Source organism: Muscardinus avellanarius, assembly GCF_963383645.1.
Source record: "Muscardinus avellanarius genome assembly, chromosome: 6".
In the NCBI taxonomy this organism is placed as follows: Eukaryota; Metazoa; Chordata; class Mammalia; order Rodentia; family Gliridae; genus Muscardinus; species Muscardinus avellanarius.
In genome coordinates, this window is record NC_137791.1 from 70,232,518 (window position 1) to 70,372,356 (window position 139,839).

The 139,839-nt window shown below is 40.6% G+C and overlaps 3 protein-coding genes and 1 pseudogene across 7 annotated transcripts; 2 read left to right on the top strand and 2 right to left on the bottom strand.

Moving 5' to 3' along the window:
• Positions 1–298: 298 nt before the first annotated feature.
• Positions 299–23,919, top strand: ABRAXAS1 (abraxas 1, BRCA1 A complex subunit; the record flags this gene model as incomplete). Its single annotated transcript, XM_080697551.1, has 9 exons — positions 299–385; positions 3,637–3,727; positions 7,861–7,897; positions 12,854–12,920; positions 18,151–18,344; positions 20,198–20,317; positions 20,767–20,851; positions 23,122–23,233; positions 23,486–23,919. 9 exons carry the CDS (start codon positions 299–301, stop codon positions 23,917–23,919), a joined length of 1,227 nt encoding a protein of 408 aa, XP_080553677.1.
• A 2,477-nt stretch (positions 23,920–26,396) lies between these two features.
• MRPS18C (mitochondrial ribosomal protein S18C) lies at positions 26,397–36,520 on the bottom strand (the record flags this gene model as incomplete). Of its 4 annotated transcripts, XM_080697848.1 has the most annotated exons (6): positions 26,397–26,473; positions 26,771–26,830; positions 27,347–27,404; positions 28,373–28,456; positions 35,168–35,220; positions 36,409–36,520. In XM_080697848.1, 6 exons carry the CDS (start codon positions 36,503–36,505, stop codon positions 26,397–26,399), a joined length of 429 nt encoding a protein of 142 aa, XP_080553974.1. The 4 variants fall into 4 exon arrangements, with proteins under 4 accessions (XP_080553974.1, XP_080553971.1, XP_080553972.1 ...); XM_080697845.1 differs by lacking the exon at positions 28,373–28,456 and having other exon boundaries at positions 36,409–36,505; XM_080697846.1 differs by lacking the exons at positions 26,397–26,473; positions 27,347–27,404 and having other exon boundaries at positions 26,774–26,830; positions 36,409–36,505.
• A 392-nt stretch (positions 36,521–36,912) lies between these two features.
• HELQ (helicase, POLQ like) lies at positions 36,913–74,983 on the top strand (the record flags this gene model as incomplete). Its single annotated transcript, XM_080697211.1, has 14 exons — positions 36,913–37,098; positions 38,082–38,793; positions 40,797–40,975; positions 41,732–41,932; positions 42,557–42,629; positions 46,736–46,833; positions 48,941–49,039; positions 51,901–52,046; positions 53,558–53,797; positions 55,013–55,154; positions 56,369–56,473; positions 65,732–65,948; positions 72,678–72,835; positions 74,876–74,983. 14 exons carry the CDS (start codon positions 36,913–36,915, stop codon positions 74,981–74,983), a joined length of 2,664 nt encoding a protein of 887 aa, XP_080553337.1.
• LOC308264646 (mRNA decay activator protein ZFP36-like) lies at positions 71,075–72,030 on the bottom strand (annotated as a pseudogene). The gene has a single exon. The product of its transcript is annotated as an mRNA decay activator protein ZFP36-like (transcript).
• Positions 74,984–139,839: the final 64,856 nt, after the last annotated feature.

The following is a 139,839-nucleotide window of genomic DNA, read 5'->3' on the forward strand; positions in this document are numbered from 1 at the left end:
GGTTTTAAAATGACCCTGTCCACCGTGTTCACTCTGATGGTTTTGCAGATGTGTCACAGGTCGCTGGGCAGCAGCTGGCCCTGAAAAGCTTGCCTGTCAGCCTCCTCAGCAGAGGTGCCAGAGCCAAGCAAGCAAAACCGCGGGCCTGCAGCACGCTTTGCCACCGCCTCGCCGACAGAGGGCGCCCGCGCCGCCCGCCGCAGGCCCCGCCCCTCCCCGACCCCGCCCACCCGTGACTCCGCCCCGCCGCGCAGCGTCAGCGTCACGTCCCGCCCCCCGCGCCGGGCGTCGCGGCAGCATGGAGGGCGAGAGCACGTCGGCGGTGCTGTCCGGCTTTGTGCTGGGCGCGCTCTCTTTCCAGCACCTCAACACCGACTCGGACACGGTGAGCCGGGCGCAGCCTCTCTCCCCGCCCGCCCGCCGGCCCTCCCTCGCCTCCGACGCCCTCTCCGCCCGGCCCCGCTGGGACCCGGCGGGCAGAGCTGGGCGACTGCGGAGAACTTGACTCCCCCGGCGACCCGCCCGCGTCCACGCAGACGGACGTGCGCTTTTTCACGCCGGGCAGCGCCTGGGCACGTTTGTCGAGGGGAAGGACGGCAAGGGAATACAGACAGAGGTTGCAGACCAGTGGCTGTCTGGGGGCAGGAGCTTAGTGAATGAAAAACCTGAGCTTGATGTATCAGACAATTGCTACATCAAGGTTTGAGGTGCTGCCAAGTTTGTTAACAAATTGCAAGGCCTCAGCTAGTTCCTTTTCTAAGGCCTTTGGTTATCATTTAACTTGAATTTACCCCCAGCTGTCAGATAATTTTTTTTTGGTGGTGGTACTGGGGTTCCTGGAAGCCCTTCTACCCCTGGGCTACACTCCCAGACCTATTTTTACATTTTTATTTGGAAACAGGGTCTCCTAAGCCAGCGCGCGCGGCTGGCTTCGAACCTGCGCGATCCTCCTGTCTCTGCCTCCCAAGCGCGGGGATTCCAAGCGTGCGCCACCATGCCCGGCTCTGTATATGTATGGTGTATGTGTGTGTACACACACACACATACTCTACTTTACTTAACATCACCTAGTGGTTTTGAAGCTAGGCAAGCAAACATTTAAATTATCTGACAAGCCGGGCGTGGTGGCGGATGCTTGTAATCCCCGCACTTGGGAGGCAGAAACAGGAGGATCGCGCAGGTTCGAAGCCAGCCTCAGCTACTTAGTGAGGCCCTCCACAACTTAGTGAGACCTTGTTTCCAAAAAAAAAAAAAATAGGTCTGGGAGTGTAGCCCGGAGGTAGAAGGGCTTCCAGGAACCCCAGTACCACCAAAAATTTAAATAAAAAATATACAAAATATAGAAAGCTAAAACTTTCTGAAGTAAAATAATTAAGACCCTTGGGAAATTCTGTGCCTTCGTATTAGAGAGACCCTGGTTTCTCAGAACTTTTATTTTTATTCATTTTTGCAATTCTGGGGATTGAACCCAGGGGCATTTTTCCTCCGAGCTACACTGCTAGCCCTATTTTTTTTTTGTTCTTTATTTTTTTATTGGTGCATTGTTGTTACATTTTAATGGGGTACACGATGGTAGAGTACTACATGGATATATCACTTATTTAGCCCATTCCCTCCCACTATTTATTTTTGAAACGGGGTCTCAGGAGGGCCTCACTAAGTAGCTGAGGCTGGCCTTGATGAACCTGTGATCCTCTTCAGTCTCTCAAGTACTGGGATTACAAAGCTGCGCCACCATGCCCAGCTTAACTTTAAACGCTAGTTTCCTAGATAGTTGGGCTTGCATTGTCTCTCCTGCTTTTCTCTTTTTATCATTGTGATTTTTTTTTTTTTTTTTTTTTTTTTTTTGGTGGTGGTGCTGGGGATGAAATCCAGGGGCCTTCTACCTCTGGGCCACACCCCCAGACCCCCCTTTTTTTTTTTTTTTTTTGGTGGTACTGGGGTTCCTGGAAGCCCTTCTACCTCCGGGCTACACTACCAGACCTATTTTATATTTTTGAAACAGGGTCTCTTATGCCAGCGCGGCTGGCTTCGAACCTGCGCGATCCTCCTGTCTCCGCCTCCCAAGCGCGGGGATTACAAGCCTGCGCCACCACGCCCGGCCTCCCCCAGACCCCTTTTATATTTTATTTGGAAACAAGGTCTCACTAAGTTGTGGAGGGCCTCACTAAGTAGCTGAGGCTGGCTTCGAACCTGCGAGATCCTCCTGTCTCAGCCTCCCAAGTACTGGGATTACAAGTGTGCGCCACCACACCCGGCTTTATCCTTGTGAATATTAAAGTCAATACTAAAGTGTACAGTTCTGGATTCCAGTAAAGACATCATATAAACATTTCTTTGGTGCAGACATAGTTAATTTTAAAAAGATAAAATTTCATCATGAAGATAAAATTTAAAAAGATAAAATTTCATCATGAAGCACACTGGGTCTCAGTCCACCTAAAGGAATAATTGAATATTCAGAAATACAATGAAATCACCACTGCTATGGCGAAATACTTATATTTTTAAAAGAATCAGGCTTACAGCACCCCTTTTAGACTCAAATTGAGTTCCAAATTTCAATCTTTCGTATTTTACACAATGTTTAACATTTTGCACAATTTAAAATCTGAAAACACTGATCATTGTGTCATTTCATAGTTGTGAAACCTCCACTGACTCCTAGAAGCACTTGGGGTTAAATGCCAATTCCCTGGCAAGTCATACAGGATGTTTCATCACTGGTCTATCTTCTTTACAAATGGAAGCCTTCTGTTCCAAAGCAAACAACAGCACTAGTTCCTCAGACACTGTGTGCCAGTTACTGGCTTTAAGCCTTTCATGCACCCAGTTGTATTAAGTGATTCAAGCTTTGCCTACACAAATTATTGCCCAGCCATTTAAAGTCAGCTCCATTCTCCCTTCTTCCACAGGGACTTCTCCAGCTCTTTCAGGCCTTGTTAATCTCTTTCTCCTTAAAGTCACAGTGGTCTTTATTATCTCATTTGTTTTTTTTTTCTTCTTCTTTTTTTTTTTTTTTTTTTTTGGTGGTACTGGGGATGGAATTCAGGGACATTTTACCTCTAATCAACACTCCCAGCCCTATTTTTTTAGTCTTTATTTTGAAACAGAGTCTCACTGAGTTGCAAAGGGCCTCACTAAGTAATAGCTGAGGCTGTCCTCGATCTGCAATCCTCCTGTCTCGACCTCCCGAATACTGGGATTACTGGATTCTACTCATTTTTATTATTTTATTTTATTTTTGTGGTACTGGAGGTGGAACCCAGAGGCTTTCTACCTCCAGGCTATACTCCCAGACCAATTTTCTGTTTTATTTGGAAACAGGGTCTCACTAAGTTGCTGAGAGCCTCACTAAGTAGCTGAGGCTGGCTTCGAAGCTGTGCGATCCTCCTGTCTCAGCCTCCCAAGCACAGGGATTACAAGCGTGCGCCACCACGCCCAGCTTCTACTCATTTTTAAATTCATGTTTTCCAATTAAACTGGAAGCACCTGAGGTCATTCATTAACCCCCCCACACACGAGTATCACACACTTGTATACATTGAAAAATACTTAGAAAATATGGGTTAATAAAGAAATTGGGCAAAAGTTCTTTCAGTGGATCCCATATTCTGCTTATTTTTGTTCTCCTAGGAAGGTTTTCTCCTTGGGGAAGTGAAAGGTGAAGCCAAGAATAGTATTACTGACTCCCAAATGGATGATGTGGAAGTTGTTTATACAATTGGTGAGTCACTTATTTCTGTGTCTGTTTTTGATAGTTTATGCTGAAAGGGATCAGCATAAATTATTAGTTTTTGTGGTACTGGGGATTGAAACCAGTGGCATACTAACTCTAAGCTACACCCTTGGCCTATTTTATTTATATTTATTTATTTATTATTTTTTTGGTGGTACTGGGGTTCCTGGAAGCCCATCTACCTCCAGGCTACACTCCCAGACCTATTTTTACATTTTTACTTGGAAACAGGGTCTCCTAAGCCAGCGCGCGCGGCTGGCTTCGAACCTGCGCGATACTCCTGTCTCTGCCTCCCAAGCGCGGGGATTACAAGTGTGCGCCACCACACCTGGCAGGCCTATTTTATTTTGAAATGGGGTTTCATAACATTATCCAGGCTGGCCTTGAACCTGCAATCCTCCTGTCAGCCTCCCAAGTGTTAGGGTTATAGGCATGTAGCACGTACCTAGCCATTATTTTTTAATTGTGTGTGTGTGTGTGTGTGTGTGTGTGTGTGTGTGTGTATAAAACACACATATATATATATGTATATGTGTGTGTATATATATATACACACACACACACACACACACTCACTAATTTTTTTTGGCAGTACTGGGAATGGAAATGTAACCCACGGACATTCTACCTCTGAGCTATACTCCAGCCCTACTTTTTATTCTTTATTTTGAAAAGGGTCTCACTGAGTTGCAAAGGGCCTAAGTAGCCGAGGCTGGCCATGAACCTGGATCCTCCTGTGTCAGCCTTACAAATGCTGGGATTACAAGTGTGTATCTCCACGCCTGGCTAAAAAAATATATATGCTAATTTTTAAAGCAGAATTCCAAATAATATATTCCATTCATTTTCAGTTAAAATTATAACCATTGATATAGTATGAGTTATAGGATGCAGATAAAATTGCTGCAGGGAAACTAGAAGGAAACAGCTGTTGGCGGATATTCTTTTAGTTAAAAGGGGGTCCTTAAAATACTTTTGTGATTACCTAAGTTTTTCTAGGCATATTTTAACCTATATGCTGTGTGTGTGTGTGTGTGTGTGTGTGTGTGTGTGTGTTTTGTGGTATGATATTCCAAGCTACACCCTCAGCCCTGTTTTTGTGTATATGTGTGTGTGTGTGTGTGGTACTGGAGATGGAACCTAGGGGCATTCTACCTCCAAGCAACAACCTCAACCCTTTTTTTTTTTTTTTTGGTTTTTTTTTTTTTTTTTTTCTTTATTTTGAAACGGTCTCACTGAGTTGCAAAGGGCCTCACTAAGTAGCTGAGGCTGTCCTTGAACTGTGATCCTCCTGTCTCAGCCTCCCAAATGCTGGGATTACAAGTGTGCACTACCATGCCTGGCTCCTCAGCCCTATTTTTATCCTTTTTTTTTGCAGGTCTGAGGATGGAACCCAGGGGCATTCAACCTCGGAACTATACCCACTACCCTATTTTTTATCCTTTATTTTGAAATAGGGTCTCACTAAGTTGTGGAGGGCCTCACTAAGTAGCTGAGGCTGTCCATGAAACACGATCCTCTGGTCTCAGCCTCCCGAATGCTGGGATTACAAGTGTGCACCACCACACCAGCTTTTATTCTTGATTTTGAAACAGGGTCTCACTAAGTTGCAGAGGGCCTCACTAAGTAGCTGAGGCTGGCTTCGAACCTGCAAATCTCCTGTCTCAGCCTCCCAGGGCTGTGCTGTGTGTGTGTGTGTGTGTGTACTTTTTCATATAAAATACATTTTACTTTAAAAAGACTGTGTGTGTGTGTGTGTGTGTGTGTGTGTGTGTGTGTATACACACACATATATTTTTATTTATTTACTTACATTTGTGGTACTGGGATGGAACCCAGGGACTTTCTACCCCCGGGGTACACCCCCAAACCTATTTTATATTTTATTTGGAAACAAGTCTCACTAAGTTGCTGAGAGCCTCACTAAGAAGCTGAGGCTGGCTTTGAACCTGCACAATCCTTCTGTCTCAGCCTCCCAAGCGTGTGCGACCATGCCTGGCAAACTAAAATATATTTATATAATTATAAATACATACATATATATTTTCTATTAAAATATATTTTTAACTGAATCGGTGGTGTACTTCATAAAGTTTGACATCATGACATATAGTGTTATGACCATTTCCCAAGTTATAACCCTCTGTAATAACATTTTCATAACTTCAGTGTATTCCACTGTGCCTTTTCTTTGTTATCCTTTAAATAAATTATAATTAGCTAATTTCAGTGTGTGTGTTTGTGTGTGTGTGCACGCATGTGTACGCATGCATGTGTATAGAAAGAGAGAAACAGAGACAGGGATTTGAATTCAGGGGTTTTCTACATCTGAATTATATCCTCAGCCCTATTTTATTTTATACTTTGAAACAGGATCTCGTTAGATTGCTGAATCTGTCCTTGAACCTGAGATCCTCGTGTTTCAGCCTGTCAAGTATTGGGATAACAGTCTACCACTGTGCCTGGCTTCCAGTTTTTCATTATCATAAAATGTCCTTGTACATAAATACTGGATTTCTCTGTGTCAATTCCTAGATATGGCATTACTATGTATTAGGGTATTATTTTTTTTTTTTTTTTAAGACTAGGGCCTTGCTGTATTGTCCTGACTAGCCTTAGTAAGGTTCCTGGACCTTAGCAAGCAGTCTTCCTGCCTCAGCCTCCTGAGTTGTTGTGACTACTTGGAAAGCTGGTAAAATTTGCCTTGTTTATAATTATGCATTCTTTCTAATGGCTGTATATATCCTGTTGTATGGCTAGGTTAAGCCTTGAATCTTCAGTCATCCTCTCTCAGCCTCCCAAGTACTGGGGTTACAGGTATGTGCCACCATTCCTGGCTCAGATATTTTAATTTTTGCCAACCTTTTAAGTGAAAAAAGCAATTATTATTATTATTATTAGTAGTAGTAGTACTTTGGTGTTGCTGGGGATGAAACCCAGGGTTTAGTGCACTGAGCTATACCTCTAGTCCTTAATCTGCATTTCTTGATTACAAAAGATGTTAAATGAGCTGGACATGGTGGCATTTGGGAGGCTGAGACAGGAGGTTCATGCAAAGTGAGGCACTTTGCAACTCAGTGAGACCCTGTTTCAAAATAAAGAATGGAAGAATAGAGCTGGGGGTATAACTCCAAGGTAGAATGCCCCTGGGTTCCATCCGCAGTAACACACACACACACACACACACACACACACACACACACACACACACACACACAAGTTGGGGTTTAAGCCGGTGTGGTGGTGCACACCTGTCATCCCAGTACTTGGAAGACTGAGATGGGAGGATTGCAGGTTTGCAGCCAGTCTCAGCAACTTGGTAAGAGTCTCAGCAACCTAGTGAGACCGTTTCATAACAAAAAATAAAAAGGGCTGGGATGTAGTTGAGGTAGATTGCCCCTGGGTTTAATTCCCAGTAACAGTAACACACACAGAGTTGGAGTTTGTTTTGGTTTTAGTTTATAGATAACATTTATTAGAACTTTTATGAAACAACTACTTGGAATAACAAAAGAGAACCCCTTTAACAGATATGTTTTAACATTTAGGTAAATTTAGATCATAACCCCGGCATGGCAGCTCATGCTTGTAATCCCAGCGCTTGGGAGGCTGAGACAGGAGGATCGTACAGGATCGAAGCCAGCCTCAGCTACTTAGTGAGGCTCTCAGCAACTTAGTGAGACCCTGTTTCCAAATAAAGTATAAAATAAGTCTGGGAGTATAGCTCGGAAGTAGAAAAGCCCCTGGGTTTTACCCCTAGTACCACCAGAAAAAAAATTTTTGAGCATAAACTTTTTAGTACTTGGAAAATGTAGCAACTTTGAACTTGTCTTTTGTGGTATAGTTATTAAACCAGTGTTTAGATGGGATATATTGTAATTCCAAGTGAAACCTGAGGTTTGAATTTTGGCCCTACCACTAACATGAGGAACACCTTGATCTCTCTTTGCCTATTACATTATCTTGAAAGGGGAAGAATGATGGCATCTGTCTCATAGGCTTGTTGTACAGATTAAATGAGATAATCGATGATTAAGTACTGCCTAGCATGAAGCAAATGCTCAGTATGTTATTCAAATAATTAATGTCATCATCGTAACTAAAAATTCTCTTTTTTCTAGACATTCAGAAATATATTCCATGCTACCGGCTGTTTAGGTGAGTAGCAGTAGTAGTAAGAGCCAGTAAACTATCCATTGTAACAGTTAATTCTCTGCAGGTGAGGATCTTAGGGACCAATTACATAGGGCTTTTATTTTTTATTTTTTTTAACATACTGGGGATTGAACCCAGAGCGTTCTATTCCAAGCCATACCCCCAGCCCAATTTTATTTCTTATTTGGAAACAAATTTTCACTAGATAGCTGAGAGCCTGGCTAAGTTGCTGAGGTTGGCTATGAACCTGCGATCCTCTTGTCTCAGTATCCCAAGTACTTCCCCAGGCATGCCCACCGCACCCAGCTCAGGGATTTTTTTAAATACCTGAAAATGTACTCATGCATGTCAAGCCTGTCTGTAGCCATTCTGTTAGTATACTGCTGACTTGTGCTGGTTTCCACTGCCTCTCCAAGGACGAGTTTACCCGGAGGATTGCTTATCCTCCTCACTCCTGCTCACCTTATTGCAGATTGTAAGCACTCTGAGTGACGTGTTCCTATACATCAGTAGCAGCCTTTTTTTTTTAACCCTTGGATTACACTTTAATTACTGTTTCCTTACTCAAAATTTTTTGTTATCTTCTGTCTGTGACCAGTTATATACTTTTCTAACCTGTTTCCTATTGCTTTTCTGGAGTGAAAGCTTGAGCTTAGTCCTACAAATAATGATAGAACTGGTACTTCTAATGTGTATTTGTTCAACTTCTTTTGAAGTTACCACATACACATAGAAAAGTATACAAGTAATTGGGTTTTTACAAAGCAAACACATGTCATCACAACATGGTGTAATTTTAATGAAATAGTTTTATGATTTATACAAACCACAAAAGAAAAATCATTACTATCTCAGTCATACTGTCTACATACACATCTCTAAGGCCGTGTAACAGTTACACAGTGGAACACATGGTTAGGTAAGAAAGATCTATTTTGGGGGAATAGCAGAAAATGGCATGGTGTGGTCTTAAACTGATGTACTAGGAAAAGTTATACCTCATACAGTGACTTAGTATACAATGGACATACTAAGAAAATGTATTGAGTGACTTGAGAGATTCTTAGTGAAGAATCATAAAAAGGGTTTTCTTGAGAAGCATTCTGGACCAGCAAAAAAGATGAAGAGGGAGAATGAAAAGTGATTCAGTATCTTTGACTATTACATTAATAATCAGGTCAGCTGAACTGCAGAAATCATTTGATCCAGTAATGCTGAGCGCTTAGCTCTTAACAGGATTAAGAGAGGGAGACATAAGGAGAGCCACTTTTAAGTACTCTTATTCACAAGGTTACTTCTGCACACTTTATTTTCATTTAAAAACAAACTGAGGTCTAAAAGGTTTCTATTAATGCCCCAGAACTAGTTAATGGAAGGGCAGAAACAAAGAATCAGAATTTCTCTCTTTCTTTTTTTGCTGTGTTGGAGATAGAAGCCAGGGCCGTGCATGTACTCTACCCTGGAATGTATCCCTACCCCACTAGAGTTTGAGTTCAGTTCTGTTCCTTTCTTGTTATAAATAATATTGATGAATATGTCACAAAGTCTTTGACCACACTTTTTAGAGTCTAGGTTGAATAAATTTTAATACCTAGTTTTATGCATTAATACAAGGATAGGGAAAATAGAGCTGTTTTTATATGGCCTTTGGTCTGAGAATGCTTATTTTACTTTTTAAAGATTTTAAAATAGAAGAATATGCAGTAACAATTAGATGTGACTGGCAAAGATTAAAAATATTTACTCTGGTCTTTTACAGAAACAGTTTGGTAGCCCTGCACTAATTATACTATTACTTAAAGATTTTCTGCTTAAACCGGATGTGGTAGTTGGGTGTGTGGGTGCACGCTTGTAATCCTATCATTTGGGAGGCTGAGTCAGGAGGATCATGGTTCGCGGCCAGCTTCTGCAACTCAGTGAGTGCTGAAAGCCAGCTAGTCCAATGGGGCGCGAGTTTGCTCGCGGTCGAGGGTCTCAGTAAAGGTGGGGAAGGACAGAGTGATTTTCTACAGATTCTTATCTGTAGCGGTTCTTTCCTAGGAAAATAATCCTATGATCGGCGCTTTAAAAAGAACCTGACATGGATCGATGCTTCTTGTGCAATCGAACACTTTATTTTGGACACAAGATTTTTTATATTTTCCCCTCTCCCAGTGAATTTCTAGTAAAAAGAAGTGCAAAACACCCAAGGTACAAAAGAGAGATACACATGCAAATTACCAACCCTGAACAAGACAAAAGTAAAGACCTGGGATATTCCAGGTCTTTGTGTTTGAAATCAGTCCCATTATCTCAGGTGGGCCTTGTGCTCGGGGAGCCCAGCCCCCTTTGGCCTTGCAGCTGCAGAGGCTTCTATTTGGCTAAAAGTCACACCCAAAAATCACTTGTTGAAGAATCCAGTTTGTTTTTTAAGAGTTTTCTTTAACCCTTTCGGAGCTCATTCCTAGGGCTTAGTCCAATGTCCTCCTTTATATATAATGGGGGACGAAGTCCGAGATTCCAGCTTTCATATAGTTATCTTAAGGAAAATCCGTGTTCCTTTATGATGATTTAAGGAATTTCGATGAATGTCTGCTGGATTTTGTCTGCAATACTATCTGCTGTCTGAAAACTTAAACAAACTCATGACACAGTTTAAACACCAAGAAATAACATGAGGTCTTTAGATTTAGTTGTCAGATATATTTCTCTAGCAGCTGAGCATTTTCCTTCTTTTAATAATCCATATTCCTATTACTAACCTTCTGCAACTTTCTTTTCTTTTTTGATTACCCTAATTCTCTCTTTCCCATTCGGGCCAATCTCAGGATAAGCTCTTCTTCATACAAAATACTTTCTTATTCTCACCATATTTTCTTTCTTTCATCTTTACACATCTATTTTTATTTGTCCTTTGTTTTGACATAGCTATTTTTAACCAGGTGGTGTCGCTGTATTGAAGGTCGAAGGTGGACTGGAATGCTGCTTCTAATTACCATTTGAACAAGGCTCATCTAATTACCATTTGAGCAAGGCTGAAAGTTTACTGGAAGGACATGGATTCAATTTTCATTCACAGTCCTGATCTTTTTTCCACCGGAGCAATTTCATGTGGAAAGTTAAAAGAATCATTACTAAAAGAATAGTAGTTATGAAAGAATATCTAAGAGTGGAGAATACTTTTTGCCAGCGACCACACCTTCTCTCGGGGCTTATTTCTCACTTTGAGAATCGCCTATGACTACATGGATTCTCACACATGTAGATGCCGAGATGGGGTGGGCAGCAAAGTCTTGGCAAGTGAGACCCTGTTTCAAATAAAGAATAAAAAATAGGGATGGGATGTAGCTCAGAGGTAGAATGCCCCTGGGTTCCCTCTCCAGTACCAGAAAAAAAACAAAACAAAAAGATAGACATGGTGCTGCACGCTTGTAATCCCAGCATTTGGGAGGCTGAGACAGCAGGATCATGGTTCGAGGACAGCCTCTGCTTCTTAGTGAGGCCCTCTGCAACTCAGTGAGACCCTCTTTCAAAATAAAGAATAAAAAATAGGGCTGGGGTTGTAGTTTGGAGGTAGAATGCCCCTTGGTTTAAATTCCCAGTACCAAAAAAAATTCTTCTTAAATCATTGATTTGCTTACCTCAGGAATCTAGGGGAAGTTCCTGAGAAATGACTCATTGAAACTAAAACTTAAAGGATGCGTGTGTGTGTGTGTGTGTGTGTGTGTGTGTGTGTGTGTGTGCGCCTTTGAGCTACACCTTAGCCCTATTATATATTTTCTTTTGTAACAGAGACTTGCTAAGTTTTTTTTTCCTTTCTTCCTTCCTTCCTTTTCTTTTTTCCTTTTGTTCCTTCTTTCTTTCCTTTTTGGTGGTACTGGGGGTTGAGCCCAGGAGCATTCTACTTCTGAGCTGTACCCTCAGCCCTACTTTCTAATTTTTATTTTGAAACAGGGCTTGAGATGAGAATGTCACTACTTGCTGAGGCTGTCTTCAAACCTGGAATCCTCCTTTCTCAGTCTCCTGAGTACTCTGATACAAGTGTGCACCACCACACTCTGAAGTGGTTGCATTGACTTATTTTCTAATACTTGTATTTAATGGCTAGTTTGTTTTAGGTAAACAACAAATATGTCCAAACTTATGTCTTGAAGTTTCTCCACTCCTTTTCCTCTTTTTTTTTTTTTTTGGCAGTACTAATGATGTAACCCAGAGGCATTCTACCTCCAAGCTACACCTCCAGTTCTCTTTTGTCCATCCGTCTGTCCTTCCTTCCTTCCTTTCTTCCTTCTTTCTTTTTGTGGGTCTGGGAATGGAACCCAGGGACATTCGACCTTCAAGCTACACCTCCTGCCCTATTTTTATTCTTTATTTTGAAACAGAGTCCCACTAAGTTGCCGGGGTGGGGGGGGCTCATTAAGTAGCTGAGGCTGTCCACGAACCGCCATCCTCTAGTCTCAACCTCCTGAATGCTGTGATTACAAGTGTGTGTCACCACGCCTGGCTACTGTGTTCTTTATTTTTGATACTAGGTCTCACTAAGTTGCAGAAGGCCTCACTAAGTCCTTTTCGTTGCATATGCGCCTCATGTTTCTATCACTTTAATCCTTATTTATTTATTTATTTATTGTGGTACTGGGGATGGAACCCAGGGACATTTTACCTCCAGTTACACCCCTAGCCCTATTTTTTTATTCTTTATTTTGAAACAGGGCCTCACTAAGTAGCTGAGGTTCACTGTGAACCTGCGATCCTCCTGTCTCAGCCTCCCAAATGCTGGGATTACAAGCGTGTGCCAACAGGGCTGCCTTAATCCTTAATTTTTTAACTTTCTCTACTGTGTATTTTAGGACTTCATTTGACAGGCAGGTAGGTATGGACTTTTGTTGGGAAGTTTGGTTAGGAGAAACTAAAATTAAAATTGCTAATAAAATTACTGGAATTCCTAGTTTATTCAAAATGTCTTTGTGACTTTTACAGCTTTTATAATTCTTCCGGCGAAATAAACGAGCATGCACTGAAGAAAATATTTTCAAGTGTCAAAAAGGTATTTCCTGATTTTTTTCTTTGTTGGTAGTACTTGCATTATTTTAAGCTCCTAAAAACATAGTATTTCAACAAGTTTTAAGCAGTATTGGTCTCGAATAAAGCAGATAAGGTGTGTTCTTTCCAGAAATTCAGAGGTTGCTCTGTAAATAAAACTAGTCATTAAAAGTATGACTGTGGTTCTCACCCTTCCCTTTACTGTTCTACACTGCTCTTTCTCTTCTCTATCTCTTCCACACCCTTACCCATTTATGATTTACTCTAGGACTTGATCCATTTTTGTTACCTTACGTAGCTAGTTATATTCATTCAGTCATTTGGCAGAGTCTTGCCTCTTGCTATGCTGTTTTACCGAGACTGGCCTCAATGTCCTGGGTGTAACTGATCTTCCCACCTCAGCCTCCCAAGTAGCTGTGACTTCACCATCTGCCACTGCACCCAGCTCTGAAGACATTGCTATATACCACAGTGACAGTTTCCTACATAGCACTTAATTTGTTCTTTTTTGTTCTGCAGGTCTGGGGAGAGAACCCAGGGATATTCTACCTCTGAGCTATACCTCCAGCCCTATTTTTTATTCTTAATTTGAAACAGGGTCTAAGTTGCAGAGGGCCTCACTTAGTAGCTGAGGCTGTCCGCAAACCAGAATCCTCTGGTCTCAGCCTCCCCATTGCTTGGATTACAAGTGTGCACCACCACACCCGGCTCCACAGTACTTAATTTGAATCCTCCATAGCATATTTGGTGTTCACTTAAAAGCTGATGAATGATCAAGATGGAATTTTTTTTCAAAATGTTATTCAAGGTACCACTTTTTTCTACCTAGAACTTACATTCTTTTAGTTAAGAAGAAGACTTAAGCTGCATTGTGGGACATGCCTATAATCTCAGCACTTGGGAGGCTGAGACAGGAGAATTGCAGGTTCGAGATTAGCCTTAGCAATGTAAAGAAATTCAGCAATTTAGTAGTGAGACCCTCTTTCAAAGTAAAAAGGGGTGGGGGTATAGCTCAGAGGTAGAATGCCCCAAGTTCAATTCCAAGTACCAAAGCAAAAAATATATGTATATAAAATTTAGTTGCAGCCGGACATGGTGACACACGCTTGTAATTACAATACTTGGGAGACTGAGACTGGAGGGTTGTAGGTTCGCAGCCAGCCTCAGTTACTTAGTGAGGTCCCCCACAACTTAGTGAGACCCTATTTCAAAATGAAGAAAAAAATTGGGCCGAGGGTGTATCTCAGAGATAGAATGCCCCCGGGTTCAAACCCCAGCACCACATAAAAAAATAAATAAAATTTAGTCGCAGAAACTTCCAAATTTGTATGAATCAAATGGTTTTCTCTTTGTTTAAATTACTAAGTTTTCAGTAAATCAGAATTTTCCAGTTAAGCTGGGTGTGGCGACACATGCTTTTAATTCCAGTATGTGGGAGGCTAGAACAGGAGAACTGTAGGTTTTTGGCCAGCCTCAGCTACTTAGGCTCTCTGCCGGGGTCCAGCCCTAGCAAGAGTCAAGGTTCATGTGCTGGTGAGAGGAGAGTCGAGGTCGTGAGAGAGAAGACACTGACACACGAGACCAGATGGCAGCTTCTCGAACTTTATGCTGACGAAAGCTTCTCCAGCTTGTCTTTTACTCCTTTTTTACTTCTTATTACTTTCTTTCAGGATCTGTTAGTCTTTATACTCATGCAAACAGGAACTTCAAGGACAGAGAAAGTTTTTTTCAGACTTCAGGGCAGGGTGCAGACATTTAAATAATCATAGAAAGTATGCTTTGTCTCATCACAAGGCCAGCTTGAACTGAATCTTATATATTGGCCCAAACTAAGGTCAGTTTGAACTTAATCTTTGGCCCAAACTTTATCCTTGGGGAAAAAAATCTTTGCTGTACGAGTCTCTCACAAGCCGCTGCTCATCAATTTTAGTTATAATGCTTATACATAAAATTCCAATTATACATATTAATCCAAATAATCCTAAAACAATTATTTGAAGAAGGGAATGCTAGACATACTTCATGGGGGATCTACGCCTTTGCTGGTCCCCTGACTGAGCTTTCTCAAGATCTGCATGAGATGCTGTAGCAGCTCTCTGCAACTTAATGAGACCCTGCTTCAAAATAAAGAATAAAATATAGGATTTTGGGGTATAGCTCAGAGGTAGTATACCCCTATATTCAGTTTTCAGTACTGGGGTTGGGGGAGAATTTTCCAGATGAAAAATAGTTTAGCTGGGTGTGGTGGCACACACTTTAATTCCAGTTACTTAGGAGACCGAGATGGGGTTTGCAGGTTTGAAGTTAGCCTCAGCAACTTAGGCTTTCAGCAAATTAGTGAGAGACTGTTTCCAACTAAAAAATAACATAGGTCTGGGGGTGTAGCCCAGAGGTAGAAGGCCTCTGGGTTCAAATCCCCAGTGCCCCCCCCCACGCACACTTTAGTGAGCTGGTATGGTGGTACATGCCTGTAATCCCAATACTTGTCAGGTTGAGACAGAAGGATTGCAGGTTCAAGGATAGCCACAACAACTTAGGGAGGTCTTATTTCAAAATAAAGGACTAAGGTAAAGCTCAAAAGTAGAATGCCCCTTTGTTCAATCTGCTGTATCCTTTTAAAAAAAAAAAAGGAAAAAGAATAAGATGGTTAAGTAATAACACATTTTTTTTAGCATGTTATACAGTTGGGTGGTTTTTTTTGTTTGTTTTGTTTTCGTAGTGGGGACTGGATTCAGGGCATTCTACCCCTCCAAGCTACACCTATTTTATTCTCAATGCCCCTTTGTTCATGTTCCCCTCCAAAAAAAAAAAAAAGGAAAAAAATATAAGATGGTTAAATGGTTTAGTGATACAATTTTTTTTAGCATGTTATAGTTGTTTTTTTTTTGAGGGGATTGAACCCAGGGCATTCTACCTCCAAGCTACACAACCAGCCTGTTTTATTCAGAAACAGGGTCTCCCTAAATCACTAAGCTGATCATAAACCTGCAATCCTCTTTCAAGTGCTGGATTCCAGGCATGCACCAAACCTGGCTATATTATAGTTGTTATCTCTTTCTTTCTTCTTTTTTTTTTTTGATGATACTGGGGGTGGAACCCAGGGGCTTTTCTACCTCTGGGCTATACTCCCAGACCTATTTTTGTACTGTATTTGGAAACAGGGTCTCACTAAGTTGTTGAGAGCCTCACTAAGTATCTGAGGCTGGCTTTGAACCTGTGAGATCCTCCTGTCTCTGCCTCCCAAGTGTATGCACCACCATGCCCTGGATGTAGCTGTTATCTTATTCAGACTAGAAACCAACCTCCAAGGCTGAGTGATAAAGCAATTGCCTAGTAAATGAAACAGTGTCATTAATTCTTTTTCCTGTATACTTTAAGATTAAGATTGCAAGATAGCAAATGCCATGAAAAAACTAGAGTAAATCAAGCATTTTTAGCCGGGCATGGTACGCGTTTGTAATCCCCACGCTTGGCAGGCTGAGACAGGAGGATCACACAGGTTCAAAGCCAGCCTCGGCTACTTAGGCTCTCTGCAACTTAATGAGACCCTGTTTCCAAATAAAATATAAAATAGGTCTGGGAGTATAGCCCAGAGGTAGAAAGCCTCTGGGTTCCACCTCCAGTACCACCAAAAGAAAAAAAGAAAAATCAAGCATTTTTTCCTTCCCTTTAAATTGTAACCTTTTAACTGAATTGGAAAGTAGCTATAAAGTCATTTTGCATACATTGCAAAGGTAAAGAATATAACTAATTTTTTGCTTATATGTGCCCAGAATCTTTATTTGGATACACTGCAAGATAAACATATAACTAAACGCATTTTTCCCCCTGTGGTCCTGGGGATGGAACCCTTCTTTGTCCGGGCTACACTCCCAGACATATTTGGAAACAGGGTCTCTTAAGCCAGCAAGGCTGGCTTTGAACTTGTGCAATCCTACTGTTTACGCCTTCCAAACGCAAGGATTACAAGCATGCACCACCACTCCCGGCTAGCTAAATGCATTCCAAATGCCCAGAATGTTTCTATTAAGAGAGCCATATTAGCTGGGCATGGTAGTGCATGCTTGTAACCCAGCATTTGGGAGGCTGAGACAGGAGGATCTCCATTTGCAGGTAGCCTCAGATACTTAGTGAGACCCTTTGCAACTCAGTGAAAAGCTTTTTCAAAATAAAGAATAAAAAGTAGGGCTGGAGGGTGGAGCTTGGAGGTAGAATACCCGAGTTCCATCCCCTGTACCACACACACACACAAAAAGAGCCAAATTGTTACGGTTTGAAATGGTTGGGGTTCTTTTTCTTATTCAACTAAGGTTGGTTGAATAGAAAAATTAAAACAGGTAGCTTAGTGCAGCTTTAACAAATCTTTATTACAAAATTAGTAGGAAATAGATCAGTAGGAAATAGAGAAGGAAAAAGCAACATGCTAACCTGCATGCTGGAGAGCCCAAAAATGGAACTCCGGCCCCTTTTGGGGACCCCAACCCTTAAAAAGATTTTGTATTGGTATCTTTCTCATCAGCGTTACCAAGGCAATGGGCTAGTTACTTATTCCTTAGCTAGGTGGTGCCTCTTTGTCTCTGGACAGCGCACTTACTAAGTGCAAGGGTCAAGAATCTACCTGGCCCTTGGGTCTATTGTATTGGGCAGTATTGGTTGCTCATCAACTAGGGTGCTTTGAAGCCGCACACAAAGTTTACCTTTCCTATACCCAGGAAGCCCAACTCTAAGGCTTTTACTATAGGTTAATGATTAGAATGAAGGGCAAAGACGGAGAGGAACTCTGCATTGTAATCGCTGCAGCCCCCTCCCTGCCTGAGTGCTTGCACAGCACCTAAGCTCTGACTATATTTTACATTTTGGAAATTATCAAAGCAGTTTTCCAATACCAGCACCTTAATAGATTTTGATGTCTCTTCCCAATACCGGTACACATATTAAATCAGAAGATGTGGCACAGGCCTGTCATTACAACTGCTCGGGAGGATGAAGCAAGAGGATTGTACATTTGAGGCCAGCCTAGGCAACTTTTGGAGACACTGTTTCAAAATATAAAGAACTGAGAATGTAGCTCAGTGGTAGAGCATTTGCTCTGTGAAGTTTTGGGTTCAATACCTGGTAATACACATATATACACCATTTTAAAACTCCTTTTTATTGCTAATTTACAATAAAACAGGCAATAGTAATAACCGTTGAGATATATGTCTTAACTTTTTTTTGTATTTTTTTTTCAGAATGTGGTAGGTTGGTATAAATTCCGTCGTCATTCAGATCAGATAATGACATTTAGAGAGAGACTGCTTCACCAAAACTTACAGAAGCATCTTTCAAGCCAAGAACTTGTTTTTCTGCTCTTAACACCAAGTATAATAACAGAAAGCTGCTCTACTCATCGGCTGGAACATGCCTTATATAAACCTCAAAAAGGGTAAATGTTGGTTAGTCAATATTGGATTTTTTTTTTTTAAGATTTAAAGAAGTTTATTAAAAAGATAGATATACAGAAGATAGTTACAGCCCCATGCCAGAATGGCATGGGGGGGAGATGGTACAAGCCAATTCACCACCCCCCTCAATACTGGATTTTAAGCTAATAGAAAAAATATTTTATTTATATATATATATATATATTTTTTTTTTTTTTTTTTTTTTTTTGGTGGTACTGGGGTTCCTGGAAGCCCTTCTACCTCCGGGCTACACTCCCAGACCTATTTTTACATTTTTATTTGGAAACAGGGTCTCCTAAGCCAGTGCGCGCGGCTGGCTTCGAACCTGCGCGATCCTCCTGTCTCTGCCTCCCAAGTGCAGGGATTACAAGCGTGCGCCACCACGCCCGGCATACTTAATATTTTTATAGTACTCTTTTGCAATATATCAGGTATTTTCATACAGTATTGCTTTAGACTGTTAGAATCATTCTCTAAAGTTCTTACCATTAATTAGCTACAGATGGGAAAATAAAGGTTAGATAAGGAAATTAGAAGCCCTGTATGGGATGAAGACTTGTATTTTAGTATTGAAAATTTGCTATTATTTCCTATTTATGGTGGACAAATTATTTGTTAGGCACTGATTGATAAGGATATAATATAAAATTTAAGCCTGGGTACTTGAGCAGCTTTTCTATAACATCTGGAGAGAGAAGTAAGGTAGTTCTTGATGGTCTGCCATAACTTCTAAAAGATATTTCCCTTAAGCTGTATAAACTACATTGTCATGGAATATTACAAGTTAAAAGAGTACCAATTAACTTTATTGTTCATAGAAGATAGGATATACTCAACCTTAATATTACATGGTTGAGTATCCCTTATCTGAAATGCTTCAGTCCAGATGGGACTGGCATCTTTGGGTTTGGGAATATTGACATATACACCTAGGACATGGGACCCAAAATTCACAGATATATTATATGCAGTATTTTTATTGCACCTGTGTTTGATTGTGACTTGTCCCATAAGATCAGGTATAGAATTTTCTACTTGTGACAGTGCTCAAAAGTTTCAGATTTGTATTTCATATGTTTGGACGAGTGCTATAAAGCCTGTAGTGCCTTCTTTTTAAAATTAGTGGTAGCAGTAGTAATAATTGCAGTGCTGGGGATCAAATCCATGGTTTCCAGCATGCTAGACAAGCATTCTACCACTGAGCTGAGCTACATCCCTATCCAAATTTCTTGTTTCTTTTTAAAATGGGGGGGGGTCTCAATCTTTTCCCAGGCTGGCTTCAAACTATTTTTTAGTGGGACTGAGGGCATTTCACATGTTTTGCCAAACATTAAACTTCATCCCCCATTCCTTTTTTTTTTTTTTTTTGGTGCTGGGGATGGAACCCAGAGGATTTCTACCTTCAGGCTATACTCCCAGACCTATTTTCTATTTTATTTGGAAACTGGGTCTCACTAAGTTGCTGAGAGCCTCACTAAGTAGCTGAGGCTGGCTTCGAACTTGAGCAATCCAATCCTCCTCTATTTTTATTTTGAGACAAGGTGTCACTAGGTTGTCCAGTCCTGCCTCCTGAGTAGCTGTACTTACTACCTTTTTTTTTTTTTAACATGTAGTTAATCAGTTAAAACATCCATTAAAATATTTTTTCATACAATTTTTTCATACCATGCACGTTTCACAATTTTTTAAGTTGCTTTGTCATTAGAGTAAGAAAAGGGGGATTTTATTAATCATTTTAACCTCATGTGTGTGGTGATGGTGGGGATAGTCTATTCCAACAGATTGTTGCTATTTTTCTATTTTAGATCTGTATTTTAAAATCCTATTTTGCCAGACTTTTTTATAGGGTACCTTTGGTGGTTGCCAACCTGGGCATGTCTGAACAACTGGGTTATAAAACTGTATCAAGTTCCTGTATATCTACTGGTTTTAGCAAAGCAGTACAAAAACACAGGTAAGATTCCTCAACTGCTTCTCCAGTAAACCTACTCCTACTTTTTATTTATTTATTTATTTATTTTTGTAGTACGGGGGATGGAACTCAGGGGCATTATAACTCTGAGCTATACCCCCAGCCTTATTTTTTATTCTTTAAAATAGGGTCTCACTGAGTTGCAAAGGGCCCCTCTAAGTAGCTGAGGCTGTCCTCAAACTGCTAGCCTTCTGTCTCATCTTCCCAAATGCAGTGATTACAAGCATGTGCCACCATGCCCGGCTTCCTACTTATTTTTTAAATTAATTTTATTAATATACAACTAGAAGAATAAAAGTAAAAAGGAAGACCTGATTAAGCAATCAAGTAAACTAGGCTATTTTTTTTTTTTTATCATCTCCGTACTTCCTTCTAGTATTGTCTACTTGTAAGTTGAGTATATTTACCTGGGGAAATTGTAATTTTTACAGTTCTGAATTTTTTGAAGAAGATGGATCTTTAAATGAGGTACATAAGATAAATGAAATGTATGCTTCATTACAAGAAGAATTGAAGGTAAGTTAACATCAAGCACTTAAAAGACTGCTTCTAGAATTCATATTAAATTGATCACTATGAAGCTTTTTAGGGATAACCTGCCATTTACCAGATTTATATAGTATTCCTTTAGCTGCTGTGTTAAAGGCTAAAATCTCAGTGGTGTACATCAGAAGTTTAATCTTTCTCACATTACATCTTGTTTGTAGCCATTTCTTTTTCAAATGTACCTTCCTGCCAGGGTCCATGTCATAGATATAGCCCTTATTTGAGGTGTGTTCTTGTGGCAAAAAGAAAAAAAGCAAGAAAGATGTTGGAAATGCATACAGCTCTGAAAACAGCTCTGAACTGCCATGTCATTTCCACTCACATTTCTCAACATGGCAGTAGTCATCAAGATGGGATTAGGATGGCAAGAGCTCTCTCTCTCTTTTTTCTTTTGGTAGTACAGAGATTAAACCTATGGGCATTCTACCTCTGAGCTACACCCCCTGTCCTATTATTACTTTTTACTTTGAACGGTCTCACTAGGTTGCTAAGGGTTTTGCTAATTTGCTGAGGCCGGCCACAAACCTGTGATCCTCCTGTCTCAGCCTCCTAACTACTAGGTTTACAAAGCACGTGCCACCAGGCCCACCTTGACAGGCTCTCTGATCCCTGGAAGAGGGAAGAGCCTTCAGAATACCAATTTTGCAAGTCTGACCCCTGAGAAAGGATAAAGGGATAAGAGCATAGTTGGTTAGGAAAATCTGGAGTAGTACCATTTGAAGAGAGTTTAACTAGGCTGACGGTTAGTCCTTTACTGAGCAGAGGTGCTGTACATGTATGGATTTGCACTACACTCCCACTGTGCTCAGACATTGGCTAGAACAGCCCTAGAGAAAGAAGTGTGGCTTAAGCACAACCAAGGTGGATCCAGAGCTGGGGATGTTGTCAGCTATGTTTCCCCCAACTGGGTATCTTTGTGTATTTGAACCCAGGAGCATTTTACCTCAGAAGTACATTCCCAATTTCATTATTTTATTATTATTATTATTATTATTATTTTTTTTTTTTTGCAGTACTAGGGATGGAACCCAGGGGTAATAGGGTCTTACTAAATTGCTGAGGCTGGCCTCAAACCTGTGATCCTCCTATCTCAGCCTCCCAAGTACTGGAAATAGAGGTGAGTCACCATGCCTATCTAATTGGATGTCTTAAGTAATATGTTTCTGTGACCACCATACTTCTCAATAGAGCATACTTAGAGAAAAAGGGTTCTTATACTTTATACAGTACTAATACTCCATATTACATGTAATATGAATAATAAAGGAATTTTAGAAAATAGAAATACCCACAATCATCTCACCCTTGTAACATAAGTATTCTCACTTTGCCGTGTTCTCCATATTTCCCCTGATGCATACTGTGTGTGTGTGTGTGTGTGTGTGTGTGTTCCTGGGGATGGAACTCAGGGGCCTCTACCTCCAGGCTACACCCCCAACCTATTTTATATTTTCTTTTGAAACAGGGTCTCACTAAGTTACTGAGATCTCACTAAGTAGCTGAGGCTGGCTTTGAACCTGTGTGATCCTCCCGTCTCAGCCTCCGAAGTACTGGGATTACAAGTGTGCGCCACCACACCCGGCTTCTTTTTTTTTTTTTTTTGGTGGTACTGAGGGTGGAACCCAGGGACTTTTCTACCTTTGAGCTATACTCCCAGACCTTTTTTTTTTTTTTTTGGTGGTACTGGGGTTCCTGAAAGCCCTTCTACCTCCGGGCTACACTCCCAGACCTATTTTTACATTTTTATTTGGAAACAGGGTCTCCTAGCGGCTGGCTTCGAACCTGCGCGATCCTCCTGTCTCTGCCTCCTAAGCGCGGGGATTACAAGCGTGCGCCACCACACCCGGCTCCAGACCTATTTTTATACTTTATTTGGAAACAGGATTTCACTAAGTTGCTGAGAGCCTCATTAAGTAGCTGAGGCTGGCTTCAAACCTGCGCAATCCTCCTGTCTCAGCCTCCTAAGTGCGGGAATTACAAGTGTGCATCACCACACCCGACTTATTGTGAGATTCTAAATGTTAATTGCATATAGTAGCACAGTATTTTTTTGTTTCAAAGTGAGTTAAATATTTCAGCTTATTTGTTATCAAGGAAATAACTGGTATGCTAAAGCCATGTATAAGCAAGTTAATACATCTGGAAAGTATTTTATAAACTATATATTACCAGACAAATGCTTGTTACTGAGATCATCTAGTACAGAATGTAGAATTTTATCTATTCCCTTTATTTTGCAGAGTACATGCAAAAAAGTGGAACAAAGTGAGCGAGAAGTAGAGAAATTAATAAAGGATGTAAACAGATTAAAACAAGAAATTAAAAAAAGGAGAGCACAAATTCAGGCAGCACGTAAGTAAAAAGACTCACTCTTAAATCTCACTAAACAATGAACATGGCACTATAGTAAATATGCTATATTTATTGGTATTAAAATATTAACTGTAATTTTCACTCAGATACTGTGGCATATAAATAGGTATTTGGGATGACCATGTCATTCTCACTTTGGATAAATTTGATTTGTTGAAATCTTGACTCTGACAGCTAATTAGATAAGAACTGTGGAACAATATGTTGATCCTGTTACTTTGTTTTGTTTAGGAGAGAAGAATGTCCAAAAAGACCCCCAGGAGAACAGTTTTCTTTGTCAAGCTTTACGGACCTTTTTTCCAGACTGTGAATTTCTTCATTCTTGTGTTATCTCTTTGAAAAATAAGCGTATTTCTAAAAGTAGGTGTAACACCAACCACCCTCTAGATGTGGTGGACAACCTGACCTTAATGGTAGAGTACACTCACGCTCCTGAAGCCAGCCCGGCTCGTACACCACAAACAACTAAGCGTAAAGCTTTAGACACAGATGATGGGTGGCAAAGGAAGAAATTACGGTTGTTGGAGAGAGTAAATAAGCTATCCAAGACAGGCATGGAAAGCTGCAACCAGGAAAAAGCATGCACAACAAGCAGCCCAGAAACAGATGAGGAGATGGAGAAACTGAAGAGCTCTGGGGAATACCCACGCTCTCCCACGTTTTGATTCTCTTAATCCAAAGAGATTTTATTTGCCAGAAGGGTAAAGTCAAGCGGTTTATGCTGTGTAGGCACTTGTAGTTCTTTTGTTTCTACCATATTCTTCTACTGGTAGTAACACATGGATAAGGTGTTTTATTTTTACTATGTTCACCTTTTTACAATAATTCAAAGAAGTTCCACTGCATTTATTTTATAAAGTACTTTAAAAAAAAATCAGATGCTTTTATTTATTTATTTATTTATGGGTATTGGGGATGGAACCCAGGGGCATTCTACCTATTAAGCTAGACTCCCAGTCCTATTTTATTCTTTTATTTTGAAACAGTGTCTCACTAAGTTTCTGAGGCTGGCTGCAAACCTTTAATCCTCCTGTCTCCGACTCTCAAGTACTAGGATTACAAGTATGTGCCACCAAGCCCAGCTTGCTTTTATTTGTTTACATTTTTGCAGTGCTAGAGGTAGAAATATAGGGTGCTTTACTGTTAAGCTATATACCCTCAGTCCTTCATGCTTTTTTTTTTTTAATGGTACTGGGGATTTAACCCAAGGGCATTCTACCTCCAAGGTACATACCCAGGCCTATTTTATTTTCTATTTGAAAACAGGATCTCTGTTACAAATTAAGTGACAAATTAAGTCACTGAGATTGGTCTCAAACCTACAATCCTGCCTCAGTTTCCCAAGTACTGGATTATAGGCTTGTGCTACCATGCCTGCTTGCTTTTATTTATTCTTTTTTTTTTTTTTTTTTTTGCAGTACTGGGGATTGAACTAAGGGGCATTCTACCTGTGAGCTACACCCCCAGCCCCGTTTTTCTTTTCCTTTTATTTGAAACGGTCTAAGTTGCAGAGGACCTCACTAAGTAGCTGAGGCTGGCTGCGAATCTGGGATCCTAGTGTCTCAGCCTCCCAAATACTGGGATTACAAGTGTGTGCCACCATGCTTGGCTTGCTTTTATTTTAAAATTAGAACCTTTCACTTTTCTTTCTGAATTTTTGAGGAAAGGCTTAAATACATTCTTTTAAACTTTGATACTTAGAACTGGCAAAGAGGCCCTTATATTTTAACAATGTGGAACAAAATATATAAATTATATATTTTATATGGAAGTTTTTATAAACTTTATATAAGTAATTTATGTTACCCTGTATAGAAGTCATTGAAATTTTTACTCCTTGATTAAAAAGTACATTATTGGCTGGGTTTGGTGGCACATCCTTGTTAATCCTGCTTTTGGGAGGCTGAAGTGGGGAGGGATCTGGGTTTTCGCAGCTAGCCCCAGCTACTTAGGCCTCTTTGTAACTCAGTGAGACCCTGTTTCAAAATAAAAATAGGGTTGTGTAGCCCTAAGGTAGAATGCCCTGGGTTTCATCCCTAGTACCACCACACACACACACAAAAAAAGGCTGGGGGTGGAGTTTAGTGGCAAAGTGTACCTGGGTTCAATTCCCAATACCTCACATTGCCAAGCATGGTGGCATATGCCTGTAATCCCTGGGAAGGTGGCTGGGAGGCTGAGACAGAATGATCGCAGGTTTGAGGCCATCCTCAGCAACTTTAATCATCTGTGTTAACATTCATTAATTACCAGGGGGCATTTGAGAAGCAACAAAATACCCGGGGATGGCTGACTTGTGCAAATTGCCGCAGTTGTGTTTTACTAGTGACATAAGTAACTATGGTACTGCATACTGGAGTGGAAGAAGACTGATAATAGATTACGTATATATCATCCCTTTATATAAGTAACGGACACAATTTAAGAATAGACTCATCCAAGAATAAATGATATCTTAGGACAACCCCACTAACAATCCAAACTCGCTCTTTTAATCAGGCATACTTGCATTTGCTAATGAGAACATTATTCTAAGCTGGACATGGTGGTACACACTTGTAATCCCACTATTTGGGAGGCTGAGTCAGAAGGATTACAAATTTGAGGCCAGCCTAGGAAACTTAATGAGAGCCTCCACAATTTAGTGAGATTCTGTTTCAAAATAGGGCTGTTAGGTGTAGGTCATAAGTAGAATGTCCCTAGATTCAACCCCAATACCCTCCCCCGCACACACAAAAGCATATGATTCCAAGCAATTTTAATCCCATAATCACATGGGATTCTTTGTTTTGGACCGAGCCCAGGGACATTCTACCTCCAGGCCCTATTTTTTTATTATTTATTTTGAAACAGGTCTCACTAACTTGCAGAAGGCCTCACTAAGTAGTTGAGGCCAAGAACCTGCTATCTTCCTTTCTCAGCCCTCCAAGTACTGAGAGTACAAGCATACACCACCATCCCTGGCTGAGTATCAACATTTTAAATAAGCAATCTGATCTATAAATGTCTTACTGGTATGGAGGGAAAGCTTCACTTATGATTTCACTCTTGAAATACTTTTCTTCCCAAAGGCTAGTTAAATCAATACTGGCATACAACCATTTATCATAGAACAAATTTATTGATAGTAATGCTATGTAATTTATTCTCGATATCTGATGTTACAAACTTTAGGGTCTTTCAGATATGAAGGATCCTTATACATAACTGGCATAAACCCTGTAAAGAGATAGAAAAAGGTTTTCATAGAAGGTAATGAGCAACATTTTTACTAAATCTAGTTGTTTAAAGTACACTTACCCCCCTCCCCTTTTTTTTTTTTTTTGTGGTACTGGGGATACAACCCAGGGGCCTTCTATCACCGGGCTACACTCCCAGACCTATTTTATATTTTATTTGGAAACAGGGTCTCTTATGCCAGCGGAGGCTGGCTTCGAACCTGCACGATCCTCCTGTCTCAGCCACCCAAGCAGCAGGGAGGGATTACAAGCGTGGCCACCACGCCCAGCCACTTACCCATTATTTGAGCTCTCTTAATTGCTTTTGTAATTTCTTTTTGTTTCTTCCCACAAAGTCCTGAAAAATTTTAAAGAAATGCTTCTTATCCATAAAAAAGGCCAATAGTCAAATTTTATAACAAATTTAAGTTAAAGGTTGTTAAATTCTTTTCTGTAAAGGTCCAGAACAGTAAATATTTTAGACTTAGTGGGGTATATATTCTCCATCATAACTACCCAACTGTGCACTGTTGCTCAAAAGAAACCATATGGCACTATGTAAACAAATGCAAAAACAAGCGGCAAATTGGATCTGATACATGGGCCATAATCACCCAACCAAATCTTAGTCTAGAAATGATGATGATATACTTTACAACATCAAGAAACAACTTTTTAAAGCCCAACTTTTCTATAGTAGCCTGTAGTTAACCTAGAGAGTAAGACAAATAAGATAACCTTTTGGGCTAAGAGGCTTTCTCTAAGTACCTAAATCCAGCCCCTGTGGTATCTGATCTAATAGTGAATTATATCACAATTTGAAAACCTGCCATTTGAAAACCTGCCATTTAAACAATGATTTTAAAAAAAATACCTGTTATATGCCTTCCATAAATGCATCCAGTAAGTGGAGAAATAAACTGGGACAGAAGCTGTATTTTAGTTTTATTTGGAGAGAAAAGAAAACCACGTCAAAACATTTGTTATTCAACCCTGAATGTGTAAATTTCAAGAAAAACAAAACCAATATCCTTATACCTGACCTTAAAATTATATAAAGATCTAAGTTTTAAACAGTATGAGATAAAATAGCTCAACACTTACAAATCATCTTTTAAAACAAGTAACAATATTCGGTGTATTGAAAAAGTTGTCTGCAAACCGTGATCCTCCTGTCTCAGTCTCCCAAATGCTGGGATTATAAATTGCGCCACCACACCAGGCTCTAAAGCTATTTTCTTGACAAATCACAGACAGCATGCTAAGATACTGTTAATTATAACAATTTATTTAATCATTTCATTTATCATGATAGCCTACCAAATACAAAGATAAATTACAGGCTACACTGAAATCTTTAAGGACATGTTGATCCTCTTACTATAGTTTATGTCCTATTAATTTAAATACTTCAGTACTTTTTAGGGGCCAGGCACTGTTCTGGGCACTTCGTACAATCTTCCTACTGTGTTGTAGTTTATAATTTCTTGTTTTTCTCCCTCAAAGGCAGCTACCACTTTATTCAGCTGTCAGTATACTTAACTTCAGCACCATTCACTCCCACCCCCACCCCATTTGCCACTTTTAATTTGCTGAGAGCGAAGCAAGAGGCAGTATTTGAAGCAAAGATCTAGAGAAGATCAGCTCCAGCAGATGAGCATTTTTCAAAGTTTCCCAGCCACCAACTGAGAGTCACTGCCATGGTAAGCTACTGTACTGTGCAGACTTGTGGAAGAAAGAAATACAGAATTGTAATCAGAATTGAAATTATGAAGTTGCTGTACCAGTAACCTCTACATAAAATCTGTTATAAAACTGATATAATTCTCTTTAAGCAAGACTGGCAAAGGAGTGAAATCTTTAAAAAATCAAGTATCACAAAGAAGTAAAAACATCTTACCTGTACATTTTTATAATCTACACGCTTCTCACACAGGATACATTTTTTAAGAGGCTCCTTATAAGGATTTTCCATTGGAACAGGCTAAAATAAAGAAAACAATGTATAACTTAATTTTCATAATGCAAAACTTTTAATTCTGAGGTTTTGTTTTGTTTTGTTTTTTTTGTGTGTGTGGGTCTGGGGATGGAATCCAGGGGCATTTGACCTCCGAGCTATACCCCCTGCCCTATTTTTTATTCTTTATTGTGAAGCTGGGTCTCACTGAGTTGCAGAGTGCCTCACTAAGTAGCTGAGGCTCTCCGTGAACTGTGATCCTCTGGTCTCAGCCTCCCAAATGCTGGGATTACAAGCGTGCGCCACCAAGTCCAGCTTAATTTTGAGTTTTAAAAAACAATTTTAGGACTTCCGGGAAGATGGCGACCAAGAAAAGTGGGGCTTAAGAGCCCCGCTAACAACCAACCTCCATTACCACAAAATAAGCGCCTTTCATAGCCAGAAAACACCATCACCAGAGAAACAAAAAAAACACCAGGCTCCAGAGAGGAGGGGGGACTCAGAATGGAGCTCAGAGCCACAGAGGAGATACGCCGGCCTCACGCTCGACTAGGCGGCAGCAGCGCCTTACTGCTGGCAGCAGCGGCGAGTTCACCGGATGGCTACAGCTACAGACCACCAGGCTCCAGAGAGAACCGGCGGTCAGCGAGCCGAGGGACTCAGACCAGAGCTCAAAACCAGAGAAGAAATACACCAGCCTCACGGCCGAGGGCGTGACAGTAGTGCCATATTGTCACCGGCGGCAGCAGCAGCAAATTCACCGAGTTCACTACAGCTCCATCTGCGTACTCAACAACAGTGAGTCAAATTGCGGGCCCCAGAGGAGAAATCCCAGTACTGCACTCCCAGGGACTTGACCCAGTGGGGGAGTAGCGGTGGCAGAGATATCACACCATAGGAGAAGGCCCAACCTGGCACCCCCCATAGTCTAAAGCAGCCTCTATCGACTCCCTAGGTCGGAGACTCTGTGATACAACCCAGTAAAGGAGTAGTGGGGTCTGAGATACCACAGACTCGAGATCCAGAGCACCTTAAGTGAAGTCTTAGTGACCCAAGGGAAGAACCCAGAGAAGGCACAAACTTCTGAAATCATGGGAAAGAAGAATAACAATGGAGCAATGAATGCCCACAACCCCACAATACCAGAACCCGATAAAACAGAAATTCAGAGATTTCTAGATCAAATCAGGAAAATAACTGTAGAAATAATAGAGGTGTTTCGAAAAGAATTCAGAGAGAGCCAGAAAGAGATAAAGGATGCAATCATTGAAATAAAGGCCTCAATTCAAAGTACAAACAACCGATTAGACCACATGGAGAATAGAATCTCGCTCTTAGAAGATGAGCAATCCAAAAATGAGCGCATAGTTTCTAATCGAGAAAAAAATATCCGACAGCAGGAATCTGACATTGAAGAAATATGGGTCTATTTTAAGAGAGCTAACCTAAGAATAATTGGAATAGAGGAGGGAAAAGAAGGTGAAACCAAAGGGATCAACAATCTCTTCAAGGAAGTAATAGCAGAAAATTTTCCAAACATAGAGCAAGAGGTCGATACACAGGTCCAGGAAACTTATAGAACTCCCTTTAGACAGGATCGGAGAAGAGGATCCTCACGCCACATAATTGTCAAAATGACCAATGTGGAAGCCAAACAGAGAATCTTAAAGGCAAAAAAACAAAGGGCCAAGTGACATTCAGAGGCAAACCAATTAGAATCACTTCAGACTTCCCAAACCAAGTCATGAGAGCCAGAAGGGCTTGGAGTAACATATTCCAAACTCTGAAAGAAAACAACTTCCAGCCAAAAATTTCCTACCCAGCAAAACTTTCTATCAAATTAGATGGAAAAATAAGAAGCTTCCATGACAAACAGAAACTGAAGGAATTTATGTCTTCAAAACCAGCGCTAGAGAAAATACTCAAAGAGATTAACTACAAAGAAGAAATAGGTAGCCGGGCGTGGTGGCGCACGCTTGTAATCCCCGCGCTTGGGAGGCAGAGACAGGAGGATCGCACAGGTTCGAAGCCAGCCGCGCGCGCTGGTTTAGGAGACCCTGTTTCCAAAATGAAAATGTAAAAAATAGTTCTGGGAGTGTAGCCTGGAGGTAGAAGGGCTTCCAGAAACCCCAGTACCACCAGAACCAGAGAAACAAGATTTTCCATCTAACAGACAACTAAGATTGGTTATCTGTGGAGATTCATTATTTATGTTAGTCTTTTACCTATCTCTAAATTGTATTGTTTGCTTTTATTGTTGCTAATTTTTAGGATTTCTAGTTGGAATATTAATATACCTTCAGATATAGCATTTGGAAATATTTTATCCCATTCTATCAGTAACTTTTAACTCTGTTTACACTGTCTTTGGATATACAATATTTTTTTTATTTTTTAGGGAGTTTGTTTACCCTTCTGTTGCCTGTGCCATTGAAATCATATCCAAGAAATCACTGCCAATTTCAATGATGTGAGGTTATGACCCAGATTTTCTTCTATAAGTTTATAGTATTAAAATTTATATTTAGGTCTTTTATCTATTTTGAGTTAATATTTGTATATGGGATTAGGTAAGGGTCCAATTTTATTCTTTTTCATGTAATTATTATTTTTCAACAATATTTAGTTAAAAGATAATTATTTCCTCCACCAAATGTTTGTGGAAACCTTGTCAAAAATAACTTGACAATATATGGAAGAATTTAGCTCTAGGCTTTTATTTAACTCCAATGGTTTATATATCTGCCTTTAGAACAGTACTACACTGTTTCAATTATTGTAGCTTTATATGGTTTGAAATCAGAAAATATATATCTTCTAGCTTTGTTCTTTTTCGAGATCGTTTTGGGTATCTAGAGTCCTTATTCCATATTAGGATAGATTTTTTTCTGAAAAATAAATATATAAATATATGATAGTTTCACCTAAAAAAAAAAGAAAAAAATATTCTCTGGTAAGAAAGAAAGCGAAAAGAAATATTGAAATGTTATCTTTAAGTTATCAAAAGCTTGGTATCAGACAAATGAAACTGTTATGTGAGATTATCATTTTTAATTTTGGATAAATTGCTATAATACTAGATGTCAACCACTAAGCCAAACATGGGAAGGAGGGATGGGGAGGGAATGGGGTGGGGATCGGGTGGTGGCTGACTGGGCGATGTGTGCATGTATGTCTACAAAAGCTTTTTTGTATCCCACTATGATGTATGAATACAGTGCACCAATAAAAAATTAAAAAATAAAAATAAAAAACAATTTTAAACCCGCTAGTCACGCATGATTGCAATCCCAGCATATGGAAGGCTGAGACAGGAGGATAGTGGTTTGCAAGTAATCTCAGCATTTGGGAGGCTGAGACAGGAGAATAGTGGTTTGCGACAGCCTCAGCTACTTAGTGAGGCCCTCTGCAACTCAGTGAGACCCTGTTTCACTGAGTTATAAATAAATAATAAAATAAATAAAATAAAAAAGAATAAAATAAAATAAATAAAGAATAAAAAATAGAGCTGAGGGTGTAGCTTGGAAGTAGAATGTCTCTGGGTTCCATGCCCACTACCACAAATAAAAAAAATAAACAATTTTAAGGCCGGGCGTGGTGGCATACCCTTGTAATCCCCGTGCTTGGGAAGCGGAAACAGGAGGATCACGCTGGTTCAAAGCCAGCCTCGCTGGCTTAAGAGACCCTGTTTCCAAATAAAAAATATAAAATAGGTCTGAGAGTGTAACCTGGAGGTAGAAGGGTTTCCAGGAACCCCAGTACCACAAAAAATAAAAAATAAACAATTTTAAAGTCACTATATTTAAATCCATTCAAAGGCACACAATTTCTCCATATTTTGTACAGGTACTTTATTTTGCTTCAGACTGGCTAAAAAAGAATTAACTAATGGAGGATTCTGAAACGAAACCGTTGTAAGAAAGGGTTTAGAGAAGAAAAAATTCAAGTCTGATAAAGTACTGGTATTAAGCAGGTGTGGGACATGACACTTGGCTCCATTGCTATTTTTATATTATAAATAGATAATGCCCCATGACTTACTGTAATAAAAGGTTTTTTGACTTCAACTTCATGGCCCCAGACTGCTACATAAGTTTCCATCAGCCTTTTTGGATTTTCTGTCTTCACTACTGCCTTTGATGGTTTTGTTCCATTCCTCCCTCCTACTGTCAGAATGGTTATCTCCAATAAGGATGCACTTAATTTAGAAATGCCTATGAAGTCCATGATCTCATATAATTGTATGCAAAATTTCAAAGAAATAAGACAGTGTACCTTTTTCCGTGGGGAGGATCCATAGCTTTCATTAGTTTCGGGGATTTATGACATACTAAAAAAAAAGTTCCTTTATTTCCTTATAGTATGGTATGAGCACAAGCCTGTAATCCCAGTGGCTTGGGAGACTGAGACAGGAGGATCCCAAGTCTGAGGACAGCCTGGGCAACTTGGTAAGACCCTGTCTCAAAATTAAATGGGGCTAGGGATATAGCTCAATGGTAGAGTGCTTGCCTCGCATGTGTAAGGCCCAAGATTCAACTACCAGTACCACTGGCTAGCTGAAGAAATGCAATGGTTTGGAATTAGATAACCAAGATGGATACGTAGAAGTGCTAGATAAGTCTCCATACTCCAATTTCTTTCTTTCTTTTTTTTTTTGGGGGGTGGTACTGGGGTTCCTGGAAGCCCTTCTACCTCTGGGCTACACTCCCACGGGCTACACTCCCAGACCTATTTTATACATTTTTATGTGGAAACAGGGTCTCTTAAGCCAGTGCGGCTGGCTTCGAACCTGCGCGATCCTCCTGTCTCCGCCTCCCAAGCGCGGGGATTACAAGCGTGCGCCACCACGCCTGGCGTTCCAATTTCTTAATCCAATTTTTTTTTTTTTTTTTTTTTTTTTGCGGTACTGGGGATAAAATTCAGGGGCATTCTACCTCAGAGCTATACCACCAGCCCTATTTTTTTATTCCTTATTTTGAAACGGGGTCTCACTGAGTTACAAAGGGCCTTACTAAGTAGCTGAGGCTTTCCTCAAGCTTCAATCCTTCTGTCTCAGCCTCCCAAATGCTGGGATTACAAATGTGTGCCCCCATGCCCAGTTTCTTAATCCAATTTATATTCAACTCACATGCAATGACTATATTCCTTAACAGTGAGCTAAGTGCTTTGTATGGGATGATTAGTGTCAAACTAATTACTTTTGTATGTAATACGAAAACCTAGGTTGCCAAAGTTTGTACTTATACTTTAAACACACAAATAGCCAGGTGTGGTGGCGCACGCTTGTAATCTCCACGCTTGGGAGGTGGAGACAGGATTGTGCAGGTTTGAAGCCAGCCATGCTGGTTTAAGAGATCCTGTTTCCAAATTTAAAAAAAAGTATAAAATAGGTCTGGGAGTGTTGCCCGGAGGTAGAAGGGTTTCCAGGAACCCCAGTACCAAAATAAATAAATAAATAAATAAACCCACAAATATACATAGGTTAGAAACTAATTTTTTTTTTTTTTTTTTTTTTTTTTTGTGGTACTGGGGTTCCTGGAAGCCCTTCTACCTCCGGGCTACACTCCCAGACCTATTTTATACTTTTTTATATTTGGAAACAGGGTCTCTAAAGCCAGCACAGCTGGCTTCAAAACTGCACGATCCTCCCGTCTCTGCCTCCCAAGCGCGGGGATTACAACGTGCGCCACCACGCCTGGCTACAGGTTAGAAACTATTAAATGTCAAACTTTAGTTGTTTTTGTGTGTGGGGGGGGTACTAAGGATTGAACCAGGGGCATTCTACCTCCAAGCTATACCCCCAACCTTATTTTTATTTTGAAACAGGATCTTGCTAGGTTGATGAGAGTCTCACTACTTGCTGAGGTTCTACCTGTAATCCTTCTGCCTCAGCCTCCCAAGTACTGGAATTACAGGCATGCAATACTAAGCCTGACCTCAAACTTTAGTTTTGATCCCTCATTAAGGTAGACCAACAAAAGTGATGAGTAAGACATAAGGATAATCCCTTTGTTCAATTATCTATAATTTATTTTGTCTACCAAAACTACCTTTTGAAATTTCTAAATCACAAGTGTTTATTTTTAATATCTAGGAAGAAAAAATATGGCATTACAGAATCCAAACTTCTAGGAGTCTAGGGATTTTCTTACTTTGAAACTCACTTTATGCCGGGTGTGGTGGTGCAGGCTTGTAATCTCCGCGCTTGGGAGGCTGAGACAGGAGGATCACACAGGTTCAAAGCCAGCCTTAGCTACTTAGTGAGGCTCTCAGCAACTTAGTTAGACCCTGTTTCCAAATAAAAATATAAAATAGGTCTGGGAGTATAAACAGAGATAGAAGGCCTCTGGGTTCCACCCCCAGTACCACCAAAAAAAAAAAAAAAAAAAAAAAAAGAAACTCACTTTAAGTGACTATAATGAATGAATTATAATTTTGAGCCAGGCATGGTGATGCATATCTGTAATCCCAGTACTTGGGAGGCTGAGGCAGGAGAATCTCAAGTTCACTGCCAGTCTTAGCACCTTAGCAAGGCCATCCACAATTTAAGTGAGTCCCTGTTTAAAAATTAAAAAAAAAATAGGGCTGGGGTGTATAGTTCACAAGTAGAATGTCTTTAGGTTCAATCCCCAGGAAAACACACACACACAGAAAAAAAGGAATGCAAACTCAGACATTTTTTACCACAGCTTGGTCATACTTGCAAATATCATATTAACATAAAGAAAAAAATCTTACCAGGTCTTCATTGTTGGTTACTTGTTTATATGAACAACCTCTTCTCCATAGTACTGCAATTAAAAATGGAAAGAGCAATAAACCAGTTCTTTTATTAACTGAGTAGCTAATAGAGTGTTGTTTTAGCCAGGCACAGTGGCACATGCCTGTAATCACATCTACTTGAAAGGCTGAGGGAGAAAGATGGCAAATTTATGGCCAGCCTGGACAATGAAGTGAAACTTCCTCTCAAAATAAAAATTTTAACAGACTAGGCATGTATTTCAGTGGTAGTGCACTTGTCTAGTATGTGTGAGGTCCTAGGTGTGATCCCCAGTACTGGAGGGAAAAAAAAGCTTTTTCTTTTTCTGGATTTAAGATGAATCAAGAGACAAAATGGTTTTTATTCCTTATAATCACAATAACTGTTTAGCAATCCTTATTTAGATTTGAGGTAAAAATAAGACAAAATGGGTGATTCCCAGGACTTTGGGGATAGGGGACATATTTTTCCACCCATAAAAACTCTCACCTGCTCCCTTCCTGACATTTACTTTTTCATTCCACAGTTAGAGACCGATTGTAACGCAAATACGCACAGAAGAAACAAAAAGGCATATTCATAGCAAATGGAGAATGCGTAATAAATTCTCTCTATAGCAGTTGATAGAAAAAGCATGGAAAAGATGAAGTTGCAGAAATTACAGACTCAAGGGCCTATGTCACAATTTCGCTCTGATCGGCGATCTTAGACATCTGGGGTTGGCTACCGGGTAACTCTAGAAATTTCCCTTTCTCATCAAGTATATCCAGAAGTCTTGGGCAAGTCCTTGCCTTGTGTGAGTGTATGTATGTGGTACTACCTCTGAGGTGCATCCCCAGTCCTTTTTATTTCCTCTTTTGAAAGAGGGTCTCGTTAGGTCGCTTGAGAGTCTAGCTAAGTTGCTGTCTGGTCTCAAACATGCCATCCTCCTGTCTCAGTCTGGGATTACAGACGTGCGCCACCACGCACAAATGACCCTGCCTCTTTTAAAGAATTATTTCATTCAACCCTTTCCTTTTAGGTTTAAACTGTTTTTACAGGAGTCGACTAAGGATCTCACGTTCCTCTCAGCTCTAAAGGACTAGTCATGGTCCATTACAGGTTCCCGCTCATCTTGGAGAAGCAACTGCCCAAAAACCAGCATCGCGGTGGCACAGTGACGCCTCCACCGACCCTTTGGGCCGAGGCGATGGCTGCGGTGCTCCAATGTAAACTTTACCCGTGTGTGTTCCGGGACCCGTGAGGCCGGCAGCAGCGGTTACCCAGTGTGTCAACTTCTTCCTCCCTAGACCACTGCAAACAGCAACCGCCGCCATGGTTCACTGTCTTTCCTTTTCCTTTCCTTTCTCTAAATCGTTCCGGTAGGTCCCTCCCCGTACTCTTCCCGGGTTGGCCGGAGAACTCCACTCAAAGGTTCCGGGGGCGAACATAGGCGCAGTGGGCGGGGTTTTCAATCGGCTCGCGCGCGCCTTTAGGTTCCCGCCCTCTCGCGCCAGTCGTCACGTGACGCTTATGATTGACAGAGGAGAAGGCCGCACCCACTCCTGCGCCCCGGCGGCCTGAGAGCCCTGGGCGTCAATTCGCGGTGTTCACCAAAGGTGGATGGAGATCCGAGCCCAGTTTCTCGTGGTTGCCGCCTCCGCTCAGCCCTTCACGCTCCCCTCCACCTGAGCGTGGAGGCCGAGTCTGGAAACGGCGTCCGGGCAGGGCCTGGGCCCCAGCCATGGACGATGGCGGTTCCCGCCTCCGCCGGCGGGTGTCTGTCCGCAAAAGGAGCCGCCCTAGCCTAGAGAGCAGCTTTCCACCCCCCACGGCGGCCGAGCTCGAGCCCGGGGATGCGCGGGAAGAGGAGGAGGAAATGGTGGCTGCGAGCCCGCGGCGGAAAAACTTGGGCGCACAGGCGATCGAGGTACAGCTTCATGAGCTCTGCACTTTCCCTGAGCGCCGCGCCTAGACCACCTCAGGGCGGCGGCCGCGCCCAGACCTGCTGCCTCCTGTGTCCACTGCAGGGGCCGGGAAACCAGGCACAGAAGGCTTCAAACTGCAAATTGTGGTAGTTTCTCCCCAGGTGCAAACAATTGACCAGTTACTTAATGTCTTGATTTGCTTCTCCCGCCTTTGTTTCCGCTGCTAATTGGCATTTGTACAGAAAGTGACGTGACTGTGACGCAAACCCGGACTTCGAAGTTACGATTGCACCTATTTTACTAATAAAATTCATTTATTGATGACTCACTACGTACTGTTTTTTTTGTTAAACAAGCTAGATTTTACCAAAAAAAAAAAAAAAAAAAACAAGCCCTGAGAAGTTAAACTACAGTTCTGACTCTGACATCTGTGTTTTTAATCATTTCATTATATTGCTGCCTTCACGTTTACATGTCTTCTCTTGAGTAGACCACTCCAAGTCACTGTGCACACTCGGTCTCCTTTACAAATTTAGAACAGAATTTCTTTGTAGTACCTAGGGGTACAACCGTGTTTTTGTTGGAAGCCAGACACTGTGTCAGAGTCTAGGAGGGGAGTGCTGTGGCTACTGTTTAAGGTTTTAACATGGGTTTAAGAATTAGAATCCCAGGAGCTAAAGGTGTAACCGTGTTAGAAAGCCTGTGCCAAGCCCTGGATTCAATCCCAGTACCAAACAAAACAACAAAAAATTAAAAATAGATATAAAATTAGAATTCCAGTATTACTACAACACCTCAGAAATACTGTTTAGGCAAAATAATTTTGCCTTTCTGGGCCTCTATTTCTTCATCTGTAAAGTGGTGGTGATAATATTTATTTATAGGACAATTTGTGTATAATTATATATTTGGTACAGCCCTAGGCTGAAGTTTTTATTCTTAGTGAAATTGGAATTGTCCGTAAGTCTTTTTATTTTCTTTCCAGAATAATGACAGTGAAGAGGACATGTTTGGTGACTATGATAGCTTTGCTGAGAATTCCTTTTTAGCTCAAGTTGAAGACCTGGAACAAAAATATATACAAATTCCTGAACATAGGAAACATGCCACAGACTTTGCCACTGAAGATCTTGGTTCAGAAAACATCAGAAACAAACTCAGTCCAACTACTGTAAGCAACTTTACTGAGTGTAAAGTTGATATGCACACGAAGAACCAGAGTGGGCATGAAGATGTCCCTGTTGAACCTGGAGCTGATCTTTTGTATGATGTGCCTTCTTCTCAGGTTTTATTCTTTGAAGCTTTACAGAACTCAGCAAATGATTTGGGCGATCATCCTAAAGGAAGGGATGAGAACTCGCCCTCTCACAAGACCGTGAATGAAGAATTGCCTCATAATCACATAGAGCAACCCCAGCAAGATGCTGAATCCTCTTCTACAGTCAGTGGTAATTCGGATATGAGTAGGAGAAAGAGTATTAAAGATCATCTAAAAAGTACCATGACTGTTAATGCCAAGGCCCAAACACCAATATTTTCTAGGAGTAAACAGCTCAAAGAGACTCTGCTATCTGAAGAAATTGATGTTGCTAAGAAAACAATTGAGTCATCGTCAGATGACCTTGGTCCTTTTTATTCATTACCCAGCAAAGTGAGAGACCTTTATGCTCAGTTCAAAGGAATTGAAAAATTATATGGTAATGCCTTTTGGTGGGATGAAAACAAATTTCCATCATGAACACAATATCAGTACAAATCAATACAAGCAAATGCTTTCAGGGTCCTATTTCTGATCCTGAAAAATCAAAATATGAGATGTCTCAGCCTTCTATCCCTATCCTGTCCCTACTTAACCTCTTTCTTTCCCTTCACAATTATACTTCCCAAACCAGTTATTTTTGCATTCTTTCCTTACTTCAAGTAATTCTCCAGTATACTTTTAATTCTGGATTCTGTGCTCTTGCTTAAGATATAATAAAGCCGTATGTGGTGGCACACATATATAATCCCACTACTTAAGAGACTTGAGACAGGAGAATCAGGTTTGCAGCCAGCCTCAGCAAGTTAGGCCATCTGCAACTTAGACTCTGTTTCAAAATAAAAAATAAAAGAATAGGGCTGAGAGTATAGCTCAAAGGTGGATTGCCCCTGTAATCCCAGTAGCTGGGAGGCTGAGACATGAGGGTTGCAGATTCAAGGCCAGTGTGTACAAACTTAGTAAGACTTTGTTTCAGAATATAAACTAGGTCTGGAGATATGGCTCAGAGATAGGACACCCTAGGGTTCAAACTCCACTACCACAAACTAACAAAGAATATAACTTATAAATTGTGAGGGTCATAGTTTAAGAGCTAAGGGTTTGTATTACCCTAGAAGTGGATGTTAATTTCCTTCTGTATTTCTCTTAGCATCATGTTCTTTTTTGTTGTTTGTGTTTTGTGGTACTGGGGATGGAACCTAAGGGCCTTCTACCTCCAGCTACCCCCACAAACCTATTTTATTTTTTTGTTTGAAAACAGGGTGTCACTAAGTTGCTGAGAGCCTCGTGGAGTTGCTGAGGGCCTCACTAAGTACCTGAGGTTGCTATCCTCCTATCTCAGCCTCCAAAGCACTGAGATTATAAGCATGTATCATCATACCTGGCCTCGTTTTGTTTTTTACAGTACTGAGGATCACACCCAGGGTTACTCTACCACTGAGCTATATCCCTAGCTTTTCTTACTTTTTACTTTGAGATGGTTTCACTAAGTTGCTGAGACTGGCCTTGAACTTGTGATCCTCCTGTTTTAGTCTTCTGAGTAGCTGGGATTGCTGGTATATACTACCATACCTGGTTTTGTTCTTCTACATTTTCTGTCAGAATAATTCCTTGAGGACAGGGCTTTATCTTCTTTTGTAACTAGCACTATTTACACTCCTGTAGGTTCTCAACTGCTGTATATGTATGGACACATACTCAGCCTTCTTATGAATTCTAGTCTTATTACTTTAACATTTAGTTCCTCATCTATAAAGAGGGGAGAACAGATGTGGTGGTGTGTGCCTGTAATCCCAGTACTTGGGAGGCCGAGGAGGATAACAGGTTCGAGGCTTGCCTCAGCAACTTAGGCCCTGTTTCAAACTAAAAAAATAAAATAGGGTTGGGGGCATAGCTTGAAGGTGGAATGCCTCTGGGCTCAACCCTCAGGACCAAATAAATAATTGAGTGAATGAATGAATGAGATAGGCTTATCAGTTTAAAATTATATTCAAACCATTCAAAATCTGGCTGGGCGTGGTGGTACATGCTTGTAATCCCCGTGCTTGGGAGGTGGAGACAGGAGGATCACGCAGGTTCGAAGCCAGCCGCGCGCGCTGGCTTAGGAGACCCTCTTTCCAAATTAAAAAAAAAAAAAATTAAAAAATAGGTCTGGGAGTGTAGCCCGGAGGTAGAAGGCCTTCCAGGAACCCCAGTACCACCAAAATTCTGGTCCCTAGGTTGCTGAGACTGTCTGCAAACTGCAATCCTCTTGTCTCGGCCTCCCAAATGCTGGGATTGCAAGAATGCCACCATATTTTTATTGGTGCGTCTCACATCATAATGTAATTCATAGTGGTAGAGAGATGTGATTTTTTTTTTCCTTTTGGAAAACTTTTTTTGGGGATTGAGAATATGAAAAGGGGAAATAATACCTGTTTTTTTTTCTCTTTAATTTTACAGAATGGCAACATACTTGCTTAACACTGAGTTCTGTGCAAGAAAGAAAAAATTTAATATATTCCTTGCCAACGAGTGGTGGGAAAACCCTGGTGGCAGAGATTTTAATGCTACAAGAACTGCTTTGCCGAAGGAAAGATGTTTTAATGATCCTCCCATATGTGGCAATTGTCCAAGAAAAGGTGTGTTTTTAAAAAATATTATTTGCTCAGGAGGCAGAGACAGGAGGATCACAGTTTGTGGACAGCATCAGGTACTTAGTGAGGCCCCTTGCAACTCCGTGAGACCCTGTTTCAAAAATAAAAAGAATAAAAAATTAGGTCTGGGGGTGTAACTCAGAGGTAGAATGCCCCTGGGTTCCATCCCTAGTACTGCCAAAAAAAAAAAAAAAAAGTTACTTGCTAATATTATTGTGACATTAAGATCTAAACACTAACATAATAACTTTTTATTGAATGTGAATAGGTACCTCTTCATAATGGAGAATATTTTTATGATGTACAAAAGCAGCATAGAATGCTTATCTAAAATCTCTTCAAATACTAATTACCTTTTGTAGAAGTTTTATTATTTTCTAAACTGGCAAATTGAATTTATTATAACTGCCCTATTAATATTTACCTGCTTTTTCAACCAGAAATTAACCAATTACTGTATCAAAATATGTTTTTCTGATTATGTGTGTGTGTGTGGTACTGAGGTTGGAACCCAGGGGCTTTCTACCTCCGGGCTATACTCCCAGATTTTTTTTATACTTTATTTGGAAACAGGGTCTCACTAAGTTGCTGAGAGCCTCACTAAGTAGCTGAGGCTGGCCATGAACCTGCGATCCTCCTCAGCCTCCCAAGTGCTGGGATTACAAGTGTGTACTACCACACTTGGCTCTGTGGGGATTTTTTGTTTGTTTTTGTTGTTGTTGAGTTCAACCAATATTCTAGATTTCAGGTTTGTCAAGTTTTGGTGTAGAACTTGGTTTCTTTGTTGAAGAATATGCTGGAAGCAAAGGAAGGTTTCCTCCAACTAAAAGAAGGGAAAAGAAATCACTGTATATTGCCACTATTGAAAAAGGTCACAGCCTGGTGAACTCCTTGATTGAAAATGGAAGGATTAGTAGCCTGGGTCTGGTTGTTGTAGATGAGGTTGGTTACTATTTTTGTAATTTATTAACATTTTGTTATATTAAAATACCATATTTGTTATTCTGGTTATTATGGTGATCTACTTACAAAAGTAATTTTTTTCAATATATAGTCAGTTCAGTTGAAGATATTCTATACTTGATAATTTAAGTTTGGTTTTATATCAGTGTTTCTTGAAGTGTGAATATGTGGTGAGTAAATTTATAATAATACTTATAAATCTCAGAAGTGTCAGATTATGCTGGGCATGGTGGTACATGTTTGTAATTCTAGTTCTTGGGAGGTTGAAACAGGAGGATCAAAGGTTCAAGGACAGCATCAACAAGTAGTGAGGCACTCATCAACTTAGTGAAACCCTGTTTTAGAATAAAAATAACATCAGCTGGACGTGTAGCTCAAAGGTAGAATGCCCCCAGGTTCTATCCTCAGTGCCAAAAAAAAAAAAAGAAGAAGAAGAAAGGGGCCAGTAAAATACCAGTGAAATAAACGTACTATAGTTGTAATATCCAAAATGTTGAAAAGTTATAAAGCAAGAACTATATATTCTTTCCATACAAATATATTCACGTTTTATATGGGTATTGTATGAGAATTGACCTCTGCCCTTTTCTTTTAATCTCAAAGTTGCACATGCTTGGTGAAGGGAGCCGTGGTGCTATATTGGAAATGACTCTAGCAAAAGTCCTCTACACTAGCAGTAAGTACTTATTGACTTAAAATCAAAAGGCCTAACTATAAATGATTTTATCTCATCACTAGGTTATGTAACCTTGAGCAAGATACTTAACCTTTCTGCCATAGTTTTTAATTTCTGAAGTAAATAAACAAATTTTGTTGGAAGAATGGATGGATGCATACATAGACTTTTGAAGATAAATGAAATTGGTATTTGAGGAAAACCTTGATTATTGTCCTACACTCTGTGTGCTGTGGCACATCACTCAGTTGTTGTGATTTGGTTTTGTTTTGTTCGTTTTTTTTTGGTACTCATACCAAGGATATGCTACCTCTGAACTTTTTAACTACACCCATTTCTTTATATATTTTATTTTGAAATAGGTCTCATTAAGCTGGGTGTGGTGGCACACTCTTATAATCCCAGTACTTAAGAGGCTGAGTCAGGAGCAGTGCAGTTGGCAGACAGACTCAGCTACTACTTAGTGAGGCCCTTTACAACTCAGTGAGACCCTGTTTCAAAATAAAGAATAAAAGTAGGGCTGGGGGTGGAGCTCAGAGGTAGAATGCCTCTGGGTTCTATCCCCAGTACCTCAAAAAAAAATTTTTTTTCACAGAGTTGCCGAGACTGGCCTTGAACCTGCGGGCCTCCTGTCTCAGCCTCTCAAGTGCTGGTATTACAGGTGTGTGCCACCATGCTTGGCTCTATCTTTGTGTTTCTTTATCTACAGAAATGGAATTAATAATGGCAATGACCTGATGATATGGTTGTGAGGATTTATTTATATTAAAATTATTAAATCAATACTTATTGGTATTGTGTTATAATACTTTGCATATGGAATAATTATTAAGTATAAAGATCAATTCTTAAGCCAGGCATGGTGGTGCATGCCTGTAATCCCAGCATTCAGGAGACTGAGACAGGAGGATCACGGTTCGTGGACAGCCTCAGGTACTTAGTGAAGCTCTTTGCAACACAGTGAGACCCTGATTCAAAATAAAAAATAAAATATAGGGCTGGGGGTGTAGCTCAGAGGTAGAATGCCCCTGGATTCTATCCCCAATACACTCCCCTACCCCCAAAAAAAATCAATTCTTTTTTTTTTTTTAATTTGGAAACAGGGTCTAAGTTGCTGAGAGCCTCACTCAGTAGCTGAGGCTGGCTTCGAACCTGTATGATCCTCCTGTCTCAGCCTCCCAAGGGTTGGGATTACAAACGTGCACCACCATGCAATTCTTGAAATGGGGTGGGGAGATGCTGGACACCGAATCCAAGGTCTCACATTCTAAGTGCCTACTCTCATACTAAGCTATATCCTCAGGCCCAGAAAATTATCTTTATTAATTTTATAATTATATTATCTATATTTAGGGAGGCTGTAGCACTTTATTTTTACTTTTTGGTACTGGGATTGAGCCCAGAGGTATTCTATCCTGAGATAAACCCCCAGCCCTCTATTTTTTATTCTTTATTATGAAACAGGGTCTAACTGAGTTGCAGAGAGCCTCACAAGTAGCCAAGGCTGGCTGTGAATCTGATTCCCGTTTCAGCCTCCTAATGCTAGGATTACAAGTGTGCACCACCACACCCTGCTATGAGTTAATCTTTTTAAAGCATCTACCACATAGCAGACATTTATTTGCTGTCATGTAATTTTGTCTTTCTTTCACTGCTGCATTACACTTATTAGGTAATGAAATTAACCTCCTATGTTTTTTTTTTTGCTTCCATGCCATTTCTAAGCTTATTCATTTTATAGATTGATGTTACCATAATTCATTGTAGACTTTCCCCTTGTCCCTTACAGTGTTTGCTAGTTATCATCCATACTCCTGACTTTGAGGACTTCCTGTGTGTTCATGACTCCCAGTCTGTATTTCCCAATCTATATTTCCAGTTCGCTCCTCTCTTCTGAGATGCAGCTGTCAACTGGACATGCCTGCTTGAATATTTTGTGAGCAGCCAAGCCTAACTTATTCCCTTCAGATTCTTTCTTCAGTCTGAATTCCCCCTATCACTCTCCAGACAGCCAGTCACGCCAGAATCTTACACTGTTTTGTTTCATTTTGTGGAACTGACGACTGAACCCAGGAATTCTACCTTTGAGCTATATCTCAGACCTACTTTTATTTATTTCACTTTGAAACAGGGTCTCACTAAATTGCTGAGGCTGACCTTGAACAGGCTGTGAGGCTGTATGTAATCCTCCTGTCTCAGCCTCCCGACTGAGATTACAGGTATGTACCACCTTGCCTGGCTTTGTTTTTGTTTGAGGTAGGATCTTACTATGCTGCCCAGGCTAGCCTCAAACTCCTGGGCTCAAGCCATCACCCTGCCTCAGATTCACCACGTTTAATCAGCAACCAAATTCTATTTGGTTTACCTCATGAATATATTTTCAATTTTATCTTTCTTGTCCATCTTTTTTTTATCTTTCTAGTTCAGTATTTCATCCTTTCTTACCTATGTTGCCACAGAAAGCACCAAGATTTTCCTCTGTTTTTAATTATTGACCACTGCTTTTTCCCACACCACACCCATCTTATTTAGTGCAGAATCAATGATCTTTTCTATATGCAAACCAAGATAATTTATTTGACTAGTTAGCCTCCTTTAATAGCTGCCCTTTGTTTCTGTGTAAATCCCAAGTTCACAGCACAGCCTTTCTTTTCTTTTTGTCTTTTCTTTTTCTTTTCTTTTTTTTTTTTTTTTTTCCGGTACTGGGGATGGAACCCAGGACAGTCTACCTCTGAACTACACCCCTAGTCCTGTTTTTTATTCTTTATTTTGAAACTTGGTCTCACTAAGTTGCAGAGGGCCTCACTAAGTAGCTGAGGCTGTCCACCAACCGCGATCCTTCTGTCTTAACCTCCTGAATGCTGGGATGATTACAAGTGTGCACCACCCCCCCCAAAAAAAAAATCATAATGAATATCCTACTTCTTTCCAAGTTTGAAATTTTATAATTTTTTTTATACTGAGGATTGAACCCAGGGGCATTCTACCTATTCTTTAATTCTTTACTTTGAAACAGGGTCTCACTAAATTGCAGAGGGCCTTAGTAGCTAAGGCTGGCTGCGAACCTGCAATCCTCCTGTCTCTGCCTCCCAAGTACTGGGATTACTTTACAAGCATGCACCACCACATTTGGCTTGAAATTTGATAAAATTTTAAGTAGCAACTTTCAGTATACCTAAAATATTTAATTCTCTGATTGCCAGAATAATACTGTTAATATACAGGTTGAGCCTCCCTCATCTGAAATACTCCAAAATCCAAAACTTTTTGAGTGCCAACACAATATGATCAATGGAATTTTTTTTACTGGCCTAATGTGATGAGTCACAGTCAAAATTCAGGTGCTCTAAAAATATTGTACAAAATTACCTTCTGACTGTGTGCACAAGGTATGTATGAAACACACATGAATTCTGTGTTTAGATTTGCATCATCTCCCCAAAATATTTATGTATATGAAAATATCTAAAATCTGAAAGATCTGAAATACTTCTGGTCCCAAACATTTTTTTGTACTTTTATTGGTATATTATCATCTTATAATCTCACATCATAATGTGGTTCACAGTGATAGTGATACACGCACACCGCAGTTGATGAGTTTCCCCCTGGCTCCTTTCCTACTTCGTCCTTCCCCATATGTAATATTGAAAATGGCATTGATGCTTTCACATATGTGCGTGGAAATGTTTTCTTCATTAATTCTTCCTCTCCCCCCACCATCCCCTAGACCGCTGCCTTTGCTCTACTGGGGTTTCTCTTCCATTATCTAAAGTCCTTGGTATCCTGATTACTCCGAAAACATATGACCCTTCACTTTCTGTGACTGGCTAGTCTCACTTAACATAACATTTTCTAGGTCTATCCATATTTCTGCAAATGAAATAAGTTTGTTCTTTATTGGTGAATAGAACAAAAAATAGTCCCAGACATTTCTGATAAAGGATATTCAGCCTGTATTTATAGTTTTCTCACTTCTCCCCAATTCCCCTTTCCAATATCATTCAGGAAGAATTAAGATTAAAAAATGTTGCTAAAATTACTTTATGATACAGTAAATAACGGTTTTCTTAATATTTTGAGATCTTGTATGTTTTTTTTTTCAGAGACAACTCAAATTATTGGTATGAGTGCAACGTTAAACAATGTTGAAGACCTACAACAGTTCCTTCAAGCAGAATATTATACCAGTCATTTTAGACCAGTATGTACCTAAGGTTTGCAATGTATTGATTATGTTATATATTCACCTTAGAAATAAAAATAGTAAACAGTGTATTTTAAAAATCTATGGAGTAATATAGGGGCATAACTCTTTTCATTGTGGCTATATGCTAATAGCTTGTGAATAGAGAATGTAAATTCTGTGGAGTCGGGGATCATGGCTTTGGTTACTAATGTATCTATAACAACTTAGAACAATTCCTGTCCTATGGGCTCTCAATTAATATTTATTAAATGAATTATTGCAGACCTGTTTAATTTTTTACTTATTCTCTGAAGTAAAACTTCCATTTGGCCAATATTGAGGGAGACATATTTGGAGTTATTGGCACATTAAAATTTTTTATCTTAGCTAGGCATAGTGGCACATGCTTGTAATTCCAGCAGTGAGGAGGCTGAGACAGGAGGATCGAGGTTCATGGACAGCCTTGGGTACTTAGTGAGCCCCTTTGCAACTCAATGAGACTCTTTTTCAAAATAAAGAATAAAAATTAGGGCTGGGGGTGTAGCTCAGAGGTAGAATGCCCCTGGGTTTCATACCCAGTACCACAGTAAATAAATAAATAATACAAAAAATGAGAAAGGAGATTTAAAGGTTCAAGGCCAGCCTCAGCAACTTAGCAAGACCTTCAGCAACTGGTGAGACCGTGTTTCAAATAAAAATAAAAAGGGATGGAGTTGTAGTTCAGAAGTAGAATGCCTCTGAGTTCAATCCCCAGTAACACACACACACACACACACACACACACACACACACACCCCGAGATGTAACAACTCCTTAACAGAAAATAAAGAATGTAAGTACTATGATTTACTTATACTTCTTGTAACAAATACAGGTGTCTGGTTTCCTTTTGGATTTGTGGCTACCCAATTTAAAAGTATTTGTTCAAGGACATTAATGTGTTTTTTTCTTTGTCTTTTCCATTTTGTACTGAGAGTTGAACCCAGAGGCATTCTACTCCTTGGCTATACCCTCAGCCTTCTCCTCACCTCTTTTTAATATTATTTATTTATTTATTTATTTATTTATTTATTTATTTACTTTTGCACTACTGGGGATGGAACCCAGGGGCATTCTACCTCCAAGCTACACCCACAGCCTTATTTTTTTAGTGTTTTATTTTTGAAACAGGGTCTTACTGAGTTGCAAAGGGCCTCACTAAGTAGCTAAAGCTACTGCGAACTGCAATCCTCCGGTCTCTGCCTCCTGAATGCTGGGATTACAAGAGTGCGCCACCTCACTTGGCTTTTATTTATTTATTTTTTACTCTATTTATTGATTGATTTAACGGTACTGGGAATTGAGCCCAGGGGCATTCTACTTCTGAGCTACAACCTCGACCTTAATTTTTTTTATTATTCTTTATTTTGAAACATAGTCTCACTAAGTTGTGGAGGACCTCACCTAAGTAGCTGAGGCTGGCTTTGAATCTGTGATCCTCTTGTCTCAGCCTCCCAGGTATTGGGATTACAAACATGTATCACCATGTCCGGCTCCTTTTTTATTTTTTTTTCTCAATTTTTCAAATTTTTTCAAATTTTTTTCAATTTTTTTTCTTTTTGTGTGGTACTGAGGATGGAACCCAGGTGCTTTCTACCTCTGGACTACACTCCCAGACCTATTTTATATGTTATTTGGAAACAGGGTCTCACCTAGTTGCTGAGAGCCTCACTTAATAGCTGAGGCTAGCTTTGAACCTGTGCAGTCCTCCTGTCTCAGCCTCCCAAGTACTGGGATTACAAGCATGCACCACCATACCTGGCTCCTTTTTTAATTTTTATAACAGGATTTCACTAATTTGCTGAGGCTGGCCTCGAACCTAGAGTCCTCCCATCCTAGTCACCCAAGGACTGACATGACAGACATGCACCACTATAACTGATGATATTAATTCCTATTTTGATTTTTAAGCAAAAAAGAGTAAAGAAACAAGAAATGGTAAAGCAAGAACTTTTGAACTGAAGCATATTTTAGTTAGTCGGGAAAAGCTAAACTCTTTGCATAGCTATTTCTTATACCATTTTTTACTGAATTTAAAACTGAAAAGAATTCATATGTGGTATTATAAATTTTTCACTTCAAGGTTGAATTAAAGGAATATCTGAAAATAAATGACACAATATATGAAATTGACAGCAAAGCTGAGAATGGCATGACTTTTTCACGTCTCCTTAATTATAAGGTACTGTTAATAATCTTTAAATCCCAGGTTCCCACACTTTATGCCTAGGTGTCCTTGGGCAACACAGAAGAGTCCTGTGGGTGCCTTGGAATAGTTTACATTAAAAAAAACCTGGCTGATGGTTGACATGTATTGGATAAGATACTAATTATTGATTCAATGCAGCTAGTTTTCACTTTTAACACCAGATCACACTGTATTTCTTTCTTTGACATAATATGCTTGTGAAGGTGTGTGTGTGTGTGTGTGTGTGTGTGTGTGTGTGTGTGACGTGATGTAATGCTGAGAATCAAACCCAGGGCCTCCTCGCTCATGCTTGGTAAGCACTCTGCCACTGAGCTAAACCCTCAGTCCTGAAGTTGGATTTTTATATTTTCTATAAGCAAATACCTTGCAGAAATTAGTTTAGAAGAGAAGAAGGTAGCAGTGTCTGATCTCATTCCAAAGTTTTTTTTGTTTTGTTTTGTTTTGTTTTGTTTTGTTTTCAGTACTTGGAATTGAACCCAGGGGCATTTTACCTCCGACCTACACCCCAGTCCTATTTTTTTTTTTGGTGGTACAGGGGGTGGAACCCAGAGGCTTTCTACCTCCGGGCTATACTCCCAGACCTTTTTTATATTTTATTTGAAAACAGGGTCTCACTAAGTTGCTGAAAGCCTCACTAAGTAGCTGAGGCTGGCTTCGAACCCGTGCAATCCTCCTGTCACAGCCTCCCAAGCGCGGGGATTACAAGCGTGCGCCACCACGCCCGGCTCATTCCTATTTTTTTTATTCTTTATTTTGAAACAGGGTCACACTAAGTTGCAGAGAGCCTCACTAAGTAGCTGAGGTTGCCTGAAAACCTGCAATCCTAGTGTCTCAGCCTCCCAAATACTGGGATTACAAGTGTGCGCCACCATGCCCAGTTTATTCCAAAGTTTGAAAGAAAAGTACCAGGTTGTTCATACATCCCATTATTGTTGTGTGTATTAAGAAATCTCTGCATGGTAGCCCACGCTTATAATCCCAGTACTTGGGAGGCTGAGACTGGAGGATTGCAGGTTCAAAGCCAGCCTTGGCAACTTAGCAAGGCTCTGAGCAACCTAGTGAGATTTATTTTCTTTCTTTCTTTCTTTCTTTCTTTCTTTCTTTCTTTCTTTCTTTCTTTCTTCCTTCCTTCCTTCCTTCCTTCCTTCCTTCCTTTCTCTCTCTCTCTCTCTCTCTCTCTCTCTCTCTCTCTCTCTCTCTCTCTCTCTCTCTCTTTCTCTCTTCTTTCTTTTGTGGTACTGGGAATTGAACCCAGGGGCATTCTACCTCTGAGCTATATCCCCAGTCCTACAAGCAAGTGCCACCACACCTGACTGAGACCCTGTTTCTAATTAAGAAATAAAATCGGGCTGGAGATGTAGCTTCTAGGTAGAATGCCTTTGAGTTCACCAAAAATAAAGTTAAATAATTTTTTTAATCCAAGTAGTATTAAGTTGTGAAAAAGTATATATTAATTAAGTTGTTCAGATCTAACTAATAAAACTGTTAGGAATTTCTTTTGGCCTTGGGGTTCTATGAACCAAGAAAATTTGGGCATTGCTGTAAACATTTATTCACTCAACAGCAATGACCAGAGAATAATTTATGGTCTATGTAGTTCAGATATTGGTGTATAAAATGTTGTCCACTAAATTAATGTTTTATGACTATTCACAAGCTATTAGCATATAGCCACAATGAAAAGAGTTATGCCCCTTTATTACTCCATAGATTTTTAAAATACACTGTTTACTATTTTTATTTCTAAGGTGAATATATAACATAATCAATACATTGCAACATTTTTAAAAGACCAGTCTCCAAAGTAAAGATTTTTATTTTATTTTATATTTTTCTTTTTCTTTTTGTGGGTCTGGAAATGGAACCCAGAGGCATTTGACCTCTGAGCTACACCCCTGCCCTCGTTTTTATTCCTTATTTTGAAACAGGGTCTCACTGAGTTGCAGAGGGCCTCACTAAGTAGCTGAGGCTGTCTGCAAACCATGATCCTCCAGTCTCAGCCTCCCTAATGCTGGGATTACAAGTGTGCACCACCATACCTGGCTAAGTAAAGATTTTTAAATGTTACCTTTTTTATGTTGAGTTCCTTGTACCTGTATAATGTTACAAATTTGTCATAATTAAGTGTTAAATGTTTATTTCTAAAAATATGTTTTTTAGTATTAGTGAATCTGTGTTTTTGAATACTAAGTAAAGGGTATGTATTATTTATGCATTCCTTAAATTATTATTAGGTTCAGTCTGTATTTCTCTCTGCAGAAGTTTTCTACTTTGGTGGAGATGGACATCCAGTAGAGTTATTAATAACATTAACCCCTTTTACTTCTTTAACTCACTTCTATAAATTCCGTTGTGGTTTTTTTTTGTTTGTTTGTTTGTTTTTTTGTTTGTTTATGGTTTTGGGGTTTTTTTGTGTGTGGTACCAGTGATAGAACCCAGGGGATTTCTACCTTTGGGCTAAACTCCCAGACTTATTTTATATTTTTTATTTGGAAACAGGTCTCACTAAGTTGCTGAGAGCCTCACTCAGTAGCTATGGCTGGCTTTGAACCTGTGCAATCCTCTTGTCTCATCTTCCCAGGTACCGGGATTACAAACGTACGCCACCACCCCTGGCTTAAATTCTGTTTTTGAAAATGAAATATGCCCCTAAATCAAGACTCTAACAAATAACATAAGAAAAAAATAGAATTTAACATTTTGATATTCAATGTATTAATTAAATGAGAAGTTCAGAATTATGAGTGATTTATCTTTCAAATAACACTAGTAAAAGGTTGACCAGCTCTCATGTATGTTTCCTGACCACCTGGTTTCTACTTCTTGTTTTATAGTATTCTGATACCTTGAGAAAGATGGATCCTGACCATTTGGTAGCACTGGTGACAGAAGTTATTCCCAACTACTCCTGCTTAGTTTTTTGTCCCAGTAAGAAGAACTGTGAAAATGTAGCAGAAATGATATGCAAATTTTTAAGCAAGTATGTTTTTAACATTTTGTTATGACTATGAATCACAGGCTATATATTCTGCTTATTGAATAAATACTGACCACTTCTTGCAGAATATCATGTGAGGTTGTTAGACTAGCTTTTGAACGAGTTGACCTTGAAGAAAGAAAATATAGCTTTCAATTCATGTGAAACAGAAAAATTCTAAGGGTGTCAGTGAATGCTGACCAAAATAAAGGTTTAGATCAGTGATTGGAAACATTGGCTGTCACTGGAATCATCTTGGTGATTTTATTTATTTATTTATTTATTTATTTATTATTTATTTATTTATTTTATCTTATTTTTTTTGGTGGTACTGAGGTTCCTGGAAGCCCTTCTACCTCTGGGCTACACTCCCAGACCTATTTTATATTTTTATTTGGAAACAGGGTCTCTTAAAGCCAGCACAGCTGGCTTCGAACCTGCATGATCCTCCTGTCTCCGCCTCCCAAGCGCTGGGATTACAAGCGTGTACCACCATGCCTGGCTATCTTGGTGATTTTAAAAACTCCAATATCCACACTGTATCATAGACAAATTAAAATTGGTGGGAGTGGAACCCAGGCATGCCCAACATATAACAAGGTAAAGAACTATTGGCTTAGTCAAAGGACTAGATACTAATCATTGTGGGAGCGAATCTTGTCTTCAGCTTCACCTTCTTTTTAATTAAACACCACTGCCAGGCCAGGCGTGGTGGCCGCACGAGACAGGAGGATTGTGCTGGTTCGGAGCCAGCCTCGCTGGCTTAAGAGACCCTGTTTCCACATTTAAAAAAAAGTTAAAAAAATAGGTCTGGGAGTGTAGCCCGTGGGAGTGTAGCCCGGAGTAGAAGGGCTTCCAGGAACCCCAGTACCACCAAAAAAAAAAAAAAAAAAACCACCACTGCCTTTGTTTTTTAGTAGAGATTAGTATAAAGTGACTTTACGAACTAATTCTTTAGTTTTTCTGCATCTTTTTGTCCCATGTCTGGTTTATCTTTTTTTTTTTTTTTTTCCATACTGAGGATTGAAGCCAGGGGCATTCTACCTCTGAGCCAAACACCCAGCATTACAGAAACAAGGTCTCACTAAGTTGCTGAGGCTGGCTGAGAAGCTGCAATCTTCCTGTTTTAGCCTTTCAAATACTGGGATTATAGACATGAATCACCATGCCTGGCTTGTTTTTTTTCCACACTTCTTTTCAGTCCCTTAGTGAGAGCCTTATCACTAGTCATAGATTGTTAACCTAGATTCTAGTTGTCTTTTATCTCCCCTCCAAATCCCACTGTCATAGATTGCTCTAAAAGAGAATTCAATTTATGGAATAGTACAAAGATACAAATATTTGTCATAAGATCAAGAAATTTCTTGTTTCAGTAACTGGTAGTCTGTCTTGACAGTGATGATTCTGATTACAAAACATTAAGAGAGTTAAATTATCAGTGAAGAAAGGCAAGTGCTCTACCACTGAGCCACCTCCCCTGGCAAGGGTTGATTAATCTTTTTTTTTTTTCCTAGAGAATATCTGAAACACAAAGAGAAAGAAAAATGCGTGGTGATTACGAACTTGAGGAACATCAGCAATGGCAAACTGTGCCCTGTCCTAAAGCGCACCATCCCGTTCGGAGTTGCCTACCACCACAGCGGTCTCACGAGTGAGGAGAGGAAGCTGCTGGAGGAGGCCTACTCCACGGGCGTGCTCTGCCTTTTCACCTGCACGTCCACCCTGGCCGCAGGAGTCAACCTCCCCGCCCGAAGGTACGTGATGCTTGACTGCTGGCCAGCCTCGGGGCTTTTCACTTCCCACCTAGTGAGGAGTTCAGTTACCGTTTTATTTTCTCAGCAGTGGGTGAGAATTTATCAAATGTATCTTCAGCATTTGTAGAATTCATTAGTTTTTCCTTTAACATTTTAATGAAAAATAACATTCTTAGATTAGAAGTCCTTCTGTGTTTGCATTCTCCCAATCTGGGTTTGTTACAGTTGTTGGCAGTACTGGGGACTGAGCCCAGGGATGCTCAACTACTAAACTATACCCAGATTCTTTTGATTTTTTTTTTTTTAATGGTATCTGGGATGGAACAGGAGCATTTTACCTCCGAGCTACACCCCCCAGCCCTATTTTTAGTGCTTTGTGTGTGTGTGTGTGTGTGTGTGTGTGTGTGTGTGTGTGTCATACTGGGGATAGAACCCAGGGGCTTTCTACCCCTGGGCTACACTCCCAGACCTATTTTTATATTTTATTTGGAAACAGGGTCTCAGTTGCTGAGAGCCTCACTAAGTAGCTGAGGCTGGCTTCAAACCTGTTTGATCCTCCTGTCTCAGCCTCCCAAGTGCAGGGATTACAAGCGTGCACCACTACACCCAGCTACTTATTTTTGAAACTACCCAGTGCTTTTATTTTTGAGGCAGGGTCTCACTGAGTTGCAAAGGGCCTCACTAAGTAGCTGAGGCTGTTTGCAAACCGTGATACTCCAGTCTCCACCTCCCAAATGCTGGGATTACAAGCATGTGCCACCATACCTGGCCTGATCCTTTTGATTTTTTTTTTTTTTTTTTGCAGGTCTAGGGATGGAACCCAGGGGTATTTGACCTCCGAGCTACACCCCCTGCCCTGTTTTTTATTCTCTATTTGAAACAGGGTCTCACTAAGTTGCAAAGGGCCTCACTAAGTAGTAGCTGAGGCTGTCCGTGAACCGCAATCCTCCTGTCTCTGCCTTCTGAATGCTGGATTATAAACATGCACTACTACACCTGGCTTACTAAGCATTTTAAAAATAATTACTAATAATAAATATAAACCATAGAAACCTAAGACATTATAAATTCTTAGTAAACAGTAGTTGCCTGTTACTTTGAGTTGATATGTCATTGCATTTAATATTAGATAGATTTAATGAAATTAAGGGTTTAAAAAGAAGATGCTAATACTACAGATACTGTTACTTCTAACCAATTTTATCAATTCCATAGAGTTATTCTAAGAGCTCCCTATGTTGCTAAGGAATTTTTAAAGAGGAATCAATATAAACAGATGATTGGCAGAGCTGGCCGTGCTGGAATGGATACTACTGGGGAAAGTATCCTTATATTGCAAGAAAAAGACAAGCAACAGGTAATACTCAATCTGGTTGACTGGGTATTCATTTCTTGGTCTTTGGTCTAGCCCTATATGAGATTATCTCTTAAAATTAATTGTTAATTCACTTATCTTTCCAAAGGGACTAAAATGAGAAAATCATAGTAATATATGCATATCTATGCTTATAGCAGCACAATTCACAGTAGCTAAATTATTGAGCCAACCTGGGTGTCCATCGACCAATATATGTATTACAAAATTATGTGATATACACAAAATGCGATTCTACTCAACAATCAAGAAGAACAAAATTATCTCATTTGCAGGAAAATTGATGGACCTGGAGAACATTTTGTTAAGTGAAATTAGCCAGTTACAGAAAGTGAAGGGTCATTTTTCCTTCATATAAGAAAACTAGGGAGTAATTGGGATACCAGAGGGACTTCAGATAATGGAGAAGAAACTTCAGTGGAGCCAGAGAGGTATCTAGGGGAAGGGGCAGGGGGTTGCGGGGAGGATCAATGAAGGAATCACTTCTGTTGATATTATGTAGGTATGTGAGAATACCAATGTCAATCTCAATACCGTATTGGGGAAGGGGGAAATGGAGAGGGAGCCAGGGGAAAGCCCACCAAGTGCTGTGTGCATACATGTCAATATCACTGGGAACTATATTATGATGTGAGACTATAATGTACCAATAAAAGTATAAAAATACGTAAATTAAAATTTAAAAATAATTATTAAGCTGGACATGGTGGCATATGCCTGTAATCCCAGTACTTGGGAGGCTGAGATAAAAGGACTGCAGATTTGAGGCCAGCCTCAGCAACTTATATAGGCCCTCATCAATTTAGTGAGACCCTGTTTTAAAGTAAAACATAAAATAGGACTAGGGGTGTGTAGCTCAGAGGTAGAATGTCCCTGGGTTCAATCCCTAGTTTCATTCAAAATTTAAAAAAAATTAATGTTATTTTAAATAATATATCCTTCTACATGATTAAGTATTTGAAAAAGTAGTTTGGATATTCTTATAGTTTGTAAATGAAAATGTTTTCCCTACATATCTTTCTTTAATTTTATAAAGACACCTGTTAAATTCTTATTCTTGCTTTTTGGGGGATTTGTTGTTTTGTTTTTAATCTCTCCTTGGTGCCACAAGATTTATGAGAAGCATAGAATTTTTATGTGGTACACCATCTATTTTAATAACAACACAAAACATAATCTTGCTTTAACTTTTATAGGTGTTGGAACTAATGAGCAGACCACTGGAAAACTGTTATAGCCATCTTGTCCAGGAATTCACCAAGGGAATACAGACTCTTTTTCTCTCTTTGATTGGTTTGAAGGTATTTTAAAATATTTTAATTGTATTATTACTACCTGAGATAACAGGGATTGAAAGTTATGCAAACTGTAAGGTATGAAAGAAATGTTAATTTCTAATCTAATATAGAAAAGAATAGTCTGTGACATGCTAAATGAATCTAAATTTATATATGTACTTTTCCTCCTTGAATTATAAGAAATGAAAAATCAAAATATAACTGCTGTCTATCACAAAAGACTTTATAACTGGTATCCATCACAAGTAAGAGACCTTAGTGGATTCTATGGGAGATACAAGGTAGTGTAAAACAATGGGTCCTGATATAGGGTAACCTAGCCCCGAATGGAGTTAGGTGCCCTGTGGTCTTGCAACCATTCTAGGATGCTATAAACATTTAAGAGATCAGTGCAGCCTTTATCAGATAGGGAAAAAGAAAAGCCCAACAGGAAAACATCCTCTTTGCTAAGATTAGCAATTAGCTCACTGTTTTAGGGTTACCCTTTAGTTAACTCTCCTTTAGGGTTATTCTTGAGTTAATTAAATCTTACCCCTGTGCCCAAGACCACTCTTCCTCAAAATAGGAAAGCTAGGGTTTGAATTCAGCTTTGTCTAACTAAAAAACCAGTGTTGTTCTTAACTGATCACATAGTTTTAGCAAAAGTACAAAAGGAAACTGGTAAACAAAAGAGTATCACAAGACACGTTTTGGCTACCTTGCGGATGAATTGTCTCATCATTTATGTTATACTCCACTACTTAGAAGAGTGAAAGGCAAGCCTGGCTTGGTAACGCAGTCCTATAATCACAGTACTTGGGAGCCTGAGATAGGAGGACCGCAGGTTTAAGGCCAGCCTCAGCAACTTAGTAAGACCCTCAGCAATTTCATGAGACCCTTTCAAAATTAAAAATAGAGCTTGGGGTATTACTCAGGGGTAGAACATCCTGGGTTCAATTCTTAGTACCAAAAAAGAAAGAAAATAAAAAAAAAGAAGAAAGATCATCTCAATATATACATACTCATTTGATAAGATAGTAGACTCAGATAATTAGTGATTAGTTCAAAGTCACTCAGTGAGTTATGATTAGGATGGATACCACCAGATTTCTGGCCTGTACTTGCTCCAGTGTGCCATTGCATGTATGAAATATTAAGTACCCGTGAAAAATTCACCAAGGTAGTTTCTAGACCATAAAATAAGTCTCAGTAAATTTGAATGAATTGAAAAATTATAGTGTATATTATCTGATGAGAACAGAATTAGTATATATCAATAATAAAAATATAAGGGAATATCACATATTTGGAAACTAAATGCACACTTTGATCCATGGTCAAAGTAGAAATCACCAGAAAAATTAGAAAATATTTCCATGTAATGAAAAAGAAAAGCAATATATCAGAATTAGTGGGAGGGGACTAAAGTGCCATTGGGAAAATGCACAGCTTTGTAAACAGCTATGACCTCATCACACTGCAAGTAGTACACACCTATAATTCCAGTACTAGGAAGGCCGAGACAGGAGGATTGCAGGTTTGAGGTCAGCCTCAGCGATTTAGTGAGACCTTCAGCAACATAGTAAGACTTTGTTTCAAAATTTAAAAAAAAATTTAAGGATTAGGGGTATAGCTCTGAGATAGAACACCTATAGGTTCAATCTCCAGGGGGTGAAGGGGGAGAAAAAGAAAGAAAGAGGACAGAAGTAGTGGCACCCACCTGTAATCCCAGTACTTGGGAGGCTGAGACAGGTCGAGTACAGGTTTGAAACCAGCCTCAGCAACCTAGCGAGACCTGGTTTCAAACCTAAAAATTTAAAAAGGGCTGGGGTGTAGTTGTCAGGTGTAATGCCCTGGGTTTTATCCAAAGGAAGGAAAGAAGGAAGAGAGGGAGGGAGGGAAATAAAGAGAAGGCAGGGCAGGGCGAGGAGGCAGCCATCACCCAAGCCTGCCCACAGGAGGCAGAACTCGGGTTACTTGGTCCAGTGCTGAGGAGGACAGGCCACCAGGGTTCATCCTACACTTTGCAACGGGGATTTACAGTAGTGCTGTCATTTTGGAAAGACCCTAGAATTCTAGACAGGGTCAGTAACAGGAAATCTCATTGTAATTGAAGCAGAGGTCGAGTCCTCTGGACAGGAACAGCCAGGTGGGATAGCATCAGAAGAAAGAAGGGCAACATGTGTGACTTGGGCAATGTGAGGTCAGGGAGCAGAGGTTAAAGGTAAACATCCTAGAGACACTGGATCCACACTTTGCAGAAGAGAAGGAAACATCTGGCAGTGAGAGAATATAAGCAATTGTGCCATGGGATTCAGGGAAGCTCCACTTATAGTTTATCACAATCCTGTTTCAGACACCCTGCTACATACTTTATATGTTTTTTCTTTGAACCTCGCACACTTTTGACTTAAATATAATTCCCATTTTCTTTCTTTCTTTCTTTATTTATTTTTGTGGTATCGGGGATTGAACCCAGGGCCATTCTACCTCTGAGCTGCACCCCCTGCCCTAATTTTTATTCTTTATTTTGAAACAGGGTCTTACTGGGTTGCAAAAGGGCCTCACTAAGCAGCAGAGGCTGTCCACGAACCGCGATCCTCCTGCTCAGCCTCCCAAATGCTGGGATTACAAGCGTGCGCCACCACGCCCAGCTCTAATTCCCATTTTGTAAATAATGAGTAAGAGGCAAAGAGAAGCAGGTTGCGTAGGCTGCTTTGGACCGCCTCTCTGTCCTTCCTCTCGGGTCACTTTGCTGCTTTCTGCTGCTCAGGTCACCGCCCTAGTCCCCCGATGATCCCCCTACAACCACCATGGCCTCCCTGCCTTCCCATGTCCCCTCCGATTCTTCACATAAAATGATCAAAAGTGTGTTCTGTTTTTAAAATCTGACAGTGATTTTCCTGTTGCTTTTAGAATTAATCCCAAATTCCTTATCATGGTCTCTAAGAGAGATGTAGTCTGCCTGTCTCTCTCGATCTTTTACCACCTTCTCATTCTGTGCTCTCGACATGCTGGCTTTCTTTTTTCATTTCTCCCAATGCTCCCTAAACCTGAGCTGCACCCATCTTCCCTCCCATGCTCAGCCTCACTGTCAGCCTACTCCTTTACCTAATTAAATCTCATTCATCTTCAGATTTCAGCTCAGCATCACTTATTTCCTCAGGAAGCCTTCCCTCTGTCTGAGTGCACTCGATCTACTGTTGAATGCTTTATAGAGATGTATTCTTTCCCTTTAATAGTACCTATCAGTTTGTAATTGTATTTTTTTAATTTTTTAAATCAGTACCGGGGATTGAGCCCAGGACTTTGTACATACTAGGCAAGTGCTTTACCACTAAGCTACATTCCCAACCCTTTTTATTTTGAGACAGGGTCTTGCTCATTGCCTAGGCTGGCCTCCAACTTGCCATCCTCCTACCTCAGCCTCCTGAGTATCTTACAGACAAGTGAAATCATGCCTGGCTGTGATTATATTCTTGTTAATTGGCCAATAACATTACTCCACTGGAATGTAAGCCCTGCAGAAGCAAGGATCACATTTCTTTTCTTTCTTTTTTTTTTTTTTTTATTGGTGCACTGTATTCATTCATCAAAGTGGGATACAAAAAAACTTTTGTAGACATACATGCACACATCGCCCAGTCAGCCCCCACCCAATCCCCACCCCATTCCCTCCCCATCCCTCCTTCCTATGCTTGGCTTAGTGGTTGACATCTAGATCTAGTATTATAGCAATTTATCCAAAATTAAAAATGATAATCACACATAACAGTTTCATTTGTCTGATACCAAGCTTTTGATAACTTAAAGATAACATTTCAATATTTCTTTTTGCTTTCTTTCTTACCAGAGAATATTGTTTTCTTTTTTTTAAGTGAAACTATCATACATTTATTTATTTATTTTTCAGAATAAAATCTATCCTAATATTGAATATGGACTCTAGATACCCAAAACAATCTCGAAAAAGAACAAAGCTAGAAGATATATATTTTATGATTTCAAACCATATAAAGCTACAATAATTGAAACAGTGTAGTACTATTCTAAAGGCAGATATATAAACCATTGGAGTTAAATAAAAGCCTAGAGCTAAATTCTTCCCTATATTGTCAAGTTATTTTTGACAAGGTTTCCACAAATATTTGGTGGAGGAAATAATAATCTTTTAACTAAATATTGTTGAAAAATAATAATTACATGAAAAAGAATAAAATTGGACCCTTACCTAACCTTAAGTGAAAATAGATAAAAGATCTAAATATAAATCTTAAGACTATAAACTTTTAGAAGAAAATCTGGGTCATAAAAACCTCACAACATTGAAATTGGCAGTGATTTCTTGGATATGATTTCAATGGCACAGGCAACAGAAGGGTATACAAATTCCCTAAAAAAAAAAAATTGTATATCCAAAGACAATGTAAACAGAGTTAAAAGTTACTGATAGAATGGGATAAAATATTTCCAAATGCTGTATCTGAAGGTATATTAATATTCCAACTAGAAATCCTAAAAATTAGCAACAATAAAAGCAAACAATACAATTTAGAGATAGGTAAAAGACTAACATAAATAATGAATCTCCACAGATAACCAATCTTAGTTGTCTGTTGGATGGAAAATCTTGTTTCTCTGGTTCTGGTATATGTTACCTATTTCTTCTTTGTAGTTAATCTCTTTGAGTATTTTCTCTAGTGCTGGTTTTGAAGACATAAATTCCTTCAATTTCTGTTTGTCATGGAAGCTCCTTTTTTCTCCATCTAATTTGATAGAAAGTTTTGCTGGGTAGGAAATTTTTGGCTGGAAGTTGTTTTCTTTCAGAGTTTGGAATATGTTACTCCAAGCCCTTCTGGCTCTTATGACTTGGTTTGGGAAGTCTGGAGTGATTCTGATTGGTTTGCCTCTGAATGTCACTTGGCCCTTTGTTTTTGTTGCCTTTAAGATTTTCTGTTTGGCTTCCACATTGGTCATTTTGACAATTATGTGGTGTGGGGATCCTCTTCTCCGATCCTGTCTAAAGGGAGTTCTATAAGTTTCCTGGACCTGTGTATCGACCTCTTGCTCTATGTTTGGAAAATTTTCTGCTATTACTTCCTTGAAGAGATTGTTGATCCCTTTGGTTTCACTTTCTTTTCCCTCCTCTATTCCAATTATTCTTAGGTTAGCTCTCTTAAAATGGGCCCATATTTCTTCAATGTTAGATTCCTGCTCTCGGATTTTTTTTCTAGATTAGAAACTATGCGTTCATTTTTGGAATGCTCATCTTCTAGGAGCGAGATTCTATTCTCCATGTGGTCTAATCGGTTGTTTGTGCTTTGAATTGAAGCCTTTACTTCATTAATTGCATCCTTTATCTCTTTTTGGCTCTCTCTGTATTCTTTTCGAAACACCTCTATTACTTCTACAGTTATTTTCCTAATTTGATCTTGTAGAAATCTCTGAATTTCTGTTTTATCGGGTTCTGATGTTGTGGGTTTGTGGGCATTCATTGCTCCATTGTTATTCCTCTTTCCCATGATTTTGGAAGTTTGTGCCTTCTCTGGGTTCTTCCCTTGGGTCACTACGACTTCACTTAAGGTTCTCTGGATCTCGAGTCTGTGGTATCTCAGACCCCACTACTCGTTTACTGGGTTGTATCACAGAGTCTCAGACCCAGGGAGTCAATAGAGGCTGCTTTAGACTATCAGGGGGTGCCAGGTTGGGCGTTCTTCTATGGTGTGATATCTCTGCCACCACCACTCCCCCACTGGGTCAAGTCTCCTGGAGTGCAGTACTGGGATTTCTCCTCTGGGGCCCGCAATTTGACTCACTGTTGTTGAGTACGCAGATGTAACTGTAGTGGACTCGGTGAATTCACTGCTGCTGCCGCCGGTGGCAATATGGCGCCGCTGCCATGGCCTTGGCCGTGAGGCTGGCGTATTTCTTCTCTTATTTTGAGCTCCGCTCTGAGTCCCTGAAGTGTGTGCTGAGCCCAGCCACTGGGAACTTTAGATGCTCCCTGAGCCGAAAAATCTGCCGAATCCCGCCCAGCTGTTCCGCAGCAGCTCACCTCAGCTCACTGTCTGCCGCTTCTCTTGGAGCCTGGTGGGCTATTGAGTGTGTTGGTCTGTACCTGTAGCTGTCAGGTGAACTCGCCGCTGCTGCCGGCAGTAAGGCGCTGCTGCTGCGTCCTCAGCCGTGAGGCCGGCGTATCTCCTCTGTGGCTCAGAGCTCCTTTCTGAGTCCCCCTCCTCTCTGGGGCCTGGTGCTGCAAGAAAAGATGGTGCCCGCCGCTCCGCACCGCGGCTCTGGCCGCAGCACTGCAGTCTGGTTTCTTGCTGGTGTCCCGTTTTTCCAGCCCTCTTTTTCTCTGTCCCTTGTAGTTACATTTTTTTGTTTCTCTGGTGATGGTGTTTTCTGGCTATGAAAGGCGCTGATTTTGTGGTAATAGAGATTGGTTGTTAGCGGGGCTCTTAAGCCCCGCTTTTCTCGGTCGCCATCTTCTTATTTTCATTTATTACCAAAACTTAGTACTTTGCACAGTGGTTGGCATGTGGATGGCACTCAGTCAATACTTGAATTAATAAAATTGACTTTGGAGTTGAGCGTAGGTCAACTTGCAAGTTGGGGCATCAGTAGAAAATCTAGCTTTGAGAATTCATGGAAGCCAAAGGCAAGGGCTGGCCCAGGAGAATTTAATCACTATGTCAGGAAGTTTTCCAGGGAGGGATAGAAAGAGAACATGAAGACAGATTGAGAGGTCAAGTAAAGATGTCACACCCACCCACCCACCTGTCTTCCCTCAGTGTTAACTGTGGTCAGTCAGGTAGGAAACAATACAAAAATTAAGTACATTGGTAATCCACAAATTTGAGTATTAGTTCTTGGTTACTTCAACAGTACATTTTTCACTTAATCAAATATCATTTGAGGCCTGGTTGCACATACCTCTAGTCGTAGTATGGAGGCTGAGACCAGGGAATCACAATATCAAGTCTAGCCTTGGCAAATTGGCAAGGCCCTCAGCAACTGAGACTCTTGTTTCAAAATAAGTAATAAAATAGGGCTGGGGGTGAAACTCAAAGGTAGACCACCCAGGTATTGCAGATGGTGTTGATGTTGATTGATTGATTAGAAGTTTCTTGAATGAACATAAGTTGCATCAGAATGATTTTATAGAAAATTATTAAAAAACAAAGACAGCAGAGGGGACTGGGGAGGAGATTAATCAAAACATTGTAAGAAATCAATCCCAGAAAACAGCAAAGCAGTCATGGAATAAGTCAGGGTAAATAGTGACAGATGAATAAGGGAAGGAAAAGATAAACAGGGAAGTTATTGAGGTCTTTGCTTATAGATCTCTTCTGGTCTTTAGAGATTTGTCTGTGTACAGAAATCTCCACTTGGGTGGGCAGTCTGTGCCACTCCCAAGCTGAACTGAGGTGACCTCAAAGCTAATTAACAAGCCTTCCAACACCTGGGTTAGATCCTCAGTTTAAAAAAAATTTTTTTTATTAAAAGGGAAGCAAGAAACAATCGAAAATGTCCACACCCCATATTTTTATTGCCCCTTATATTGGTTTAATATGAAATAACTACCTAAGTTTCTAGTTAAGTATCATCAGAATTGTGAGAGAGAAATATTCTTATTGATTTATCATATTTTAGTATAATATGCTGATGTCAATGAAATTGGCTAATAAAAAATTATTCGAATTTAGAGTCATCTCTACTTCTGAATACCAAGTAGACTCTTAAGTGTTACTTATGATCACCACTGTAAGCTGAAAATTGTAAGAGAGGGAGGAGAAAATGAGCAAAAGAAAAGGAAAAGGAGATAGGAATGAGAGATAGAGAAAAAAAGACCTAGAAAAATGCTACTTATTTAGGGGTAGCCTTTCTGGCAATGTATTGCCTGATCCTGTTTTACTGGATTCTTTCAGTTGTATTTTCCATGATTCTTTTTCATTTTTAATACAATTTTTAGAACTAAAGGATGCTTTCACCAATGGATGAAAAGGAATAAAGAAAGATTCTGAGCTTGGTTGTAGTGGTACATACCTGTAATCCCAGTACTTGAGGCTGACACAGCAGGATTGCAGATTCAAGACCAGCCTCAGCAATTTAGCAAGACTCTCAGCAACCTAATAAGACCCAGTTTCAAAACAAAAAAATAAAAAAGGGCTGGGTTGTAGCTCAAAGGTAGAATGTCCCTGGATTCAATCCCAAGTAACATACACACACATACACAAGCACACACACACACAGACACACACACACACACACACACACACACACACACACTGGAAGGAAGCTAAGTGAGAATTAGTAAAAATTAGTTGGAGAGTAAATATCACAGATTTTGAGATAATATAAAAAAAGTTTGAAAATCTAAAGAAAAAGCCAGGCATGGTGGCGCATGCTTGTAATCCCAGCATTTGGGAGGCTGTGACCAGAGGATCGCAGTTTGCAGACAGCCTCTGCTATTTAGTAAGGTCCTCTGCAACTTAGTGAGACCTGGTATCAAAATGAAAAATAAAACACAGGGCAGGATTCAGAGGTCAAATGCCCCCGGGTTCCATCCCCAGACCCGCAAAACAAAATAAAATAAAATAAATAAATAAAAATCTAAAGAAAGAGTTTTTGCATGGAAAACATATATGTGTTTTCCTTAAAAACATGAATATGAAGCTGGGCGTGGTGACACACGCTTGTAATTCCCGCGCTTGGGAGGCAGAGACAGGAGGATCGCGCTGGTTCGGAGCCAGCCTCTCTGGCTTAAGAGACCCTGTTTCCACATAAAGAAGTTAAAAAAATAGGTCTGGGAGTGTAGCCCATGGGAGTGTATCCCGGAGGTAGAAGGACTTCCAGGAAACCCAGTACCACCAAAAAAAAAAAAAAAAAAAAAAAAAAAAAAAAAAAAAATTTTTTTCTTGTTACTTCTTATTTTTTGTATCAGTGATTGAACCCAGGAACATTCTACTTCCAAGCTACACCCACAACTCTTTTTTTTTTAAAACAGGGTCTTGCTAAGTCACTAAGGCTGGCTTCAAACCTGCAGTACTCCTATATCAACTTCCTAAGTTGAGACAGGGAGCATACAAACAGGTACCACTGCATTTGGCTCTTGTTAATTTTTAAATGTCGTTATAAAATTATATGTGCAACTATGTAGATTTTATGCTAATTTTATTCAAATAGCTGTGAAGTATGGAAATGAGTAATCCTCTTGATTAGTGTACAAAGTGGCACCTTGAATTAAGGAAAAGGTGCCAATGAAGTTCTCAATTGTTTCAGATTGCAACAAACCTTGGTGACATATATCACTTTATGAATGGTACATTTTTTGGTGTCCAACAAAAGATTTTATTGAAAGAAAAAAGTCTCTGGGAGATAACTGTTGAATCACTTAGATACCTGACAGAGAAAGGACTCCTACAAAAAGACACTGTTTATCAGTCTGAAGAAGAGCAATGTTTTCGTATTACAAAATTGGGACGAGCTTCTTTTAAGGGTAAGAGTTGACCTCAATCTCATTATCAGTATGAACAAATGAATTGGTAAAAACAGAAATCAAATTATCTTTCTTTAAATCAGACTGAAGTTTCATACTAATAACATTAATTGTATAAGCTGATAAACTACTTCAATGTTCAAAAGTTGATTTTGTGTGTGTGGGAGGGGATCTGGGGAAGGAAACCACAGGCAATCAACTTCTGAGCTACAACCCCAGCCCTATTTTTTGTTATTCTTTATTTTGAAATAGGGTCTCACTTAGTTGCAGAGTGCCTCACTAAGTAGCTGAGGCTATCTGCTACCTGCAATCCTCCTGTTTCAGCCTCCTGAATGCTGAGATTACAAGCATGCACCACCATGCCCAACCAAAAGTTGAAAAGTGTTTTGAAGGCCGGGCGTGGTGGCACACACTTGTAATACCCACGCTTGGGAGGCGGAGACAAGAGGATCGCGCAGGTTCGAAGAGAGCCTTGCACCCTGTTTCCAAAGAAATACATAAAAATAGGTCTGGAAGGGTAGCCCAGAGTTAGAAGGGTTTCCAGGAACCCCAGTACCACTAAAAAAAAAGAAAAGAAAAGAAAGAAAAGGAAAAGTGTTTTGAATTATAATTTAAAAATTGCACAAGTATGTAGAGAAAAAGTCATCTCTATTTCACATTCTCTCCCTAGAAATCACATGGATCTTAATATTCTACCAAGAATAGTGATTTGCCATTCCAAAAATTTCTGTGGGTTTTATTTCATTTTATTTTATTTTTTAATTTTTTTTTATTGGTGCACTGTATTCATACATCATAATGGGATAAAAAAAAAACTTTTGTAGACATACATGCACACATTGCCCAATTAACCCATACCCGATCCCCACCATTTTCCCTCCCCATCCCTCCTTCCCATGCTTGGCTTGGTGGTTGACATCTAGTATTATAGCAATTTATCCAAAATTAAAAATGATAATCACACATAACAGTTTCATTTGTCTGATACCAAGCTTTTGATGACTTAAAGATAACATTTCAATATTTCTTTTTGTTTTCTTTCTTACCAGAGAATATTTTTTCTTTTTTTTTTTTTAGGTGAAACTATCATACATTAATTTATTTATTTTTCAGAAAAAAATCTATCCTAATATGGAATATGGACTCTAGATACCCAAAATGATCTCGAAAAAGAACAAAGCTAGATGTATATTTTCTGATTTCAAACCATATAAATCTACAATAATTGAAACAGTGTAGTACTATTATAAAGGCAGATTATATATAAACCATTGGAGTTAAATAAAAGCCTAGAGCTAAATTCTTTCATATATTGTCAAGTTATTTTTGACAAGGTTTCCACGAACATTTGGTAGAGGAAATAATAATCTTTTAACTAAATATTGTTGAAAAATAATAATTACATGAAAAAGAATAAAATTGGACCCTTACCTAACCTTAAGTGAAAATAGATAAAAGATCTAAATATAAATCTTAAGACTATAAACTTTTAGAAGAAAATCTGGGTCATAAAAACCTCACAACATTGAAATTGGCAGTGATTTCTTGGATATGATTTCAATGGCACAGGCAACAGAAGGGTATACAAATTCCCTAAAAAAAAAAATTGTATATCCAAAGACAATGTAAACAGAGTTAAAAGTTACTGATAGAATGGGATAAAATATTTCCAAATGCTGTATCTGAAGGTATATTAATATTCCAACTAGAAATCCTAAAAATTAGCAACAATAAAAGCAAACAATACAATTTAGAGATAGGTAAAAGACTAACATAAATAATGAATCTCCACAGATAACCAATCTTAGTTGTCTGTTAGATAGAAAATCTTGTTTCTCTGGTTCTGATGTGTATTACTTAATTCTTTGTAGTTAATCTCTTTGAGTATTTTCTCTAGTGCTGGTTTTGAAGACATAAATTCCTTCAGTTTCTGTTTGTCATGGAAGCTTCTTATTTCTCCATCTAATTTGATAGAAAGTTTTGCTGGGTAGGAAATTTTTGGCTGGAAGTTGTTTTCTTTCAAAATTGGGAATATGTTACTCCTAGCCCTTCTGGCTCTCATGGCTTGGTTTGGGAAGTCTGGAGTGATTCTAATTGGTTTGCCTCTGAATGTCACTTGGCCCTTTGTTTTTGTTGCCTTTAAGATTCTCTGCTTGGCTTCCACATTGGTCATTTTGACAATTATGTGGCGTGGGGATCCTCTTCTCCAATCCTGTCTAACGGGGGTTCTATAAGTTTCCTGGACCTGTGTATCGACCTCTTGCTCTATGTTTGGAAAATTTTCTGCTATTACTTCCTTGAAGAGATTGTTGATCCCTTTAGTTTCAACTTCTTTTCCCTCCTCTATTCCAATTATTCTTAGGTTAGCTCTCTTAAAATAGGCCCATATTTTTTCAATGTCAGATTCCTGCTGTTGGATTTTTTTTTTCTAGATTAGAAACTATGCGTTCATTTTGGGAATGATCATCTTCTAAGAGCGAGATTCTATTCTCCATGTGGTCTAATCAGTTGTTTGTACTTTGAATTGAGGCCTTTACTTCATTAATTGCATCCTTTATCTCTTTTTGGCTTTCTCTGTATTCTTTTTGAAACACCTCTATTATTTCTACAGTTATTTTCCTGATTTGATCTTGTAGAAATCTCTGAATTTCTGTTTTATTGGGTTCTGATGTTGTGGGGTTGTGGGCATTCATTGCTCCATTGTTATTCCTCTTTCCCATGATTTTGGAAGTTTGTGCCTTCTCTGGGTTCTTCCCTTGGGTCACTACAACTTCACTTAAGGTGCTCTGGATCTCGAGTCTGTGGTATCTCAGTCCTCACTACTCCTTTAATAGGTTGTATCGCAGAGTCTCAGACCCAGGGCGTCAATCGAGGCTGCTTTAGACCATGGAGGGGTGCCAGGTTGGGCGTTCTCCTTTGGTGTGATATCTCTTCCACCGCCACCCCCCCACTGGGTCAAGTCCCTGGGAGTGCAGTACTGGGATTTCTTCTCTAGGGGCCGCAATTTGACTCACTGTTGTTGAGTGCGCTGATGGAGCTGTAGTGGACTCGGTGAATTCGCTGCTGCTGCCGCAGGCGGCAGTCTTAATACACACACACACATAAACACTTTTTTTTGTTATTCATTGATTGATGGATGATTGATTGATTGATTGATTGATTGAGGTACTTGGGATTAAACTCAGGGGCATTCTATCTCTGATCTACACCCTCAGTCCTAATTTTTTTTTTTTTTTTTGCTGGTCTGGGGATGGAACCCAGGGGCATTTGGACCTCCAAGCTACGCCCCCTGTCCTATTTTTTATTCTTTATTGTGAAACAGGATCTCATTGAATTGCAAAGGGCCTCACTAAGTAGTAGGTGAGGCTCTCTTTGAACCATGTTCCTCCTGTCTCAGCCTCCCAAATGCTGGAATTACAAGTGTGCACCACTACGCCCACATTAGTTTCATTTCTTTTGTTGAAAAGACTTTCTTCTCCACAGTATGTTTTAGACATCTTTTTCAAGGATCAGCTGCCTTTAACTGTGTGAGACCATCTTTGTATCTTCATTCCTGTTTCATTGGTCTATGAATCTGTTTTTATGCCCATACCATGCTGTTTTTGTGAGTATACCTCTGTCATATAATTTGAAATCAGATGCTGTGCATTGTTTCTTTCACTGAGAGTTGCTTTGGTTATTCTGGCTAAGAACTCAGAATTATTTTAAGGGAAGTCACAGACTCCTGTCTTATTTCTACTTCCTTCAGCTACTTCTGTTAGCAGTATTACATATCCTGCCAGATACAAGTCATAGGACACATAATGATGTTTCAGTCAACAATAACATGACAGTGGTCTTAAAAGATCACATCACCAGATGGTGTTGTTAGCCATCTTAGTTGTTCTCTCAAGAATAGGATGTGTTCTCCTCGTGAAACAACACATGGCATTTTTTTTTTCCCACACTGGGGATTGAACCCAGGTTTCCAGGCATGCTAGGCAAGTTCTCTAGCTATGTCCTCATCCTTTTTATTTGAGGACAGGGTCTCAATAAGTTACCGTGGCTGGCCTTGAACTTGAGATTCCCGGTGCCTCAGCATCCCAAGTAGATCAGATTCCAGCCATTCCTTTTGCTCACAAGACATTTATGTGTGTATACATATGCACATAGTTTATTTTTCCAGTGAAATCATGGTGGTTGTTTTGCAACTTGCATTTCTTATTTATGAAATATCATGAACATTTTAGCAGATCAATTCCTTTTAACCCATCACATTTTTCTTTTAATACTGTAGTCATCCATAGTATAAACATAATTTATGTAACCTTGATAGATATTTGCATAATTCCTGATTTTTCTCAGTTATAATCAGGACTGCACAGGCATCTCAGTTTATGTATTTTGAGTACATCAAGGAAAGTTTCTCTTGGCTAGATTCCCCAAAATTGAGAAGTTGGATCAGAACTTATTAATTGTTTTTTTTTGTTGTTTTTTGTTTTTGTTTTTGACTTTTAAGATAACAATATATATTACTTAATATATTATTATTGTATACTTACAATAATTATATCATCGTTTCCAATATTACAAAAAAAAAGAAGAAACACACAAGGGAAGCAGACGACCCAATATATATAAATACTATAAAATCTTATTAGAATAAATAAAGTCATCATAAATAAAGGGCCCACTGGTTTGGGAGGAGGGGTTTGGCAATGGCTTTGGCTACTTGCTTGTGGAGGGAAATTTGAGCACCAGGATTCTCCCTCAGGGGAGGCTCCAGTCACCACACACTGGAGCCTCGTGTTCAGGAAAAATGGGGAGGGGGTCGTGGGGGGCCAACTATTCACAGCACATAAGATTGTGGGAGACAGAGTCGGGCAAGGGAGAGGGCATGCTGGCTCCCTCAAATATGCTACATCTTAACGAAGAACCCCAGAAAACACTGTCCACCGCCCACACTAAGAACACTGAGCTCGCTGGCTGGGGACCTGCCCCAGAGTGGCATCCGGGGTGGGGAGGGGGTTAATGCATTTTGGAATGTGGGAGGAGGGCCACTTGATTAGACTGAGTAGTCCTCTGGGGCCCCACAGCAAAAGGGTCTCCCCTTGAGATCCAGCTGATGTGTCTTGGCCAGGCACTTGTCACTCAGAAACGGAAATGCGATTGAAGATAGGGAGTCTTCGTGGGGCTGCAGGTGGCTGGGGTGGCCCGAAAACACCAGCCTCAAAGACCGGGGAGTCGGACCCCCCCAGGCTGCTGCCACTGCTAGCATATTCATCAGGGTCAGATCCCAGGGTGTGTGCAGAAGGGCTCCACTCCAGGCCACCCAGAGGCCCCCAGATGCTGCCAGGAGTGGCCCTTCGGCAAGAGGGACAACAGGCCAGGGTGGGGTCCCTTCGAGCCACAGGGGTCCCAGGGGCAGCAGAGAAGGCAGAGGGCGAAAGTGGAAGGTCGCCAGGTGGTGGCGGGGAGCTGGAGGGTGAGAAGGAACAGGAGGACAGGGAAGGGCCTGCCAGGCCCGGCGGGGGTGGGGAGGCTCGGCGGCCAGAAGGCAGGCCAGAGAAACTGATGCTCTGGCGCAGGACGTGGGGGTGGCCCGGGGCCGCCAGGTCCTCACTGGGGTTATGGATGAAATGGCAGCGTGAGCCATAGGGACAGCGGCCCTGGAGGTAGAACTTGTGGCAGAGTTCTGTCTTGTACTTGGGGTGGCGATTGGCTTGGCGCAGCTCACCCAGGCCGTGGGCAAACTGGCACTTGGCCCCGTAGCGACAGCATCCGCTCTCTGAGAAGGTCCGACACAGCTCAGTCTTGTAGGGAGAGGAGGTGGTGGGCGTCGCAGTAGGCGAAGTGGGTGAGGGCGACAGCTCCGGGCCCGGGCGCGGAGCCAGGGGTGCAAAGCCAGGGGGTGGGGGCACCCAGCCACAGGTGCGGCCCTCGACGAGGCTGGTGGAGCTGCCGGCAGACGGGAGGCAACCCCAGACGTGCTGGAGTCAGATGAGTTCAGGCTCCAGAGTCCAGAGGACTCAGTGCCTCCCAGGTCTGATGGCAGGTCAGAGTTCAGTGACAGGAGGCTCTCGTAGATGGCTGTGAGATCCATGGCGGCGCGGCTGGCCACGAGAGGCAGGCCGAGAGTCAGAGCGCTGAAGTCAAGCTGCCAGAACTTATTAATTGTTGATGTGTGCTATCAAAATGACCTCTAAGAGATTTTGGAGGCTTTTTGCTATATTTAAGTAACTTGTTCTTGTGTTGTTGTTGTTTTGCTTTTGCAGCATTGGGGATGGAAGCTGGGGGCATTCTACCTCTTTATTTTGAAACAGGGTCTCACTAAGTTGCAGAGGGCTTCACTAAGTAGCTGAGACTGGCTGTGAACCTGCGATCCTCCTGTCTCAGCCTCCCAAGTACTGGAATTACAAGCGTGTGCCACCATACCCAGCTGTATTTAAGTAACTTGTAAGTAAGACTTTATTTAAAATTACCTCTTTCTGCCAGGAATGGTGGCACACATTTGTAACCGTGGTACTTGGAAGGCTGAGACAAGAGGATCATAGGTTCACAATCAGCCTCAGCTACTTAATGAGGTCCTTCACAACTTACTGAGATCTTGTTGCAAAATAAAGATTGAAAAATCGGGCTGGGGGTATAGCTTGGAGGTAGAATGCCCCTGGGTTCAGTCCCCAGTACTCAAAAAAAAAAAAAGCCTCTTCAGTAATTATGAAAGATGAAATATTTGTATCTTTCTTTTAGGAACTATAGATTTGGCTTATTGTGACATTCTCTACAGAGACTTAAAAAAAGGTCTTGAAGGACTTGTGCTTGAAAGCCTTCTTCATCTAATCTACTTAACAACTCCCTACGATTTGGTTTTTCAGTGTGATCCTGACTGGATGATCTATTTCAGACAGGTGAGAACTTAGGCTACTTAGTTTATTAATAATGATTTGATTTTTGTCAGGTGATATTTACTTTTATCCTTCTATTAAGATACATTATGAATTGGTCCTTTTAGTCATTCAGTTTTTAAAAATAGTAACATAGCAACAACATTTTGGTTTGTTTGACTTAAATATTACTCTTTCTGTTAAATATAGACATACTCATTATCCAAAAAATAATGGTCTAATGGTACTGCTCCTATTCCTCCATAAAAGCATTCTGCTAAGATTTGGCAACCACTGCATTTTATCATGCCTGGAGTATAAAGATAACAGTGAAAGCCATGGCTGAGCATTGAAAGTCTGATTATATAAGAGGTCTAGCAGAGCCAAACATGTTGAAACACCACCTTCAGTGATGCTAATACCTGCAAAGGCATATTTATTTTATAGCCAATAGCAAGGTGGAACTGGCCCTAACAAAACCAAGTGGTAGAGTATAGTATATTATGATTTTATTGTGAACAGACTAGCTGTATGAATACATATGAGACAGAAACAGTATACAGTGTTTTGTTTTGGGTGCTGAGGATTAAACTAAGAACTATACATACTAGCATGTGCTATACAATTGAGCTACAGCTCTTATCCCCCAATATGCAGATTTTAATTTCAGGAAAAAAAATTTTTTTTGTGGTACTGGAGATTGAACCCAAGGACATTCTACCTCTGAGATACACTCCAGCCCTATTTTGTTTTTATTTTGAAACCAGGTCTCATTCGATTGCTGAGAGTTCATCACTACTTGCTGAGGCTGAGGCTGTCCTCAAGCCTGCAATCCTCAGCCTCCCAGGGACTGGGATTACAAGTGTGTACCACCATGCTTGGCTCTAATCTCAGGAAACTAACTACTTTCTTTATGTCATTTTTAATAATTACTGTAAGAGTTTTTTTGTGGGGGTGGTACTGGGGATGGAACCCAGGGGCATTGTACCTCCAAGCTACACCCCCAGCCCTATTTTTTAGTCTTTTTATTTTTGAAACAGGGTCTCGCTGAATTGCGAAGGGCCTCGCGAAGTAGCTGAGGCTATCTGCGAAACCTGATCCTCCGGTCTCCATCTCTTGAGTGCTGGGATTACAAGCGTGTGCCACCATGCCTGTCTCATAAGATTTTTTAAGTGGTAGTATCTAAAGGAGTAACTTTCACCGGGCGTGGTGGCACACGTTTGTAATCCCTGCACTTAGGAGGCTGAGACAGGGGGATCGCAGTTCGAAACCAGCCTCAGCTACTTAGTGAGGCTCTCAGCAACTTAGTGAGACCCTGTTTCCAAATAAAATATAAAATAGGTCTGGGAGTATAGCCCGAAGGCAGAAAGCCCCTGGGTTCTACCCACAGTACCACCAAAAAATAAAAATAAATAAATAAATAAGAATAAAGGAGTAACTTTCAAAAACTTTCCTTCTTCTCCCTCTCCCCAGTCATCTGCAATATTAAACATAATCGCATAGTTCATGGAAATGAGTTCTGTGACCATGTCTTTAAGTACACTTATATATTTCTCAGTGATGGTGATGTGTTCAAGAAATGCATTGTCATTCATTGTTAAACAAGTTCATTAGTGTGCTAATGAAATTAGCACAGAGGGCTATAACGTCACTGGATCTGAATCTTATGGAACCACCATCATATATGTAGTCTGTTGTTGACTGAAACCAGCTTAGCCACATATGACTGTATATCTACTAAAGTATGTTATATTCTTCTTTTTTTTTTTTTTAAAGAGAATTGCCCCCACTGGCTTTCTGCCTCTGAGATATACCCCTAGACCTTTTTTTTTTTTTAAATTTTGAAACAGGCCAGTCTCAGCCTCCCAAGTACTGGAATTACAAGCATGTGCTACCACACCTGGCTACCACTATTTTTTCTAAACTAGCAGTATTTGCAAATTAGTTTTTCATTTTCATATCCTTTAAAATCATGAAAACAAAATACTGAATTTGGTTCAAGGTAACCTTTTTAAAAAAAGTTATGTTGATTTTTTTTCATGTATTTATTCTCTTTCTGTGCAGTTTAGTCAACTGAGTCCAGCAGAACAAAATGTTGCTGCTCTTCTTGGAGTCTCTGAAAGCTTTATTGGGAAGAAAGCATCAGGTCAAGCTATCAGGAAGGTACCATAATCTTTTCCTCTTCCTAAATAAGGAACTACTTTCATTGAAATAGCATTATTTAATCTCCTTTATTGATTTGATCTTTTTGTTTCACCTTTTTCTTCAAATTAACATAATTCCTATTTTGTGCTTTAAATCATATCTATCTGAGCACCAGAAATGTATGAATTTTTTAAGACAATATTTATATTTGGGTGTTTCTGATGGCCTTTCTTTTTGGGGGTACCTTTGTGTCTCTGAAGTGTTCTGCCATGCATGTGTAAGGTTGTTATTGTAAGAAAGGATAAACCTTATTGATCTACTTATGGCTTGCATTATAAAAATTACAAAATGTTTATAAAATATTTTCACAATATCATATAATTCCAAAATAAGTTCAAATGAAAGAAGCCAACATATCTTTTAGAAATCTTAGATTAGACATCCTACTTGGTTTCAGGAATTCTAAGATAAGATAGTTTGTTATATTCTTCTAAATCATATGATTTGTTGTTGTTTGTTATCCTCAAAAAACTCCCAGTCTAGCCAGGCGTGGTAGTCCACGCTTGTAATCCCAGTACTTGGGAAACTGAGACAGGAGAATTGTGCTGGTTCAAAGCCAGCCTCAGCTACTAAGTGAGGCTCTCAGCAATTTGTGAGACTTTGTTTCCAAATAAAAAATAAATTAGGTATGGGAGTATAACCTAGAGGTAGAAAGGCCCCTGGGTTTCATCCTTAGTAACACACACACACACACACACACACACACACACACACACACACACAAACTCTCAGTCTAGTACTTGTGATACATAAAGCATGGAAAGTTGAAGTGGATCATTTTGAAGCATTTTTAGAAGACTGAAGTAGATCACAATTCTTTGGTGATAACATATTTTGGTGTTTCAGTTTAGTCAACAGGCATGAAGCAGGTATCTAATGCATACTCTAGTGTAAATAATTCTTTGGTAATCATATCTTCATATTCCTTTAGTTAATATTATTTTCACCTCATAACACACTTTTTAAAATTTTAATTGTTTGTTAATCCAGTTTTCATTGAAACCTAATTATCACACCTACTATTTCCCCCCATATCTTAAATTTATGTTGAAAATACTAATTTCATTATGAACAATGGAAGATTCTGTTTACTTACATTTGCATTGCATGGTGCAGCTGTCCTGTATATTTCTATATCATAAAATTAAAAATATCTAATATTTAAACATTAATGCTTTTATTTTTTTAATTAGTATTTTATTTTATTTACTTATTTATTTTTGGTGGTACTGGGGTTCCTGGAAGCCCTTCTACCTCCAGGCTACACTCCCAGACCTATTTTTTTTAATATATTTTTTATTTGGAAACAGGGTCTCTTAAGCCAGGGAGGCTGGCTTCGAACCTGTGCAATCCTCCTGTCTCCACCTCCCAAGTGCGGGGATTACAAGCATGTGCCATCACGCCTGGCCCATTAATACTTTTAGATAGGTCTTTTTTTTAAGTCTACCTTTAAGTTACACCTCCAGTCCTATTTTTTTTTTTTTTTTTAATTTTGAAACAGGGACTCATGTGTTGGAAGTCTCACTATTTGCTGAAGCTGACCTCAAACCTATAATCCCTGTCTCGGCCTCCCAAGTATTGGGATCACAAGCGTATGCCACCACACCTGGTTTAGATAGGTCTTTTAGGTTAAAAATGACTATGTTGTAAGCCAGACGTGGTGGTGCACGCTTGTAATCCCACCATTTGGGAGGCTGAGACAGGAAGATCGCAGTTCACAGATAGCCTCAGCTATTTAGTGAGGCCCTTTGCAACTCAGTGAGACCCTGTTTCAAAATAAAAAGAATGAAAAATAGGTCTGGGGTATAGCTCAGAAATAGAATGCCCCTGGGTTCCATCCCCAGTACCACAGACACACACACACAAATTAAAGCTAGGTATGGTGGTACAAGCCTATGATCCCACTATTTGGTAGGCTGTGACATGAGGATTACAAATTTAAGACCAGCTTCAGCAACTTAGTGAGACCCTGTTTCAAAATAAAATGACAAAAGACTGGAGATTTAGCTCAGAGATAAAATGCCCCTGGGTTCAAATCTCTAGTACCGCACCTCCAAATATGTATATACAGAATCTCCACAGTTTCCTTTGACCTTCCCTGTATTCATTTTCGAGTTTTACTGTAACAAATTACCATAATAAATTATCAACAACTGGGCTTAAAACTACATCAATTCTCTGAGACAGGAGGATCACAGGCTTGAAGTTAACCTCAGCAACTTAGTAGGACCCTGTTTCCAAATAAAAAATAAAATAGGGCTAGAGTATAGCCCAAAGGTAGAAAGCACCTGGGTTTTACCCGTAGTACCACACCCCCTCCAAGAAAAATTGAAAGCAATTTGCCATATCTCTTTTTCATAATTGAGAAAGTGCTAATCAATTTAATCTAAAACACATATTTAGAAATCAGTTTTATTGTTTTATCTCTATGGAATTTTATCTCTATTGCTATCCTGTAGTACAGTCTCATTAATTTTTACCTTTTGTCCATCTGGTACATAAATTTATTTGTGTCTTTCTAGAAGGTGGACAAGAACATTGTCAACAGACTCTACCTGTCTTTTGTTCTTTATTCCTTGCTCAAAGAGACCAACATTTGGAGTGTGTCTGAAAAATTTAATATGCCTCGAGGATACATACAAAATCTGCTCACTGGAGCTGCCTCATTCTCATCTTGTGTGTTACATTTCTGTGAGGTAATTCCATTAAATAAATGCTTTGTGTATCCTTTTGTTTTAACTGTTACTCAGCTCACTCATAAACCAGTTAGCCAGTATGTCAGTTTTTGCCATTGTTCATTTACTGTGTTTTTTCAAATAACTCAAAATTTACCTGTTATATCTTTATTTTTAATCTGCTTACAAAAGTACTATATACTGAATCAACTAAGATACATAATGAATAAGTAGAAAGTGCCTAATGCCTACTCTTAGAGCCACCATTAATGTTTTCAGGTATTTCAGGATGAACTATTAAAAATAACCTTTTTTCAATTGCTGTAGATTCTATATGAATGTCTTTCTTTTGAATGATAAACATGCCATGTTTTATTAGTAAGTTACCCATATCCAACAGTTGCAGTGTGACTAGTAGTACTATTCTTGATTGCCATGGTAATTTACTGTGGTTGCTCTCAGTACATTAGGGAGCTATGTTAGGTTTCTACATCAAATGTTAATTTTCTAAAACAAATCAATTTACTTATTTTGGCCATGTGAATTCATTTTAGATAGATTTAAGACTTTAATTAAAAGAAGATTTTGAAATGTCTTCAAATATAGCACAAAAAAGTATGCCAGACTTTTCTACTCAGTTATTTTTTATTGAATTTATAACATAAGCTATTTTTCTACATTTAATTTTTTTCTTATTGGGTAGTGTTGTAGGTAATCCTTTCTTTTTATTTATTTTATTTTGTTTATTATTATTATTATTTTTTTTTTTTTCAGTACTAGAGTTGGAACCCAGGGCATTCTACCTCCGAGCTACACTTTCAGCCTTATTTTTTAGTCTGAGTTGCAAAGGGCCTCACAAAGTAGCTGAGACTCTCCGCAAACTGAGATCCTCCTGTCTCAGTCTCCCGAATGCTGGAATTACAAGCATGCACCACCACGCCTGGCTCTTTTCATATTTTTTTCCCAATCAATTTTTTTATAACTTTTTTCCCATGAATTCTATATCTATGCTTAAAATTTGCCTCCTTTTTTCCTATTTTAAAACCATGTTCTTTGTATGTATATGACACATATGTATATATCGTATGTGCTGATATGGGAGTAAATAATCCAAAAATACTTGGCTTTGGATTAAATAATAATTCTGTTAGCAAATTTACCTTTCTAAACTGGGCATGGTGGCACACACTTGTAATCCCAGCACTTGGGAGGCTGAGACAGGAGGATTGCTCAGGTTCAAAGCCAGCCTCAGCTACTGAGTGAGGCTCTCAGCAACTTAGTGAGACCCTGTTTCCAAATATAGTATAAAACAGGTTTGGGAGTATAGCCTGGAGGTAGAAAAGCCCCTGGGTTCCACCCCAGGACCACCAAAAAAAAAAAAAAATTACCTTTCTATTTACTTAGAAGGATTTTTAAATGTTAGCTTATATTCCCTGAGCATATGCTAGTTAAGCAACAGACAAAAATTATTAGTAATAATAATAAGCTACTCTTTAAATTGAATTTTCTTAATTTTTCATGTTTGTTGGTCTCCATATCTAAAGATGCTCTCACTGATATTCTTTTCTTTCATTTAGAATTATGAGGACTTGAGCCTTATTGAATTGTTCAAGTAAAAGAATCTATATGTAGAACTTGAAAGACAAGTGTGATAGCTGATTCTAGGAAAAACCTAGCTGACAACTTGTGTTCTCACTAATGTTTTAAGTTTTTTGGATTTTTTTCAGCCACACATGGTGGCACATGCCTGTAATCCCGGCACTTGGGAGGCTAAGACTGGGGGCCACAGGTTCAAGCCTGCCCCAGTAACTTAGCAAGACTCTCAGGAATTTAGTGAGACACTGTTTCAAATTTTAAAAATACATAGAATACAGCTGCTGGTGGTGGGGTATCTCAGAGATAGAATGCTCCGGGGGGGGGGGGGGGTTCAATCTCCAAAAAATAAAAATAAAGTGTTTCTTTTTTAAAAAAATGGTATACATGATATAAAATAGAATACTAATTGTATTAGTGAAAGTGGTTTTATTATATATATATATATATATATTTTTTTTTTTTTTTTTTTTTTTTTTTTTTTTGTGGTACTGGGGTTCCTGGAAACCCTTCTACCTCCAGGCTACACTCCCAGACACCTATTTTTTATATTTTTATTTGGAAACAGGGTCTCTTAAGCCAGCGCAACTGGCTTCGAACCTCTGTGATCCCCCTGTCTCCGCCTCCCAAGTGCGGGGATTACAAGCATTCGCCACCACGTCCGGCGTGAAAGTGGTTTTAATTACAAGCAATAGAAAAACTCCATTGGAGCTTAACCACTAAGGAAAAATGATTTTATATAACAGGAAGGCCTGAACGAAGGCAATTCCAGGGTGGATAGATTCAGTAATTTCATTCAAGGTTGTTTTTTATTTTCTTTTTTTCACTCTTATTTTATTTATTACATTGACAACTTTCTTAGTGGTCACAATATGGCCAGCTAATGTATTGATCCATTTATCATATACTCTCAGAATGGTACCCAAAGGCTAGAAAGGGACCTTGAAAAAACAAACTACTATAATAGAAATTTTCAAACATTTATAAAAAATACAAAGTGATATGATGAACTCCCATTTGCCCACCCGGTTTTAATAGTTGACTCCTAATTTTCAGTATTTTCATTAGCCTTAAAAATATTGCACTGAAGCCAGGCATATTGGTGCACACTTGTAACCCTAGCATTTGAGAGGCCGAGACTGGAGGATTGCAGTTCTCAGACAGCCTCAGCAACTTAGTGAGGCCCTTTGCAACTCAGTGAAACCCTGTTTCAAAATAAAGAATAAAAAGCCAGGCATGGCTCATGCTTGTAATACCAGCATTTGAGAGGCTGAGACAGGAGGATCCTAGTTTGAGGCCAGCCTCAGCTATTTAGTGAGGCCCTCTGCAACTTAGTGAGACCCTGTTTCAAAATAAAGACTAAAAAATAGGGCTGGGGGTGTAGCAGAGGTAGAATACACCTGGGTTTCATTCTCAGTAACACACACACATATATATATGTATATATATTTTATATAATATATAATATAATATATAATACAATATATAATATATATTGCATTGAATATCATCATGCATTGAATATCATCATGCATTTGAATCTTTTCATATTTAATATTTTGTCCTCAGGATAAATACTAAAAGGAATTATTTTTATTCACTTGGGAAAGAAAACCTATGCATTCACTTCCTCATGTTTTGATAAAATGAGGAAAACTCTTTATATTAACTTGGTTTTCAATTTTCAATCTTTTTTCACCTATCAAAACTAGTTCATCCAATTCCTCAGGGTCTGTACCATGTTTCCTCTTATAATCTTGCTTGCAATCATCTTTCATCTCTGGCTATTCCTAAGTTCCCAAATTTACATAAGAGAACATCCTCTCTAAGCCTCTACCACACACACTTTGAAAAAAACTAAGAAGTTAATTGTGTCTATGTCCTTGTGTTCTGCAGGAGCTTGAGGAGTTTTGGGTTTACAGAGCCCTTTTGGTAGAGCTTACCAAAAAGTTGACTTACTGCGTGAAGGCAGAGCTGATCCCTCTCATGGAAGTGACTGGAGTCTTAGAGGTCAGTCGCTCTTCAGTTTCCCAGCTGAGGTTATTACAACTAACAGAAAAATCAGGTTTTACTTCTTCTGAAGTCTTTCTACAGGGCAAATGATAGCAAGAGCCTTATTGCTTATTTGTCATGGGAGTTTTTTATGTATGTATATGTGTACACACACACACACACACACACACACACACACACACACACACACATATAGTTGGGAAGTAGGCCTAATGAAAAATCTCAGTTGTGATAAAAATAAATCACATTAGAGACAGGGGAGACCCTCCCCAAGAACGTGTGTGTTACCACTTGTCCTTAGCATCTCTTCCTTCCCCCTCCAGTGAAGAAGTACCTTCTGTTGGTTTAGACTTGGTGCTTATTTAAGGCGGTGATGATTCGGTGGCACCAGGGTCATTTATGTTTTCTAAGAGAGTGAGAAAGCCTTAACTGGTTTCTCAGCTTTCTGTTTTCAATCTACTATTGACCTCAGTTTATTCTCTATTTAGTTCTGCTTGAGAAACAGACACACACACACACACTCCCCTGAGTAGATGATGAGAATATTTTGAGGATATTGGACTAGAACATTTTGCTTGATGATCTGAAATTGTGACTCTGACCTAAATATCTTAATGGGTTTCTCATTCCTGATTTTAGCACACATTAACTGGCTTAAGCCATGTAGAAAGCTACCTTGCAGTCAGATCAGAACCACCCAGATGCATCTTTTAAAATTCTTCAGGATTCTGACCTATCATCTCATCATATTTACTTTATTATCTTAGTTTAGTCCTTGCCTTGCATGTAAATTTTTTTTCTCTAATCCCAAATTCTAATTCTACTGATTTTTGTAACACTTTTTAGGGTCGAGCAAAACAATTATACAATGCAGGTTACAAAAGTCTAATGCACTTAGCTAATGCTAATCCAGAAGTGCTAATAAGGACAATTGATCATTTATCAAGACGTCAGGCCAACCAAATTGTTTCATCAGCAAAGGTAAGTAAACAAAACACTTTTTAACTTTTACAGTATTAAGTAATGTTATCTCCTTATAATTTAGACATCAGAACAAAATAATGAACATCATGTAATAGTTTATTTTTATAGACAAAAATAGGTACACAGAATTTGTGGGTACAAATACTGCCTCTCCAGCCGGGTGTGGTGGCACACGCTTGTAATCCCAGCATTTGGGAGGCTGAGACCGGAGGATCGCGGTTCGCGGACAGCCTCAGCTACTTAGTGAGGCCCTCTGCAACTCAGTGAGACCCAGATTCAAAATAAAGAATAAAAAATAGGGCAGGGAGTGTAGCTCGGAGGTCGAATGCCCCTGGGTTCCAATCCCAGACCGGCGGGGGGAAAATAAACAAATACTGCCTCTCCTAAGGCTTGCTAAAGGGAGGGAAAAGACCTTCTAAATAAATAAAGCCAATTTTAGGGGTTCTTTGGAGTATAAGAAGCTGAGAAGTCATTGAGCTCAGCATCCCCAGCCCCTTCACAGTTCTTTCCTCTGCATCCCTGCCTATGAACACCTTCACTGACAAGGAACTTACAGCCTCAAAATCAGGTTCTTTTATTTTTGGATTCTCAGTATTACAAAAACCATATTACACACACACACACACACACACACACACACACACACACACACACATCTCCTTTGCGGGGAGAGGAAGAAGGAGAATTCTACCTCCAAGCTATATCCCCAGACCTTTTTTTTTTCTTTTACTTTTTTACTATGAAGCAGGATCTCACTAAGTTGCTGAGACTGGCCGTGAACCTGCGATCCTGTCTCAGCCTCTCAAGTACTGGGATTATTGGAGTGTGCCTCTGCGCCTGACTCATCCCAGTATATCGAGACTAAATTTTGCCTTTTAAATTTCTACTATTGCATCCAAACTAGCATATTTCTTTGTAATGGTAATTTTTTTAATTTTTCTATTTCTGAGTTATACTCCCAGCCCTATTTTATTTTTTATTTTGAAATAGGGTCTCATTGAGTTGCAGAGGGCCTCTTGAGATTGCTGAAGCTGGCCATGAACCAGCAATCCTCCTGCCTCAGCCTCCCAAGTACTGGAATTACAGACATGCACCCTGTGCCCAGCTTGCTTGCTTGCTTGCTTGCTTGCTTTCTTTTTTTTTTTTTTTTTTTTAACAGTGTCTCGCTAGGTTGCTAAGAGTTTCATAACTTGCCAAGGCTGGTCTTGAACTTGTAATCTTCCTGTTTCAGCCTCAGAAATACTGGGATTACAGGCATGCACCATAATACCCAGCCCCCTACACATTTTAAATGCCTTCCTGTAAACCAAGATTAATTTTCAGTATTCTTCATTTGTGTAGCCTTTTTCTCCCTGTGATTTTGCCGTCTTTGGCTCTCTTGTTCCCTCTTATCTTGTCAGTGTGTTTTTTTTCTCAACCTTACCTTGCTCTCCACAGAGGCTTGAAGGAGCTCAAGAAAGGGTCCAAAAGAAAGCTGGTGGATTTTTTTTTTTTTTTTTTGGTGGTACTGGGGGTGGAATCTAGGGGCTTTCTACCTACAGGCTATATTCCCAGACCTATTTTATATTTTATTTGGAAACAGGGTCTCACTAAGTTGCTGAGAGCCTCACTAAGTAGCTGAGGCTGGCTTCGAACCTGTGTGATCCTCCTGTCTCAGCCTCCCAAGCGCAGGGATTGCAAGCGTGCACCACCACGCCCGGCTGGTGGATTATTTTAAACTGAGTAACTTGAGGTTTATATTCTTGTAGTACTGGCATGCAGTTTTATATAGTTTACTTGTGTTGTTCTTGATCTATTTAGTTTTTAGAGGATGTGTTATAAGACTTGTTTTACATGGTCACCAATGTCTTTATCGAAGACACTGGAAAGTTTACCTAATTAAATTATAATTACTTTTATATAATACATGTAATGTTATATTTTATCAGATTGGTAGAGTATTGTTTTTTTCATTTTCATTTTGTTTTATATGATTTATTCCCCATTATGTGACTTTGCCGAACATTTTATAACAAATATCTTACAGCAGAAGTAGTCTAAGTACTTCACCCCTATAAACACAAAAGATAGCTGCAACTAATGCTAACATTTTATTTCTAGTTTTTAGAAGGGAAAATTATTCAATAAATATTTATTGAAATCTTTTATGTGCCATGTTTAGAAATGTGTTTTTTTCCTCATTTTGCTGCTTTTGAAGTTAACCAGGTTCACTTAAGGAGCTTGAGTAAAACTTTTCTTTGAAACACTGATGGGTTTTTTAAAGAATACTAAATTTTGAGGAATAATAAAATGGATATATAGAGGACAACTTTTTCAGGAGCTAATTAAATTTTTGCAAAATTGTCTGAGATTTTATGGATTAAAAACTTTTAAGTGGCCAAGTCGTCAATAAAACAGATCTTGGGAGTATTAAAGATCCTTTATTTTTGGTATGCTATGCAGTGATCAGCTAAAATGGGTTTAACTAGATGCATCAGCATCATTTACTATAATCACTTATTCTTAAATGGTCATTTTTCAGTCTCATTATTTTAGTTTTAATGTCTAGAGTATTGATGTATAAGGATTCTGGTTTCCAATAGACAGTGGTAAAAATCTTGGCAGTTCTCTACCAATGTACGCTTTGGCCTCAGGTCTTGATATTTTATTTTATTTTATTACAGATGCTGTTGCATGAAAAAGCAGAGGCTTTGCAAGAAGAAGTAGAAGAATTATTGAGACTGCCTTCTGATTTCCCTGCTACTGTGGCCTCCTCATTGAAAAGCCATGAAACTGTCTGATGCACATTTTCAAACTTGAATTATTTATTACAGATATATTTTATTATAGATTTCTTAAAATATACAAATGAAAATATACATTTTAATTATACATAAGGAACTATGGATGATGTTTGAATATACCTCTTACTTATAATGGCTATAATCTTTCTAATAATCTTCTTTAATACTTAACACATTTCTTTGCTCAAAAACTGTAGTGTCTACCACAAAAATGAATACCAACATCCCCTAGTATATCCCCAACCTTGTAGACATATCTTTTGTTATTCTCTTACCCATTTTTTCTCCTTTTCTTTCCTTTTGGCAATGCTGGAGATTGAACCCAAGTATTTGCACATGCTGAGCACACACTGTACTACTGAGCTACACCCCAGGCCTTTCTCACCCATTTCTTTCACCAAACTGGACTATTTGAAATCCCCAGAATTTTCCGTGTCTTTCAAACCCACCATTTCCTAACTGCTTTTTGCTACTACCAGTACATGAAAAATTAGCATATAGTTTATGTCAACTAAAAATGTTTGAATATTGTCTCCATGAAATCATTCCACATTTACCTACATGTCCCTTTCAGGGTTCCTTTTCCCTTCTATAAGTATTGTGGGCCCCTTGTTTATGCCCATGCATTTCCTCCCTCCCTGCTACTAGTTTGTAATAATCTGGAGACATGAGAGCTTTTTTTTTAATTCTATTTCTCTGCCACACAGAATCTACTCCACAAAGTAAGAATCTCCATGAAGAATGCATACTACCCACATTAACCAGCAAGCTCTTTCTAGTGGCTTCTTTTGTTTTGTACTGTGAGCTTAAACAACCACCTAGACAAGGCTTTTCTATGGAGTACACCCAAGTTTTGGTCAGGTATAAGTCTCCCAAACCCAGCCATCCTTTCCACAGATCTCCGCATAGCATTTTTCAGAAGGGACTGATGGCAGGCCCTGCCTGGCTTTATGCTTCTTTTTTCACAACCCTCCCACACATGAGTCACCACAGCTTCTCCACTCCAGCCCACTGTGGCAAGAAGCAAACACCAAGGACATGAGAGCATTGTTATACTTGGCTTTCTTTGGAGTGTCCAACTATATAAAATCATATTGACAAGTGTATATTTTCTTTTATTATTCTCATTTATAAGTAATGACAATAAACTTCCATTTGTTGAGAGCTCACCAAGTACCAGGATGATGCTAAACACTTTGCATGGCACTATCTAGATTATTCCTTGCTGACAACTAAGATATTTTTTATTCCTTGTTACAAATGAAGAGACAGTGGCTTGTCCAGAATACTCCGTTAATAAGTGACAGCCTAGATCCATACCTGATCATGCTGGTGATTCTGTTCTTGATTGTGTTCATTGTAGCACACGCTACCCAGCAAATGTTTGGGAACTAGTAGATTAAGCTGTCAGGCTGATGTCTAATACCCCACAAAATGATTACAAACAAAGATCTGAAAATGGCCTAAGCTATTTGTTGAGCTGGTGGTGTACACTCATCACTCCAGTACTTGGGAGGCTGAGACAGAAGGATCACAGGTTCTCAGCCAGCCTCAACAACTTAGTGAGGCCCTCCACAACTTAGTAAGAATCCGTTTCCAAATAAAAAATAAAATAAAATTGGGCTGGGAGTATAGCTCAGAGGGAGAATTCCCGTGGTGTCAATCCTCAGTGTGAAGAAGAAAGAGGAAGATGAAGAGGAGCAGGAGACAGAGGCAGCTTAACTGTATAATGGTGCAGAAAAAACAATGAAGACAGGGTTATGATGATCTAAGCATCCAGTGGAATATCTAGGCCAGTAGGCCTTTCTTTCCCGTGATGCAGAACTGTGCACCCATGAGTTGCATTCTCTACCTAGGCTAAAGCACTGTTGGGGAGGGTTGCTCCTTGGGGTCCAGAAAAGACTAAAAGATGGATAACCTCTTTCTACTGACAGGAAGAGCTCCAGAACGGATTCTCAGGTACCTGCTTTCATAGATAACCAAGAATGTCAAATACTTATGGAAGAAATGGGTAGATTCTACTTTAGAATTAAATGTATATGAGATGCTTAAATTTCCCCTAAATGGGTTTTATGCATGTGCATAAATGGCAGTAAAAGCTTTACTTTCGCTGGGCGTGGTGGCGCACGCTTGTAATCCCAGCATTCAGGAGGCTGAGACCGGAGGATCGCGGTTCGCAGACAGCCTCAGCTAATTAGTGAGGCTCTCTGCAACTCAGTGAGACCCCTGGTTTCAAAATAAAATAAAGAATAAAAAATAGGGCAGGGTGTGTAGCTCGGAGGTCAAATGTCCCTGGGTTCCATCTCCATACCTGCAAAAAAAAAAAAAAAAAAAGCTTTACTTTGGTTTGTACTAAAACCAATGAGTAACCTAATAGCACAAATTAATATACTTGTAGTGTCTGGTGTTTAAAACATTATACATATTTTGTTTCTGTGTGTGTGTGTGTGTGTGTGTGTGTGTGTTAGGTGCTGGGAATTGAACCTACATCTGAGCCACACTTCCCCCACTCCCAGTCAGTCCTATTCTTATTTATTATTTGGAAACAGAGTCTTGCTCTGTTTGCAAGTTGCTGTGTCTGGCTTTGAGCTGGTGATCCTCCTATCTCTAGGGATTACGGGCATGCACCACCATGCCCAAATTCTTCTGAATATTTAAATATTTAACCTATTTTTCTTTTTTCTATTTCAAGAATTTAACTCAAATGTACATGATTATTGAGGGTATAGGCAGAGGAATGGCCTGCCTAAATATGATCACCTGGAACCTATAAAAATATTGTTACAGATGGAATTAAGATTGCCAAGTAATTGGTCTGAGATGGAGAGAGTATACTGAATTATCTGGATATACCCAAAAGTCATTAATGTTTCACTTGTAAGTGAAAGGTGACCAAAGAGGGTAATATGATGTACGACTCCCCAGCCATTAATGGCTTTGAAGATGGAAAGGGGCCTTGAGTCCAGGAATGAAGGCTTGCTTTTAGAAACTGGAAAAGGTAAAAAATGAGTTTACCCCTAGAGCCTCCAGAAAGAAGTGCAGCCCTGCTAACAGTTAGCTTAGTTGTTAGCTCATTTCTAACTGCTGACATTCAGAATTGTAAGATAATAAATATGAGTTGTTTTAAGCCACTACATTGTGATAATTTGCTGTAGCAGCAGTAGGAAATGAATACATCTGAAAATAGCATCCCCCATTCTGAAAGATCTCTTCTGGGTCTTAGCACATGATCAGTTATGTCCATGCAAGGATCATTTCACATCTCTAAAAACTAAGTTAACCGTGATGGACACCTGCCACTTTTATTAGTTGTACTTTTCTCCAGTGAAAAGATTTCTTTTTACTTCTGTTAGCAACAGTTCATGTAAAGGTCCTATCCTTAGTTTAAAACAAAACAAAAAGATGCAATTATTGCCAATAATTGGATGGAAATTCAAATACCTCACTTCTGAGGAGTTTCACAAGCCATCTATTCTAGGACATCTCTTACCTTTTTTTCTCTTGAAAGTGGGTAGAAAGTACATTATCATAATAAACAGTATGCATAGCTATGAAAATGTAGGCTAACAACCATTTAAGTGTAAAGAGCTAGCTATTATAATGTCATATACTGAATTATTCTCCTTTGGTAAAATACAATTTTACTGTATTGTGGCACATAAAATTAGAAAAGGTTCCACAGGCAGTAGACTACTCTGCACAAGGTACAGTAATAGAAGTTTGAGTCTGTATAAATTCATAAGCACTTGAAGATTTATGATAAATGCCTATTGTCCATTCTAAAAATGAAGGAATTCATCACCATTTTGCTGAAAATTTTCAAAGCCATTTGAACGCTTAATGAAAATGTTTAAATGCATTTTACTGGATAACTTCAACCTATTTAGCCTACTGCTAGACACTGGCAGAAAACAAGAGGTGTAGCATTTGGTTCTGTTTTTTGTTTATTTGTTTGTTTTGTTTTTTGGAGCAGTAAAGCATGAATACACAAACCACAAGCCAATGACAGTAGCAAATGTGATGCAGGTAATGAGACAGATAAACGCTCTAAGCACCAGAGTGAGAGAAGTGGGAGGCAAAATCTTTGAAAAAGAACTATGGAAGAGATGGACCATGAACTATATTGAAAAGACAGGATAACTGGAAATGTCAGAGCAAGGAGAGAGAAGGGCATTTGCAGAAGGGAGAACACAGATAGTCTTCCAGCTGAGGCATACAAAGAGAAGATGAGGAGCCACACCATCTGTATACTTGGGTTCTTGAAGCAATAATGAGGAATAAAAAAAAAGATTTGTGCTGAGCCATCTCTGCTTTCTCATCTGGTCTCCCCTGTGATGGATGAAAGGAGTTTGTGGAACACCTGACAGAGGTGCACACCTGTGACCGCAACGTGGACAGAGCCAGATGGAGACTAAGCTCATAAACTTGACCTTGTTAGTTCTGTGATCTGTCTGTCCACACAAAGGCAAATAGAAAATGTAGTGAATCTTCATCAGAGGTAAAGCTTGACATTAGTTAAAATGCTAAGAATATTCCATGATAACCCCATTGCAAAAGGGACAAGGTACAGCGTGAGCTGAGCTCAATTTCCATTTGTGTAAGGTGAAGGGAAATTTCTAGGGCAGAATGAGAGAGGCGGGTGGGGACAAGCAGAGGCCTGAGCAAAGACTGTGTTTGTTAGTTGGTGCTGAACTAGAGGAAGCAAACTTCTCATACTATCATGATAGGAGGTGACTGGGCAAGTTAGAGCAAGGCGCCCATGAAGGAGGAGTTATTTTCCTGACTGTTTACATTTTTGTTGGGGGGTACTGTGGATGGAACCCTAAGCCACACAGTCAGCCTTATTTTTTATTCTTTATTTTGAAACAGGGTCTCACTAAGTTGCAAAGAACCTCACTAAGTAGCTGAGACTGTCTGCGAACCATGATCCTACTGTCTCAGCCTCCCAAATGCTGGGATTACAAATGTGCGCCACCACGCCAGGTGAATGTTTACTTTTCAAAAAGGCTCTCAGGTCCTGGAGAAGATGATTCTGGATGGTAGAAGAGCAACCTCTCTAAGGAGGGAGAGGAAAGATATACAAATATGAGCTTTCTAAAGGAGCTGCTCTATGGTCTGGGTAGGTTCAGGGACCTATTACCAGATTTGGCTGAAACAAACAATTCTCTTGGCTATGTTGAACTTTCTCAGGCAGACACTCCAGCCAGGTGAAATAGAGCACCCTTGTAATCCCAGTACTTGGGAGGCTGAGACAGGAGGATCACAGGTTTGAGGACAGCCTCAGCAATTTAGTAAGAATGTTTCAAAATAAAAAAAAAAAAGAGTTGGAAGTGTAATCTGGAGGTAAAATGCCCCTGGGTTTAATCCCCAGTACCAAAACAACAACAACAACGCACATAGTTGCACAGACACTTTAAGGGGGGTTGGTTATATCTTAAGGGTGCAGCCTTAAGTTGTTAGAAGCTATGTTAATGTTTGGTGGGGGGGTTTTAGTGGCAGAGGACACAGGAGTGGACACAATTATTTGTGCCAAGAGTTTGTCATTTATTTATTTATTTATTTATTTATTTATTTATTCATTTATTGCAGTACTGGGGAGAGCTTGTCATTTATATAGGCCAAAGTTGAGGCCTAGTTGAAAAGAGGATGTCTAAAGTTTGGTCAAGAACAGAGTCTTTGCCGGGGGTGGTGGCGCACGCTTTTAATCCCCGCGCTTGGGAGGCGGAGACGGAGGATCGCGCTGGTTCAAAGCCAGCCTTGCTGGCTTAAGAGAACCTGTTTCCAAATAAAATATAAAATGGGTCTGGGAGTGTAGATCGGAGGTAGAAGGGTTTCCAGGAACCCCAGTACCACCAAAAAAAAAAGGAGGAGGAAGAGGAGGAGGAGGAGGAGGAGGAGAAGAAGGAAGGAAGGAAGGAAGGAAGGAAGGAAGGAAGGAAGGAAGGAAGGAAGGAAAAGAAAATAAAGAACAGTCTTTGTCACCTTTCCTTTTTGGGAGGGGTACTGGGAATGGAACCCAGGGGCATTCTGCCTCCCAGCTACAGCCTCAGTCCTATTTTTTATTCTTGCAAAGCCCTCACTAAGTAGCTAAGGCTGGCTGTGAATCTGTGATTCTCCTGTCTCAGCCTCTCAGGTACTAGGATTATAAGCATCCCCACCATGCCCAGCTCTTTGTCACCTTTCAGTATTTGTTCAAAACAATCCACTTACCAACTAGAATGGCAATCATTCTAAACAAAAACAACAACAAATGCTGGCGAGGATGTGGAAACTCTAAAACATTGTTGGTGGGATTGCAAATTAGTGCAACCACTTTGGAAAACAGTATGCAGGATCCTCAGAAGAATGAGAACAAACTTACCATATGATCCAGCAATACCACTTCTGGGTATCTACCCAAAAGAAAGAAAACCAAACTACCAAACCTATCTATGTTCATAGCTGCACAATTCACCATTGCCAAACTATGGAACCAGCCAAGATGTCCATCAACAGATGAATGGATTACAAAACTGTGGGATAGGTACACAATGGAATTTTACTCAGCCATAAAGAATAACACAATTATATCACTTACAGGAACATGGATGGAACTGGAGGACATTATGCTAAGTGATATTAGTCAGTCATAAAAAAGAAGAAATCAGATGCTTTCCCTAATATGCAAAAGCTAGGGAGAAAATGGGTCACAGCAGGAACTCTAGATGAAGAAGGAGATCCTATAGAGGAGCAAATAAGGCGACCTAACTGAGGGGATGGGATGAGGGAAGACGTAAACTCTCTAAAGCACATGATGTTTTTAAACAAACATATCAAAGTCAATCACTAAGCCAAGCACGGGAAGGAAGGATGAGGAAGGAATGGGGTGGTGATTGTGGGATATCACATAATTGGGTGATATGTGCATGTATGTCTACACAAGTCTTTTATCCCATTAAGATATATGACAGCTGGGCATGGTGGCGCACGCTTGTAATCCCCATGCTTGGGAGGCATAGACAGAAGGATCGCGCAGGTTTGAAGCCAGCCGTGCTGGTTTAAGAGACCCTGTTTGCACATAAAAAATAAAAAAAGTAAAAAATAGGTCTGGGAGTGTAGCCCATGGGAGTGTATCCCAGAGGTAGAAGGGCTTCCAGGAACCCCAGTACCACCAAAAAAAAAAAAAAAAAAAAAAGATATATGACTACAATGCACCAATTAAAAAATTAAAAAAAAAATAAAGTCCTTGCATGGTACTGAAAGAAAAAAAAAGATTCTGCAGCAGAAAGAAACTTTTAGGAACTGAAATGACCTTGAACAACTCCCTCCACCCATCTCTTGGGCCTGAGCAGGTGCAGTTCAGAATGACTTCAAGAGGACTTGAACTTGTATAGGCAACAGGCTGCACTTTAGCTGTCCCGGCCTGTGCAGACATATTAAATAAAAATTAAGCATTAATGATGTTGGTGGCTGGTTCGCTCTGCTGGGGGAGCTGAAATGCAGAGAAACAAGGCTCTAGCAGCTGTCAATAATCAGGTTACTGCCTTCCCCTGAGCTCTGACTACCACAATTTACAGCAACACCTACTATCATAAAAGACCATACTGGGGGAAAAAAACATCTTTTCTAAGATGTAGGCTGGAGGAACATGTGCTGTTCCAGGAGAAGCTGACAGTCCTTGAGAGGAGCACCAAAGGAGGACATGAGTTCACACAGAGAAAAGGATGGTCTGAGGCTCCCCTAAATGGGCCGCAGGTGGGAAAAAAAAGTGGCAGGTCTATACCTGCCCCTCTGCAGCAGTGGGCAGAGTGGACTTCAGGGGAGCCCGGCTTGCCCACAGGCTTATCAGACTTATGACAGTTTTTTTTTTCATGGTTGTTGTCTTTTCCTGCAAAATGAATAGATTCTAATATGTTGTCAAACCTTCTTTCTTTGTTAATTTAGCAATAAGAGTCTTTCCTGTTATTTATTTCAAATGAGTTATTGATGGGCTACTAATTCTTTTTTGTGTGTGGTACTGAGGATTAAACCCAGGGACATTCTATCTCCAAGCTACACCCCCGCCTTATTTTTTTTTTTTAAACAGTCTCACTAGGTTGATGAGATTCTCACTATTTGCTGAGGCTGTTCTTGAACCAGTGGTCCTCCTGTCTCAGCCTTCCAAGTACTAAGATTATAGGAATGTGCCACTATGCCCAGCAGAGGTACTGATTCTCCTTCTCCTTCTCCTTCTCCTTCTCCTTCTCCTTCTCCTTCTCCTTCTCCTTCTCCTTCTCCTTCTCCTTCTCCTTCTCCTTCTCCTTCTCCTTCTCCTTCTCCTTCTCCTTCTCCTTCTCCTCCTCCTCCTCCTCCTCCTCCTCCTCCTCCTCCTCCTCCTCCTCCTCCTCCTCCTTCTTCTTCTTCTTCTTCTTCTTCTTCTTCTTCTTCTTTTTTTTTGAGGTACTGGAGATGGAACCCAGGGGCATTCTACCTTCAAACGACACCCTTAGCACTATTTTTAGTCTTTATTTTGAAACAGAGTCTCACTGAGTTGCCAAGGGCCTCACTAAGTAATTGAGGTAGTCTGCGAAACTTGATCCTCCTGTCTCAGCCTCCTGAAATGCTGGGATTACAAGCATGTGCCACCACGGCCGGCTTGGGGTACTGATTCTTAATGGCTAATGATTTCATTCATAAATAGTAGATGATGTGACCCCTTGGTCTGTTATAGGCCACTGAGAAAACCAAAACCAGGGAAACCCATTCCGGATTTCCACTCTTCCATGATAAGCTTCAGTGGTCTCTCTTGAGTGAGAAGCTTGGATCCCACTCATGGCAAAATGTCCTGGTTGGTCTCTATAGGGAATTGCAGGGAAGTACTAAGATTATAGGAATGTGCCACTATGCCCAACAGAGGTACTGATTCTTCTTCTTCTTCTGTTCTGCAGGTAATTCAAGTGACTTGGAAGGAAATGAGCTCTATTCTGTATCTCATAAATCAATGTAAGTTAACAGCTTCATGTATTTGACTTTTTGGTATAGTGGAGGTCTTGAAAAGAAAATCTCTTCTTGCTGTTTAGGCGGGACCATCAAGTTACAACTTAAGTAGACCCAGGCACATCCCCCAAAGGCCCATGTGTTGGTGGCACTTTAGGATGTGAAGCCTAGTGGAAAGAAGTCCAGTCACTGGAAATGTGCCTTTGACGGGGATGTTAGAATCCTAGCTCCTCTGCCGCATGCCTCTGTGCTATGCTGTCACTGACCCAAAGCCACTGGGCCAAGTGCCCAGACAGAAACCTCTGAAACCAAGAGCCAAAGTAAGTCTCCTTCAGATACCTGATCTCAGTAATGGACCCCTGAGAAACATAGGAGTTAATTAATGTACAAAAGTGTTGGAAGAGCTGGGTGTGGTGGCACACACTTGTAATCCTAGTACTTGGGAGGCTGAGACAGGAGGATTGCACAGGTTCTAAGCCAGCCTCAGCTACTTGGTGAGGCTCTCAGCAACTTAGTGAGACCCTTTTTCACTTAGTGAGACCTATAAAAATAGGTCTGGGAGCGTAGCCTAGAGGTAGAAAGCCTCTGGGTTCCATTCCCAGTACAAAAAAAAAAAAAAAAAAAAGTGTTGGATAAATCAGGAAAAGGACAGGAAGGTGAGCCAGGTAAAAGCAACAGCAGAAATTTGCAGCTACCCACGGGGCTAAAGAGAACAAGGAAAGAGGAGGTGGGACTGGGAACCCGAGTGCCAGGCCTTCTATGACCAGTGGGAACCAAGTACACGGAGCCTGCCAGAGGGGCTGAGTCTACCAAGGAGCTTTCCCACCAGAGCTGGAACCATGGAGACACAGCCAGAAACCTGGCCCAGCATCCTTCTAGGGACACTTTTAAACCACAGCAATCCCCTACTTGAAATTTTCTCAACCAAATTATTTGAGATGAGATCTGTTTTCCATACTTGATTCTTTCTATAAACTAGATAGCCATGCCTTGATCTCCCTCTTTAGCACTGAGTTTTGTCCAATGCCAGTCATCTATCCTTAAACTCTTCACAGGAGCAAGGATTCGTATTTTGAGAATGTAGGGCAAGAAATATCTACCTAGGCTTAAAGTCTGGAGTTCACAAAATTAAACTGATAAAAGGCAGACTAACAAGCCAAGCATAGTGCTACACAGTTGTAATCCCAGTACTTGTGAGGCTCAGGCAAGAGGATTATAGCTTCAAGACCAGCTTCAGCAACTTAGCAAGGCCCTTGGAGCCTGGCAAGATTATGTTTCAAAATAAATTGATTGTGGATCCAGAGGAAGATGGCGACTGAGTAAAGCAGCTTCTATCAACACTGCTGACACTTGATCTCCATAGTGGCAAAAATAATGCCCTACAGAGTCAGAAACTACTGTCAATAGAGAAATAAAAGCTATAAATACAAGAGACAGAAAAAAGAAAGGCTAGAATAATCTGAGAAGCAGAAAAAGAAAAAAGTGGCCCGCCGTGGTGGGGGCCGCCCCGCCAAGGCCACCGTGACCCACAGAATCAGACTACAGGGAGGATAAGGAGCTGAAGCGACAAGAAGCAGTCCAGGCAGATGCAATTCAGCAGTTCTTTCAGTGCGAAGACGAGCTAAAATGTTCAGCCGCTGAGCTCATCACCGTCTCCAAGGATTCAGAGCAGAGCTCAAACCAGAAGGGAGATACGCCAGCCTTACTGCCAAGGGCATGGCAGAGACGCCATATTGCCAGCAAGCCGGTGGGTTAACCACGCCCACGAAGGCTCCAGTGAAAGTGCCAGCGGAGCGCCAATACAATCATAAGTGAAATGGCGGCCCCTAGAAGAGATCCCAGCATTGCAGCTCTGATAAACTCTCTGGGTCTGAGTTCTTGTGGTTCAAGGCAATGCAGGAATAGGGGTGGCAGAAATTGCTACGCCCTAATCACAGTTCCCTGAAGGAAAGCCCCAGCCCAGCGACCTCAGAGTCTGGCGCAGCTGCGACAAACTCCCTTGGTCTGAGACCTTACAATACAACTCAGGGAAGGAGCGGTGGCAGCAGAAATAACCATACCCCCAGAGATACAGAGCACAATAAGTGAAGTTCTGGTAAATTGGAGAAGAACTCAGAGAAGGTGGGAGTGGGATCTGCTGTTGATCATATCAGAAGCCCAGAGTGACTCAGGCTCAGATCAGTGGAAAGTGTAGGGGGAATCTTACACTTAACTCCAAAGGCAACAAGCAGGACTGCCAGGAACACCACAGACATTTCAATTGTGGGAAACAGGGAAAGGTCAGAATAGCCCAGCCTGAGCTGTGTAGAACTGAGACCCCTTCATTGAGTTTGGTTTCTGAGACATATGCTGCCTACAGAGGCAGGGAAAGACCAAGGCTCCAAGTTTGTGGAAAGCATAGAGGGTGACATTCACTCAATATTAATTCCAACCCCATTTATATCATCCAACTGCATGAACTGAAAAGACTCAGAGAACCAGACTCACTGAAGGAAAGGTCACCATAGCAATCGGTATCTACATAGAGAGAGACTGCTGAATTTGTTTGGAGTGTTGCATCAATTCAGTGGTAGGATTATTTTTTTTTTCATTCTTCTCTTTTTTTTGTGTGTATACCTGATTGTTTTTGCTTTTTTTTTCTTTTTTCCTTTTTTTTTTGGAAGGGCTTTGTGGGTCTGTTGTTTTGTTTTTATAATTTTTGTTTTGCTGTATTTGTTTTTGTTGTTTTTTAACCCTCATACCAAATCCTCTCCAAAGCATCTTCCCTTGTACAAAACTACCCTCTCCTCTCTCTCATCTATCTTTTTTCTTCTTTTTATCACTCCCTAGTCTTGTATTGAATCCAATTCATATCACAATACCAGAAAATATACATTGGTTACTAGAATTCTACTACATTGGTACTATCTCTAATCTCTAGTATATACTACTTTAACAAACTCATATATTCATACTATTTGACCCTATCTGACCTCACCCTATTCTTCCAATTACTCTATTTCTTCCCTCCTTACTCAACCTTCACTGTTGATCACAACTTGCCCTTGAATATACCTATTGACACCTAGAGACTGAAAGAAATCTACCAAAAGCAACAGGTACTAACTTTTGAAATCATGGGAAAGAGGAAAAACAACAGAGCACTGAGCTCCCACAACTCCACAATAACAGAAACTGATAACACAGAAATGCAGAGATTTCCAGAAGACCAAATCAGGAATGTAACTGTAGAAATAATTCAGGATTTTAGAAAAGAATTTAGAGAGAGTCTGAAAGAAATATAGGGTGCAATCATTGAAGTAAAGGCATCAATTCAAACTATAAACAATTGATTCGACCACATGGAAAATAGAATCTCGCTACTAGAAGATGATCACTCCAAGAATGAATGCATAGATCATAACAGAAAAAACGATTCATCAGCAGGAATTGGACATTAAAGAAATATGGGCCTACCTTAAGAGAGCTAACCTCAGAATTATCAGCATGGAGGAGGTAAAAGAAGGTGAAGCCAAAGGTATCAACAATTTCTTCAAAGAAATAATAGCAGAAAATTTTCCAAACATAGAGCAAGTGGTTGATACACAGATTCAGGAAATGTATAGAACTCCCTTTAGACAAGATCAGAGAAAAGGTTCCCCACACCACATAATAATCAAAATGACCAATGTAGAAGCCAAAGAGAAAATCTTAAAGGCAACAAAAATAAAAGGCCAAGTGACATTCAGAGACAAACCAATTAGAATCACTCCAGAATTCCCAAACCAAGTCACGAAAGCCAGAAAGGCCTGGAGTAACACATTCCAAACTCTGAAAGAAAACAACTTCCAGCCAAAAATTTCCTACCCAGCAAAACTATCTTTCAAATTAGATGGGGAAATAAGAAGCTTCCATGACAAACAGAAACTGAAGGAATTTATGTCTTCAAAACCAGCACTAGAGAAAAGACTCAAAGAGATTAACTACAAAGAAGAAATAAGTAATATGTGCCAGAACCAGAGAAACAAGAACTTTCATCCCTCAGACAACTAAGCAAAAAAGAACAGTCTTTCAAACAGAAATAAAATCTTAACATGTTAGGAATTAAAAATCATCTCTCAGTAATCACACTGAATGTAAATGGCCTCAATCCCCCAATAAAAAGACATAAAGTGGCAAAATTGATTAAAAAACAGAACCCATCTATCTGCTGCTTGCAAGAAACACACCTTACAAGTAAAGATAGAAACAAACTTAAGGTAAAGGGATGGAGCAAGGTAACTCATGCAAACGGAACTCAAAGGCAAGCAGGAATAGCAACTATGGTATCAGACAAGTGAGACTTCAAGCCCAAGCTAATTAGAAGAGACAAAGATGGTCGTTTCTTAATGGTAAAAGAAACAATCCAACAAGAGGAAATAACAATAATCAACATTTATGCCCCAAACATAAGTGCAGCTACTTTCATAAAACAAACACTCTGTGACATTAAACTACACATAAATCCCAATACAATAATACTGGGAGACTTCAACACCCCTCTCACACCATTAGACGGATCATCTAGACAAAAGGTCAGAACTAAAGAACACCATTAATCAAATGAACCTGTTGGACACATATAAAATATTTCACCCAACTACAGTGGAGTACACATTTTTCTCAGCTGTTCATGGAACCTTCTCCAAAATTGATCACATCCTGGGACACAAAATGAGCACTAGCAAATTCAAAAAATGTGATATACTTCCCTGTGTCTTTTCAAACCATAATGGAATGAAGTTAGAAATCAACTATAAAAAGACCCAAAGAAACCACATGAATATGTGGAGGCTGAACACCACATTTCTGAATGAAGAATGGGTCATAGAAGATGTAAGAGGTGAAAAAAAAATTTCTAGAAACAAATGAAAATAAAGACACAACATATCAAAACCTCTGGGACAATTTGAAGGCATATTAAGAGGAAAATTTATAGCACTGAGTGCTCACATGAGAAAAACAGAAAATCTTCAAATAAATAACCTAATGACACACCTCAAAGCCCTTGTAAAACAGGAACAATATAATCCCAAAGACAGTAGAAAACAGTAATTTATTAAAATCAGAGCAGAAATTAACAAAGTAGAGAATAAAAAAACAATACAGAAAATCAACAAAACCAAAAGCTGGTTTGTTGAAAAAATTAACAAGATCAACAACCACTAGCCAACCTAAATAAAAAAAAAGAGAGAAAGAATCAACCCAAATTATGAAGATAAGAGATGAAAACAGAGGTATTACTACTGACAGTGTGGAAATTCAGAGGATTATCAGAAACTACTTTGAAAAACTATACTCCAACAAAGTGGAGAATCTAGAGGAAATTGACAACTTTCTAGATGAATACAACCTTCCTAAGCTGAGTCAAGAAGATATAGAACACTTAAACCAACCAATAACAATCAAAGAGTTTGAAACAGCAATAAAGAGCTTACCATCAAAGAAAAGCCCAGGACCAGATGGTTTCCCAAGTGAATTCTATAAAACCTTTATAGAAGAGCTAACCCCAATACTCCTCAATCTATTTTGTGAAATAGAAAAAACCCGAATTCTCCCAAATATATTCTATGAAGCCAACATCACATTAATACCCAAACCAAATAAAGACAATTCAAGGAAGGAAAACTACAGGCCTATATCTTTGATGCATTTGGATGCAAAACTGCTAAACAAAATACTAGCAACACACATTCAAAAACACATAAAGAAAATCATACATCCCGACCAGTAGGGTTGTTCCCAAGGATCCAAGGCTGGTTCAGCATACCAAAATCAATCCATGTAAGTCATCTTATAAACAGAACCAAAGACAAAAATCACACGATCATTTCAATAGATGCTGAAAAAGCCTTTGATAAAATCCAACATCCATTTATGATAAAAGCACTGCAGAGAATCGGAATAAAAGGAACATATCTCAACATCATAAAGGCAATCTACAATAACCCCATAGCCAACATTGTATTAAATGGGAAAAAACTTCAAGAATTCCCCCTAAAAACAGGAACAAGACAAGGATGTCCATTATCACCACTTCTCCTCAATATAGTACTTGAGAGTCTAGCCAGAGCAATAAGACAAGAGAAGGAAATCAAAGGAGTACAAATAGGAAAAGAACTCAAACTTTCACTATTTGCAGAAGGCATGATACTATATTTAGAAAACCCAATAAACTCAACCAAAAGGCTTATAGAACTGATAAAAAATTCAGCAAAGTGTCTGATACAAAATTAATCTTAAAAAATCAGAAGCTTTCCTGTACATCAAAAATAAACCCACTGAAAAAGAAATTCAGAAAACACTTCCAATCAAGATCACCCACAAAAAAAATAAAATACTTAGGAATAAACTTAACCAAGAAGGAAAAAGATCTCTCCAAAGAAAATTATAAAACACTGAAAGAAGAAATCAAAGAAGGTCTTAGAAGATGGAAAGATCACCAACAATATTTTAGAGTTCCCACTTCTCCACATCCTCGCCAGCATTTGTTGTTGTGTTTTGAATGATTGCCATTCTAGTTGGAGTTCGGTGAAATCTCAGGGTAGTTTTGATTTTCATCTCTCTGATTGCCAATGATGTTGAGCATTTTTTCATGCATTTATTGGCCATTTGAATTTCTTCTTTCATGAAGTGTCTATTTAGTTCACTTGCCCATTTTTTCACTTCCACTCAGGATCACCCACAAAAAAATAAAATACTTAGGAATAAACTTTACCTTGGAGATAAAAGATCTCTACAAAGAAAATTATAAAACATTGAAAAAAGAAATTGAAGAAGATCTTAGAAGATGGAAGGACCTTCCATGTTCATGGATTGGCAGAATAAATATCATTAAAATGGCCATCCTTCCTAAAGTGATCTGCAGATTCAACCCCAATGCCCATTAAACTACCAATATCATTCCTCACAGACATAGAAAAATCAGTCCTTAAATTTATTTGGAATAACAAAAAGCCCACAGTAGCCAAAATAGTTCTCAGCAACAAGAACCATGCAGAAGGAATCACAATACCTGACTTTAAACTATTCTACAAAGCCATTGTAATAAAAACAGCATGGTACTGGCACAAAAACAAATACATAAACCAATGGAGCAGAACAGAGGACCCAGAAACAAGTCCACACACTTTCAGCCAATTGATTTTTGACAAAGGGGCCAAAAACATACATTGGAAAATAGATAGCCTGTTCAACAAATGATGTTGGCAAAACTAGTTAACCATATGCAGAAAATTAGAAATTAATCTCACTTTCTCACCCTGCACAAGAGTCAATTCAAGATGGATCAAAGGCTTGGAAATTAGACCAGAGATTTTAAGGCTCCTCGAAGAGGGCATAGGTCCAACACTGCAACACATAGGCACAGATAAACACTTTCTCAACAAGACCCCAAAGGCACAACAAACCAAAAGGTGAATCAATGTGTGGGATTGCATGAAACTGAAGAGCTTCTGTTCAGCAAAGGAAACTGTCAAGAACCTCAATCAAGAGCCAACAGAATGGGAGAAGATTTTTGCCACCTACCCCTCTGATAGAGGACTAATATCTCAAATATACAGAGAACTCAAGAAACTCAACACTAAAAAAACAAATCATCCAATCAAAAAATGGGCAAGCGAACTTAACAGACACTTTATGAAAGAAGAAATTCAAATGGCCAATAAATGCATGAAAAAATGCTCAACATCATTGGCAATCAGAGAGATGAAAATCAAAACTACCCTGAGATTTCACCTAACTCCAACTAGAATGGCAATCATTCAAAACACAACAACAGATGCTGGCAAGGATGTGGAGAAGAGGGAACTTTAAAACATTTTTGGTGGGATTGCAAATTGGTGCAACCACTTTGGAAAACAGTATGGAGAATCCTCAGAAGAATGGGAACAAATCTACCATGTGATCCAGGAATACCACTTCTGGGTATCTCCCCAAAAGAAAGGAAACCAAACTACCAAAGTAATGCATGTGTATCTATGTTCATTGCTGCACAATTCACCATAGCTAAACTATGGAATCAGCCAAGATGTCCATCAACAGATGAATGGATTACAAAACTGTGGGATATATACACAATGGAATTTTACTCAGCCATAAAAAAATACAATTGTGGTATTTTGAGGGAAATGGATGGATCTTGAATACATTATGCTAAGTGAGATTAGTCAGTCACAAAAAGTAAAGAATTGGATGCTTTTCCTAATATGTGAAAGCTAAGGTGAAAGGGGTCATAGGAGGAACTCCAGGTGAAAAAAGATATCCTATAGAGGAGCAAATAAGGCAACCTAACTGTGGGGATGGGAGGTGGGGAGAGGGAAACGCTTTATAGTTCATGATGTACTTATTCATATGAAAGTCAACCACTAAACCACTCATGGGAGGGAGGTACGGGGAGGGAGTGAAGTGGGTACTGGTTGGGGGTTGGCTGGGTGATGTGTGCATTTATGCCTATACAAGTTTTTACCCCATTATGATGTATAAATACAATGCACCAATAAAAATTTTAAAAAATAATAAATTGATTGTCAAACTAAATAAAAGTTTCAAAAAAATTAGAAAAGGATAAGGGTATAACTCGGAGGGAGACTGCCTCTGGGTTCAATTCTCAGTACCAAGAAGAAGAAAAAATGAAGACAAATTAATAATAGAGAAAATCCAGGTGCAATACTCAGGGTCTCTTTAGTGAGACCCTGTTTCAAATTAAAAAAAATAATAATTAAAAGGACTGAGAGTGTTACTTGGAGGTAGAATGGCCCTGGGTTCAATCCTCAGCACAAAAAGAGAGAGAGAGACAGAGAGAGAGTCAGGGTTGAAGGGGATCATTTTAATTATTGATATAAGCATGGAAGTTCATCAGGAAAAAAGTATCATGAAGAGATGGCCAGATGGTTGAAACTTATATGCAGCCCAAACAAAACAAAAGGAGTTTTGGGCTTTGAGGCAGGGAAAACAAGTTGTGGGAAGGGGAGTAAAGGAAATACATGACAGATAAGGATTGCCTTGTTATGCAGTGAAGAGTTGAGTAGCTCTGGTCATGGTACAGAGGCATCTTTATTTATCTTATTTTTGTTTTTGGTGCTGGAGATTGACTCCACGGTCGTTCTGCCTCTGAGTTACACCTTCAGCCTTATTTTATTTTTTATTTATTTATTTTTGTGTGTGGTACTGGGGGTAGAACCCAGAGGCTTTCTTCCTCCAGGCTATATTCTCAGCCCTATTTTATACTTTATTTTGAAACAGGGTCTCACTAAGTTGCTGAAAGCCTCACTAAGTAGTTGCGGCTGGCTTCGAACCTGTGCGATCCTCCTGTCTCAGCCTCCCAAGCGTGGGGATTACAAATGTGCTATTTTTTTTTATTTTGAAACAGATTCTCACTAGGTTGTGGAGAGCCTCACTAAATTGCTGAGGCTAGTTGTGAACTTACAATCCTCCTGTCTCAGCCTCCTGAGTACTGGGATTACAGGTGTGCACCACCATACCCAGCTCTGAGACATCTTTAATAATGGAAGTCTTAGCTGGGCATGGTGGTGCGGACTTGTAATCCTAGCACTTGGGAGGCTGAGACAGGAGGATTGCGTAGGTTCAAAGCCAGCCTCAGCTATTTAGTGAGGCTCTCAGACACTTAGCAAGACCCTGTTTCAAAATAAAATATAAAATAGGTCTGAGAATGTAGCCTGGGAGTAGAAAGCCCCTGGATTCCATCCCCAGTACCACACACACACACACACACACACACACACACACACACACACAAAATGGAAGTCTTGCCCGGCATGGTGGCACACGCTTATAATCCCAGCATTCGAGAAGCTGAGATGGGAGGATCATGGTTCACTACTACACTACTACTTGGTGAGGCCCTTTGCAACTCAGTGAGACCCTGTTTTTGAAATAAAGACTAAAAAATAGGGCTCAAGGTGTAAAATGCCCCTGGGTTCTGTCCTCAGTACCTCAAAAAAGGAAATCTTCTTTACATATATGCTCTGCTTTTAGGCAATTAGAGAGAGGTAAAGAGCTCTTCTTGTGTTTGCTAATTCTCAGTAGCCTTTATCTCAAAATAATCCATAGGCTAAAAAGGCTTGTTTTATTTTTTATTTTTGTGGTTTTGGGGGATGGAACCCAGGGGCATTTGACCTCTGAGCTACACCCTCTGCCCTATTTTTTTTTTTTAATTCTAGAATGGCATATTCTTTAAGCGCAGTAGTGCCATGAGAGAAGATTGAATTCCTCAACTCAGGATCTGCAGGTCCTTGGCTTACATGACAGAAAAGAATTTCAGCACAAGCCAGAGACATAAACACTCCTTCAAGAGAGAACATGGGCTACCTTCTGAACGAGAGGAGTTTCCTTCTTTTGAAGGAAACTTGTAAATGGAAACTTGAGATGTGGGGTTTTCAGCCTGATGATTGGATCCTTTGATAGTAGAGCAGAGAGCAGGTGGCAGCAGTCTGGTTCTTCTTGGGATCTCTAGGTTGACGGATGACTCTTGGACTGTACCCATAGCTTTGGGTTTTGAACAGTTTCTCTAGATTCTTCTGATCCGTCTAAAAAGAGAATATGTTTGCACAATTCATTGGACATATATAGTTCTAAGATTTATTGGACAGACCTTCAATGCAAAGATGAGGACCATCATGGAGTTTTTACCATATTTATTTATTTTTATTTGCAGTATTGAGAATGGAACCCGGGGGCATTCTACCTCTGAGTTACACCCCCAGCCCTATTTTTTATTCTTTTGTTTTGAAATAAGGTCTCATTAAGTTGCACAGTGCCTAAGTAGCTGAAGTTGTCCGTGAACCTGTCATCCTACAAGCAAGGTGGTTCCACCTGCTTGGAAGAAGGGAAGGCACTGAGGGCTTGAGTGTGCTGCATGCCAGTTGCATGCTAAGTTCTGTTAAAGAAAAAATTGTGCAATGATGGTTGTTTAAACACAGAAAGTAACTGTATTACCAGACTCCTAGGTCAGAGATCCCACTCTGGGAATCCAACAAATCAGGTCCAGCCACTTGCTCCAAAAACCAAACTGAAAAGGTAAGAGTGAAAAGCAGGACAGGAGCTTTAATCAGCATAACTACTTTGGGAGAGGTGCCAAGTGTTTGGTTTTGCTTTGAGCCATTCATCAGACATTTGCAGGCAAGAGTGGAGAGTGTAACTCCTTGTTAAAACAGGTCTTAGGATGTATCGCCTAAAATACGACTATGGGAGCCCAGAATCTGCCACCCCAAAATATGAGAAACTGTAGCCACAGAATCTCTGAAAAGTTACCCTCTTGTAGGAGAAATTCACATCTACAAAGGAAATCTCCACTTTTAAGCCTGACTCCCTCTGTACCAGGAAAAGAAGGACGACTACATCACTAAACACTTACCAGAGAAGAAAGGACTGGCTTGAACTACATAGCAAACTTAACTTGGTTTCATGTTGCTTTTCCTAGCCATCTCATCTTTATTTTTTTTTCCTGGTCCTGGGACTTGAACACATGGTATTCTACCACTGCGCTATACTTCAGCTTATTTTATTTTGAGATAGGATCTCAATAAGTTGCCCTGGCTGGTCTCAAGCTTTTAATCCTCCTGCCTCAGCATCCTGGGTAAGATGCACGCACCCTTATGCTCAGCTGGCCATCTCATCTTAAAGAATCCTCTCCCATACCCTTTTTCCTTTGTTACAAAATTCAATGGCATTTAAGCATGAAGTTAAAACTCTTTCTTTGCCGGGCATGGTGGCACACGCTTGTAATCCCCGCGCTTGGGAGGTTGAGACAGGGGGATCGCATCGGTTCGAAGCCAGCCTCAGCTACTGAGTGAGGCTCTCAGCAACTTAGTGAGACCCTGTTTCCAAATAAAGCATAAAAAATTAGGTCTGGGAGTATAGCCTGGAGGTAGAAAAGCCCCTGGGTTCCACTCTCAGAACCACAAAAATAAAAAAATAAAAATAAAGTTCTTTCTTTGAGGCCTAGAGATTTATTCATTTCTCTGGATTATCTTCCATGTATGCAGGAGGCATACAGGTCATTAGACTTCTGTTTTTCTGTTCTTCTTTTTTTTTTTTTTTTTTTTTTTTTTTTTTTGGTGGTACTGGGGTTCCTGGAAACCCTTCTACTTCTGGGCTACACTCCCGGACCTATTTTTTTATATTTTTATTTGGAAACAGGGTCTCTTAAGCCAGCGCGGCTGGCGTCGAACCTGCGTGATCCTCCCGTCTCTGCCTTCCAAGTGCGGGGATTACAAGCGTGGGCCACCATGCCCGGCTTGTTTTTCTCTTCTTAATTTGTCTTTTTTTTTTTTTTTACAAAGTCCCAGCTAAGACCTGAAGAGTGGAAGATAATTATTTACCTGTACCTTCATAGACTTTTTTTAAGCTGAGAATTAAATTGACGTGTGTGGGATCACAAAATATATTTCTTTTATTTATTTATTTATTTATTTATTTATTTATTTATTTTTATTGGTGCACTGTATTCATACATCACAGTGGGATACAAACTTTTGTAGACATACATGCACACATCGCCCAGTCAGCCCCCACCCGATCCCCACCCCGTTCCCTCCCCATCCCTCCTTCCCATGCTTGGCTTAGTGGTTGACATCTAGTATTATAGCAATTTATCCAAAATTAAAAATGATAATTTCACATAACAGTTTCATTTGTCTGATACCAAGCTTTTGATGACTTAAAGATAACATTTCAATATTTCTTTTTGCTTTCTTTCTTACCAGAGAATATTTCTTTTCTATTTTTTTTAGGTGAAACTATCATATATTTATATATTTATTTTTCAGAAAAAATCTATCCTAATATGGAATATGGACTCTAGATACCCAAAACGATCTTGAAAAAGAACAAAGCTAGAAGATATATATTTTCTGATTTCAAACCATATAAAGCTACAATAATTGAAACAGTGTAGTACTGTTCTAAAGGCAGATATATAAACCATTGGAGTTAAATAAAAGCCTAGAGCTAAATTCTTCCCTATATTGTCAAGTTATTTCTGACAATGTTTCCATGAACATTTGGTGGTGGAAATAATAATCTTTTAACTAAATAGTGTTGAAAAATAATAATTACATGGAAAAGAATAAAATTGGACCCTTACCTAATCCCATATACAAATATTAACTCAAAATAGATAAAAGACCTAAATATAAATGTTAAGACTATAAACTTTTAGAAGAAAATCTGGGTCATAAAACCTCACAACATTGAAATTGGCAGTGATTTCTTGGATATGATTTCAATGGCACAGGCAACAGAAGAGTATACAAACTCCCTAAAAAAATAAAAAATATTGTATATCCAAAGACAATGTAACATTTCAATATTTCTTTTTGCTTTCTTTCTTACCAGAGAATATTTTTTTCTATTTGTTAGGTGAAAATATCATATATTTATATATTTATTTTTCAGAAAAAAATCTATCCTAATATGGAATATAGACTCTAGGTACCCAAAATGATCTTGAAAAAGAACAAAGCTAGAAGATATATATTTTCTGATTTCAAACCATATAAAGCTACAATAATTGAAACAGTGTAGTACTATTCTAAAGGCAGATATATAAACCCTTGGAGTTAAATAAAAGCCTAGAGCTAAATTCTTCCCTATATTGTCAAGTTATTTTTGACAAGGTTTCCACGAACATTTGGTGGTGGAAATGATAATCTTTTAACTAAATATTGTTAAAAAATAATAATTACATGGAAAAGAATAAAATTGGACCCTTACCTAATCCCATATACAAATATTAACTCAAAATAGATAATAGACCTAAATACAAATCTTAGGACTATAAACTTTTAGGAGAAAATCTGGGTCATAAAACCTCACGACATTGAAATTGACAGTGATTTCTTGGTTATGATTTCAATGACACAGGCAACAGAGGAGTATACAGACTCCCTAAAAAATAAAAAAATAAAAAAATTGTATATCCAAAGACAATGTAAACAGAGTTAACAGTTACTAATAGAATGGGATAAAATATTTCCAATTGCTATATCTGAAGGTATATTAATATTCCAACTAGAAATCCTAAAAATTAACAACAATAAAGGCAAACAATACCATTTAGAGATAGGTAACAGACTAACATAAATAATGAATCTCCACAGATAACCAATCTTAATTGTCTGTTGGATGGAAAATCTTGTTTCTCTGGTTCTGGTGTGTGTTACCTATTTCTTCTTTGTAGTTAATCTCTTTGAGTATTTTCTTTAGCGCTGGTTTTGAAGACATAAATTCCTTCAGTTTCTGTTTGTCATGGAAGCTTCTTATTTTTCCATCTAATTTGATAGAAAGTTTAGCTGGGTAGGAAATTTTTGGCTGGAAGTTGTTTTCTTTCAAAATTGGGAATATGTTACTCCAAGCCCTTCTGGCTCTCATGACTTGGTTTGGGAAGTCTGGAGTGATTCTAATTGGTTTGCCTCTGAATGTCACTTGGCCCTTTGTTTTTGTTGCCTTTAAGATTCTCTGCTTGGCTTCCACATTGGTCATTTTGACAATTATGTGGCGTGGAGATCCTCTTCTCCGATCCTGTCTAAAGGGAGTTCTATAAGTTTCCTGGACCTTTGTATCAACCTCTTGCTCTATGTCTGGAAAATTTTCTGCTATTACTTCTTTGAAGAGATTGTTGATCCCTTTGGTTTCACTTTCTTTTCCCTCCTCTATCCAATTATTCTTAGGTTAGCTCTCTTAAAATGGGCCTATATTTCTTCAATATCAGATTCCTGCTGTCGGATATTTTTTTCTAGATTAGAAACTATGAGTTCATTTTTGGATTGCTCATCTTCTAAGAGCGAGATTCTGTTCTCCATGTGTTCTAATCGGTTGTTTGTGCTTTGAATTGAGGCCTTTACTTCATTAATTGCATCCTTTATCTCTTTTTGGCTCTCTCTGAGTTCTTTTCGAAGCACCTCTATTATTTCTACAGTTATTTTCCTGATTTGATCTTCTAGAAATCTCTGATTTTCTGTTTTATCGGGTTCTGATGTTGTGGGGTTGTGGGCATTAATTGCTCCAGTATTATTCCTCTTTCCCATGATTTCCGATATTTGTGCCTTCTCTGGGTTCTTCCCTTGGGTCACTATGACTTCCCTTAAGGTGTTCTGGATCTCGAGTCAGTAGTATCTCGGACCCCACTACTCCTTTACTGGGTTTTATCACAGAGTCTTCGACCCAGAGAGTCGAGAGAGGCTGCTTTAGACTGTGGGGGGTGCCAGGTTGGGTGTTCTCCTATGGTGTGATATCTCTGCCACCGCCCCTCCCCCACTGGGTCAAGTCCCAGGGAGTACAGTACTGGGATTTCTCCTCTGTGGCCCACAATTTGACTCACTGTTCTTGAGTACGCAGATGTAGCTGTACTGGCCTCACTGAATTCGCTGCTGCTGCCGCCAGTGGCAATATGGCGCCGCTGCTACGCCCTCAGCTATGGGGCTGGTGTTTTTCTTCTTCATTTTGATTTCTACTCTGAATCCCTGCAGCGTGTGCTGAGCTCGGCCACTGGGAGCTTTAGATGCTCTCTGCGCGGAGAAATCCCGCCTAGCTGTTCCGCAGTGGCTCACCTCGGCTTGCTGTAGCCGTTCCGTGAATTCGCCGGTGCCTCCGGCAGTATGGCGCTGCTGCCGCGTCTGCCGCGTCCTCGGGCTCGAGGCCGGTGTATCTCCTCTGTGGCTCTGTTCTCAGTCCGCTTTCTCTCTGGAGCCTGGTGATTTTTTGTTTCACTGGTGATGGTGTTTTCTGGCTATGAAAGGCACTGATTTTGTGGTAATGGAGGTTTGTTGTTAGTGGGGCTCTTAAGCCCCGCTTTTCTCGGTCGCCATCTTCCCGGAAGTCACAAAATAATTTCTTTAGCACATATCAAGTCAGTTTTTCAGAGAATTGTAGACTTCTGCAGACTCATAGCTTTGAAAAGCTTTTTATAAAAAGAAAGTTACCTATAAAGGAAATATCTATTGGTGAGGTAAATAAACAGCAGAAATAAACAGGTTTCCTATATCCCTTTTTCAACATAAGAAAGATATTTACACGGGAAGAGAGATGGGTAGTCTGACACCTGACTCAGACAGAGATAACCACAGGTGGCTGTTACCTGGGAAACAACACAACCCTTGCTCACCACACACATCCTCCCTTGACCTTCCGTAGCCTGTGCCTCCTCCCTCCTCCAAAGCCCAAGGCCTGAGCCCTTTCGTTTAGCTCTAGAGGTTCAGCTGTCTCGTCCCTCTGAGTCTCCATACTATGTGAACAACTGCCAGGCCTGGGCGTGTCATAAGTCTTGTTTGATCTTTTTCTCCTTTTAATCTGTCTATTGCCCGTTCATTTCATAAACTAAAATTATCCAACATTCAGAGGGAAAAGAGCAAATTCAAAACTTCCCTACACATAGGACAGATAAGCAGGAGAAAAACATAGAAATGTATTTGATACAAATTTTCCATGGCACAGGGGACTTCATAAGGAAAGGAAGACCAAAAGATGCAATTAGAGGTAAACACTTATCTTGAATTGGATAAAGAGTAGTGCGTTTCAAAAAATGTAATAACTCAAATGGGCTTTTAAATATAATAACAAAAGTGGGTAGTTTAATGGGTGAAGATAAAGGTTAGGTTAGTAACATTTGTATGTCTGTATTCCCCTTGGCCTCCCCTTTCTATCCTTGATAATAAAAATGACACTTTCCTTCTGATATAAGGAGAAATTTTTATGAAAAATTCACTTCTTGCATTTCAGAAATAGAAGAAAAGTCAGAGTGACCTTGTACCTGCTGTTTTTTAAGTGTTTGTACAAGAAAATAGTCAATACGCCAGAGTAGCCTATTTTGAGGTGACATGTACTTAACTCCATAAGGTACACTTTATCCAGAACCATCTTAACAGTTACAGGGAACACTGCAATGGGATTGTGCAGTGGTGAAGAGAGATTGAGCTCAACTTTGAATACAGCATGGGTGTGGGGAATTTATAGCCAAGAATTGGGGTGGGAAATTAATAAGAGAATACATAAGGAGAAGAGGGGATTTTGACAAACCAACCTAATGGAATTCTTGCTAAAAGCAGCATAGGTTAATCAGACATCATCTGGGGGGCAGTAGGGAACGAGGAGTGTGATCTGATATTGAGGGTGATCACATACCAAGGGTGAAAGGTTCTTGGTAAGCTGATCTGGCAGAGTTCTTGCTAAAACTCTTCCTTCCTTCCTTCCTTCCTTCCTTCCTTCCTTCCTTCCTTCCTTCCTTCTTTTCTTTCTTTGGTACTGGAGATTGAGCCCATGTCTTGTACATGCTGGGCAAGCACTTCACCACTGAGATGCATCCCCTACCTTTAAATTTTTACTTTGATATGAGGCCCTGCTAAGTTGCCTGGGCTGGCTTCACACTTGAGATCTTTCTGCTTCAGCCTACCAAGTACCTGGGATTATAGGTGTGTGCCACTGTACCCAGTCTTAAAACTGTATTTTACAAAGAAGTGCAGAGATGGGTCTGTGAAAAATTTCAGGAGCCTGGTTGAAGTTTGGTCAAGAAAACAATCTTTGTTATCTTCCCAACCATGGCTTTGATGACTTGTATTCAAAATTTGTAAGCAGTAGTTTCAGGCTTGGCTAGATCCAGGGCTCAAATTTTGTTCCCAAAATGCTTTCTCCTGCTCTTTTAATTCTGTTTTCCTCTGAGTCACTTCTAGAGTGGTAGCAAAAATGGCATCCTATAGGCTCACATACTCACAGGAAAAACCAGACAAAAAGAATTTCTCTTCCATCCCTTTCTTGGTGGCTAGAAATATGGATTACAGTGATGGACGGGCCTTGGACATGAGACAACCGCTAGAGCTACAAGGGTTTGCATCACATGGGAGATCAATAAATGATACACTCCCAAATATGGCATATTTTGGCATCCTGGCAATTTAACCTAAAGGAAATTCGAAGGGCTAAGAACAGGCCGAGAATCAAGGTTCCTCTAACCTTGTCTTGCTCCTCTCCCCCCAAGACTCTCTTTGGAATCCCCTTATCTGAATTAATGACAGATTGCAAGGGGAAACACACATGTCTTCCATCCCAGCCTGAAGCCTCATTGTCCATCAAGAAAAAAAGACTGAGGAGTGGAAACTCACTGGACAGGCTTCTTTATCAGGAGGACAGCTGTCCCTTGGGTTCAACCAAATTCTATATAAAATCATTTTATAAACTAATTTCTGGATCTGAGGACCATTCATTTTCCCAATAATCATTTGTCACCCCTCAAAATTGGCTCTAATCTTATTCTCCCCTCTGCCATTGAAAGGAGTAGATAAGCTTGTGAATCATGTCATGCAGGTGGATAATTTCACCATGTGATTGCCTCCCTGAATGGAATAAATGTGTATGCATTTTTTCCAATTAAGATGTCTTTGTTAATTTATTTCAGTGATTCTTTAGAGGGTGAAGGTGAAATTTCTCTTCACCCCTATAAATCATGACCCTTTTCTCACATCATCAGATCCCTGAGAAAGATAATCAATGTGCCATTCAAAAAAAAAAAAAAAAGAAGAAGAAGAAAGAAAAGAAAAGAAAAAAGAAAGACTTCCAGGCTGGTCCACATGGCAGTGTCTTTATCTAAGAAGACTGTAAGTCCCTCTGTTAAGAGGAGCATCGGGCCACGAGTCACCAAATGTTCCTGCCACACACATGGGACACGCTTGGGGCTGTAGCAAGAGTAGAAGGTGCGTTGAAAGCCTATTTCCGCCTAGGCCCACTCACTGTGTGGCCTGTGTTTTGGTAACTTGTGTAGGCCAGTGCTTCCAAACAGAGGACAATTCTTACCCCTACACCAAGAGAGAAGGAATAAAGACATGGAGACTCAGAAAAATCTGAACCAATTGACTGCAATAAAGCTACCTCAGTTTGCTGCCATTGGATCACACCCCTGTTGTCTACCCATGTTTCTCCACAACTATCTATTCTTCATCTAACCTGAGCATAAAAATGCAAGCCGAGCATGGTAGCCCGTGTCTGTAATCCCAATACTTGAGAAACTGAGGCAGGAGGACTGTGAGTTTGAGGACAGCTTCAGCAACTTATCAAGACTCTCAGTAACTTAGCAAACCCTGTTTCAAAGTAAAATTAAAAAGTCCTGGGGGTGTAGCACAGAGATAGAATGACCCTGGGTTCAATCTCCAGTACAAAAAAAAAAAAAATACCATGGTTTTCCCCATTTCTTTGAGGTCTTCTTTTCATGAAGGTCCCCATGTCACATAAAACTTCAATAAAAATTTTTGTTAAGCTTTTCTTTTATTAAAATGTATTTTGGGAGACGGGTGTGGTGGCGCACACTTGGAATCCCAGCATTTGGGAGGCTGAGACAGGAGGATTGCTGTTTGTGGACAGCCTCAGCTACTTATTGAGGGCCTTTGCAACTCAGTGAGACCCTGTTTCAAAATAAAGACTAAAAATAGGGCTGGGGTGGAGCTCAGAGGTAGAATACTCCTGGGTTCCTTACCTGGTACTGAAAAAACAAGACAAAACAAACAAACAAAAAAGCATGGTGGTAAGTGCCTGTAATCTCAGTACTTGGGAGGCTGGAATGGGAGAATTGCAGTTCTTCGACAGCCTCAACTTCTTAGTGGGGCTCTCTAAACTTAGTGAGACCCTGTTTCAAAATAAAGAATAAAAAAGAAAATCGGGCTGAGGGTGTAGCTCAGAGGTAGGCTGACCCTGGGTTCAATCTCCAGCACCACACACACAAAAATGTTTTTTGTTATGAGTGTCAGTCATAAACCTTGGGATGGGTAAGGAAAAGATATTCCTTTTTCTTCCTTACATAAATGTACTAATTCTATAGTTTGATTTGTTTTTTTCATACCAGGGATTGAACCCAGGGGCATTCTACTTCTGAGCTACACACCCAGCCCTTTATTTTTTATTTTTTATTTTTTTATTTTACACCAGGGTCTTTCTAAGTTGCTAAGGGTCTTGTTAAGTTGCTGAAGGTGGCCTTGAACCTGTCATACTCCTATCTTAGCCACCCAAATGTAGTTGAGATCTTAAATGAGTCCTAAAGGGCCCTGTGTTAAAGGTGGAGGGGGTGGAGTCTTTAGAGACTGTTGGTTAGGGGAGGTCTTTAGGTCACTGGAGGCGTGCCTCCAAAGGGGACTGTGGGATCCTGGTCCCTTCCCCTTCTCTCTCCTTGGATTCTTAGCCATGAGGTGAGCAATTTCGCCCCACCATGTGCTCCCACCATGATGAACGGCCTTGCCACAGGCCCCAACGCAACAGGGCCAATTGATCAAAGACCAAAACCTTCAAAACTATGTGTTAAATTTGATCTTTTCTAGCCAGGCATGGGGACCTATGCTTGTAATTCCAGTACTTGGGAGGGTGAGACAGGAGGATTGTAGATTCCTAGCCAGCCTCAACAATTTAGTGAGGCTTTCTGCAACTTAGTGAGACCCTGTTTCAAAATAAAATAGGACTGAGGGCATAGCTCAGAAGTGGAACACCCCTGGGTTGACTTCCCAGAAACACACGCGCGCACACACACACACACACACACACACACACACACACACACATCAACCTTTTCTCTTTATAAGTTGGTTGTCACAGGTATTTTGTATAGTGATGGAAAGTTGACTAACACAATTTATTTCTTTTTTTTTAAAGTTCTTTCATGTTTTATTAGTAGAAGCTTTGCTTAATTAAAATATTTCCCATAGCTATAAGAAGTAATGATTTGCTGTGCAAGTGCCAAAGAGTAAAATAAAATGTGCTTCGACTTCAGGTTGGGAGGCAAATATTGAACGCCAGCAAAGACTGCAAAATCCCGAAGGAAAGACTCTCTTTTACTACTTATTACCATCTAGAGAGCAAAGAATGCTGAATATGCATAAAACTTAAACAGTGGTGTTAAATCTGGATTTGCAGCTTTTAAAAAGGTAAAAATACCAGCAAACAAGAGGGACCTGAAGAATGAATATTGTCTCTCTTGTGCCTTTTAATTACTTACTTTTGTTTTTAAGTTAATATCTATTGTGGAGGAAAGAGCATTGTTATGATAAAAACTAATCTTCACTGGCAAAAACTTAGTAAAGCTGCAAAAAAGGAAATCTAAAAATGTTCCCATCCAGAAATAACTCCTGCTGACGCTTTATATGCACTTTTTCTCTTTCTCCTTGCAAACATACACATTTTTAACAGAGTACTTGAAAGTGCTGTTAGACCCGCATAAGGGAGAGAGGGTCATCGAGGACATCTGTGGTCCAGATACCCTGCAGCAGTTGCTAGAAGCTGATGACAGCAATAATGATCACACTTTTTTTTCTTTTGCAGAATCATCATCCATTCTTGCTAATGTAATACTCCAGGATATTTGATTTTTGTACATAGTTAAGCAGCATGCCACAAATGAAAAAAAGGTAGGCTTTTCCCCAAAGCCTTTTTAGGGGAGGGAAAACTTTGTCCTCCACCCTCTTATACTCTATATCTGGGGATTGTGAATTAAACTGAGAAACGACAAATTAATAGAAAATAAAGTAGTTTTATTCATGCGTACACAGGAGCCAATAACAACAACAAACAGTCGGCTTGTTAAGTGGTTAAAGCTAAATATTTATGATGTACCTAACTTCGCAGGGGAAAGGGAGGGGGCAGAAAATGCTTTTATGGAAGAACAAACAGGAAAGACAAATGGGGTTTGACGAGACCAAGGGTCAGGTCAGACAGTGTGTGACACTGTCTGTATAGGAGCAAGTGGTCTTTCCATCTTCTTGGGGCGGTAAAAATCCTCTGGAGAGATTTATGGTGGCTTTGCTCTTGGTTTCTCTCCTGGGAGTGGACCTGTCCCAAACAAGGGACATGTGGCAGCCTTTGCTTGTCAGAAGTGTCAGTGTAGACAGTGAAAGGAAGCTCCAGAAAGCTTCTTCCTTCATCTGTCGAATATCTAAGGAATTTAAAACAATTTTTATACAGACTTCGGGAGTTCAGCTGGGTCCTCCAACCTTCAAAGAGGGGTGGGAACTGAGCCCTTGGCTGCCCTTGACGGACAGGTCCACATGGCTTCTTGGATGAACCCCACTTTACATATGGCAGACCAGAGGCTTGAAGAGCTTATGTAAAAGGCCCTAGAGTCTGAGCCTAGACTGTACCTGGAAGGCTGGAACCATACTACTTTTATTTAGCAAATCTTTCCCGAGTCTGTGTGGCAGAGTCTATGACCAGGCGCCAAAGTAGCAAAGCTAAATAGATTGCTGGTGCCCTGGAGGCACCGCAGGCAGTCTCAGGGGAAATCAGAGAGCCAGGTGACTGCTGTACACTGTGGCAGGTGCCGTGATGGAGACCAGCATTCTACACACACAGGCAGGTACCGTAGGAGCACAGAGGGGCCCTGCATCAGCCGGGGGCAACCTTCTGGCTGGAGCAGGACCTCAGATGTATCTTATTTGACCTATACTGTTGTTATTGGTAGAGTGTGTCCTCAAAAAGGTATGTAAAAGTCCTTGCCCCGGAGCTCAGAATGTACTTTATTTGGAAATAGGGAGTTGCGGATGTCATTAATTAAGATTCAAGCTGGAGTCGGTTGAATACAACACGATCAATGTCCTTAGAGTAACACAGTGTGGGGAATCTCAGCAGGAGAGTGTAAAGTTAGCATGTGTCAGGCCCTGGGTTCAGTTCCCAGCTCAAGAAACAGGAAGGAAGGAAGGAAGGAAGGAAGGAAGGAAGGAAGGAAGGAAGGAAGGAAGGAAGGAAATTTTATTTTCTGTGTTTAGTATGGAACTGGAGAATATTATACTAAATGATATCAGCCAGTCTCAGAAAATCAAGTGTTGTATTTTTTCTCTCATATGTGGAAGATAGAAGAAAGGACATAAATTCTGATAAATGAGGAGAGAAACTAATACAATAGTGGAAGGAGACTGGAGAAGGAAGTGGAGGACAGGAAAAAAGGAGGCTTGAGGAAGGAAAGAGTTCAAATAATGTGTTCAAATCAGCAACTAAGGGAGACCCTGTTTGAAAATAAAAAATAAAATAAGGCTGGAGGTGTGGGTTGGAGGTAGAATGCCCCTGTGCTCAATCCCCCATGCCACACACACAAGGCAATAGTGTAACGTCCATACATGAAGGCATCAGTACCAATTTCGTTAAAATTTATGGGAAGGGGGAAGGAGGAGCGGGGAGGGAAAGATAGACACCAAGTGCTGTGGCGAGTATGTGTGCGTCACTTTGAATCTCACTAAGTTGTATAATCACAGTGCACCAATGAGAGTATGAGAGAACATCGGGGGTGGTGGCGCACACTTGTGATCCCAGCACTGGGGAGGCTGAGACCCGAGGATCGCGGTTCGCGGACAGCCTCAGCTACTTAGTGAGGCCCTCTGCAACTCGGTGAGACCCGGTCTCAAAATAAAGAATAAAAAAATAGGGCAGAGGATGTAGCTCAGAGGTAGAATGCATCTGGGTTCCATCCCCAGACCCACCCCACAGAGAGAGAGAGAGAGAGAGAGAGAGAGAGAGAGAGAGAGAGAGGACACTGATGTGAGGCAGGGGTGGCTGGGTCGTCTCTGTCTCCCTCATCCTCTGTGGCTGCTCCTGTCCTCAGAAGGCCTCAGGCCTCTCCTCTGTTCAGCTCTGCCATGCTATACATGTTATCAGGGTTCCAAAAAGCAGAACCTGAGATGAGAACTTTTTTTTTTTTCTTCCGTGGTACTAGGGATTGAACCCGGGGCATTCTACCTCGAAGCTGCTGCACCACCAGCCCAATTTTATTTTATTTTATTTATTTATTTTTTTGGTGGTACTGGGGTTCCTGGAAGCCCTTCCACCTCCAGGCTACACTCCCAGACCTATTTTTACATTTTATATTTGGAAACAGGGTCTCCTAAGCCAGCGCACGCGGCTGGCTTCGAACCTGCGCGATCCTCCTGTCTCTGCCTCCCAAGCGCGGGGATTACAAGCGTGCGCCACCACGCCCGGCTTCCAATTTTATTTTTATTTTGGAACAAAGTCTCACTAAGTTGATGAGAGTCTCACTACTGCCTGAGGCTGTCCTCAAACCTGCAGTCCTTCTGTCTCAGCCTCCCAAGTACTGGGCTTATAGACATGCACCACACCAGCTTTTTTTTTTCTTCTTATGCTGAGTTGAGCCCCAGGACCTTGCACATGTTATGAGAAGAGAATTCTTGCTAGAGCGCCTTGCTGGGGGAGTGCTCTCTGTAAAAGCAAAATCAGGGAATGAGGATGAGACAGGACATAACGCTCCACAGGAAGGGGCTCAACTGGAGCCTGGCTTCCGATTAACCCCACCGAGATGCTCTGGAGCACAGGACAACCTGGAGACATGGCAGAGGCCTGGGCAGGTCAGAGCATCTCCTGTGTGGCTGAGGGCAGCTGGGGATGTCCTCAGCCCACACAAGCAGGTGGGATGGGCACACTCCCTGGCAAGGCACACATGGCCCCTGACACCTCTCACCTCTACTGTTACAGTGAAATGTGTTCGGTGTGTGAAGGGAGAAATAATTCCCCCAATACAACCACACAAACAGAAAAACCGCAGGTTATGTCCTGAGCTAAGGATAAATATACATAGCTTGGACAGTTGCTGAAGATTTAAAGAAGTTTATTAAAAGGATAGAAACACAGAAGACAGTTACAGCCCCATGCCATCCAGAAAATGGCACAGGGGCTGACTCGAGTGAATTTACCAAAAGACCCTGCATGCTGAGTGTTCTTATCCTGACCAAGTATTCAGCAGGTCCTTTGATAAGTAGATATGTTGCCCTATCTCTAGCCCAGTTTTCTGCTGTCTCCATCCCAGCCAGATCTGCCCCTTGGAGGTGGGGGGCGGGGGCACAGACCTCCACACCTTTTGTTACACTCCCAAGATGTGTTAAGTTGTGGGGTTTCCTCCCATCCTTGAGGCAGTTTGTCTCTCTTTAGAAATGTAAAGAGGCCCTTTTCCCTGGCTCCTGGCTTTGTTTACTTCTCTTTAGAAATGTAAAAAGGCCCTTCTTCCTGACAATCCTGGCTTTCTTTAGTACAAATGATATATTTTCAAAATTGGCAATCTTTCCCAATACTGGTACATTAATACACTTTGAAACCTCTTCCCAATACTAGTACATTTCCCCCTCTGTCTAGTAACTTCCTGACACCTGTCAGGCCAAAGGTAGGTACAGAAACTACATTTTTACTTTTATAATTTTACAAACATTTAACATGAGCTAATCTCCCATCAATGTCATCCCATTATTATTACATACATACATGTACCCATAGCAAAGGAATCAGGGCGATGGCTCATCGAGCTTCTTCGAGCTGAACAGTGGTGATGTAAGGGGCCCCAGCTTAGGGTACAGATGTATGTAATTGGCGTGGGGAGATCAGATGGGTCCATGTTGTGTGTGTCTATGACAATCCAAAGGCCTTGATAGATGTCTGTCAGGTTCTGTCTGTTGGAAAGCTTTAACCCTATGAGACAATACAGGTTAACCATGAAAACCTAAACATAGCACTTAAATGAGAAATTAAAACCTGTTTTGCTGACTTAGGCTGAAACACATAAAAGTGGGATGTATTTAGTTTATTTTGTCCCATGTGAATGTAGAAATTAGTACTGTGGAGACCTGGAATAGGCTTTGAGGTAATTTGAATATATATTTTTGGATTTTAATGCATCTATAGGTGCCAGTATCTAGTATAGTGGCTTGAGGCTGAATAATGGATTAAAAGGCTTTGACTGATTTGTTAAATTTTTAAATTTTGACTGTTGAGCTATATGAGGATGGCAGTTCATGAATAGCCTCATCTACTATTTAATACATTTTGAAACCTCTTCCCAATACTAGTACATTCCCCCCTCTGTCTAGTGGGTCCATGACCTACTACTATTTAGTGAGGCCCTTTGCAACTCAGTGAGACCCTGTTTCAAGATAAAGAATAAAAAATTGGGCTGGGGGTGTAGCTCAAATGTAAATGTCCCTGGGTTCAACTCTCAGTATTGGAAAAAAAAATAGCAAAAGAACCAGTCCTGACTTGCTTATTAGCTCAGGCCTACAACACTGGCAGGATGAACAGGTGTCAAGGTCTTCTTACTGTCAAGACTAAGCCCTGTGGCCACAGTGGGTTCAGGGGCAGTTTGTTACAGTGCAAGGTAACACATTCGGGTGCAGGCCTTGAGGCCAACCCCTTTGGAGGAGCTTCCCACGCACTTCTTGTGCGAGAAAAAGTGAGGGCTGGAGCCAAACAGTCAAATTCTGCCACACACCTGTTCAAGCAGTGGCAGCTGCTCAAACTGTACGCAGGAAAATGAGGAAGCTCCGGTGGTCAGATCTGCTCACAAAAGTCACGCTGTTGTTGACATTCTTTTTTGTTGTTGTTTTTGGCTGTACTGGGGATGGAATCCAGGGGCATTCTGTCTCTGAGCTACACCCCCCAGCCCTTCTTTATTTTGAAACAGGGTCTCACTGAGTTACAAAGGGCCTCACTAAATAGCTGAGGCTGTCCTTGAACCACTATCCTCTTGTCTCAGCCTCCCAAATGCTGGGATTACAAGAATGCACCATCATGCCTGGCTGTTGCTGACATCTTAGAGTCCACTTTAAGGTTGTAAAAATAACCAGGCATGGTGGCACAAACCTGTAATGCCAGGTGGCACATATCAGTGATTCCTGGGAGGCTGAGACAGGACGATCACAGGTTGAAAGCCAGCCTCAACAACTTAGCGAGGCCCTCAGCAACTTAGAGAGAGACCCTCTTTCAAAATAAAAAATAAAATAGGGCTGGAGATATGGCACAGAAATAGAATGTGCTTGGGTTCAACTCCCAGCACCACACACACACACACACACACACACACACACACACACACACACACAGTGTCAAAGCAGCCAGCTCTTCTCTTTTGGCTTTATACAAAAGACAAGAAGACAGAAACAAAATGACAAGTTTTAATGAAGCAAACACAGTTTTAACAAGTTTTCATAAGAATATATTTCTTTCTGTATTCAATTTGACATATTTTATGTTAAAATACTTTAAAACTTCAAAAATTGTCAAAATAGAATAAAATCACATTATATTTTCCAAATAATTCTTTTCCATTGTCATCATATTGTCCCTAAAAGATGCAGAGGAGACTGTGCACAGCAGCATGGAAGGTTTTTTCATGTTCCCTTTCCACATTGATTGACCTCTAAAGTTAATTTGAAATAATGTGCTCAGCATTAACTTATGACTTTGGAGCTGAGTAAACCCATGAGACATAGAACTCATTTATACTCCTGAACTTAAAAAAAAAATATGAACTACTCATCAGTACCAGGCACTTCTTATTTCCATATATTAAGAAATAGCCTTATATTACTTGTGTTACCGGAATTATTTTAGTGTTTTAATTGTGCAATTAAAGTAATTTTTTACTGTTTTAATTGAGTATTAGAAAGGCTATTCACTTTTTTTCCCAGTGATCAATAGACAAATGTTATAAAAATCAGCAATTGCCTTCATCTTTATGAGGTGATTTTAGAAATTAATATTATGTTCTTCCATTTCTGTGAATGTTACCATTTAAAGAATCAATGGTAACTAGTGAAAATCACAATGCAGCACATTTAATGAAAGATATCACTAATGGTATTCTATTTATTTACACCTACTTTTGTGAATGAAGCAAATGCTTTAAAATATTTGCCAATTTGATGATATGGTTAAGTCTGGGTAAGTAGATTTGGTTCCACAGTGGTGTCTTTAAATACTGGTAACATCTCTGCTGTCACACCCAGGGGCCTTGTCTCAGGCCTCATTCTCTTCAGCCTCTTGAAATACCTGTTGGTCCATCCCAATCGGGTACTTAAAAAGTACTGATTCTCTTTCTCTCCACTGCTCTGCTTTATTCTCTTCAGGGAGAGGCAGGAACCCAGCTACTTCCTTGGAGACTGCTCTTGGCTAAAAGTCTAGTGACAACACAGAAGAACAAAGCTTTCTTTGCAGGTCTCCATGAGGTGAACAAAGGAGGGCCTCTCCCGGGAGTCAAGACCATTAAGATAAGGCAAACAAGTCCAGCAAGATGGCGCCACCCAGTCCCAGACATGTGGGGCCCAAGAGGGCGCCATCTGGTCCCGACCACATGAAGGCTAATACAGGAAATCTAGTTCAGGAAGCAGAATGAAACCTGATCCAAGCCTTCATATTGGCGCCCCTGTTATAGATCCAATCGAAGCCCATCCCACGGGGGCTATATAATCTGTATGATGATGCTATTCGGAGCTCAGAACGGATCTTTGCTCACTGAGCCTCCAGCCTCTGTCTCTTGTTCTCCGTGGATCAAGGCTCCAGAAACAAGGGCATATACCAGACCGACGTCACGCTCCTTCTGTTCACTAGATGCACAGGGTGTGTGTTACCATTTTCACTACTGTGACAAAAATACCTGACAAACACAAGTTAAGAGGACAAAAGATTTTTTTAGCTCATTGTTTTAGAGGTTTCAGAGCATTTAGTCCAAGTTCTATTGGTTCCCAGGCAGAAATTATAGCAACAGTCTCAGAACATGGTGGAGGGGAGCAGAGAACAGGGGGTGGGGCATGGCTCAGGGACCCACCTCCAGCCATGCCCTACCTCTGACCCTGGCCATATTGTCAAACAGAGCTATACTAAGGATGAGATGAACACCCTCTGTATTTAATTCCAACGCTCACTCCTAAGCACCAGAGTTCTTTGTTATAGGTGCAGGAGCAACTCAAAGGTAGAATGTCCCTGGGTTCAATCCACAGTACCACAAAAATAAGTAAATAAATAAACAAACAAATATGAATGAATGAATAAAATAAGGTAACTATCACACACACACACACACACACACACACACACACACACACAGGCACACTTACTCACTCATGTATTGGAACCTAATACCCAAGGTGATGGTAAAAGGCAGTGAAGACTCTGGGAGGTGATTAAGTGGGACTGAGCCCTCAGAAGTGAGATTAGTGCACTAGCAAAGGGACCTCTGCCAGCTCTCTCACTCCTCCCACCATGTGAGGACACAGAGAGAAGGTGCCATCTATGAACTGTATCCCCCGATGAGGCAGGGCCAGCACAGCAGTGCACAGTGGTCCAGAGCAGCCATCTATCCATCATCCATTGCCCCAAGATTAGCTCACCGCAAAACCCTATCTCAGCAGTACAGATGACGTCCAGATTTCAGCTGACAGACGCTTCCATTTGAATAGGGTTGAACTTAGTTTGTTTCCTGCGTTTATTTGGTGTACTCAAAATTATGAACCTCGAGTTTGGTGTTCACATTTATTCATTTTTGGAAATTTATGAAGTGCTTTCTTTAAAAACAAGCAAACCAATCCTAAATAATAATTGCAAATTCATTGGATGAAATAGTTCCACTTCTGTCTCAGGTCCTCACTCAACTGCCACCTCTTTTGTGAAGGTCTCCCCTCTGGCATTAAATACTAAGTTGCTACTTAGACTCCTACCTTCGATCCTCCTGTCTTAGCCTCCCAAGTACTGAGATTACTGGCACCTCAACACATGCATTTTGGAAGGAGGATTGTCTATTTAGTGTAGGGTACATCTTCTAGAGGCCAGAGGTGACTCTGCATTTCTTCTCCCCAGTACTGATGCCATCTATTACATGACCATTAAATGCCTTTTAAAAGATACAAACTGAGGGTATATGATGTTAGGTCGGAGGGTGCATGGGGCCCAGTGGGTTTCACAGTCACAGCTGTGTGGGTTCCACAAGCACGGCTGCACCATGATAATGCAGGGCAGTCTGACCCAGTCTAAGGAGCAGTTATTAAAAACAAGAGAACAGTTATAAGGAGGAACATTCCAACCAGCCCCTGAGCAACCGAGTTCAGCTGTTCCCAAAACCAGGCACCACCCCCTCCCTTGATCTCCCAATATAAAAATTTTTCACTTCTGCTTAGCATTACTTTTTTCCTCTGCAAGACAGCCCAACAGCTTAACCTCACCTGCAATAGATTTTCAATAATTGCAGCCTCTGGGATCTCTAGTCCCTTGGATGGCACCGATCACTTTATATGATTTACAAATCTACATTGGAAGTAATTTTCCAAGGTAATCAAGGGGGAAATTGCAATATGGTTATATCTGTTCATTTTCATTTGTAGATTAATTAATTATTAATTAAATTGTAGGCACTGGGGATTAAACCCAGGTGCATTCTACCTCTGAGATATACCACTAGCCCTTTTAAATTTTTTGTTTGAAAACAGGGCCTAACTTTTTTTTATTTGTTTTTTTAGTGTTGAGTTTCTTGAGTTCTCTGTATATTTGAGATATTAGTCCTCTATCAGAGGGGTAGGTGGCAAAAATCTTCTCCCATTCTGTTGGCTCTTGATTGAGGTTCTTGACAGTTTCCTTTGCTGAACAGAAGCTCTTCAGTTTCATGCAATCCCACACATTGATTCACCTTTTGGTTTGTTGTGCCTTTGGGGTCTTGTTGAGAAAGTGTTTATCTGTGCCTGTGTGTTACAGTGTTAGACCTATGCCCTCTTCGAGGAGCCTTAAAATCTCTGGTCTAATTTCCAAGCCTTTGATCCATCTTGAATTGACTCTTGTGCAGGGTGAGAAAGTGAGATTAATTTCTAATTTTCTGCATATAGTTAACTAGTTTTGCCAACATCATTTGTTGAACAGGCTATCTATTTTCCAATGTATGTTTTTGGCCCCTTTGTCAAAAATCAATTGGCTGAAAGTGTGTGGACTTGTTTCTGGGTCCTCTGTTCTGCTCCATTGGTTTATGTATCTGTTTTTGTGCCAGTACCATGCTGTTTTTATTACAATGGCTTTGTAGAATAGTTTAAAGTCAGGTATTGTGATTCCTTCTGCATGGTTCTTGTTGCTGAGAACTATTTTGGCTACTGTGGGCTTTTTGTTATTCCAAATAAATTTAAGGACTGATTTTTCTATGTCTGTGAGGAATGATATTGGTAGTTTAATGGGCATTGGGGTTGAATCTGCAGATCACGTTTGGAAGGATGGCCATTTTAATGATATTTATTCTGCCAATCCATGAACATGGAAGGTCCTTCCATCTTCTAAGATCTTCTTCAATTTCTTTTTTCAATGTTTTATAATTTTCTTTGTAGAGATCTTTTATCTCCAAGGTAAAGTTTATTCCTAAGTATTTTATTTTTTTGTGGGTGATCCTGAGTGGAAGTGAAAAAATGGGCAAGTGAACTAAATAGACACTTCATGAAAGAAGAAATTCAAATGGCCAATAAATGCATGAAAAAATGCTCAACATCATTGGCAATCAGAGAGATGCAAATCAAAACTACCCTGAGATTTCACCGAACTCCAACTAGAATGGCAATCATTCAAAAAACAAACAACAACAAATGCTGGCGAGGATGTGGAGAAGTGGGAACTCTAAAATATTGTTGGTGATCTTTCCATCTTCTAAGGTCTTCTTCGATTTCTTCTTTCAATGTTTTATAATTTTCTTTGGAGAGAACTTTTACCTTCTTGGTTAAGTTTATTCCTAAGTATTTTATTTTTTTTGTGGGTGATCTTGATTGGAAAGTGTTTTCTGAATTTCTTTTTCAGTGGGTTTATGGTTGGTGTACAGGAAAGCTTCTGATTTTTTAAGATTAATTTTGTATCAGACACTTTGCTGAATTTTTTTTTATCAGTTCTATAAGCCTTTTGGTTGAGTTTATTGGGTTTTCTAAATATAGTATCATGCCTTCTGCAAATAGTGAAAGTTTGAGTTCTTTTCCTATTTGTACTCCTTTGATTTCCTTCTCTTGCCTTATTGCTCTGGCTAGAGTCTCAAGTACTATATTGAGGAGAAGTGGTGATAAAGGACATCCTTGTCTTGTTCCTGTTTTTAGGGGGAATTCTTGAAGTTTTTTCCCATTTAATACAATGTTGGCTATGGGGTTATTGTAGATTGCCTTTATGATGTTGAGATATGTTCCTTTTATTCCGATTCTCTGCAGTGCTTTTATCATAAATGGATGTTGGATTTTATCAAAGGCTTTTTCAGCATCTATTGAAATGATCGTGTGATTTTTGTCTTTGGTTCTGTTTATAAGATGACTTACATGGATTGATTTTGGTATGCTGAACCAGCCTTGGATCCTTGGGAACAACCCTACTGGTCGGAATGTATGATTTTCTTTATTTATTTTTGAATGTGTGTTGCTAGTATTTTGTTTAGCAGTTTTGCATCCAAATGCATCAAAGATATAGGCCTGTAGTTTTCCTTCCTTGAATTGTCTTTATATGGTTTGGGTATTAATGTGATGTTGGCTTCATAGAATGTACTTGGGAGAATTTGTTATTTTTCTATTTCACAAAATAGATTGAGGAATATTGGGGTTAGCTCTTCTATAAAGGTTTTATAGAATTCACTTGGGAAACCATCTGGTCCTGGGCTTTTCTTTGATGGTAAGCTCTTTATTGCTGTTTCAAACTCTTTGATTGTTATTGGTTGGTTTAAGTGTTCTATATCTTCTTGACTCAGCTTAGGAAGGTTGTATTCATCTAGAAAGTTGTCAATTTCCTCTAGATTCTCCACTTTGTTGGAGTATAGCTTTTCAAAGTAGTTTCTGATAATCCTCTGAATTTCCACACTGTCAGTAGTAATATCTCTGTTTTCATCTCTTATCTTCATAATTTGGGTTGATTCTCTCTTTTTTTTATTTAGGTTGGCTAGTGGTTTGTTGATCTTGTTAATTTTTTCAAGAAACCAGCTTTTGGTTTTGTTGATTTTCTGTATTGTTTTTTTATTCTCTACTTTGTTAATTTCTGCTCTGATTTTAATAATTTACTGTTTTCTACTGGCTTTGGGATTATATTGTTCCTGTTTTTCAAGGGCTTTGAGGTGTGTCATTAGGTTATTTATTTGAAGATTTTCTGTTTTTCTCATGTGAGCACTCAGTGCTGTAAATTTTCCTCTTAATACTGCCTTCAAGACCCCTGGAGAAACCGGGCCCAGTAAGACACTGGGTTCTGGGCAGGGGTCGCGCGCGGGGCACGCCAGCCGGGGCCCAGGTCGCGGGACTCTGGGCCTCGGGCCGAACTGCGAGTAGCACGCCAGACCCCTGGGGAAACCAGGCCCAGAACAGAAAAAGATAAAGAAAAATATCGGAGAGGAGGTAAGAAAGCCATTATGGATGCCAGGACACTGGCGATGCAGACAAAACTTATCTAAATGCACTGGAACTTATGGAAAAATTCGCCATGAAAGAGGACTGCTATTTCTCTATATTGTTAAGAATCTCAGACATCACCTGTAAGGAGAGAGTTTAGCGGAGACCAAGGAGAAATGCGGTGTTGAAAGAGTTCTCTGCGATGGTGGTGGAGACTTGTATTCAGGAGAAGCAGAAACCGGATCCTACCATCTTTATTTTTTTTGGAAAAATTACACCAAATGTCGAATGCTACCATCACGCATGCTTAGGAACACTGGACAACATTCAGAGTGGAAAAAGAGCCTGGGAAGGATTTGAAACGGTGGAGGCAGTGGCAATGCCTGTGCCCAATACTCAGGGGAGGCAGAGATCTGATACATTACACCTGGAACCTTTGAAATAATAACCACAGAGACAGTGATCGGAACCTGCTGTGGGGTTAGGCGGGCGCCGGGGCCAGTGGCCGACATCGGAGCTGCTGTGAGGCAAGGCCACTACTGAGGCCTCCGTGGCCGGGATTGGAACCTGCCGAGGGGTTTGACCGATGCTGGGGCCAGCGAGGCAGGCATTGGAGCCTGCCATGAGGCAAGGCTTGTGCTGGGGCCTCCGAGGTCAGGTCCGGAACCTGCTGAGGGGTCAGACCAGTGCTGGGGCCAGCGAGGCCGGCATCGGAGCCTGCCATGAGGCAAGGCCGGTACTGGGGCCTCCGAGGCCAGGATAAGAGCCTGCTGAGGGGTTAGGCCGGTGCTGGGGCCAGTGAGGCCGGCATCGGAGCCTGCCATGAGGCAAGGCCGGTACTGGGGCTTCTGAGACTGGGATAAGAGCCTGCCGAGGGTTAGGCCGGTGCTGGGGCCAGCGAGGCCGGCATCGGAGCCTGCCGTGAGGCAAGGCCGGTGCTGGGGCCTCCGAGGCCGGGATAAGAGCCTGCCGAGGGGTTAGGCCAGTGCTAGGGCCAGCGAGGCCGGCATCAGAGCCTGCCATGAGGCAAGGCCAGTACTGGGGCCTCCTAGGCCGGGATCGGAGCCTGCCTTGAGGCAAGGCTGGTACTGGGGCCTCCGAGGCCAGGATAAAAGCCTGCAGAGGGGTTAGGCCGGTGCTGAGGCCAGCGAGGCCGGCATCGGAGCCTGCCATGAGGCAAGGCCGGTATGGGGGCCTCCGAGGCCAGGATAAGAGCCTGCCGAGGGGTTAGGCCGGTGCTGGGGCCAGCGAGGCCGGCATTGGAGCCTGCCATGAGGCATGACCAGTGCTGGGGCCTCCAAGGCTGGGATTGGAGCCTGCCGAGGGGTTAGGCTGGTGTTGGGGCCAGAGAGGCCAGCATCGGAGCCTGCCTTGAGGCAAGGCTGGTACTGGGGCCTCCGAGGCCAAGATAAGAGCCTGCCGAAGGGATAGGCCGGTACTGGGGCCAGTGAGGCCGGCATCGGAGCATGCCGTGAGGCAAGGCCGGTGCTGGGGCCTCCAAGGCCGGGATTGGAGCCTGCCGAGGGGTTAGGCTGGTGTTGGGGCCAGCGAGGCCAGCATCGGAGCCTGCCTTGAGGCAAGGCTGGTACTGGGGCCTCCGAGGCCAAAATAAGAGCCTGCCGAAGGGATAGGCCGGTACTGGGGCCAGTGAGGCCGGCATCGGAGCATGCCATGAGGCAAGGCCGGTGCTGGGGCCTCCGAGGCCGGGATTGGAGCCTGCCTTGGGGCAAGGCCGGTACTGGGGCCTCCGAGGCCAGGATAAGAGTCTGCCAAGGGGTTAGGCTGGTGCTGGGGCCAGCAAGGCCTGCATCGGAGCCTGCCGTGAGGCATGACCAGTTCTGGGGCCTCCAAGGCCGGGATCGGAGCCTGCCAAGGGGTTAGGCCGGTGTTGGGGCCAGCGAGGCCGGCATTGGAGCCTGCCTTGAGGCAAGGCCGGTACTGGGGCCTCTGAGGCCAGGATAAGAGCCTGCCAATGGGTTAGGCCGGTGCTGGGGCCAGCGAGGCCGGCATCGGAGACTGCCGTGAGGCAGGGCCTATACTGGGGCCTCCACGGTCAGGATAAGAGCCTGCCAAGGGGTTAGGCCGGTGCTGGGGCCAGTGAGGTTGGCATCGCAGCCTGCCATGAGGCATGGCCAGTGCTGGGCCCTCCGAGGCCAGGATAAGAGCCCGCCGAGGGGTTAGGCCAGTGCTGGGGCCAGCGAGGCCGGCATCGGAGCCTGCCGTAAGGCAAGGTCAATGCTGGGGCTTCCGAGGCCGGGATCGGAGCCTGCCTTGAGGCAAGGCTGGTACGGGGCATCCGAGGCTGGGATAAGAGCCTGCCGAGGGGTTAGGCCGGTGCTGGGGCCAGCGAGGCTGGCATCAGAGCCTGCCATGAGGCATGGCTGGTGCTGGGGCCTCCGAGGCCAGGATAAGAGCCTGCCAAGGGGTTAGGCCGGTGCTGGGGCCAGCGAGGCCAGCATCGGAGCCTACTGTGAGGCAAGGCTGGTACTGGGACCTCCGAGGCCGGGATGAGAGCCTGCCAAGGGGTTAGGCCGGTGCTGGAGCCAGTGAGGCCGGCTTCGAAGCCTGCCTTGAGGCAAGGCCGGTACTGGGGCCTCTGAGGCCAGGATAAGAGCCTGCCAAGGGGTTAGGCCGGTGCTGGGGCCAGCGAGGCCAGCATTGCAGCCTGCCGTGAGGCATGGCCAGTGCTGGGGCCTCCGAGGCCAGGATAAGAGCCCGCCGAGGGGTTAGGCCAGTGCTGGGGCCAGCGAGGCCGGCATCGGAGCCTGCCGAGGGGTGAGGCCGATGCTGGGGCCAGCGAGGCCGGCATTGGAGCCTGCCGTGAGGCAAGGCCGGTACTGGGGCCTCCTAGGCTGGGATCGGAGCCTGCCTTGAGGCAAGGCTGGTACTGGGGCCTCCGAGGCCAGGATAAGAGCCTGCCGAGGGGTTAGGCCGGTGCTGGGGCCAGCGAGGCCGGCATCGGAGCCTACTGTGAGGCAAGGCTGGTACTGGGACCTCCGAGGCCGGGATAAGAGCCTCCCAAGGGGTTAGGCCGGTGCTGGGGCCAGTGAGGCCGGCATCGGAGCCTGCCGTGAGGCAAGGCCGGTACTGGGGACTCCGAGGCCAGGATAACAACCTGCCGAAGGGCTAGACTGGTGCTGGGGCCAGCGAGGCCAGCATCGGAGCCTGCCGTGAGGCGAGGCCAGCATCGGAGCCTTCAGTTTCTGTTTGTCATGGAAGCTTCTTATTTCCCCATCTAATTTGAATGATAGTTTTGCTGGGTAGGAAATTTTTGGCTGGAAGTTGTTTTCTTTCAGAGTTTGGAATGTGTTACTCCAGGCCCTTCTGGCTTTCGTGACTTGGTTTGGGAATTCTGGAGTGATTCTAATTGGTTTGTCTCTGAATGTCACTTGGCCTTTTATTTTTGTTGCCTTTAAGATTTTCTCTTTGGCTTCTACATTGGTCATTTTGATTATTATGTGGTGTGGGGAACCTTTTCTCTGATCTTGTCTAAAGGAAGTTCTATACGTTTCCTGAACCTGTGTATCCATCTCGTGCTCTATGTTTGGAAAATTTTCTGCTATTATTTCTTTGAAGAGATTATTGATACCTTTGGCTTCACCTTCTTTTACCTCCTCCATGCCAATAATTCTGAGGTTAGCTCTCTTAAGGTAGGCCCATATTTCTTTAATATCCAATTCCTGCTGATGAATCGTTTTTTCTGTTATGAACTATGCATTCATTCTTGGAGTGATCATCTTCTAGTAGCAAGATTCTATTCTTCATGTGGTCTAATCAATTGTTTATAGTTTGAATTGATACCTTTACTTCAATGATTGCACCCTATATTTCTTTCAGACTCTCTCTAAATTCTTTTCTAAAATCCTGAATTATTTCTACAGTTACATTCCTGATTTGGTCTTCTGGAAATCTCTGCATTTCTGTGTTATCAGTTTCTGTTATTGTGGAGTTGTGGGAGATCAGTGCTCTGTTGTTTTTCCTCTTTCAAAAAACAAAAAAAAATTTTTTTTTATTTCAAAAGTTAGTACCTGTTGCTTTTGGTAGATTTCTTTCAGTCTCTAGGTGTCAATAGGTATATTCAAGGGCAAGTTGTGATCAACAGTGAACGTTGAATAAGGAGGAAAGAAACAGAGTAATTGGAAGAATAGGGTGAGGTCAGATAGGCTCAAATTGTATGAGTAGATAAGTTTGTTAAAGTAGTATATACTAGAGATTAGAGATAGTACCAATGTAGTAGAATTCTAGTAACCAATGTATATTTTCTGGTATTGTGATATGAATTGGATTCAATACAAGACTAGGGAGTGATAAAAAGAAGAAAAAGGTGAGAGACAGGAGAAGGTAGTTTTGTACAAGGGAAGATGCTTGGGAGAGGATTTGGTATGAGGGTTAAAAAACAACAAAAATAAATATAGCAAAACAAAAATTATAAAAACAAAACAACAGACCCACAAACCCCTTCCCCCCAAAAAAAGCAAAAAAAAAAGCACAAACAATCAGGTATACACACAAAAAAAGAGAAAAGAATGAAAAAAAATGAAACAATCCTACCACTGAATTGATGCAACACTACAAACAAATTCAGCAGTCTCTCTCTATGTAGATACTGATTGCTATGGTGACCTTTCCCTCTGTAAGTCTGGTTCTCTGAGTCTTTTCAATTTTTTCAGTTGGATGATATAAATGGGGTTGGAATTAATATTGAGTGAAGGTCACCCTCCATGCTTTCCACAAACTTGGAGCCTCGGTCTTTCCCTGCCTCTGTTGGCAGCATATGCCTCAGAAAGCAAACTCAATGTTGCAAGAAAAACCCAAGTGAAGTAATTAAAACAAAACAGGCTTTGTCATAAAGCACAGGAATGCATTGCAGATCCCAAGAGTAGGTGTTAGACTCAGGTTGACAAGCGCTGGAACCAAAATCCAGAAAGCTGTCAGACCCAGCTTCTGTCTCTGGCCCAGTCTCCATAAGTCCTGATCCACCTTTGCTTTGCTGGGTGTGTCTGCTTCACTTCCCCTCTGCAGAAGGGCTCCTTGGCCTCCAGTAGGTACGTGGTGTCAGATGGCCTTCTCCAACAGGAGCCTCAGAATCCCTGTTATGGTCCTGGCATGCTTCCACTCCTAAGTCATAATTTCCCAGAAAGGACTGGTCAAGCTAAAATTTGACTTCCATTCTTTTTACTTATATGTGTGTGTGGTGTCAGGAGTTGAACCCAGGGGCATCCTACCTCTGAGCTACATCCCAGTCCTAATTTTATTTTTTATTTTGAAACAGGCTCTTTACTAAATTGCTGAGGGCCTTGCTACGTTGCCAAGGCTGGCCTCCTACCTGTGATCTCCCACCTCAGACTCCTGAGTATTGGTGTGTGCCACCATGCCTGGCTGATTTTCATTCTTGATCGGTCAACTGTGATCAGGAAACAGTGACTAGCATGGAGTACAGATTTATTGCCCAGACTCAAGTCTGTACCGGTAGGCGAGCAGTTTCTTGGAGTTATGAGGACTATGCAAACACATTATAGTATGAGGTTGACAATATCCCAGGGAACAGAGACATTATAACTTTAATGAGAAAATAGTATAACTGGCAAACTATCTGCATATGAGAATATCCTGACCTTCAAATTTAAAAAATTATACCCTTTGCATATGAATATGTATTCTTACATAGTAACTTAAAATGGCTCATATTAGCTCACTGGAATTAGTTTTTCCTTATATTGTTATACTCAAAGTCCAGGACCCCGGGGTTAGAGAGACCACCACCACACACAATAATGCAAACAACAGGAAGGGGTTTATTGTGGAACTAGCTCGAGCTAGAGTCCGAGTCTCATCCAACTCAGTGGAGTCTTGACAAGGACCCCGAGTCTTTGTTCCAAGGCAGTTTTATACATTTCAGTCACTCAGGCTGTGAATTACAAAGGAGTTATCTTTAAACCAAAAGGAATTTTTACTGCTGTTATCACAAGCAACGGACAGGATACTTGGTGCCTCCCATTTGGTTCGTGCCTCCTGGGGTTGGTTGGGAGTTTTTCATCCTGACCCAGGTACCAAAACTGGCACTTAACTGTTAGTTGTATTCCTGGGAAACTGAAACTTAGGCCTAGCATGTTTACTGTATGGATGAAGCCTGTCATGGCCCCACTTTGGTCCTACAATATAAGCAATGTGATATGGATACTCTGAGACTAGTTATCAAAGGAACTAGAAAGTTAATTAATGACATAAATAAAAATAGAATTCTAGATGTCAGTGGGTGACTAAATCATGCTCAGGATGAAAATTAGGTGATTTGAAAGGGGCAAATTTATTCAGGCCACTAGGGCACCATTTAAGAAATTCTTATTCTGGTAAATGAGGGTAAATAGGACCCTAGTGACTGAAAAACTTGAAGCTGCTTCCAGAAACTCTAAAGTGCACCCAGGGAATACAAAAGAAAATCTGGGTGGAATAAATAATCCAATAAATAATGCAAACACAGAGAGCCTGGGCCAAGGTAGAAGCCATATTTGAGAGATGAGGTGCTGATGGTAAATTTGAAAGTGTGTGTGTGTGTGTGTGTGTGTGTGTGTGTGTGTGTGTGTGTGACTGGGGATTGAACCCAGCGGCCTTCTACCTCCTGAACCTATTTTATTTTTTATTTGAAAATGGGGTCTCACTAAGGTACTGAGACCTCAGTAAGTTGTTACAGAGGACAGCTTCACACCTGTGATCCTTCTGTTTCAGCTTCCCAAGTACTGGAATTAAAAGTGTGTATCACCATGCCCGGTTGAAAGTGTGTTTTATTTATTTATTTATTTATTTATTTATTTATTTATTGGTACTGGGGGTGGAACCCAGGGGCTTTTCTACCTCCGGGCTATACTCCCAGTCCTATTTTATATTTATTTGGAAACAGGGTCTCACTAAGTTGCTGAGAGCCTCACTAAGTAAGTAGCGGAGGCTGGCTTTGAACCTGTGCGATCCTCCTGTCTCAGCCTCCCAAGCACAGGGATTACAAACATGCGCCACCACGCCTGGCTTAAAAGTGTGAAATAAGAAAGGTGATAATAGCAAATTGGTTGACACAGGCTTTGACCTTGGGGTGCCAATATCCAGGGTATATGTGCCATGGGAATTTACAGATAAATTTAAACTCATGCTGAATTTGATCCTGGGACTAGAACAACAACAAGAAGAAGAATGGCAGATATGAGACCCAGGCAGGAGGAATGCTCTTGTCCCATTTGTCCCATTTGGCTTCATACAACCTGCCTGCCTCACCACTATGCAAAGCAGGTTTCCTCCTCTGTGGCACAAAATTGTCACTAAGATGTTTTCTATATCCTCATGCAAGACCTTTTCTTCCTCTTCCTCCTCTCTCTCTCTCTCTCTCTCTCTCTCTCTCTCTCTCTCTCTCTCTCTCTCTCTTGTGTGTGTGTGTGGTACTGGGGATTGAACCCAGGGGCACTCTATCCCAGAGCTACACCCCCAGCCCTTTTATTTTATTTTATAGTTTGAAACAAGATTTCAGCCCGGAGTCGTGGTGCACGCTTGTAATCCCAGCACTTGGGAGGCTGAGACAGAAGGATCGTACAGGTTTGAAGCCAGCCTCAGCTACTTAGTGAGGCTCTCAGCAACTTAGTGAGACCCTGCTTCCAAATTAAATATTAAATAGGTCTGGGAGTGTAGTCCAGAGGTAGAAAGCCCCTAGGTTTCATCCCCAGTCAAAAAAGAAAAAAAAAGAAAGAAAAGGAAAGAAAAAAGGAAAAGAGAAAGAAAGAAAGAGAAAGACGGAGAAAGAAAGAAAGAAAGAAAGAAAGAAAGAAAGAAAGAAAGAAAGAAAGAAAGAGGGTTTCACTAGATTATTGAGATTACTCAGGCTGTCCTTGAACTTGTGATCCTCCTGTCTCAGCCTCCCAAGTACTGAGATTACAGGACTGTGCCATCACACCTGGTCAAACTTTTTAAATTTAATTAAGTACATTTTCTTAAATATTCCCAACTTTAAGCCAGGCGTGGTGGTGCATGCTTGTAATCCCAGTACTTGGAAGGTTGAGACAGGAGAATCACAGGTTTGTGGCCAGCCTCAGCAACTTTGTGAGGCCCTATGCAATTTAGTGAGACCCTGTTTAAAAAATAAAGAATAAAATAGGGCTGGGGTTTTAAATTGGAGGTAGAATGCCCTGGGTTCCATCCCCAGTACCAAAAAAAAAAATTTTTTTTTCACCATAGCAGCACATTTAACACCCTTGTTTTCCTTTCAAGTATTCCTTAAACAAACACAACCTTTCTAAGTTCTTTGATAAGTTAAAATCTAATAAATTAAACTTATTAGATTTAATTTCAAATTAAAATAATGAGCTAAGTCAATTGCTCAGTTGCATGCTTAATTGGGAATTATAAAGTTAATGCATTACTCTAATGAGACACATTCTCTTTAACGCTTTCATATCAAATTAATCCCCAAATATTCATGCATAGTTGCAATTATCCTGGACACACCTGTGTTTAATGCTTTTGGAGGCCCCGAGGCACTTACCAGCCAAGGAAAGGATGATGTCATCCACTCTTTGGAGATGGTCTTCTCCGTGTGTGACAGTCTGTAGAGAAACCAGAGGTTTCAGCCAGATATCCATCCTGGTCTGCACACCCCCAGAACAGCTCTGTCACAACCCTGACTTAGGTCAAGTTCCATCCTACGCTGTGATTTAAGGAGGACGTGGTCACTTATAAGACTGACATCCATCCCAGAGTGGCACAGAGCCTAGAGCCCATGATGCTTTTATTTTTATAAAGTAAAATGTGCCTGGAGGTGGAAAAGCTACTGGGTTCTACCCCCAGTACCATAAAAAACTAATAAAACTAATAAAACTAATAAAAATAATAAAAATAAAATAGGTCTAGGAGTATAGCCTAGAGGTAGAAAGCCCCTCAGTTCCACCCCTAGTACCAAATAAATAAATAAATAAATAAATAAATAAATAAATAAATAAATGAAAGATAATAGCTTGGTGTATAGCACTTGCCTAGCATATATGAGGCCCTGGTTCTAATCCTCAGGACCACAAAAGAAAAGACACAGTATAATAAGTTGGTGAAGATGTGGAGAAACGAGAATCCTTATATGTTGCTGGTAAAAATGTAATACAGTGAAGTCACTTTAAAAAACAAAAACAAACAGTTTCTCAAGATATTAAACATAGAGTTATGACTCACCAATTCCACTCTAGGTATATTTCCCCCAAATAGAAGCATATGTCCACACAAAATTTGTGGGTGAATATTCATAGATGCATTAGATGTAATAGTGATGAAATTGAAACAATAAAAATGTCTATCACCTAATTAGTGAATAAATACATATTAGGGAACATTATTTGGTCATTAAAAGAGTACTGATTCATGCTGCTATGCAGATGAAACCTGAACACATTGTGCTAAGTGAAAGAAGACACAAAAAGCCATGTATCCCATGACTTATTTTGCATAAAATTTCCAGAATAGATCAACCCATACAGACAGAAAGCAGATGGAAATGGAGAGTAACTACTTAATGGGTGTGGGGTTTTTTTAGGGGGTGAAAAAGATGCTGTGGGTTTAGATAGAAGTGATGGTTGCACAAAATATACTAAAAGCCACTTAATTGTGCACTTTAAAAGAGTGAATTTGTAGCCGGGCGTGGTGGTGCACACTTGTAATCCCCACGCTTGGGAGGTGGAGACAGGAGGATCGCGCAGGTTCGAAGCCAGCCTCACTGGCTTAAGACGCTCTGTTTCCAAATAAAAATATAAAATAGTTCTGGGAGTGTAGCCCGGAGGTAGAAGGGTTCCATCCCCAGTACTGCCAAAAAAAAAAAAAAAAAGTGAACTTATGATATGAGGGTTGTATCTCAACTTAAAGATGGATTGATAAATGACGAGAGGAATGGCTGGATAGATAGACACAGAAGAAAACAGTAAAATTCTTATTGTACAGTCTAGATGGTGGTTGTATGAGCGTCCACTGTACCAGTCTTCCAACTTTTCTATACATTTGTAATATGTACACCAAAATGATGAAAAAAGCAATGGCCAATGATACAACTTTAAAGATTATTTTACCAGCATATATCAAAGACCTAGGTTTAAAGTAAAAAGCACAAGATAGGTAGATGACAGATAAAGGCCACACACCTTTGACTCTGCAAATCAGCGTCGGTGGCCTTATCTATGGTAGCTGGGCTCACCAGGGGCATCCTGAGAGAAGTGCCTGGGGAGCAAGTCCACCAAGAGAGTCAGGTGGCAGCCGCATGACCGGCCTCTGGGGTCTCACTGTGTCATGTCTGTTGCGCCTACTGATTCAAGCAGTAGATGCCCTAATATCTAAGGGAAGGGGCATAGATTATCACCTTCCTATGGGTGGATGTAAAAGTATAGAACACTTGTGAGATGGAACATACTGGTGTATTTAGAAAGCAAAGCCTGCCACAGCCATCCTGTGCCCATCTCCAGCCTCAGTCCTTCGCTCATAGTCAGCCGTGTTTTCTCAATCCCACACTATTTCCACTCTCCCTCCATATTTTGAAACAAATCCTAAACATAGGGTCAGTCCACCTAGAAACACTTCAGCAGATGTCTCTAAAGAGTAAGGATCCTTGACAGGCATGGTGGCTCCAATCTGTAATCTCAGTAGCTGGGAGGCTGAGAGAGGAGGATCATGGGTTCAATGCCAGTCTCAGCAACTTAGTGAGACCCTGTTTCAAAAAAATAAAATAGGACTGGAGGTATAGCTCAAAGGTAGAATGACCTGGGTTCAATCCCTAGGGCTTAAAAAAATCTTTGAAGCCGGGCGTGGTGGCGCATGCTTGTAATCCCCATGCTTGGGAGGCAGAGACAGAAGGATCGCACAGATTCGAAGCCAGACTCGCTGCCTTAGGAGACCCAGTTTCAAAATAAAAAAAAATATAAAATAGGTCTGGGAGTGTAGTCCGGAGGTAAAAGGGTTTCCAGGAACCCCAGTACCACTAAAAAACAAAAAACAAAACAAAACAAAAAAACTTTGAAAAAATAGCCAAAAATGCCAACATCAACCCTTTAAAAACTTAACACTAACTTGTTCAATATTATTTAATATCTAGTCCATGTTTGTCTGATTGCTTCATAAATGATATTAGTTTGTTTGAGTTGCAATTGAAATAAAGTTATTTCTAGCATTCTTAAATAGGTTATTTACTTTTTATTTTATTTTTTAATTTGAAACAAGCTCTTGCTAAATTGTTGAGACTGGCCTCAACCTGTGATCCTCCTGCTTCAGTCTCTCAAGTGCTGGGACTAAGGCATGCACCACCATGCCTGGCTTAATTTATCATTTTGTAAGGAACCCGTTCCCATGATATTGAACTCCCCCCCCCCGAATAATGACATTAATCACCTCTTTAAGGTCTCATCTCAATAGTGTTACAATGGCAATTAAATTTCAATATCTGACTTTTGTGGCACACATTCAAATCATGGCAATGCCTGAACCAACTATTCAACCAAGGTTGCAGAAGCAATTATCCACCCAGCTGTGGACCACTGCAGCATGCACATTGGCCTAAGTCTAGATCCACACAGCAGCATTACAAGGCCTCAGTCAGCTCCACCGAAAGGACTATCCTACATGGGCCACCTTCCTTATTAACTCTTTATTTGGAGTCAACAAAGCAGGCCATAATTTTACCCCACTTTCAAAGTTTCCTTTCTTCCTCCCTTCCTTTCTTTCCTTCCTTCCTTCCTTCCTTCCTTCCTTCCTTCCTTCCTTCCTTCCTTCGTCTTTATGTCTTTATTTCTTTGTGTGTGTGGTTCTGGGCATTGAAAACAGGGCTTCACATATACTAGGCATGTACTCTGCCACTGGCCCCCAGACAAAGACCTTGTTTCTTGAAAGAGTCCAACACTATGATAGTCAGCTTTCTGTCACTATGTCAAAATACTTCTGATAAATAAGCTAAATGGAGGGAAGACTTATTTTGGTTCATTGTTTTTAAAGCTTCTGTCCACGGCCCCTTGGTCCTGTTGCTTTGGGCCCCTGGCAAGGCAGAATACCACGGTGGAAAGATGCAGTGGAGAGGGTCTGCTCACCTCGTGGTGTCTGGGAAGCACAGAGAGAGAGGGAGAGGGAGGGAGGGAGAGAGAGAGGAGAGAGGACAGTGGAGAGGAGAGAGAGAGGATCTGGAGAGAGAAAGAAAAGGAAAGGGAAAAAATGGGAGGGAAGGGAGAAGAGAGGAGAAGCAGGGAAACAGAGAGAGTGAGAGGGAGAGAAGCTGGAGCCTCAATATATCCTTCAAAGTCATGCCCCAGTGACCCAACTTCCTTAAACCAGGCCCCACTTTCAAACATTTCTACCACCTCAATAGCACCACCAGCTGGCACTGGGTCTTCAATAAGAACCTTTAGGGGATGTCCCAGATCCAAACCCTAACTGGGCAAGTCAGGAATGCAGCAGAGAGCCTAGCCTGCATATAATGTTAGGCTAGGGCATGTGAGGGGTAGGTTCTCTGAAGAAGCTGCTTCTCTAGTAAAGATACTTCAGGCTGCTTGACCGTGGCTGACTAGAGCACTGAGACTGTGGAGATAGGGAATGTCGCAGATAGAGAGCTAAAATTATCCTGAGCCATCTCAGACCTTGTAATATAGCTATTTACCCTGACTTTTGTTTTCTTTTAAACTTTTACTTTTTAAATTCAA